Here is a 124,927-nt window from a genome sequence, read left to right as displayed (position 1 = left end):
GCCAGCCTTCTGGTGAGCAGTCAAGTGCCTTAGGCACTATGCTACCAGAGCTCCCATATTTATATATAGGAAGCATTATTTGCGAGGTTAGGAAGAGATTATTGTGGAACAGGTTTTTTAACTGGAACAGACTTTTGAGATAACGTAGTCTGTTTTTATTTTTTTATAAACAGATGAAGAAACAGTCCCCTGGTGGTTGATCTACTGGAGATCTCAAAGCTAGTTTTGCGGCAGAGATGTCTAAGTTGGGAAGGCTTCAAGGAAGCAGTGGTACTTAAATGATCCTTGAAGGTTTAGTAAGATTTTTATTGAATGGGATGGATATAAAAGGGAAGAAAAATGATTTTAGAATAGTTGAAGGGGAATGAGCAAGAATAGTCTCACAATAGTGAAAAGAATATTGAAATAATTTGTATATTGAAATAATTGGTATGGACCATAGTAACCTAAGATTATGTCACAATTAGGATTACTGTAAACTACTATTACTATGTTTTTTTTTTTTTAATGCAACAAAGTCATGTTGACATTGCTGCCTCTAGATATATATTCTGTCCAAAGTTGTAAACAATAGTTCTAAAATAGAGCAATGGAGAAAATGTATCTATTTGTTTTAATACATTCGCCAGGCTACACCCTAGACTTACTGAATCAGAATCTTTGGAGTCTGGCCTAGGAATTCTGTTGTTTTTCTGCATTCACCCTTAAAATATGGTAATTTGTGAGTCTGTGTTTGGGAACCACTGGCTTGAAAGGTCAGGTTAGAATAGGGAGAGAAAAAAAATCAAACCCAGGGCCATTGAGTTGATTCTGACTTATAGTGACCCTCATTGGGAAACCTATTGGGTTTCCAAGTGTAAATCTTTACAGAAGTAGATTGCTTGATCTTCCTCCCATGGAGCACCTGGTGGGTTTGAACCACCAACCTTTATCATTGGCAGCCAAATGCCTTACCCACTATGGCACCGGAGCTCCTGTGGTGTAGTAAATTATCTGGTATGGCTTTTCTAGCCATAAGTCTTTGTAAACTCCATGGTGGAATCTGCTCTCTCTTTGAGCAATCGAGGAGCTCCTCATTGTTAAAGTTATCCACCTAGGGTATTTCTGTTGAGAGTGGCACAAAGCAGTCTTCTGGGAAGTTCTCTCTCTCACATGTATAGAATTCTGATGATGGGATTGCTTAGTTGGCCACTCTGCCAGGCTCAAGAGGAGCCCTCCCATAGGCAGAAGTTTCTCTGACTGCTGGCTGAGAAAAGATGTGCTGCTAAGAGACACATCCTCCTGAGAGACATGAAAGACATACACTGCTGAGAGAGACCTTGAAAGATACACACTGCTGAGAGAAACTGAGCATTGTTCCTGAACTTGAATTGTAGCCTGGTGCTTCCCTAATAAACCCCATAATCTGTGAGTTCTGTGTGGCCACTGCAGCCAATTATCAAACCCAGCAGAGAGGAGGTGGGTGCTGCGGCAGTAGCAGTTGGTGTCAGGGTTGGTGAAAGGGCTGGAGGGAGGCAGCATGTCTGGCCTTGCAGGGATAGGCCTAGGACTACTGATGGTGATTCTGTCTTCCTCTTGTGGGGTTAGAGGAGGTCAGAAGATGTGGCCTCCCTTCCGCTTTGGCAGCTCCTTAGAATAGGGAGAGAAATTACTTAAAAAATTATTCTGGTTGCCTATGTCTGAGAATAAATGTAGATCGTAGGATTAGAAAAACTTCTTATCAACCCTATTAATTAGGTTTGGATGCACATTGTTTTTAGAGAAGGAAAGTAGCATGGGACTCAGCTTCTCTCTCTAGTGTGAAAAAAATGGATTCAAACTAGTGGTAGAGGAATACTTAACCCTGAAGAGTGAGGATGTTGTTTTACTTGAGATTAAAAATGAGAGAATAAAACATGTTGCCTCCTGCCTTTAACTGGTGGCATACTTATTTAAAGCCTAACAGATTAATAATGAACGAGCCTAATAGTCTATATGGATTGAATGAATAAAAGATAACTATATTTACGGGAACCCTGGTGATGTATTTGTTAATATTCACAGGTTTTTTTATTTCTTTAAATTTAATTAAAATAGACTTTAACACATTACTTTTTGGAAGAGCATTCTTTTCTTCCCTTTGGACAGGTAGAATTACCAGTGAAACAAGATTTCCATGTCACATTTTGTGTCAGTAAGTATTTTCTTTTAGCTAGTAATTTTCAAATTGTTCGTCAGGAAGCCTTAGGCTTTTCATGTAACCTAACTGTTAGTATGTTCCCTCCACCATCCTCTTTAACCATCCAAAACCAAATCCATTGCTACCAAGTCGAATCCAACTCATAGTGACATTATAGGACAGAGTAGAACTGCCCTGTAGAGTTTCGAAGGTTTTAAATGTTCATGGAAGCAGATTGTGTCATATTTCTTCCACAGAGCAGTTGGTGAGTTTGAACTGCTGACTTTTTGGGTAGCAGCCTGTGGTAGTTAAATTTGTATGTTAACTTGGCTGGGCCTGGTTGAGTGGCTGGGCAACTGGTGGTAGTTATTCCCCATGATGAGACTGGCAAGTAACTCCATGGTGGGATCTACCACAAGCAGCTGAGTAGCTGCCTTTGGGATGTGGTCTGCTTCCTGTAAATAAGGAGAAGCCTTAGGGATAGTCTGTAGCTTATGGCACGCTTGGACCCTGCACATAGCCGTGTCGTTGTTTAGCAGCCTGCCATGCTCTGCTGACCTTGGGCCTCACAATGGACTTGAATTAATTACCTGCGAATTAATGACCTGCCACGTGGTTTGGTAACAACGGGACTGTGCCATTTTGTGGACCTTGGGCTTGGCAGCCTCAGCAGCCAGCAACTGTCTGAGTGAAGAAAAGCCTCTAGCTTCAGTGGGCCGGGAGCTGGAGGCAGAGCTGAAGCCCAAGGCTGAGGGGATTTCACCCAGCCCCTAGAGCTTGGCACTTTGAACTTGGACTTAAAGCTTCCAAATTGTGAGAATAAACTCCTGTTTGTTCAAGCATCCCATTTGTGGTATATTCTTGTCAGAGAGGCACTAGGTAACCAGAACACAGTGCAGTGCTTCAATCATAGCACCACCTTTTCTTTAATCACAGACAGAGCAAATGTAAAGTACAAATGGCTACTGTACCCATTGACAGACATCATCACTCATCACCTATGGTATTCTCCCATTATATCTGTAGACATTAGCAGTCATTAGAAAAGCATAGGAGATATAAACTACTTTTCTTCCTAGAACCAGGATAGATGCTTAGATTTCTGTGTAAGATTTCATATAAGAAAGGTACTGTGAAGACTGGGAAAAAAAAACTTGAAGGCCACAATTTTTAAGTCATTAAAAAAATTGTTTTGACTTAATTCTAAGTTCGCACGTATTTGTAAGAAATAATAGAGCCGAGTGATCAATCATGGGAGAACAGAAGGGCAGTATTTGCACAGGGAGACAGCTAAGTGGGTGAGAGTGCATGGGAGGGAAGGACACAGGAAAGAGGTAACTACGGGGAGGAAGTGGGAAGAGAGCTGTTACTTTGTGGGGAATTGCAGTCAGTGTCATGAGACAAAATATGTATGAACTGCTGTATGGAAAATGAATTTGCTCTGTAAACTATCACCCAAATCACAATAAAAATTTTAAAAGAAAGAAATAATTAGAGTATCTGTGTATTCTTATGTCCATCAATGGTAACATTTTGCGATACTGTAATACAATATTATGACCAGGGTATTGACATTGATACAATCTACTCCTCTTGTTCACATTTCCTCAGTTTTATTATACTCTGTGTGTGTCAGAAGGAGCTCTGGTGGCGTAGTGCATAAGGCATTTGACTACTAACCAGAAGGTTGGCAGTTCAAACCCACCAGCTGCTCCATGGAAGGAAGACTGGGCAATCTACTTACATAAAGATTTACTGCCTCGTAAACCCAAAGGGGGTCGCTATGAATTAACTTGATGGCAGTGAGTTTAGTTTGGTGTTTTTGGTGTGTGTCAGTGTTTGTGTTTCTATGCAGTTTTATCACATGTGTAGGTTCCTCTGTCCACCACTGTAGTCAAGATATAGAACAGTAGTTTTTGTTTACTGTATCAAATTTATGTTGTTGTTTGCTGTGGTGTCACTTCCAACTCTTAGGGAATTTGTGTGTACTTTTTTGAAAAAGTAGAGGTTTTAAAATTTTTACAAAGTTGCTCTTCTTGATACTCTACTTTGATTCCAATTTTAAATCTCTAATAAGCTGAAGACAGGATAAACTGTGTTGCAAGTTAAGCCAGTACAGAGTTTCATAAAGTATTTATTGGGAAAATCATCCTTGATGAGATAGGGGTGGTTTGATTCTCATTGGGTGATCATATTGTGAGTGTTGCCATTATTTTATTCTTTAAATAGTCTAATCTTACCAGAACAAATCCTGTTTTGATTAAAATTCTAGAAAATGAATTTCTGGGTCCAAAAATCAAAACCAAAACTAAACTCATAACCATCAAATCAATTCTAACTCACAGCGACCTCATGTGCTATAGGATAGAACTGCTTCTTTGGGTTTTCTTGGCTGTAACCTTTGCAAAAGGAGCTGTGGTGGCACTGTAGTTAAGGCATTCAGCTGCTAACAAAAAAGGTAGGCAGTTCAAACCCACCAGCCTGCTCTGCCTGTTGTGTGAGAAAAACATGAGGCAGTCTGTTTCCATAAACATTTATAGCCTTGGAAACCCTATGGACAATTCTACTTAGTCCTATAGGGTTGCTATGACTTGGGATCGACTCAGTGACGATCTTTACAGAAACAGATCACTAGGCCTTTCTTAGTTGTTGTTAGGTGCTGTCAAGTCAATTCTGACTCATAGCGACCCTATTTACAACAGAATGAAACCTCACCTGGTCCTGCACCATTCTCAACAATCCCTGCTGTTCTTGAGCCCATTGTTGCAATCACTGTGTTGCTCCATCTTGTTGAGAGTTATCCGTTTTTTCTCTGACCCTTCACTTTACCAAGCATGATAATCCTTTTCCAGGGAATGGTCCCTTCTGACCATACGACCAAAGTAAGTGAGATGAAATCTGGTCATCCTTGCTTCTAAGGAGCATTCCAGCTGCATTTCTTCTAGGACAGATTTATTCATTCTTCTAGCAGTCCATGATATTTTTAGTATTCTTCACCAACACAATTCAAAGGCATCAATTCTTTGTTGTTGTTGTTATGTGCTGTCGAGTTGGACCCAACTCATACCGACCCCTCCTTGGGTTTCTGAGGCGGTATCACTACGGAAGTAGATTACCCAGCCTTCCTTCTGGGGATTTGAACTGCCAGCCTTCTGGTTAGCAGTCAAGTTCCTTAGGCATTACACTACCAGAGCTCCTTCTTTAGTCATCCTTATTTGTTATCCAGCTTTCACATGCATATGAGGCAATTGAAAATACAGTGGCTTGGGTTAGACATACCTTAGTCTTCACAGTGACATTTTTGCTCTTCAGCACTTTAAAGAGGTCTTATAACAAAACACTCGGCCATTGAATCAGACCAGACTCATAATGAGTCCTTTTTGGGTTTCTGAGGCTGTATCACTATGGAAGTAGATTGCCCAACCTTCCTTCAGAGGAGTGGCTGGTGGGTTTGAACCACCAGCCTTCTGGTTAGCAGTCTAATGCCTTAGACAGTAGGCCACCAGAGCGCCTAAAGAGGTCTTTGGCAGCAGGTATGTTCAGTGCACTATGATGTCTGATTTCTTGACTACTGCTTCCATGGGTGTTGATTGTGTATCCAAGTAAAATGAAATGTTTGACACCTTTAGTCTTTTCTCTGTTTATCATGATGTTTCTTATTGGTCCAGTGGTGAGGATTTTTGTTTTGCTTATATTGAAATGTAATCCATACTGAAGGTTGTAGTCTTTGATCTTCACCAGTAAGTACTTCATGTTACCTTCATTTTCAGCAAGCAAAATTGTATTATCTGTATAACGCAGGTTGATGCATCTTCCTCCAATCCTGATGCTCTGTTCTTCATATAGTCCAGCTTCTTGGATTATTTGCTCAGCATACAGATTAAATAAGTATGGTGGAAGGATACAACCCTAATACATGCCCTTCCTGATTTTAAACCATATAGTATTCCTTTGTTCAGTTTAAACGACAGTCTTTTGGTCTACGTGCAGATTTCTCATGAGTGCAGTTAAGTGTTCTGGAATTCCCATTCTTTGCATTGTTATCCATAATTTGTTACGATTCACATAGTCAAATACCTTTGCATACTCCGTAAAATACAGGTTTTGGTTACCTAGTGCCGCTGTAATAGAAATACCACAGTGGGATGGCTGAACAAACAGGAGTTTATTCTCTTAAAGTTTGGAGGCTTTAAGTCCGAGTTCAAAGTGCCAGGCTCTAGGGGCTGTGTTCTGGTTACCTAGTGCCACTCTGACAAGAATATACCACAAATGGGGTGGCTTGAACAAACAGGAGTTTATTCTCTCACAGTTTGGAGGCTTAAAGTCCGAGTTCAAAGTTCCAGGCTCTAGGGGCTGGGTGAAAGACCCTCAGCCTTGGGCTTCAGCTCTGCCTCCTGCTCCTGGCCCACTGGAGCTAGAGGCTTTTCTTCACTCAGAGAGCTGCTGGCTGCTGACACTGACAAGCCCAAGGTTGACAAGTAAAAAGGCACAGTCCCAATGTTACCAAACCACACAGCAGGCCATTAATTCAAGTCCAGTGAATGTCCCAATGCTGGCAGAGCATGGCAGGCTGCTGAACAATGACACAGCTACATGCAGGATTCAAGCATGCCATAAGCTAGAGACTGTCCCTAAACTGAACTACCACATTTCCATCCCTTGTCAACTTGGCACCGGTACAGATCTTCAATCGATGGCATCTGTACAGATCTCCTCCACTGGGTGGCTCCAGTCCCTTAGTTCCTGAGTAGCAACCTCACTCCTTTGGCCTGGCAGGCCCCATTCCTCTTCCTTTTGGGTATGGCAGCCCTGCCCCCTCACTCTTGGGCAGTAGCTATGGCTCCATCCCACTGGCTCACATGAATGAGCAGCCCCACACTCCAGAACCAAGTTGGTGAAGGTCTAACTCTTTGAAACTGAGGGGCCTATGGTGGTTCCATTGCCAGAGGCCATGGTCCTACCCTTTGAGGCTGAGGCAGCTCTGCTTCCCGTTTCCTTGGTGTCTCTGCTTCCTGTTTCCTTGGTCTCTCTGCTGATTAATGCTGAAGGCAACCCACTCCACAGGAAATCTTCCTGCCCAGAAAACACTCAGCTTTCTTGCTCCATGGGCTGGCCAACCTGCTACTCCATTTCATGCAGGTTTGTTCTACCAGTTAATGCCCGAAGACAGCCCACTCCACCAGGAAGCCACCTGTGTAATGGCATTCATCTTTCTCCTCTGTGGGCTGGTAAGGCTGTTGCTGTCTCTTGCTGGTCTCTGGGCTCGGCTACTGTCATCTCCCATGCTGCATACCAGGGTCTCTTTGCCAGGGTCTCAGGTCAAGGATGCACTCCACTCCTGTTTCCACATTTTAGGTATCTTGTCAGAATAGCACCCCACACTCTCAGTACCTTATTCTGTTCTGGTTACCTAGTGCTGCTCTGCCAGGAATATACCACAAATGGGATAGCTTGAACAAACAGTTTATTTTCTCACAGTTTGGAGGCATAAAGTAGAGTTCAAAATGCCAGGCTCTAGGGGCTGGGTGAAAGACCCATGGCTTCAGCTCTGCCTCCTGTTCCTGGCCCACTGGAGTTAGAGGTTTTTCTTCACTCAGATAGCTGCTGGCTGCTGAGACTGACAAGCCCAAGGTTGATAAGTAAAAAGGTGCAGTCCTGATGTTAACAAACCACATAGCAGGCCATTAATTCAAGTCCATTGAAACTCCCAAGGTTGGCAGAGCATGGTGGGCTGCTGAACAAGGACACAGCTACACACAGGGTTCAAGCATGCCATAAGCTAGAGACTATCCCCAAGGCTTCTCCTTATGTACAGGAAGCAGACCACATCCCTAAGGCAATTACTCAGCTGCTCACAGTGATTTCCACCATGGAGTTGATTACCAATCTCATCATGGAGAATACTATATCCAGCTGTCCAGCCACTCCACCAGGCCCAGCCAAGTTGACACACAAACTGAACTACCATGTTGTTGTTGTTGTTACATGCCGTCGAGTCAGCCCTGACTCATAGCGAGCCCTCCTTGGGTTCCCGAGGCAGTATCACTACAGAAGTAGGATTGCCCAACCTTACTTCCGAGGAGTGGCTGGTGGATTTGAACCGCCAGCCTCCTGGTTAGCAGTCAAGTGCCTTAGCCACTATGCTACCAGAGCTCCCAACTACCATAGGCTGGGTGAAAGCCCCTCAACCTTGGGCTTCAGCTCTGCCTGCTGCTTTCAGCCCATTGGAACTTGAGGTTTTTCTTTACTCAGGCAGCTGCTGGCTGCTGAGACTGACAGGCCCAAGGTTGACAAGGAAAAATGCACGGTCCTGATGTTACCAAACCACACGGCAGGCTAGTAATTCAAGTCCATTGAAAATCCCAAGGTCAGCAGAGCATGGCAGGCTGCTGAACAACATCATGGCTATGTGCAGGGTTCAAGTGTGCCATCAACTAGAGACCATTCCCAAAGCTTCTCCTTATGTACAGGAAGCAGACCACATCCCAAAGGCAGCTACTCACCTGCTTACAGTAGATTCCACCGTGGAGTTGATTACCAGTCTTATCATGGGGAATACTACATCCAGCTGCCCAGCCACTTACCCAGGCCCAGCCAAGTTGACACACAAACTTAATTACCACAACATTTTTCTCGTATTCTCTGCTCTCAGCTAAATCCATCAGACATCAACAATGATATTCCTTATTCCATGTCCTCTTCTGCATCCAGCTTGCATTTCTGGAAGTTCCCTGTCAGTATACTGCTGTAACCATTTTTGAATTATCTTCAGCAAAATTTTACTTAGTGTGATATTAATGACACTGTTCCATAATTTTCACATTCTGTTGGACAGACTTTCTTTGGTATGGGCACAAATATGGATCTTTGCCAGTTGGTTGGACAGGTGGCTGTCTTCTAAATCTCCTGGCACAAATGAGTAAGTTCTTCCAGAGCTGCGTCTGTTTGTTTAAACATCTCAGTGGGTATTTGTCAATTCCTGGAGCCTTCTTTTTGCCAATTCCTTCAGTGTGGCTTCTACTTCTTCAATACCATGGGTTCTTGGTCATATGCTACCTCCTGAAATGATTGAATGTCAGCCAGTTCTTCTTGGGACAGTGTATTCTTTCCATCTTCTTATGCTTCCTGCATCATTCAATATTTTGTGTTGTTGTTGTTGTTATGTGCCGTCGAGTCAGACCTGACTCATAGCGACCCCTCCTTGGGTTTCTGAGGCAGTATCACTCCGGAAGTAGATTGCCCCATCTTCCTTCCGAGGAGTGGCTGGTGGGTCTGAACCGCCTCTGGTTAGCAGTCAAGTGCCTTAGGCACTATGCTACCAGAGCTCTCATTTTGTGTGTAGAACCCTTCAATATTGCAATCTGAGCTTGAATTTTTTCTTCAGTTCTTTCAGCTTGAGAAATGCCCAGTGTGTTCTTTGCTTTTGGTTTTCTAATTCCAGGTCTTGGCATGTTTCATTGTAAACTTTACTTCTCAAGCCGTCCTTTAAAGTCTTCTGTTCAACTGTTTTCTTTCAGCATTTCGTGTGTGTGTGTGTGTGTGTGTGTGTGTGTGTGAAATACTGATTTTTATTGGTTGGCACAAGATTACAACCTGCAATTCCAATGCCCTTCCCTCCCACACAGCTCAAATGGAAAGAAAGCAACATTTCTTCTTTTTGCTTAGTAACTGTCTATTCAAGAGCAAGTTTCAGAGTCTCTTCTGACATCCATTTTGGTCTTTTCTTCCTCCCTGTCTTTTTAATGACCTTTCACTTTCTTAAGATATGTATGATGTTCTTTCTTTCTTTCTTTCTTTATATTGTGATTTGGGTGAAAGTTTACAAAGCAAATTCACTTTCCATACGGCAATTCACACACACTTTGTCTCATGACGTTGACTGCAATTTAGCCCAATGCAACAGCTCACCTCCCAGTTCCTCCTGATAGTTACCTATTTCCTGTGTCCATCCCTCCATGCATTCCTGCCCCCTGAACTGTCTCCTTGTGCATAAACAGCCCTTCTTTCTCCCATGATTGTTCTCTCCAAGGAGTGTATCTACGTCAGATATATGCTCAACTCATATACTTGTCTTTTTGTTTGGCTGGAAGCTACAGGTGTTGGTTAAATTCCAGACCTGAAGGGCAGCTAGGGACCAGTCTCAGTGGTTCCACCAGGGCTGTCAGACCAGCAAACCTGGTCCGCCTCCCTTTTTTTCCCCCAAATGATTTTGAGTTTTCTTCCACATTGTTCTCCCTCTCTATCCAGGATCTCCTACATAGATCCCCCTCCAAGTGGTTGACAGTGGTAGCCAGGCACCATCTAGTTCTTCTGGTCTCATAGTCATATAGGCTGAGGATCGCATGGTGTACCAGTCTTGAGGACTAATTGTTTCCATGAATCTTTGGTTTTCTTCATTCTTCTTTGCTCTGGACGTGGAGAGACCCATTGTTGCAACTAGAAAAATGCTTGCAAGCTTTTAAGATCCCAGTCGCTATTCACCAAGGTGGGAGGTGGAACAGTGTTTTGTGTAGTATGTTATGCCAATTGAGCTTGATGTCCCCTGTGACTATGGTCCTGAGCCCACAGGTTCAACTGCTCACTCCCTCTAGGTAGCTGGCTGTGATCAAGAAGTGACTACAACCTTGTTCTTTTTCAGCTCTACTACATGTGTGATGTTCTTGATGTCATCTTACAACTTGTCTGGTCTTTGGTCACTGGTGTTCAGGGCATCAAATCTCTTCTTCAGATGGTCTTTAAATTCAGATGGGATATACTCGGGGTCATATTTTTGCTCTCATGGGTTTGTCTTAATTTTCTTCAGTTTCAACTTGAACTTGGTTATGAGCAATTGACAGTCTGTTACACAGTCAGCTCCTGCCCTTGTTTTGACTGATTATTCCACAGATTTGTTGTTGTTGTTGTTAATGTGCCGTCAAGTCGGACCCGACTCATTGGATTTCCGAGGCAATATCACTAAGGAAGTAGATTACCCCATCTTCCTTCCGAGGAGTGGCTGGTGGGTATGAACCACCAACCTATTCCACAGATTTAGTCAGTTTGATTTCTCTGTATTCTATCTGGTAAGATCCACATGTATAGTTATTGCTTATGCTGTTGAAAATGGTATTTGCAATGAATAAGTCATTGGTCTTGCAAAATTCTGTCATGCAATCTTCAGTATCTTTTCTATCATGAAGGCCTTATTTTTCAGCTACCAGTACTGCTTCTTTGTTCCCAGCTTTTGCATTCCAATCACCAGAAATCATCCGTATATCTTGATTACATGTTTGATCAATTTCAGACTGCAGAAGTTGGTAAAAATCTTTAATTTCTTCATCTTTTGCTTTGGTAGTTGGTTTGTAAATTTGAATAATAGTCACATTAACTGGTCTTCTTTGTAGACATATGGATATTATTCTATCACTAATAGCATTGCACTTCAGGATAGATCTTGAAACATTCTTTGTGTTGATGAATATGGCACCATTCCTATTCAATTTGTCATTCCCGGCATGTTGTTGTTGTTGTTAGGTGCTGTCAAGTCATCTCCGACTCAGCAACCCTTTACACAGCAGAACAAAACACTGCCCAATCTTGTGCCAGCCTCACTTTCCTTGCTGTACCTGAGCCCATCGTTGCAGCCACTGTGTCTATCCATCTCTTTGAGGGCCTTCCCCTTCTTCATTGACCTTCCACTTTCCAAAACATGATATTGTTCTCCAGGGAATGGTTCCTTCTGGCAACCTGACCAAAGTAGATGAGACGAAGTCTGGCCATTCTCGCTTTCAAGAAGCATTCCAGCTGCACTTCTTCCAGGACAAATCTGTTAGCCCTTTTAGCAGACCCTGGTACTGTTAGCATTCTTCTCCAACACCACAACACAAAAGCATCAACTCTTCTTCAGTCTTCGTTATTCATCGTCCAGCTTTCACATAAGAGGCGATTGAAAATACCATGGTTTGGGTTAGGCGCACCTTAGTCTTCAAGGAGACATCTTTGCTCTTCATCACTTGATAGAGGTCTTTTGCAGCAGATTTGCCTAATGCAGTATGTTGTCTGATGTCTTGACTGCTGCTTCCATTGGTGTTGATTGTAGAACCAAGTAATATGAAATCCTTGACAACTTCAATCTTTTCTCCATCCACCGAAGCTGTTTATTGGACCAGTTATGAGGCTTTTTGTTTTCTTTATATTGAGGTGTAACCCATACTGTAGACTGTAGTATTTAATCTTCATCAGTAAATGTTTCAAGTCATTGTCACTTTGAGCAAGCAAAGTTGTGTCATCTACATATCGCAGGTTGTTAATGAGTCTTTCTCCAATCCTGATGCCACGTTCTTCATATATTTCAGCTTCTCGGATTACTTGCTTAGCATACAAGTAAAATAAGTATGGTGAAAGGATATGACCTTGATGCAATCCCTTCTTGATTTTGAACAATGCAGTATCGCCTTGTTCTGTTCGAATGACAGCCTCCTGATCTATGTACAGGTTCCTCATGAGTTCTGGAATTCCCATTCTTTTCAATGTTATCCATAATTTCTTATGATCTACACAGTTGAATGCTTTTGCATAGTCAATAAAACATAAGTAAACATCTTTCTGGTATTCTTTGCTTTCAGCCAAGATCGATCTGACATCAGCAGTGATACCTCTTGTTCCACATCCTCTTTTGAATCCAGCTCATATGTCTGGAAGTTTTCTGTCAATATACTGCTGCAACCATTTTTGAATTACCTTCAGTAAGATTTTACTTGCATGTGCTATTAATGATATTGTTTGATAATTTCCACATCCTGTGGGATCACCTTTCTTTGAAATGGATACAAATATGGATCTCTTCCAGTCAGTTGGTTAGGTAGCTGTCTTCCAAATCTCTTGGCATAGTAGGCCATATGAGTGTGTGATTCAAAATAGCCAATACCAGTTCATTTCAGCTCACTGATGTCTAGGATATCAGTCTTTATGCATTCCATTTCATTTTTGACAACTTCCAATCTTCCTAGATTCATGCTTCATACATTCCAGGTTCTGATTTTTAATGGATGTTTCCAGTTGTTTCTTCTCATTTTGAGTCACTCCCCATCAGCAAATGGAGGTTCCAAAAGCTTTACTCCATCCACATCATTGAAGTTGATTCTACATTGAGGAGGCGGCTCTTCCCCAGGAGTATTTTGCATGCCTTCCAATCTGAGGGGCTCATCTTCTGGCACTATATCAGACAGTGCTTCATGGCTCCTCATAAAGTTTTCAGTAATATATCAGGTAGTATTTCACTCCTATTCATTAAGTTTTCAGTGTCTGGTTTGTTCAGAAGTGGATGGCCCTGCCTTTCTTCCCAGTCTGTCTTAGTCTGGTAGCTCCACTGAAACCTGTCCACCATGGGTGACCTTGGTGGTATTCGAAATACCAGTGGTATAGTCTCTAGCCTCACAATAATATGCGAGCTACTACAGTACAACAAACTGGCAGACTAGTGGTAGTTTAGGTGAGGGTTGAGTATAAACTCTTTACTCCACCAAGGGACCTTTCGGGGTCCAGGTGGCCTTTTGTTTTATCATTAGAGCATATAGTTGAAACAGTATGTTTGGAGTTTGTATTAAAGGGACTTTGCCATTGAATTTTTAAGTGAAATTCTAACACAGTCTCTATACATGCAATATAATACAGAAGGATTCTTTCTTCTTTATTCACGAAAAGGGGCTCTGGGAAAGATCAGAAGCTCTTATTAGTTTGACTTTTACAAGTGTAATAGGTGGGAATTGTTCTTCAGTACTCACCTTTAAGAATTTTTCCCATGTATTTGATTCCTAAGAATTTTACCTGATAATAATAGCTAATACTTAACCAAGTGGCACACAATCCTTGGAACAATTCAGGAGTATATTCTAAATAATTACACCTATTTACAGATGAGAAAGCTTTCAGATAGTAAGTAGCTATTAATAACCATTAGTAGTAAGTGTCAGTGTGAATGCTGAAGCATTGCTACTTTGATACCAAATTTAGTAGGAACAGTTGGTTGATATTTCACAAATATGATACAGTGAAGCTTTTAAAACTCTTACAGAACCATAAAATGCCCCCTTTTTGGGAGAGACAATTGCCATTTTTTTTTTTTTTGCTTAACTGTAAATTTTAGATGACCTATTTTCCCTATCACTTGGCAAAATTTAATTTCAGACCAACTAATACATAGGCTCTGGAATCAAATGGTTAGTGTTCATATCCTTGCTGTGCCATTTGTAGTTAAGTTTGGATGAGTTTAAACCCTTTGTCTCAGCTGTAAAATGGGGATAATAATTTTATCTGCCTTATAGGCTTTTTAAGGAGTCCTGGTGGTGCAATGGCTAAGGCATTTGGCTGCTAACCAGAAGGTTGGCGATTCAAACCTACCAGCTGCTCCATGGGAGGAAGATGAAACAATCTACTTCCGTAAACATTTTCAGCCTTAGAAACCCAATGAGGGTTGCTATGAATTGGAATTGACTTGATGGCAATGGGTTTGGTGTTTAGGTTTTTATAGGCTTGTTAAGGAGTTCTTGTGCTGCAGTGGTTAAGGCATTTGGCTTGTACCCAAGAGGTTGGTAGTTGGAACCTGGAGCTCTCGTGCTGTAGTGGTTAAGGCATTTGGCTGGTAATCAAGAGGTTGGTAGTTGGAACCTACCAGCCACTCGAGGGAAGAAGAGGCATTGTGCTTCTGTAGAGATTTATAGCCTTGGAAACCCCATAGGGGTCGCTAAGAGTTGATGGCAGTGAGTTTGGTTTATAGGCTTATTAGAATTAAACAGTGAAAGCACTCAGTAAATATTTGCTATCATTACCATTATAATGATTGGCACTTACTGAGGACGATCAAAGACTGTAGCCTTCAGTATGGATTATACCTCAACACAAAGAAAACAAAAATCCTCACAACTGGACCAGTAAAGCAACATCACAATAAACGGAGAAAAGATTGAAGTTGTTAGGGGTTTCATTTTACTTGGATCCACAATCACCACCTGTGGAAGCAGCAGCCAAAAAATCAGACGTCATTTGTTACTAATCATTTATAATAACCAGTGGTTGAGGAGGTTCGGTTATCAGTAAGATAAATGTTCACAGAGCACTATCTGATACTAATATTAACCTTATTGACAAAGTATATAACTTGTTGTCAAAATGTATAACTCACTGTTGTCAATTTTTTAATTCCACTTTTAAGAGTCTGGTATAATCTATTGCTTTGATTACTAGAAATAATCTGTTAATGGATTTGTAATTACAAGATTGAAACTGTAAGATCATCCATTTATGGTTGAGCCTGGAACAATGAAATGGCAGCTTTGCAGAAAAAGACCTGGCACTCTGCTCTTGTAAAGATTACAGTCTCAGGAACCCAATGGGGTAGTTCTAGTCTGTTAAATGGGGTTGCTGTGCGTTGCAGTCGACTCGTTGGTTCCCAACAATAACAACTTGGAATGGATTTTGATCTTTTTATTATACCTTGTTCAACTGCTATAAATTAAAAATATTAAATGTATAATGAAGATAGTTTATAAGGAAATCTTGGGTGCATGATCTCTTACAATTTCAAGTTTCTTTATTTTATTTCCATTAGTAATTCAAACAGAAATTCACTTGCTTATTCTTTAAGTGATACACCATCTGAATATAACCATTCATTTAATTTTAAATATTTATTGAGCACTGTGTAAGGCACTTGTAACGTACAGAAAGAAAGCAATAAATGGCCCTTCCCTCAAAGAGGTTATGTTTGTTGAGGCCCTTTTACTTGTAGTTTCAGAAAAACTTTGTCTTCATGTTTTCATCCTTTTTGCCTTTTGAATATCATATTTATCTTTTCAGTGGTATTTTTAAATTTACTTTTAAATACAGTTTTAAAAATAACCTCTTCTACTTTTTCTGACAGACTGTTTTCTATTTTAATTGCTTTTCTTTGTCTTTTATCTCGTTTTTCCTACTTTAGGGCTCTTTTGGTTTGATTTTTGGAATTTTTTTTTATTTTGTATGTCTGATATTGTCACCTTTGCTTGACCTAATTTGCTTTCCCAGATTCTTTTTAGTTTTATGTAGTATTTAGCTTTGATTGTTGCTTTTACATGAGTTTACATTCATTGGTGTAAGAAATTGAGGAATTAATTTATCCTTATAAGAATTGTTCCTGTCTCTCCGAGAATTCCTTTATTTTAGGTACCATATTAGTCAGAAGTACCTATAATTTTATGTCATTTGTAAAATAGCTCAATACTCCTATGTTCACTTGGTTTCTAGGTCTGTTCTGGATAGCAGGTTTTGTGAAGACATTTATTCTTTCTTGGACCTCAGATTTACCAGACATCTCATGGTATTTCTTTTTATATTATTTCTTTAATGGCTGACATTTACTCTCAATGTATTTTGTACATATCTTACTTGCCTGTTTGGATAATCAGTTTTGTGATTCACATATCAGATGTGAAAGTTTTGTAGTAATTATTTGGATTGTGTTGTATTTATTTTTTCTCCTTTACATATACCTGTGTTCTAAGCTCACATCTTTTCTGCTTACTATACTGCACCTCTTTTTTTTTAAACAATGATTTGACCCTAATGAATTTATAATTTTTTTAAGTACCAACTGGATTTTTAAACAAGATGAGTTTTCTGGCTATAGAGCTTTTTGGTATTAATGAGTACAGTGAAATATTGTCAGTTTCTGGTCTAAATAGTTGTGATTTCTTGTCATCTGACCTCTTGTGAGTAAATTACTGGAATCTTCCCTGTTGAGTCAAATTTGGAGTCTGGTTCTGTTTCAGATGTGATGATATATCTTTATCTTGGTGGTAAAGATTCTGTGTTTTTTAAGAGAGATGTGTTTCTGGAGAAGATGCCATTAGTTGTTTTTAAAGCACTTAATTGTATAGGTTGACAACTCAGTTGATTAATGAGGCCAGGGGTACACTTTCATTCCAGGTGTCTAATTAGTTCACTGGTCATTTGTAGAGTGCCTGTTATATTCCAGACACTGTGCAGGGTTTGGTCAATAATCATACACATATAAGCCATTGCCCAAGATAGGCAATCCCATCATAGTTATTTAGAAATAGCTCTGTGTTCATTAATGATTGTCTATTTGTATGAAAAGGGAACGTTATTAATGTATACTCACGCAGATTATTTTAGAATGGAAACATTATTCCATTTAACTAAAATCTAAACTCACTGCCGTCAAGTTAATTTTGACTCATAGCAATCCCTCTGGATTTCAGAGACAGTATCTCTATAGAAGTAGATTGCCTGGCCAGTCTTCTTTCAAAGTGGCTGGTTGGGTTTGAACTGCCCACCTTCTGGTTAGCAGTTCAATACCTTAGGCACTGCACCACCAGAGCTCCTTTACTCCATTTACCTAGAAGAATACATAACTTGATTTCTGTTTTCCAGTTTCTGCTTCTGGCAAACAAATGTACAGTTAAATACCTAAGAACATATACCTTAACATATAAAACTTTGTATGAGTTTAACCTAAAGATAAACTAAGCTGAAGAAAACTTCTGTTTGAATGCTACCAACAAGGAAGAGAATCTTAAAAATATTCCATTTGTTCCCTGTTAGGTCCAAATCTTCAGCATTTTAATGAAATACAGAATGATGTAACATTTGAATAGAACGACTTGTAGTTTTAGTACATGTCTGCATTTCACCTTTTGGCATTTTATAGCGTTATGTAGGTTAATAAATAAGGCTTTTATGAAGTAACTCTAATGTGGCCACAGGTGTAAAGAATAAAGTAGAGCAACTTTTCCTGTTTTTCAATGTGCTCTAATTGTCTTTGGGGGAGCATTTTAAGTTAGTGGAGCAGTGTGAAAACATAGCAAGTTGAGAACCATAATTAATTTATTTTTAAAAGCTATTAGAGGATTCTCTTTAAGTGAGAACTAGAGTTTTTCTGTCCACACTTTTTTTTTGATGAAATAACAGCAACTGTTGATATGTAGCTGTATAGCAGTATATGTTTAGCAGTGCATAAAATGCTTCACATTCATTATTTCATTTTCTTCTCAGAAGTCCTATGAAGATAAATCCCCTTTTTGTACACAGTGAAACTGATGGTTAGATAGTTTAAAATCTTTTGCTTAGCTTACACATTTAGTAAGTAGTGGGGACAAGGATACAAAGCTTATGCTTTTAACTTTTAGGCACAACTGCCGACAATTACATATTTTTATTGTAACAACTTATAATTTAGTAGCTCTCTTCCGTTTCATACGGTTTAAAAGTAAAGGCAAGTTTTCTTGGTGTATTCAAGCCATTATTATTACCTTATTGCTCCCTTTTAGTATTTTTTCCCCTATAAGATAGGATTTCACAATCTGTCATTTGTGAAAATCAACCTGAGTAGGTAATCTCAACCTTACTTCTAAAAGTTAAAGATAAATACAAGAGCAACTATTTGAAGATCCAGGGCTATTCAAGTATTTTGAGTAAAACGGGGGCAATTTTGACTGTTGGTGTAGTCCATTTTATAAGATTATATATTTGTTTTCTTCCTGAATTGTTCTTTATCATTGCTGAAAAGACTTCAGGTTGCTATTTCACAACCAACACATAATTGCAATTTTTATATAGTGAGTTTGGAGTCCTTGGGTGGCACAAATGGGTAAGCCCTCAACTGCTAGCCAGAGCCCACATAGAGATTCTGCAGCAGAAGACAGGCCTGGTGATCTGCTGCTAAAAGGGCACAGCCTTGAAAACAGTACGTTTGGAGCAGTTCTGTTCTGCACACGTGGGGTCACCATGAATCAGAATCAACTTGACAACAACTAAAAACAGCAACAGCAATGCAATTAGTTTAGATTAGAAAAATTGATGTTGGAGCTGAATATCTTTTAGTGTCTATGGTAAATTTACCTAAAAAACACTTCAGGTGTATTGATTTTCTCTACTAACTAATTGCCAGTATTTTGGGGAAAAAAACCACTGCCATCGAATTGATTCCAACTCATAGTAGTTTTCAGGGCAGTAAATCTTGATGGAAGTAGATTGCTTCACCTTCCTTCCACCGACTAGTTGGCAGGTTTGAACGGCCAACCCTCTGGTTAGCAGTTAAATGCCTTAGTAACTGCACCACCAGAGGTCCTATTGCCAGTGTTAGGGATTGTTAATTGTAGTGAGTTAACACTAACAAGAAATAGAGCCACCATCCAATAATAATTTATTTATGTGGTATGAAAGATGGCAACCACTATAAAACAATTGACTTTATTAAAAATAAAAATTGTTTTTGTCATATACGTATATAAGCAGTAGAGTGGAATTTGGTTCAGATCTTGGTTTCATCTTTTAAGCTGATAAAACTTGATTAGGTTATTTAACCTTTCTTGGTTTTGTGTTCCTCAAGGTAAAATGGAGATACCTACCTCAGAGTTGTGAGTATTAAATAGATCATCTATGTAAAAAGCTTAGTATGGTGCTTAGTCTATACTATGTATTAAGTATTTGTTAGACAGTATATTACTAGATCAATCACTGAACCAAGAAGTTGTGTATTATAATAAGACATTCCATTTTATCTTTCAAAATGAATATTAATTGTTATTTCTTCACTAAACAATTTTTTTTAAAACAATGTCTTAATAGTCCTTCATGAGGCATCCTAAATTCATTCCCTAAGAAAGATTATGATTCAGAAACTTCAGAAAGTTTTCTTTTGATCATAGTCACATTACTTAATTCTGGAAAAAATAGAGATGATTTGAGAAAATTCTAACATACTGAGATTTTAATAAAGAATGCTTTCTTTATGTATTTTACTTACTATTAATTGTTAGAATGTGGCTATTGCCAGAAATATGAAGATATTTCTTAACTGTTCTGTTCCTTTTTCTTTTAAACAGGGTTTTTGGATGCACTTAGATGTTTGCAATGAGCACTGTGGCTGGCATGCCCCAGTGTTTTGGATACCAATGCATAGGACTCCATAGTAATCGAATTTACCAGAGGCGAACGTCATGAGCATAGTCATCCCATTGGGGGTTGATAGAGCAGAAACGTCATACTTGGAAATGGCTGCAGGCTCGGAGTAAGTATTTAAATTGAAAGTATTTTGGAGTGAGAAAGTCAAAGTTTTATGCAGTTATTTTAGCAAAACCAAGTGATGCTTAATTTACATTTATAATTTTCCTCATTTTAAACTCTTTATTGAAATAAAGTATCAGGAATTAAAAATTTTATAAGTAACTATTTTGAGCCAAAATTCTCTATCTTTTAAAAATTCTTTTTGTCTTTGCCATTTGCTAATTGTTGATAGCATAGTGGCTAAGGCACTTGACTGCTAACCAGAAGGCTGGCGGTTCAAACCCACCAGCCACTCCTCGGAAGGAAGATGGGGCAATCTAGTTCCATAGTGATACTGCTTCGGAAACCCAAGGAGGGGTCGCTATGAAGTCGGGTCCGACTTGATGGCACATAACAACAACAACAATTGTTGATAATCAAGATAATAGGCTTTATTTTTTTTTAAATGTAAGATCTGTCTTGTTTATATTGAAAAAGTAATTTGATTTTAAATTTGAATATTGACTAACTTAAAAAAATTATAAAACTCATTTAAGTATAGGTTTTTTTTTTTTTTTAAAGTAGAGTTGAAAAACATAATTTAAACCATTTTTAAATAAGAAAAAAGAATTTCCTTTTGGAGGGATGATTATTTTGATAACTGTTGCTTTTTTTTGGAGCCATTTCTGATGGACTCAGTGAAAGGTTCTATGTTTACTCCAAACTCTTTGGTCCAGGTGATTATCTGGATAGATTTTATTAATCTTTTGTTTTTGAATGATCAGCCACTTAATATGAAGTTATTGCTGTAAAGAGGGTTTGCTTGTTTGTTTTTTTGCAAGGGGTTCAAGTGAGTGCTTAAAGCTGAGGCAAAGATTGGTATGTTTATTCCCAGGTTCAGTATTATTGGTCTGTTGTGCTTAATGGGATATCAGCCAGAAGTGGAACTTAATGGAATCTAATTTTTTTTTTTTAAAAAAAGTTGATTCATTCCCTGAATCTCTGCTATGGGTAGAGCAGTAAAATGCTATTTTTGTTTCTCCTACTACTGTCATTTCAAGTGGTCTAGAAGTGCTTTTACCACTCCTGCTTCTGCCACTGGGAAAGATCCAGAGATGCTCTCTAATACTCTATATCCTAACCCTTATCCTTATATCCTTCACAGTCTTTTTTTAATTGTATGAGTGTTGTAATACAGGTTTTTTTTTTAATGTTACCTTTTTTGTACTATGTGTAAGTAATTTTTGTTGTAAAATAATAGATTCTCAAACAAGGTACTCTTGTGACAATTGACCACCACTCATTCTGCTTTCATTAAATAGGGTTACTGCTAAGGAAGGGAGGAAGGAAACTTGGAAGCAGGGTTTTGAGAGGCAAAGGGTTCCAAGTCTAAAGTATTTATTTGTCTTTTTTTAACTCTGTGAAAGTCAAAGAGAAAAAAAATAGCTACAAAGATGAGCACATATAAATAACATGTTCTTCATGGTGTTGTGTGTTTTGATGTTTTATTCCAACTCCCCATTCCTCTCTTCCCCTTAGCCCTAGGTAACCACTTACTAAAGGGGCAAGAGGGCAGCATCTCCTGACCTCCTCTAACTCCACAAGAGGAACACAGAATCACCATCAGCAGCTCAAGGCCTGTTCTTATGAGCCCAGACATGCTGCCACCGTCCAGCCTTGTTACCAACCTTGACACTAGGCATCCCACTTGTGGCACCCACCACCTCTCTGCTGGGTTCGATAATTCACTGCAGTGGCCACGCAGAACTCACAGATTATGGGGTTTATTAGGGAAGCAAAAGGCTACAATTCCAGTTCAAGAATGCATTCAGGATAAAGTTCTTTGATCAGGACAGTCTCCTCTCTGCTCTACCCTTAGACATGCCTCTCTGGCCCTTGGCCTCTGCCTCTGTGGGCCAGGTAAGCCTGCCGCTCTGTCTCGTGCCTCTTGGTTCCTCTGCCCCCATCTCTCAGCTGGGCATCTCTGTCTTCCGGTTGTCTCTCTCTCTCTTTCTTTCTCTCACTCTCTCTCACCCAGGCATCTCTCTCTCTCAGCTGGCAGTCAGAGAGTCCTTCTGCTGCTACGAGAGCTCATTTTGAGCCTGGCACAGTGGTAAAACAACCAAGCCTAACATCAGACTTCTACGTACCTGAGAGCGAGCCAGCTTTTCCACATAACTTTGTGTTGCCCCAGGTAGATGACTTTAACAAGCAGCTACTCGATTGTTAACGGCAAAGTAGGAGTTACAAAGACTGGCTAGAAAAGCTGTACCATGTAATTCACTATAGCACACTACTGATCTTTTATCTTGATGAATTTACCTATTCTAGGCATTTCTTATAAGTGGAATCATACAATATTTGTTCTTTTATATCTGACTCGTTTGACTCAGCATAATGTTTTCAAGGTTTATCCATGTGATAGCATGTGTCACAACTTTTATTTCTCATTATGGCTGTGACACAGTGGTTAAAACGCTTGGCTATTAACCAAAAATTAGTAGTTTGAACACATCAGCCCTCCATGAGAAAAAGATGTGCAGGCAGTCTGCTTCTATGAAGATTTAGAGCCTTGGAAATCTTATGGGATAGGTCTACCCTGTCCTATAGGATTGCTATGAGTTTGAATTGACTTGAGGATAATAAGTTTGGTTTTTGGAGTGTATATATATATATATATGATATTTGTAATATATGTATAAATGTATAAGTTAATACTAACTGATGTTAGTGTGTGTCTGTGTATCCTTTTTTAAAATCCATTCATCCATTAATATATATAATATACATATTATATATATATATATATATATATATATATATATACATACGCACACACATACACATAATATATATAACATAAAATTTGCAATGTTAACCATTTTAAAGTATACAGCCAGTGGTATTAGTTATATTCATTATGTTTCAACCATCACCATTTACTTCCAAAACATTTTATTAACCTAAACAGAAACTCTGTACCAGTTAAACATTGGCTTCCCATTCCCCTCTCACTATTCCATTCCCTTTCTCCCTAGCCCACTGTTCCTTCATTAATTTAAAAAAAAAAAAAAGTTCCTACATGTACAGTTTAGTCATGGTGATTACATTCTTTGAGTTGTGCCGCCATTCTTACCCTCTTTTTCTGAGTTAATCCTCTCACATTAACATAAACTTACTGCCCTCTAAGGTTTCTATTTAATCTTTCAAGTTGCTGTTGTCAATTTCATCCTGTATGGTTATTAAAAGAGCTTAATGCTCAAGGCAGACCTTTCCACCCCCACCCCCCGATTAGTTAAGCTAAACTGTTTTTGAGGAGCTCTGGGGATATAGTGCTTAAGGCATTTGGCTGCTAACAAAAAAGTTCTGTAGTTTGAACCCACCAGCCACTCTGTGTAAAGAAAATGAGGTAGTCTGTTTCTATAAAGATTTACAGCCTTGGAAATCCTTTGGGGCAGTTCTACTCTGTCCTGTAGTGAATTTGATTTTTGGGTTTTTTGTTTGGTTTTAAGAAGACTTCAGGATGTTTTCGGTTTAAGGTTTAAAATTACCTCAGGGCAATAATATTGGGGGCCTATCCACCCTTCAAGGAGCTCTGGTAGCATAGTGCCTAAGGCACTTGACTGCGAACCAGAAGGCTAGTGGTTCAAACCCACCAGCCACTCCTCGGAAGGAAGACTGGGCAATCTATTTCTGTAGTGATATTGCCTTGGAAACCCAAGGAGGGGTCGCTGTGAGTCGGGTCCAACTCAACGGCACATAACAACAACAACAGCAATCCACCCTTCATGGCTCTAGAAAGTCTGGAGGGCATGAGAATTTGAATTTCTATTCTGTATTTTCTCCCCCTCTGATCAGGATTCTTCTATGGAATTTTTGATCAAAATGTTCAGTAATGGTAGCTGGGTACCATCTAGTTCTGATCTAAAGGGAAAGGAGGCAGTTAGTTCTTCATGGAGGCAATTTGCCACACCTTCCTTATCCTCCTTCTATTCCTGACTCTCCTTCTTCCTCTGTTGTTGCAGATGAATAGAGACCACTTGTTGTGCCTTGGCTGGCCCTTGTGAGCTTTTAAGACCCCAGGGACCATGCAACAAACTAAGAAGTAGAACAGAAGCACTAAATACATTATTAGTCCAGTTAACTAGGATGTCCCATGAAACTATGACCCTAAATCTCCAAACCAAGGGATCAAGTCACATGAGGTGTTTGGTTACACATAAGCAGGCTCAGCAGCTACTCTTTTTTTTTTTTTTCCTGTCATTGTTAATATGTCTATCACATAGCTCTTGCCTTTTCAACTATTGACAACAATTGGAATAATCACTGTGCAACCCTACTCTTAATCAACATTATTTTTCCATCACTGTTAACCTCTCTTTTCACCTTCCCTTTGGCTCCTGGTAACCACTAATAATCTTTGGTCTAAGTTAGGTCATACAATATCTGTCCTTTTGTGACTGACTGACTTCATTCAGCATGTCTTCAGGCTCCATCCATACTATAGCATGTATCAAGACTTTATTTATACTACTGACTGAGTAGTATTCCATTGCATATATGTACCACATTTTATTTATCCATTCATCTGTTGATGGACCTTTAAGTCATTCCCACTTTTTGTCTATTGTGAATAGTGCTTTAGTGAGCCATTGGTGTACACGTCTCTTTTTGTGTCTCTGCTTTTTGGGAATATACCTAATTGCTGGGTCATATGGTAATTCTATTTTTAGTTTTTAAGGAACACTGTTTTCCACAGTGGCTTTACCATTTTGCATTTCCGCAGCAATGGATAAGGGTTGCCCATTGATTTTTTTTTTCTTACTATAAAGCATCTGGTAGGTATAAATCCAAATCTGACTATTTCTAGGCATTTATTGACCATCCCAGTTAACTGGGAATCAGAGATTCTTTGCTCCTAAAAATATTCACCTTGACAGTCTTTTTGTTGTGGTGGTGGTAAATATATATGTAAGAAAAGATTTATCATGTTGACATTCTTCACATATACAGTTCAGTGACTTCAACTTAACATTTGTCCTGTTGTGCAACCATCAACCTTACCTGTCTTCTTAACTTTTCCATCACCCTTAAAAGAAGCTCAGTGCCCCCTAAACATTGAGTCTTAAAAAAAAAAATTTAAAAATAATAGCTTTTTAAGTAATTAATACAGTATTTGATTTATGAAAAACATATACTAGATAGGAATTTATCTAATATTCAAAGTAAGATATACTTGTACCTTGTTTGTATATATAGTATGTATACCATAAGACAACTCACAAACAGAACTTGAAGCTACATAGTGATTATACAGTTTGAGGGAATGAGTAATAATGTCGAAAAAGGGCAGTGGAAGGGGTAAGTACTTGCCTGTCTTTTTTATTAAATGCATTTATAGAATAAGTCTGATTTATATATGGAGCCAAATCTTTTCTGGTACAAATGTGGTCATTCTTATTAAAGGAAAATGATTCAATTTGTAGGTAATTACAGAATTACTATCTTTCATATATATGTATGTGTATTTTTAAATTGTGATTTGGGTGAAAATTTACAGAGCAAATTCATTTTTCATACAACAGTTCATACGTGTTTTGTTTCATGATACTGATTACAATCCCCATAATGTAATTGTTCTGTTCCCACTTCCTCCCTGTGGTTACCCTTTCCCTGTATCCTTCTTTTCTATGCATTCCTTCCCTCTGAATGATCTCCCTGTGCAAGTACTGCCCTTCTTATCTCCCACGGTTGACTGTTGTAAAGAGTGTACTTAATCTGGTGTAAATATTCACCTTACATACCTATTGTTTGGCTGGAAGTCATGGGAATGAGTTCAATTCCAGGCCCAAAGGGTGACTAGGGGCCATAGTCTCTGTTATTTCACTAGTCTCTATCAGACCAGTAAGCCTGGTCTTTTTTTTTTTTTTTTTTTTAATGATTTTGAATTTTTTATGATTTTGAATCCACATTTTTCTCTCACTCTGTCCAAGATTTCCTACATTCTGATTCCTTTCTGAGTGGTTGACAGTAGTAGCCAGGCACCATCTAGTTCTTCTAGTCTCCAGAATCTTTTAAGAATCACTCCTGGTTCGTGATTTTTTTTTTTTTTTCCCACGTACAGGTGTATGTCACTTAGCTATAATTTTTTTCCCAATTAAGTGGTCATAGAAAGTATAGCTGGTGTTTATATTTAATTATGGCACAACCATCAAAATTTTTGTGGTTTTATTTTCAAATGCCTAAATTTTCTTTTCTTTTTAAAATAACTTAAGATCTTTTTTTTTTTAAAAAAAAACCCTTATGTAGCACTTTTTCTCCTCCCCACTGAAACATAATGCTTTTGAAACTCTTTTTTATAAGAATTTTGGTATTTACAATTAAAATGTTGCTTTTATATTTTAACTAGTCAAAAGTGCTATAGTTGTGTAAGATGTAGGAATTTGGGGGAAGGGTATATGGGACTTCCCTGTATATTTCTTTGCAATGTCCTGTAAATCTGTAATTATATCAAAATACAAATTTAAAAAAAAAGAATTACATTTTATTTTACTTAAGTGGATATATAATATTAGTAATTATATATTAGTTACTTTTTGAAAAAGATTGTATATTGAATGAATTAATATACTGGACCAAATTTATAGTCCCTTCTAAGGCTATAAAAGAGAACTTTTTAGATCATTTGGCATTTATCTAGTCTAGCTGTAGCATTTTATAGGTAGGAAATTGAAGGTCTAGTACAGGATTTATGAGGAGAAGTTGGCTACACTCGAGACCAGTATCTCCATTCCCTGTAAAAATACTTGCTTTTAGATGACTACATTTCTAAAATAAAACTTATTCTCACCAAGTCCATCTCTTTTTTGTTTCATACTTGTTTTTCTCGTCACTAACTTTTGTGAAATCTTAAGTTGGTTTTGCCTTTCCTTCAGGGTAGGGGTCATCTTGTATTTTATTTCTTCCTTTTCTTGCATTACTTTGCCTAGAGTTGACTCTCCATAAAGCTTCCTAAATGTTTGAACAAAAAAGAATAGTTTTAAATTACTTTAGAAATAACTGATTAGTAAGGATTGATAGACTGAATTAGAGATAATCAGCTTTAGTAAGAAGAATAAAATTGTTTTGTTTTTTTTTTAAAGAAATTTTAAGTGTTCCAGAGTCAGATTTAATATAAGATTTCCTTAAAAATAACTTTTAAACTATAGGTATATAACATTAACAAAAACTAATAACCTAGAGGCTGGTGAATAGAAACATTTGTAGCCAACTGCTATAGTGGGGACTCTCCAGGATAGTCTAAAAAAATGTATATTAGCCACTCTTGAATCTTAGCAGTAAGAATTTACCTGCACAGTGTTTATCCCTGGATTTGAAAAATATTAATCACAGGCCACAGGTTAACAGAATGACTGATGATTTTCTCACTAGCACCTAGCGTTATGCTTGGTGTAATTAAAAAAAAAAATTGGGGAAAGTAAAAATATATTTTAAGGGAAAATTAAGCTACTTGTAAATAATTTTTTTTTTAATTGTGATTTGGGTGAAAATTTGCAGAGCAAATATACTTTCCATACAGCAGTTCACATACACTTTGTCTCATGACATTGACCACAATTTAGCACAATGCAACATCTCCCCTCCCACTTCCTCCCGATAGTACCAATAGTTACCGCTTCGCAGTGTCCATCTCTCCATGCACTCCTACCCCCCTGAGCTGTCTCCCTGTGCCTGAGCAGCGCTTCTTTCTCTCATGCTTATTCTCTCCAAGGAGTGTATCTACCTTAGGTAAATGCTCAGCTAATATGCCTGTCTGTTGTTTGGCTGGAAGCCACAGGTCTGCGTTCAATTCCAGACCTGAAGGGCAGCTAGGGGTCATAGTCTCAGTAGTTCTACCAGGCTCCCTCAGGCCAGCAAACCTGTTCCCCACTTTTTTTTTTGTTTTGTTTCCAGATTAAATAAAAAAATTTTAAACCCAATTGGCAAATTAATTGTCACTGTAATTAATAATCAGGGGAACACATTTCTTACCAGGAAGCTGTGTCTATATAATTTTTTGTTTAACTGTATGTCCATGAACGTAGCTAGCATTAGAAGTAAACATTTTTTTTTAAATTTTTAAATCTTTTTTGGCTGATTATTGTTAATTTAGTTAGTAGATTTTACCTTTTAGAACAATTTTAGATTAACATAAAAATTGAGCAGATAGAAGAGAAAATTCCCATGTTCTTCCTTACACCTCTCACAATTTCCCCTAATGTTAGCATCATACTTTAGTGTGGTACATTTGTTATAGTTGATGAAACAATATTGATACATTATCCTTTAGTAGAGTATATGGTTTATACTTTGTATTATAGAGTTCTATGAGTTTTGAAAGAGACATGATGTCAGGTATCCCCCATTGCATTATCACACAGGATAGAATTTTTACTATCCTAAAAATCCTTGTTTTGCAATGTTGTTATTGATTCAATTTCTTAATAGATATAGGCCTATTTAGACTCTCTTTGTGTGCATTTGGGTGTGTGTAAGTTTTGGTAGTTTGTATTTTTTAAGGAATTGGTCTTTTTCATCTAAGTTATCAATGTGGGCATACAGTTGTTTATATTAGAAGTTGACTTCTTAATTAATTTTTTATGCAAGACTGACAATCTAAGATGAAGCATCTTTTGGATCGTCATTGTAAGTATTGACTATGTGGAGAATGTTTGCTAGAGGTTAGGGTTACAAAGGTGAAATATAACATTTTGTCCCTACTCTTAAGGAAATATATTAGTTAGAAAGTCAGAACTCTAGACCAGCATTATCCAACAGAAATAAAATATGAGCCATGTGTATAATTTTATATTTTTTAGTAGCCACATTAAAAAGATTAAAAACAGTGAAATTAGTTATTATTATATAATTTATTTAACTGACTATCTAAAATATTGTTTTAACAGATAATATAAAAATTATTAATGAGATTTTATGTTCCTTTTTTAAAAAGTCTTTCAAATTTGGTATATATTTTATATTTCTAGTATATTTCAGCAGCTGTGGTAGTGTAGTGCCTAAAGGCACTTGACTGCTAATCACAAGGCTGGCTGTTCAAACCTACCAGCCACTCCTTGGAAGGAAGATGGGGCAATCTACTTCCATAGTGATACTGCCTTGGAAACCCAAGGAGGGGTCTCTATGAGTCGGGTCCTACTCAATAGCACATAACAACAACAACAGTATATTTCAGTACAGACTAGCCATGTTTTAAGTGTTCAGTAGCACATGTGGCTAGTGGTTATTTTATTGGACAAAGTATCTCTAGATTGGAAAAAAAGGTGGCTGGATCTCAAGAGAAAACTGTATAGCCTACAGTAGTTATGAAAGCTGTAAAAGTGATATCATAAATCGCTATCATTTTCTGAGTTAGAAAGATAAGGATATAGCTATGAGGTAGATAATGTCATGCTAAATTTATAAGTGAGGAAACCTAAAGTCACAGTGTGGAGAATAGCAGAGGCAGATGTAATGGCATGTTGGTTTTAGGCCTTTTCTATCATAGCACCTTTAACTGATACTATCACAAAGAATGACTTACATAACATAACTACTTTGTTTTGATATATGGTTCGTGTAACTTGTAGTTTCAGTTCTAAGAGTAGTAAATTCAGTATAATAAATAACTATGCAACAAAGTCCCTGTGTGGAGCAAATGGTTCCTGGCTATTAACTGAAGGGCTGACTGTTCAAACCCACCCACAGAAATACCTCAGAGGAAGGGTGGCAGTCTGCTTTACGGCCTTGAAAACCCTATGGAGCACAGCTCTACTCTGCAACACATGAAGTCTCCATGAGTCAGAATTGACTGGATGGCAACTAGGAAAACAAAGTATACAACAGAAGCCTTCTTAGGTCTTTGCTGAATGATAAGAAAAACTCCATTATCACCAGACAGAAAAGTTGAGCCAGAATTTAGCTGTTTAGAATTAGATGTTTTCATCCTAATAAATCTTAACCTCTTCTGTTGCTTTATTATTTTTTTTAATACATCTGGCACCCAATCATCTGAATTCCTAAATTGGTCACATAAACAAAAGAAGATAGGAAACGTTTCTGGAACTAGAAGGTGGGAAGATGTATAAATGGGGAGTGTTAAATTTCTTCTTTCCCTAGCTTTTTTTCCCCACTAATTAAGAAAAACCAAGTTACTGTTCTGTGTAGAGACTAGAAACATAATTGCTAACAATATCTTTTTTAATATTATTATCATCAAATATTCCTCAGTACCATTAGAAATCATTATAATGAGTTTTTATATAGTTATGTATATTTTTGGATGAGGTGGACAAATTAATAAATGTGACATGTGTAAGATAACCAAACAGAAACCTAAACTCACTGCCAATAAGTCAGTTCCAACTCATAGTGACCCTGTAGGATAGAGTAGAACTGCTGTATGGGGTTTCCAAGGCTGTAAATCTTTTTAGAGGTGAATTATTTTGGAGGGGACTCTTAGCACTATACCTGGCACATAGTAAATGCTGGGTTGTTGACTGAGAGTATTGAACATAGATACCTAGGTTCTTTCATTTTTGTTCTTCCATTAACACTCTGTTAGTTGCTGTTGGATCCACCCTGACTTATGGCTACCCCATGCATAACAGAATGAAACGTTGCCTGGTTCTGCAACATCTTCATGATTGTTGGTATGCTTTGAGTCCATTGTTGTGGCCACTGTATATTTTGAGTGCCTTCCAACCTAAGGGACTCATCTTTTCTCACTATATTGGAGAGTATTTAATTGTGAGCCAAAGAACTTTCATTGACTAATTTTTGTAAGTAGCTTGCCAGGCCTTTCTTCCTAGTTGTCTTAGTCTAGAAGCCCCACTGAAACCTGTTCAGCCTGGTAACCCTGCTGGTATTTGAAATAGCTTCCAGCATCATAGCAACATACAAGCTACCATAGTATGACAAGCTGACAGGTGGTAGTCCAACACTCTAATGAGCCCTTAAGCCACTTAATTATTCTAGACTTCAGTGTTTTCATTTGAAAAAGGGGACTTGGGCTGAAGTGTTGACTCTAAATTTCTGATACTCAATTAAATTTTGCCACCTGTATTTTGCTATCGTATTTGCTATTAAGTTATTTCATTGTCACTAGAGCCACCTGCTGACAGAATTCATTAAATTTGTTGGCGTTTGTGGTACTTTTAAAGTCTGTTTGATTGAAGAGTTTGTATGATTGAAGATACTAAAATGATTTGTGTATAATGAAATGTTTTCAGTGTTTTTTTTTTAATTTCAGTAGCTTTTTACTTAAGTATCATTAACTAGTGCTTAACATTTTTACTTATGACGTCTTTACCTTGAATCTACCATTATCAAGAAACTGGTATCTCTGCTGCTTTTAAAGTGGGTATTGGTTTTTTAATTCTAATTCAGAATTCTTTCATTTAAGTGATTTTTGTTTTAATATTCAATAAACTGTTTTAAAGTACTATCCTAGCATTGTTTAAAATTATCCTTTGAATAGTAGACTTTTTATTTGTTTCATACTTAATCATAAACAATTTTTTTTTTTTGTGGTACTGCATATAGAGCTGTATTTGTCCATAAAACTATCTATACCATAGAGTTAATTTAGCAACTCTCCTCCTTTGAGATGGTTTGAATAAAATATCTTTTAATCATTCCAGCAAAAACTCAAGCAAGTATTATTATCCTGTTTTATAAAAGAAATATGCATAATAATAAAAAAGAGTTGGATTTGAATCCAGGGTTGCTTGGGTCTAGGTTCATGCTGCCACATAGGTCAGAGAAGAGCTGAGTTTTATTAAATAAAGTTAAATGCCACATGTGATAAACTAAGGACCTTATTTGTCATACCAAACCTGCTCTCAGTTTTTTAGTTTCTTATAGTGTGTGTAATTTTAATAGGTGTTTTAAAAATAATAGCAGATTATAAGAGGGATGAAAGAAATAGAGAATTTTTGAAGGGCTATATTGAGAACTCATAGAGCTAGCTCTTTTACATCTCTTAGTGTAAAAATTAGAGATCCAACCTATTCATGTGATTTAGTAATCTCCAGAGTATGTTATTAAATGTTTTATCATTGAAAGAAAAATTAGAGGTTTCACTAAAACAGGTATGAATTTCTCATTAAAACCCAACTATATTTTGAAGGTTTATATACCATGAATTTAAATTTTTGATGAGGAAGAAGGAAATTGTAAAAGTTCAGGGTTTCTGATGAATCAAAGCTAATTTATTTAATCATTCTAAATGCTTCTCTTTTTCTCTAAAGGCTTTTTAAATTTAATCGTTAGCATTTTCTCCCTTTAGATCTTAAATCATAAGTTTAGTTGACTTAAGTGACTTAAATGCCTGCACTGAGAATACATGGTATGGCTTGTATGCTTTATAATGGCTTTTCAAAGAATGAGGACATTTTGACATACACAATGAGATTTTAAATTTATAAAGTGATTCCAGAAAAATGTGGCAAGATAAGGTAGATTACTGCAAACTGTTTGCTTTCTAAGTTATTCTGCCTTCTAAGTTTTTGACAATAATTTAGACCTATAACACATTTGAAAATAGCCCATTTTTAAGAATAGGAAATATTACATTAAAAAATAATGCTAATTTTTGTGACCAAAAGTGTTCTTCCTATATGTAAAATTAATGAAATAATTAAAGTTGTATAGATTGAGAGTTACCTGAACTCAGGCTTTTTGTAACTCTCATTTAAAGTTAGACCCATAGTATATTACCATTTTATAATATAAGCCATTTACCTCAGTAAGTCACTAATCCACAGGGACAAATAATACTCTCTCTTGTAAATATCATAGGCATGGTGGTAACAATGCAGTTTGATGGAAAAGGTGCTAGACTAACTTAAGAATTCTGAGTTTTAGTATTTACTTTGCTATCATAACACTGTGTGATTTAAGAGTTTATTTTATAATACTGAAACTGAGAATGATTGTGTGGCATGCCTCAAAGAGAGCTGGAGAGTGAGTCTAGAGTTTGTGACACTTTGTTGACCATTCTTCTAGTCTATGAAACTAGAGGTTAGACTATGTGATCTTCAAAATACTTCCTAGGACAGTGCCTGAACACCACTTTGGAGAAATAGAGACCCTACATCCAGGAACAAAGGAGCTCTGAAGGTACGGTGGTTAAGTCATTTGGCTGCTAACCAAAAGGTTAGCATTTCAAACAAAGTCATTCTGTGGGAGAAAGATGAGGTAGTCTGTTTCCATAAAGAATTATAGCCTTGGAAACCCTTTGAGATCTCTATGAATTGGAATCAACTAGATGGCAATGAGTTTGGTTTGCTTGTTATATCCATGAACAGTTCCTGTCATGCTGTACTTGATCCCACACCAAGCATGATTCAGCAGCTCATCCTCCATCACTAGCTTCATGACAGTATTGTCTGAGAGTCCAGGAACTACTACACTATATCTGTCTGGACTCAACAGGAGTAGATCCACTAGATAGTTCTAGGCCAAGACTATGCTACTTTTATTCTCTGATAATACCGAAACTGAGAATGATTGTGTGGCATGCTTCAAAGAGAGCTGGAGAGTGAGTCTAGAGTTTGTGACACTTTGATACCTCTGAGGTACGGGAACACATTCTGATACTCCCTTAGCAACCAGCCCTGTTTCACTCATTGCTCTACCAAGACTCAGCAAATGCATTGCTTCATGTCCCCAGCATTACTTCAGGGGGTCAGAGGTAGGACGTGGAAGGGGCTCACTTAAATCTTGAACCTTCTGTCAGTTTTATCTGTGCCTCTCATTTCTATAACTCCTTGGGCCCTGCTTAAAATGTAGATTATAGGTATGTAGAAAGAACATAATGTATTACACTTTTCTGGTTAAATGGACTTGAGGACTGGAATTCTTTTAGCGTTGCTTTTTTTTCTCATATGTGGAAGAAGGGCCTCAATTTCAGCCTTCCCTTGTCTTTTTTTAAACACTTGGTTTTTTTAGGTTATTACCTGACTTTAAATACCATCTCTGTTGAATACTCCTAAGTTTCTATCTCTAGGCATAATCTTCCTAAGACTTCTATACCCAAGTAAACTTCTTTTGGAGTTCTTGATCTTCTGTCCTCAAATCTGTTTTTCTTCTAGGCTTATCTATTTCTTTAAATAATGCCATCTTTGTCCAGCTGCTTCAGCCAAAACTGTCGTTCTTAATTGTTCCTTTTACCTCACCCTCCACATCAAATTATTGTTCAGTTTGTACCCCCTTCCAAAATCTATTCTGAAGTAGTATATTTCTCTCCATTTTCACTGCTGTCCTAGTCTAAGCCCTCATCATCTCTTGAATGGGCAATTGGAGTAAAGTAGTCTTTGTGTTTCTCTTTTGCATTCTATAATCCATTCTTGTAGAAGCTAAAGTGATTCTGTTGAAGCATAAACCGGATTATTCAGTTCCTCCACTTAAAACCTTCCTGTTTTGTTTAAAATAAAATCCTAACTTCTTATGGCCCATGTTGTTTTTGTTGTTATTTGCCGGTGAGTCGCCCCCGACTCATAGCGACCCCTCCTTGGGTTTCCGAGGTAGTATCACTACGGAAGTAGGATTGCCCAACCTTCCTTCCAAGGAGTGGCTGGTGGGTTTGAACCACCAGCCTTCTGGTTAGCAGTCAAGTGCCTTAGGCACTATGCTACCAGAGCTCCTCTTATGGCCCATAAGATATCTTAATGGTCGTCCCTTGATTTATGATTACTCCCACATTGATGGTTTTTTCTCCTGTTCATTTGAACATTCTGATCTGCCTTGGGGCCTTTTATTTTCTGATCCTTCTGACTGGAACATTCTGCTTTTTTTCTTTCCTTAGTCTTAACTCAAGTTTTCTTGAGACCTTCCCTCTCCACTCTATCAAAAATAACTCTAAATTTAATTATTTTGGTTTATTTAATTGCTTCTTATTTATCTTTTTACTAAACTATAAGCTTCAAGGTAGGAGACACCTTCCTTATCTGTTTTATTATATCACCAGAAGGTCAGAAGTTCAAACCCACCAACTAACTGCTCCATGGAGGGAAGGAGTGATCTACTTCTGTAAAGATTTACAGCCTCAGAAACCTGATGGGAGTTCTATGAGTTGAAATCGACTTGAATGGCAGTGAAATTGGAGTTTTGGTTTATAGTACCTAATACAAGATCTGGCATTTAATAAGTATTGAATTATGAATCATACTGCTTGAAGGTCTTACGATTAATCCTAAAGGTTACTATATAGGATTGATTGTTGAATGTTCATATCCTAGTTAATTTGATTTCAGCTGTTAAGAATGGACAGAAGTAAAACTAGAAATATTTTTCAGTCTCTGTATTCTAGAAATCAAGCTATAGAATTGAATGAAACTCTCCTTGTGTGTAAAAAAATATTAAAAGATTGGTGGGATTTTGATGAGTTAAATGGTACAGTTTTTCAAAGTAGAAAATCTTGTTAGTATTTATTTCAGGATGCTAGGAAATATTAAAAATCATTAGGAGAGTAGCAGAATTGAGTAGATTGCCCAGTCTTGCTTCCACAGAGTGGCTGGTGGGTTTGAGCCACTAACCTTCTGGTTAGCAGTCAGATACCTTAGGCACTGTGCTACCAGAGCTCCTTGTACCTACTAGAGGGAGATTGCAATTTACCACATTCTTTATCTGAGTAACTATGGACTGACTACCAGACACATTAAGGCAGAATGCAAAAAGAGGAGGAGTATAAAATTCTCCAGTACAAGAATTTTAACACATGATGGTATTTTGACTTAATTATTGAAGGATTAAATGATGACATTTTCCAGATCATATAGTTAAGTAAGAGTTTTAAAATAATTAACTTTCTTTGCTCTAAACCAAACCATTTACCATCAAGTCAGTTCCAACTCATGGCAACCCCATGAGTTCCAAGTAGAATTACTCAAGGTTGTGACTTTTCAGAAGCAAGTCGCCAGGCCTTCTGAGGTGCTTCTGGGTAGGTTTGAACTGCCAAACTTTCGAGTAGTAGTTAAGTATTTAACTAGTGCACCGCCTTGGGACCTAGAATCTGGAAAAATCCCTTTTTGGGAGCTCTACAGCTTCAGATCCTTATTTTTTTTTATCTATAGTAATGTGTTATAGATAAAAAATAGGAATTTGAAGCTGATTCTTTTTTGTGGCTAAGCAGCAAAATAAATGATGCACTCTTAGGAAGGTTTCTTTCAGAATTCAGAATGGTCTGTTAAGGAGGTAAGGAGATAAAAGAAGTTTGGCAGGGAAGTTAATAACTAGAAATGGAGAAGGTGAAAGGATACTTTGAAGTTTACCTGCAGAGAACACCCAAGTTTACTATGATTTTAAAAATAAAGTGCTAGAGTTAATAGGAAATTTTATTGTCAGCGTAATTGATAGAGCCAGAGATTACCAAGAACTGAATCTCCTTTTTAGTAATGCAACATTTGAAAGTCTTTTGTTTCCACATTACCATTGAAAGCAATTAAGTATCAGATGAAACTAATTGTATTTAATATTCCCTATGTTTTATACCTAATAACAATTAACGTAGGTAACCACCAAGGCCGGTTGGGCCTCGGTTTATTTAATTGCTTCTTATTTATCTTTTTATTTATCTTGAGAATTGAAAGAATTTGTGGGTAAATTGTAAATTATTAGCTATAATAACAAATTTTTGTTAAGTGGTAGAATTTCTTGACTTGTGTATGGAAGATCAGGGTTCAGTTTCCAGCCACTGCACCTTAGGCATAGCCATCACCCATCTGTCATTGGAGGCTTGCACATTGCTATGATGCTGACTAGGTTTCAGTCCACATTGAACAGACTAGGAAGGAAGGCCTGGTGATCTACTTCCAAACACCAGTCAGTAAAAGCCCTATAGTCCACAAGTGTCCCATGGTGCAGAATTGGGCAGGATTTCCTTCTGTTGTGAAGGAGGTGGCCTTGAGTCGAGGATTCTCAATGGCAGCTAACAGCAACAAAATTAGCAAGCTATATATTTTAATATCCCTTTCTTAAGTAAAAAAGGGTACTAATTTTGTATTCTGGGAACCATGGACTTCTGAGGATCATTTTGAAACCATGTAGGGTATTAAGTGCCTTTCAGTGAAGGGTTGGATTGAGCAAAAGTAACTTATTTGTAAGTGGGGAATGGAGAAAGGAGTCTTGGAGAGGGAGCAATTTTTCCATGGCTCTGATCAGGTCAGGACTTCTACTGAACCTGCTGAATCTAGGTGAATCATTTCCACATTACTCAGACTCATATTTGAAGTCCTTAGTCTTACTCACACCATGCTACTATTATGGTCACATCATTATTTTGGGAGGAAAAACAAACTTTTAGTGGCTGTCTATAGTTTTTTCGAAATAAATACCATGTTCCTAAGTTGGTACTGAGGAGCCTTAGCACTAGGCTGCCAACCAAAAGGTTGGTGGTTCAAACCCACCCAGTGGCTTCATGGGAGAAAAACCTAGTGATTTGTTCCCATAAGTATTAAAGCCTAGTCACAGGGACATCAAGCTCAGTTGGCACAATGTGTTATATAAAAATACTGTTCTGTGTCTTACTTTGGTATAGCGACTGGGGTCTCAAAAGCTTCTGAGTGGCCGTCTAAGTGGCAACTATTGGTTTCTCCTAGTCTGGAGCAAAGAAGAATGAAGAAAATCAAAGGCACAGCCTATATGACCCTGAGATCAGAAGAACTAGATGATCCTGGCTACCAAAACCAATCACTTGGAAAGGGATCAAAATTGGAGCTCCTGTACAGAGTGGAAGAAAAATGTGTATCAAAATTCAAAATCATAAAAATACTAGGCTTATTGGTCTGACAGAGACTGGTAAAAACCCCGAGACTATAGCCTCAATTCACCCTTTGGGCCTGGAATTGAACTTCCTCACCTGGCTTAACTCTCAGCCAAACAATAAACAGATGTACAAGCTGAGCACCTACACACGCATGCGTGTACACACACACACACACACACACACACACAAAAGATTACAGCCTAGAAAACCCTGTGGGGCAGTTCTACTCCCCATTGGGTTGCTATGAGTTGAAACTCAGTGGCACCAAACAACAATAGCTTGGTGTCAAGATCCTTCTTGAACTGATTGTGGCTTAACTATATCTGCCCTCATCATTAGGCTCTCCAAACCTTTAACTTTACGTGCCCTGAAATTTAGCAGTTCTTTCCTTTTTTTAAATTGTAGTTTGGATAAAAGTTTACAGTGCAAATTAGTTTTCCATTCAACTTTACATATATTTTGTGACATTGGTTGAAATTCCCTCAGTGTAAACAGCACTTTTCCTATTTCCTCCCTGGGTAGCAGTTCTTTATAATTGTGTACCTCTTAACCTTCAGTGAATATAAAATTGAAGGTGCTTATTAAAATGTATATTTGAAGCCTGATCTTTAGAAATTGAAGTGGCACTGTAAAAAATTTGTAATGTGCACTACAGGTGATTATGATACTGATAGGCTGTAGGAAAACATGTTTAAATGTGTCATGTTGATATCTCTGATGCATATGTCCCTTCTGTCTGGAATACTTTCTCTCATCTCTTCCATTGCTATTTCTTGGCTGAACTAGCCATTTTTTAAAACTTGTTTAAATGTGAATACTGTTATGAAACCTTCTCTGCATACCTCTGATGACATTGCTGTAGTCATTGATATATTTGTTTGCCTCTCTCAAGAAGGAACACTTTTTTATTTTCAGCATCTGGTAGTGCCTCAGTGTCTTGCACTTAATGTGTGTTCGGATGTTTATTGAGTAAATGGAAATTATATTATTGCTCAAATGTTTATTGAATAAATGGAAACTATATTTTTGGCTGCCTGGCCAACTGACTGGGAGAGATCCATATTTGTACCCATTCCAAAGAAAGGTGATCCAGCAGAAAATGGAAATTATCAAACGGTATCATTGATATCACCCGGAAGTAAAATTTCACTGACGATAATTCCAAAACAGTTGCAGCAGTGTATTGACAGGAAACTTCCAGAAATGCAAGCTGGATTTAGAAGAGGACATAGAACAAGAGATACCTTTGCTGATGTCATATGGATCTTGGCTGAAAGCAAAGAATACCAGAGAGATGTTTACTTTTGTTTTATTGACTATGCAAAAAGCATTCAACTGTGTGGATCTTAACAAATTATGGGTAATGTTGAGAAGAATAGGAATTCCAGGACACATAATTGTGTTCATGAGGAACCTGTAGATAGATCAGGAGGCTGTCATTTGAACAGAATAACTAGATACTGCATAGTTTAAAGTCAGGAAGGGAGCATGTCAAGGTTGTATCCTTTCACCATACTTATTTAATCTGTATGCTGAGCAGATAATCCAAGAAGCTGGACTATATGAAGAAGAATGCGGCATCAGTATTAGAGGAAGATTCATTAACAACCTGAGATATGCAGATGGCACAACCTTGCTTGCTGAAAATGAAGATGACTTGAAGCAGTTACTGATGAAGATTAAAGACTACAGTCTGCAGTATGGATTACACCTCAACTTAAACAGAAATCCTCACCACTGGACCAATAAGCAGCATCACAATAAATGGAGAAAAGATTGAAGTTGTTAAAGATTTTATATTACTTGCATCCATTGCACTGGGAACATCTGCTGCAAAGACCTCTAAAGTGCTAAAGAGCAAAGATGTCTCTTTGAAGACTAAGGTGCGCTTGACCCAAGCCAAGGTGTTTTCAGTTACCTCATATAAATGTGACAGCTGGACATTGAGTAAGGAAGACTGAAGAAGAGTGATGCTTTTGAGTTGTGGAGTTGGTGAAGAATACTGAAAGTACTGTGGACTGCCAGAAGAACGAACAAATCTGTCCTGGAAGAAGTTCAGCTGAAATGTGCCTTTGAAGCAAGAATGGCCAGACTTCATCTCACCTATTTTGGTCATGTTGTCAGAAGGGACCATTTCCTACAGAAAGGATATCATATTGGTAAAATGGAGAGTGAGCGAAAAGGGGAAGACCCTGAGTTAGATGGGTTGACACAGTGGCTGCAGCAATTGGCTCAGGTATAGGAAGGATTGTGAAGCTGGTGCAGGACTGGGCAGTGTTTTGTTCTGTTGTATGTAAAGTTACTGTGAGTTGGAGCTGACTTCATGGCACCTAACAATAACAACAACATTATTTTAAGTTCCTTGAAGACAAATACAGTATCCTATCTATTTATCTCTCCTAGACTCAGGCAAGGAGCTCTGGTATTGTAGTGCCTAAAGCACTTGACTGCTAACCAGAAGACTGGCGGTTCAAACCCACCAGCCACTACTTGGAAGGAAGATGGGGCAATCTACTTCTGTAGTGATACTGCCTCGGAAACCCAAGGAGGGGTCGCTATGAGTCAGGTCTGACTCGACGGCAAATAACAGCAACAGACTCTGGCAAACATTAGGCTCTCAATATCTGTTTAATCACTGATAGTCAAATGGGTCTATGAATGTAGCCCCCAGGGGTTTTGTGAAGTGTCTAAGGATTTTAAAGTTTGGTATTTTTTCTTGATGAAGTTTGGTATTTTTTCTTGAGTTAGGAAAATAAATTAAGCATATTTGGAATCATCCTGGATAATTACCATTTTATACCTAATAATACCATGAAATTTCAGTGCAAGTGTTTGAGTTTATATTTGATGGTGTTGGTACACAGATCACCTATAGACATAGTTTAATATAACATTTCTCTAAATCTGTAAGAAAACCTCTGCTTTCTCTATTAAAGGGAGTTTGTGTATTATTTAATTTTGAAAAACTATTAAAATGAATTAATACTTCTTGAAGTCTGACCACTTCCCTTAAGGCTTCCCATGCCATGTTTTCCTATCTCTTTGCATGTGCATAGGTGTTGTCTTTATCATTACTACTTTTTTTTCTTTTGATCGATTTTTTTTTGTATAGAAGATACACCTGGTACGCAGTTTTCAGAGCCCTGAATGTCTTTCAGAAGCGTTCTTATCTTCCATGAAACCTCATGATGTCTTTCTTCGTCCTTCTGTCATTCAAGTAGATAGGCTCTTCTTTTGAAACCCCTGTAGTCTAGAGCCGAGTACTTTGACCTTCTGCAACTCTCATAAGGAGATGTTTCAATTTCAACTAAATATTTAGACATAAAAGACTGCCATAGTTGACATTAGTCTTCATGGTATATAGATAGGAACCACAGCTTGCCAGAGGTTGGCACAAGTGTACCTCTTCTGTGGGAGACCATGTAGGAGTTCAATTATCCATTCAGGAGCTATTTCTTTGGCCTCTCAGATGACAGCCCAGATGCCCATTGTGTGGGGTATGAGAGTTGCCCTGATTCAAGTAGCCTCATTTCCCTCAGAAGCCAGTATTTCTTGTAACAATTGTATAGGCAGAGCTTTCAGGTTCCCTGTCAGGGACATGTCACTCAAGTACCACATTTGTTAATGTACCTAGCAGTATAGTTGACAAATTAAGTTTTTAAGGAGACTAAAGGTCAGAATTTTGTACCAAAGGGGAATGGTCTTGTTAAGCATTTACCTTTACTTTTCTGTGGCATTTACTCTACTTTTACCTTGTTAGGTAGATTTTGCATACCTATTTGTTCTTGCTGGAATGTTGAAATGTATGCTTTACATTCACGTTGGGGTTCATATATATTCATTGTAACCTGAGTCCTGTTTAAACAATTTCCACCACTACTTTCCACTCCTGTGCATAGTATCTCCAGTTCCAGGGGGTATATTAAATAATGTTTGTTGTTGTTGTTATGTGCTGTCGAGTTGGACCCGACTCATAGCGACCCCTCCTTGGCTTTCCGAGGCAGTATCACTATGGAAGTAGATTGCCCCATCTTCCTTCTGAGGAGTGGCTGGTGGGTTTGAACCACCAACCTTCTGGTTAGCAGTCAAGTGCCTTATGCACTATGCTACAGTCTCTAGTATAATTTTTTTTTTTTTTTTAATGGTAGGTAAATGCTATATTAAAGTTGGGGAAGGAGATTTATTTTACTTAATTAAGCAAAAGTTCTGTTATGATACAGAATCTAGATATATATCCTACCTTGGAGGGGCTCACCTACTATAAAAAGACTATAAAAAGACATTGTATAGTCACATATTTCAGTACTTAAATGAAACTATCAAGTCGATTCCAACTCCTAGTGAGCCCCATGGAGTTTCCAAGGCTGTAATCTTTATAGAAGCAGATTGCCTCGTCTTTCTTCCACAGAACCACTTGTAGGTTTGGACCATTGACCTTTTGGTTAGCATCCAATGCCTTAACCATTGTACCACCAGAGCTTCTTACTTTAGTACGTAGGATTATAAATTAATTAAAAGAAAAGAATGAATAGAATTCTGTTTGATGCTACTTTTTTTTTTTTTTTTCTCTCCCAGACCAGAATCCGTAGAAGCTAGCCCTGTGGTAGTTGAGAAATCCAACAGTTATCCCCACCAATTATACACCAGCAGCTCACATCATTCACACAGTTACATTGGTTTGCCCTATGCGGTAAGTGTCAAACATTTCTCTGGAAGGTTTTTATTTTTTATATCTATAGATTGAAAATAGATGTGAGTGTGGTGTTATACTTAAACCCTCATATTAAAAAAGTATAGTTGTTTCACACTGTCTAAATAAGCAAATAATTTAGTTTAAATTTTTATTAGCCATATTCTTATTTTTCAAGGTATTACAATTTTGTAAGAGAAATTCCTTAGATTTTTTTTAAAAAATTATTATTATTACATTTTATGCTATTAATGGTTTGGTGTAATCATTCTTTACCCTTTTCTGTAAAGACTATAGGTAGAATATACTGTATTAGTTGTTGTTAATTCTAAATTATATTATTACTATTCATTGAACACTTATTATGTGCCAGGCTCATTACTAAGCCTTTTTGCCTATATTTCATCTATTCCTTAAAAACAAGCTCGTAAGATAGGTACAGTTAGCTTCATTTTATAGCTGATAAAATAAAAGCTTATCTTGGTTAACTTAATGTTGCATAGCTAGCAAGAGGCAGAACTTAAGATTCAAATAGACCTTCAAAAAAAAGGTCTTTATCATTGTAGAACTGATAGTATAATGGTACAATTATGACAGATTTTTACTACTTGGACCAGGGTAAAGATTCCCAAATTAAAACAGTTTTTACTTTTTATATAAAAAAGTGCTTTACTTTATAGCAGTCATATGTCTTTTGTTGTTTTTTGGTTATTCTTTAGTCTCTGCATTTCTGAAGTTTTTTTAATCTCAATTCTCACATCTTGTACCCGCTTTCATCTTTTTCTTTTTGGCACAATATACTCAACAAAACGTTCTCCTATTCAACAGTTTCTACATGCACGATTCATTGACATTGATTACAGTCTTCATGTTGAGTAACCCTGATCCCTATCTTTTTTTCTAGTTATTCTGTCATTAATGTAAACTCAGTGCTCCTCAAGCAAAACCTCTCTCTTGTCCCCCACCCGTTGTAGTCACTAATAAGCTTCTGTTTCTGTATATTTGCTTATTTAGTGTAAGTGAAGTCATATGGTATTTGCTCTTTTAAAACTGACTGACTTCACTCAGCATAGTGTTTTCAAGGTTCGTTCATGTTGTACAACTTAACTGAGTTCAAATCATTCAAATTAAATAATTATTATTCTGTATTTGTGTTCAATTATCCAGGACCATAATTATGGTGCTCGTCCTCCTCCAACACCTCCAGCTTCCCCTCCTCCATCAGTTCTTATTAGCAAAAATGAAGTAGGCATATTTACTACTCCAAATTTTGATGAAACTTCCAGTGCTACTACTATCAGCACATCTGAGGATGGAAGTTATGGTACTGATGTAACCAGGTGCATATGTGGTTTTACACATGATGATGGATACATGATCTGTTGTGACAAATGCAGGTAAAATATTTTACATCATTAGTTTATTTTTCTTGGATGCTGCTAACCTTTGATTGTTAATGTTGGAAAAGATAATTAAAATCACTTTTGAAGGAATTGATTGCATTTTTTAAAATGGGACATCTGCTACTGTTGTAATATATATATATTGCTCCTAGAACAAGCCCCTATGGGAAAACAACAATCTTAGAGCTTACTAGAGAGCCCCATTGTTGATTGAGTAATAGGCAGTCAGTTTTGAACTTGATTCATTTATAGCCATATATATCCCTCTCTTCACTCAGTTCAGTAGTAATACAAATATATGTAGTAGTAGACAAGATAGAAATGAGAGAAGAATTGAGTCCTGTGTATTTTCTTGAGGAATTATTTGTGCTGTATAGTGAACTGTGATTTTCCAATTTGGGGGAATTATACATTTTGATTGATGTTTGTTTGACTTGACTCTCTCACCTCCTTTTGACTTGAACCTTGCAGCACTCTGGAGTCTACTTGAACCAGAACCACAGTCTCCCCTCCCCCAATCCTGGTTCAACCACCAAGAAAGGCCTCTTCCCCTAGAGAAGGTGTGATTGGGACAGAGAGTGGGGTTTTGTTTTGTTTTATTTTATTTTTTGGTGGGAGGGTGTTGGGGAGGATGGAGAGGGAATAGTAGGATTTCAGCCTGAAAGATACTGAGTCCATCCCATGCATAGAGTGAGGAGCAGAGAGTATTGAAGCACTACCTTATAGAGGGTAAGAAAGTTCGATAGCCTTCCAGAACTTCCTGCATTTGGTCCTTATAACATAGCTTCATTATTAGATTTGAAGTAGTCTGGTGTATATCCATATTTGAATGTGAGTATAAAGGTGTATCTCAAAGCCAAATATAAATTATTTTATATAATTTGTACTATTGTTCCTGTCTATTTGATTAGGTGATTTAGGAGTTGGATATTATATAAAAATACAGTTAGAGTTACATTTCAAAAAGTTGATTTACCTTTGCCAAAAAAGACAAAATTTAAGTGTTAAGTAGAATGTTATTTTTTAATAGAAAGTTGTAATATTAATCCTTTGAGTTTATTTTAATGATAAACATATATTGTGGCACATTTTCAAATTTAAAAATTAATTTTCATTACCTGTGAATTACCATGAATAATGTACCTGAGTCAATTTACTCAGGACCAGTTCACAGTTTGTGGATTATTCAAGTTTTTGCTTCTCAGTAACTGATCTCTTTCACATGAATCTTAACATTCTATGTTTCTGTTGTTTAACCTGTAGTATACTGCAAAGCTTAATCTTTTTTGTCTATTCTTATTTCACATTAGTTCTTTATATATTTTCATGTCCCTATTGCCCTTTCTTACCTGTTTCAAGTTTGACATCTACACTTGTGTTTATTTACTCATTTTCTAGCTTTGTTTCTTTTGTTGTCTGCATAACATCATTATTTTGCCCACAAATTTAACTGATTTGTTATTCTAAAGCTCTTTTGTCACCTGCTGTGCTTTTCATGTCTACTTTTTTTTTCACTACTTTTATTTATATTCTGTTACCTTCTGCATCCTACCAGTTCTTGCCCCAACATTCTCAGATTTGTCTCTCTCTCCACTTTTTTTAGCTGCCTTAATATTATCATTGTCTCTGTTGTTAATTGCCTGGATACTTCAGTAGATTCTTAGCTGCAAAGTTTTTAGTTAAGAAATAAAGAGCAACAAAGTAGCAGTTAGCTTAATAGTTATATATTGAAAGAGGCTGAATCATGTGAATAGCTAAGACTGTTTTTGGAAACAGGTAAACACATATTTTGGAAATAGACAAAGCAAAGTCTTGGCAATAAAATACAATAATAATAGCAAATTGAGAAGCCTGCCTTGATCTGGTCCTTATACAGGCACACCTCATTTTATTTGCTTCACTTTATTGTGCTTGGTAGATACTGTGTTTTTATTTTACAGATTGAAGGTTTGTGGCAACTCTGAGTCAAGCAAATCTATTGGTACCATTTTTCCAACAGCATGTGCTCACTTTGTGTCTCTGTGTCACATGTTGGTAATTCTCACAATATTTCAAACTTTTTCATAATGCCGTTACACACGTAATAGACTATAGTATAGTTGGACATAACTTTTGTATGCTTTGGGAAACCAAAAAATTTAGATGACTTGCTTTATTGCAGTAGTCAGGAAGCAAACCTGCATTATCTCTGAAGTATGCCTGTATTCCATTCAAAAAGGACTACAGTAGAGGACAGTATAGGTTTAATCTCTGTCCTCATAGCATACTTCTTGGATTCTTTAACTTCATTTTGTTTACCATCATTCTTATTCTGTCCTTAGGAATAAAGCAGGTCTGGAATGTTAAAGAAAGAGCCCTGATGGCACAATGGTTAAAGTGCTCAGCTACTTTAAAAGTTGACTGAAGTCACCCAGGGGCTCCACAGGAGATAGGTCTGGCAATCTGCTCTTGTATTGAGTACAGCCTAGAAAACCCTAGTAGGGCAATTCTACTCTGATGACACCTAACAACAACAGAATGTTGGAAAAGCTTTTTAGTTGGCTTGTCTGCCTCTAGTTTCTTAATTCCTTTGAAGTATTACTTTGTATCACCAAAGTTGTTGCTGATACAGGTTGGAGGAAAGCTACACTATCCTGACATTCAAAATCCCATGTGATCAGACTGCAGTTTACTAATCTAGTCTTCTCTCTGTTTCTCAAAATGAACATTCCTCTTTTTACATATTTTCCTTCTTCTGGCTATTGCTCATCATATCTATCTAATTGAGAAAAGATTGCTACAGTGATGTCTTTTCTTTCAACTTTCCTAAATGAGATTTTATTGAAGTCCAGTATTCTCCAGGGTACTTTTTCATTAACTCCAAACAGTGATTGAAGTTATGTAATTTCTGTTTTTGATAGTTATTAGCCTCTTGCAAAAGAGTTTTTGATGAGGTAAATATCTCTTAAACTTTGTGATTTCTAATATTTGTAACCTAGATCTTTTATGTTTTAAAATAGTATTTGCTTTGAAAATTTATATATATAAACATGCATATACACGTATGTATGTATACATCCTATATTCTCCTGTTTTTGTGTATCAAAATTTTATCCCCTAAGATCTTATTTCTGGCTTCCTCACAGCACTCTTTAGTGCTAAGGTCAAAGTTGGCACTTACTAAGTGATAGTTAGTTGGAATAACAAATCTTAATTTGAGAATGATTTTAAATAATATTTTGTATGTTCTCCCCCCCCCTTTTTTTTAAAGTGTTTGGCAACATATTGACTGCATGGGGATTGACAGGCAGCATATTCCTGATACATATCTATGTGAACGTTGTCAGCCTAGGTGAGTTGCACATAACTGATAATAATGCTGATAATTTTAACTGAAGTAATCTTTAGTTAACAGAAATTCACTTACAAATTCTGCTAGAGTAAAAAAATGATGAATTGCTGTGTTTCATTGATCCAGTATTTTAGATACAACTTTTCATTTTATGATATCATGTTTGTATTTGGACATGTCTGAAATCAGGAAGACTCCATTCAGTAAAGGTTTATGTGATAGGGTATTTATTTATTTATGTTCCACCCCACCCCCCAAATACACTATGTTAAAGAGCATACTCTCAGTCACAGAAGTTCCCTCCTTTTTGCAGTATCTTGCTATATATGGTTTTTTTCCCTCATTTCTTTTTTTTTTTTTTAAAAAAAAATCTTTTGATTATGTACATTGCAGAACTATCTAAAAGTAAAATACTGTAATGAACCCATATGTTTCCATCACTGTTTCAACAATTTTCAACAACCCATGGTATGTATGTATTATTGTTTGTTTAACCATTCACCTTTTGAAGGATGTTTGGATTATTTTAATTTTTGTCTGTTACAAATAGAAAAAAAAAACTGCTATAAAAACATTCAAATACAGGTTTGTGTGAACATAAATAGTCATTTCTCTGGGAATAAATACCCAAGAGTGCAATTACTTAGTTGTATGCATATTTAGTTTTGTGAGAATTGTCAAACTATTTTAAATGGCTATACCATTTTATATTCCCACCAACGATACAGGAATTATTCAGCTATTGCTATTTACATTTTATTTACTTTTATAATTATTTAAGAAATAATTTCATCATCCAGAAGTCAAATACATAAAACAAGATACATTCACACAAGTCTAGTTTCTGTCCCTGTTGCTTCCATCGTATCTTGCTAGAAGTAATTATCTTACATAATTGGTTTTTCCTTCTATCGTTTGTTTTGCATTATAAGCAGTTATGTACCTATATATTTATGTTTCCCTCCTTACTTAGGTAAATAATATCATGTGATAAATAGAATTGTCATTGTATTTCCTTTTTGTCTTTAAAATATATGCTGAAGATACTTCATTATAATATATAGAGACTTATTCCTTTAGGGTACCCCATCTATATGATGTACTGTAGTTTATTGAACCCATTCCCCTTTGGGTGGATTTGTGAGATGTTTACAGTCTTTTGTTATTGCAATTAGAAATGGGATCATTCTGTAAAAGGGTAAATGGATATATAATTTAGGCAGATATTGCCAAATTCTCCTCTAGTAGGAGCTGTGTATTTGAATTCCCGCCAATAATGGGTAAGCGTGCCTATTTTCCCAGACATCACTATAGTCTCTGACTGACTTGGATTTTTGTCATAGACATTAGATGAGAAATGCTAATCTCAGTGCATTTATACTTTGCATTTCTCTTATTATTCCCTGTATGGTTTTGTTTTACTTTATGATAGTTATTAGCCTCTTGTCAGATGGTTTTTGTTGGAATAAATATCTGTTAAATTCAGTGCTGAGTAAAAACTGACCACTACAAGGGCAGTCAATCAAGAAGTAATCTGTTTATCATTTTGTGATAACTAGGATAGTTATTTGTATTGCTAAGACAGTTATATGTCCTAGTAGACATTAAGGCAAGTCTATTATTTTAGATGTTTTAGTATAGAATTTTTTTCTTACTGTCCTGGGAATAATATGTAGTGTTATTTGACCTCTAGAATAATAAGTTTATGCAATGAAAAGTTAGAAAAAGAAAGTAAAACATTTACTATGGATGATATGGTTCATGAGGGTGTTGGGGGTGATTAATGAAATATTTCACTTAATTGCTAAATTTTTTCTATTTTTTATTTCAAAAGTAGAAATAATTTGAGGCTGATGATAGTAATACCATATATCCTAATTCAGTATTATACATTTACTTTAAGAAATTTGATTCGTGATTTTAATTATGTTGTTAAAATTATAATTTATTTTAGACTTTTGCTTTAAATATTCAATTTAAAACAAATTGCTAGATTCTTAGGTAAAAACAAACAAACGTTTTCTTAACAGAGCAAAAATGAGTCACTACCATCTAATGCTTCTAATTGTACTAGATCATATCTAAACTATAAGGCAAAGGATATTGCATACATCTTAATACTGTTGGTTTTTCAGTAAGAAATTGTGAAGTTTATCAATTTAAAACAGATCTGCTTTTACCTAAATTAATGAAAGTTTGATAAATAATCATGTTAATAATTTATTGTAGGAGTTTGGATAAAGAGAGGGCAGTGCTACTACAACGCCGGAAAAGGGAAAATATGTCAGGTGGGTAAAAATGATCTACATTAAATTAAGATTAGTGTGATTGAGAGAATAAGTGGTTTGTATATTTTTAGCAAATTCTTTACTGATGAATATTGATTGTATGTATAATTTATAATGTTAGATATAGAATTGAAATACTTGTGTTTTTCAGATTACAGAATCAGTGTGTATTTATTTTAGGAAATACGGAAATGAAGAAAGTAAACATTTAAAATGATGCATAGTTTTCCTGCACATAGATAACCTATGTTAAAGAAGAAATAAAATATATTTGTTCTTCAGAAAGATGGTGCTCTATTTTTATGATGTGGAATTGTATTTCTTTCATTTTTAGAAACAGAAACAAGCATATACCATAATTTTCTTTTTGGCTTAAAACTTTACTTTGAACGATTCCCATTCCTCCTTAGTGCATATTTGGATTATTAGTATTTTTTTGTTTTTGTTTTTGCTGTTACAAATAGTACTTTCAGTAAAACCTTAGTGTACTTTTGCCATATTATTTTTGGATAAATCTGTAGAAATGGGATTGCTGGGTCAAACAGTAAGTGGATATACAATTTTGCTAGATACTGCTAAATTTTCCTTCATGGAGAATGTTGAATTTCTCCTTGGTAATGTTCAAGTGTGCCCATTATTCACTGTCTGACCACCAGAGTATGTTGTCAGACCCTTGGATCCTTTCTACTTAATGGGTGATAAATAATATGTGCAGTTTTCATTTAAATTCATTCTGTTAATGTGATTGAGGTTGAGTGAATGAAGAAGTGAAAAGGTGTATTGTTCATTCTTCAGAAAGATGGAGATCCAATCCAACCCACAGCCCAGTCGGGTGGAAAGCTATTTTATTTTATTGTTTGAAATAGAGTCTTACATATGTAGTAATTTTTATTTTGCCTTTGAAGATGGTGATACCAGTGCAACTGAGAGTGGTGATGAGGTTCCTGTGGAATTATATACTGCATTTCAGCATACTCCAACGTCTATTACTTTAACTGCTTCAAGAGTTTCCAAGGTGAATGATAAAAGGAGGAAAAAAAGTGGAGAGAAAGAACAAAATATTTCAAAATGTAAAAAAGTAAGTTTTTGCTTTTTTTTTTTTTTAATGGCTAGATAGTAAAGATGGCAGAGTTTTACAGAAAAGGCAAGTATAGGAAAACAAGGAGAATAACAGAGGAAGGAAAGTAGCTAGAAAAGGTAGTAAGCAGGATGCAAAAGCTTTTTGTTTCTAACTTTAAGCAGTTCACGTAATTGAATTTTTTATATGAATTGGGTGCAAATTTAAAAAGCAGATTATTTTTACTCTCAACAGTTCATACACATTTAGTTTCATGGCACCTATTACAATCCCAACAATGAACAGCTTTCCTCCCATCTCCTCCCTGTAACTACCCCTTCTCTGTCATTTTTATCTATGCATTCTTGTCTGTCCAGCTTTTCCCTTGGCAAATGTTGCCTTTCTGATCTCTCATGGTTGGTTGATCTCTGGGGTGCATCTCCTTGGGTTATTAAAATTTTTAAAGGTGTTTTAAAGATTAAAGCGGAATAGAGAAGAAACTTGCAAGCTGCTTTGAAATCATCACTCTAATGAGCCTAGTTACAGAAATGCAAAAGTTAAAATAGAAAAAAACTGGCTGTTTTAGAAAACAGAAATAATAGTCCTAAATTTTTAATAACTTATGCACAGGTAAAGAATCAGATATACTATAATGATTGCAAATGACTTTTTCTTTATAACTATTTGAATATCTAGGAGGCCTGGTGGCACAGTGGTTAAGTGTTTTGTTGCTAACCAAATGGTTGGTGGTTTGAACCTACCAGCTGCTCAGTGGAGAGAAAAGAGTGACAGTCTGCTTCTATAAAGTTTTATAGACTTGGAAATCTTAGGGGCAGTTCTACCCTGTCCTATAGGGTTGCTATGAGTCAGAATTGACTTGATGGCAACAGATTTGGTTTTGGTTTATTTGAGTATCTAATCATTTTAATAGTGTTCCTCCTTGTTGAATTTTTTACCATGTATATTCTTTTCACTTAAGATTTATGTGGTAAATTATCCCTGTGATCTCCAACAGCAGAAAACTACTTACAATTTTTCATTAAATTTGTTATAATCATTAGAGCAGATTTTTGTGATATGAGGTAAAAACTACTTTTTTGCAATGATTATATTGGTATTGTAGACTGAAATTATATGCCTAGATATAAAATCCAGGTTCTAAAACTAGAAGTATGCTCCTGAGTGTTCCTGGTGAGTGTTCCTGGTGAGTGTTCCTGATGACGTATGTTTGGTTACTTAATAGGCAGCCTATATATCATTTATGTTCCTAATTTCACCTGCCTGCTTAACATATGCCTTGACTTCCTAGCAGTCTTTAGGTGTCTGTCCCTTTTCTTTTCTGTAATTCTTCTACCTATATTTTATCCATTCTGGACAACATTGTTACCAGATTCTTCTCTTATTTTATGGACATGTTGTCTTTACCATGCTATTCCTTTCACTAGCTGGAATGTTCTCTTCTCTATCTTTATCTTTCAAGCTTTTATTGTACTTTGAGGAGTTTCTCAGCTGCTAACTTCCTCCTTAAAGTTTGCTTTTTACCTACTAATTATGATCTTCTTTTTTTTGCATCTCATCATAGCATTTGAACCTTTTATTACACCATTTTGCCATTTCATCTTGTTTCCTTGTTATTTTCCTCATCTATGATAGGTTGTAACTTACAAAAGAGATTGTTACGTGCCTTTTACATTTAGGAACTTATGTGTAAGTATCGGGTCACCTTTTGTCTACTACTTTCAAATTATGTTTCCTTCTGTCAGTTATAGAAAAATTACTTGGAAATTTTATCTTTGTTTATTTCTGTTTTGAGGTCACTTGATTTGATTTAAAGCTGGGTTTTTTTGTTTGATTGTTTGCTTTTTAAAATAAAATAGATTATGCATGGTCTCTGGCTGGAATGACTTTTGAGTATTTGCAATAAATTCTGGATCTTGGTTTTTGTCAGAATATTGCTGTGTAATTCAAAAAGGAGAAGTGTGTTTTTTTTTCCTTGTATTGTTAAATGTGTGACAGCAATTAAAAGGAATTCAAGAACTAGATATAAAAGATACCTAATTCACTCTTCTGTTAAATTTTTATTATTATCGGCACCAACACATACATTTTTTAAAAATTAGCAAAAAGATATACATTTCTTTTTCAAGCTGTCTGTTATAGTCAGTAGTTAAAAATATGATTGGAGTTAGCAAGAAATATTCTAGGTAGTCTAAAAATATTCATAAAATCCCATTAAGGAATTGTTGGTAAGGAGTTTGACATAAAAGATTAACATTATTAAAAATACAGAATAGAATATTAAAAGACATGAAGTGTATAGTGTAGCCCATGTATGATTAGGACTTTTTCAGTTACATTTTCTCATTTTAACATGAAAATAATTTTTTAATATTTTTATTTTTTTAGTTCATAAAACCATTGTCAGAAAATATTACATAAAATGTTCTGTTACCATTTTTCTTGTAATGGTTTTCTTTCTATAAACCAAACTTCCTTGGCTATCCTTTAAGTTCTTTTTTCTTGTTTGTTTTTGGTTTAGCAACATAGCTATTGTCAGGGCTTAAAACTCATTGTTATTTTTAGTCTTTGAAATCCATATTTATTTTCAAAAGCTCTATCCATTTTTTCTTTGAGATGTCTCTCAGATTTAGTTTATTCTTTTTGCTACTACAAATCCAGTCTAAACCCTTATACATCATGGTAGTGCAATAGTATCTTCTTATCATCTGATTTTTCTAACTTTATCGCCTTTCCTATTCAGTCCATTTTGTATTTCAGTATCGCATATTCTGTAAATATCATTTTTATATCCATTCTATTCTCAGTTATATTTTATGGATTCTTTTTTGACATGACAGCATTTAAGTTGGAATCATAAAATCAGAATTTTAAGTAAGGTTTCTGTGATCTAATTTTACATTTTCTAGCTAATCTTACGTGTCACTAATTTTAAATAGTTTAAAAGTATGGTATATTTGTTTTTCTTTGAATGTAACATATTTCTGCTTTCTTTCTTTGTTCTTCCTCCTACCATGATTGTATTTCTTTGACTTCTCCACCTGACTCTGTCCATTCTCTGGGGTCTACCTAGTTCTTGTTCCACCTTTAATATGAAAAGTTTATGCATTTTTTGTTTTTCTCACTCTATTCCAACAGATAATCTGCCTACAAATTGGGCACTTAAATGTATTTGGATCTGTGTTGCTTGCTCCAAGTTTGTGTTTGTCCATCTCTTTAAATAGAGTTTATTCTTTCTGTTGGGGAGAAGGGTGAGAGAGATGGGAATTAAGTCTAATTATCTCTTTTGGATCTTGGCAGATAAGTGGGCTCTCAGTAAATACTTACTGAATAAATAATTGTAGCTCTATTTGTTACAACATTTATTATTGAAACCTCATTGCTCAGCTCAAAAAAACTCACTGCTGTCGAGTGGGATCTGACTCATAGTGACCCCTCCTTGGGTTTCTGAGGCAGTGGTGTCACTCCAGAAGTAGATTGCCCGCCCTTCTGAGGAGTGGCTGATGGGTTTGAACCTCCAGCCTTCTGATTAGCAGTCAGATGCCTTAGGCACTACGCCACCAGAGCCCCGTTAAGTGAACAAATGTTATTTGTGGTTTGGCTTACAGAATTAAAATAATGACATTATTTTATGTCCCCCAAACTTGTTTCATCACCTCGGCAAAGTTACTGTATTTTTAATATTCTTCCAATTTTTATCATAATTGCTTTCCCATGGTTCTAGTATCAGAGCACACAGAAAATTTGGAAGCTCATTTCTTAGTATCATGTCATATTTATATTTCCATGTTCTTACATACCAAACCAAACCAAACTCACTGTTGTGGAGTTGGATCCGACTTACAGCGACCCCTCCTTGGGTTTCCAAGGCAGCATTACTACGGAAGAAGATTGCCCAACCTTCCTTCCGATGTTCTTACATAGTCTGCATTTTATTTTTAATAGAAAAGTACTGTAGTAGGTGTCTTTATTTAAACATTCTATTCATTACAGATTTAATAGTTATTGCCACATTTTTTTGTTGCCGTGAAACTTCATTAAACAGCTTCAGTGTTTAGATTGATTTTTAAATACTAATTATATTCTGTTTTAAAGATACTAACCTAGAATTCCATATTTATTTTAGGCATTTCGTGAAGGATCTAGGAAGTCATCAAGAGTTAAGGTAAATACATTAAATTTCTGGCCATTATCAACTGTCAAATATTCAGGAGCTTATTTAGTGGTTGCTTATCCATAATCTTAGTTTAAGCTCTCTTCATTTTATGTCATGTCATTGCTTATTAGTATGTTTATCAGAGTGGGATCATAAAAATTCTAGTTGGATTATTAAGCCAATCTTGTATTTTATTAACACTGTTAAAACTAATGACTTTAAGCAAAAGAGGAGGTATATAAGCATTTTCTAACATTAAAATTTTGGATCATCTATATTGCAGTTATCACTACATTCCTTGTCTCCAGTACCACTGTGTATTAATTATATTAGAGATATGAATGCAAAATCACATTTAGAATTTGAAAATTTATTCTTTTACATACTTGGGATTCTAGTGATTTAGTCAAGTAAGTTGTCATAATATACTATAAAATCACTATAGAGCCACCTTAGAAGCATAAGGTGTATTAGTCTTTTGTGTCTTGTTTTTCAGAATGCATCCTCATTATAGATGCTAAAATTGCTGAGATAGAGACACAACTGAATTGATTTCTTTAACAAAGTAGAGGAAGGCCTAAATATGAAGTAACCCAACCCACTGCCATTGAGTTGATTCAGACTCAAAGCGAGCCTCATTGGGTTTCCAAGACTGTAAAACCTTACGGAAGTAGATTGCCTCACCTTCCTCCCACGGAGCAACTGGTGGATTTGAACTGCTGGCCTTATCTCCCAAATGCCTCATTCACTATGCCACCAGAGCTCCTTAAATATGAACTGGTGGTTGTTGTTGTTATGTGCCGTCGAGTCGGCCCCGACTCATAGCGACCCCTCCTTGGGTTTCCGAGGCAGTATTACTACGGAAGTAGGATTGCCCAACCTGCCTTCCGAGGAGTGGCTGGTGGGTTTGAACCGCCAGCCTTCTGGTTAGCAGTCAAGTGCTTTAGCCACTATGCTACCAGAGCTCCTAAAATATGAACTAGTGTCTCATATTTCATAAAAATCTCTTCTTTGTCAAATGTTCACTACCACGTAGAATAGGTATTACATAAAATATTAATTGGTAAAATAAGCCTACCCCACCGAATATTTGAGCAGCTTACTGTAGTTTATATTTCATTGCAGAAAAGAATGACACTTTTTCAGTAGAGATTGGTTGGTCATACGGAGAGTAGATTGATGGTAAATTTTGGGGTCGTGTTACTGTATATATTTGCATGTTGTTGTTGTGTGCAGTTGAGTCAAGTCGACCTCGACTCATAGCAAACCCTCCTTGGGTTGCTGAGGCAGTATCACTACAGAAGTAGATTGCCCAACCTTCCTTCCAAAGAGTGGCTGGTGGGTTTGAACCACCAGCCTTCTGGTTAGTAGTCAAGTGCCTTAGGCACTATGCTACCAGAGCTCCTATATATTTGCATATGCCTATCTAAAAGGATGTATAAGGGTGTTATGAAATCTGTGTCTTTTCAATTTTAGTTAAGTTAGGTTGTACATATTGTGGAATTAATCTGTTTTCTCATCAAGGTTTTCAGTATTGTATAAAGAAAATGATAAATAGCATTGATAACTAAGTTGAAATTGTACATATCATATTGTATAATTTTGAATGAAGCTAACCATAAGCCAATTTATCTTCTTGTCATCTGCAGTAGTTGGTTTTCATCCTAAGATTGCAAATATGAATTAATATAATTGTAGTAGTCCAGATTTTAATACATTTAGAAGTGTTTGGTAATTAAGCCACTCAGTTAATTGCTTTCCAATCAGAAAAGGGTTCTTTTTATTTTGCAACATATTAAAAAGAGGTGGTAACATCTTATCACTTGACATTTAACATTCTTATCTTGCAAACTTTAAGGAGCTCTGGTGGCATAGTGGGTAAGGCATTTGGCTGCTAACCAGAAGGTCGGCTGTTAAAACCCACCAGCTGTTCCTTAGGAGGAAGATGTGGCAATCTGCTTCCGTAAACATTTACAGCCTTGGAAACACAATGAAGGTCAATATGAGTCGGAATTGACTTGATGACAGCAGTCATTAGTGAGTTGTAATCGACTCAATGACAACAAGTTTAGTTTTTTGGACAGAGGAGAGGAGGAAGTACTTTAAGCTAGAAGGTCCTTGCCCTCATTGTAGACCATGAATTTAGGCTGTGGATCATTTTAGGTCATTTCACATCCTGTGACTCATTTTGATCTAATGTCAAATTTATCATGTGTATAATTGATTATACTAAATTAAAATATCAAGGTTTTGTTTGTTATAAAACATGTTAAAATTACAGTATGAAGTCAGGAGATATGTTCTTAATATGAAGCATGTGTAGATCACATAATAATTGAAGATTTATTCTAGTTCAGTAGAACTATGAGTACATAACAGTTCTTGGTTTGTTGGCAGTCTCTGAAGTAAATTCATAGGTTTTCTCTTTTTTAGTCATTATTGGGCATTGACACCAAAGTTTTGGGTATTTGCAGTTTCAATGAATCTTCCTCTTGGCTAAAATAGTGATGTTTGAAGCTTTAATTTCTGCTATTCTGAATTCTTTCCATTTTCTAACTCATGTTTGTCTGTTATGTAGTATAAAAATGTGGTACATTGCTGATTTAAAGGACTTTTTTCCACTAGGACCAAAATAGAAAGCCAGATTTTATTTCTAATTTATATTATGTTATTTTTACAGATGGTCTTTTATGTTTAAACCAAAAACCAAACTCATTGCTGTCAAGTCGCATCTGACGCATAGCGACCCCTCCTTGGGTTTCCAAGGCAGTATCTCTGTGGAACTAGATTGCCCAATGTTAGTTGTGTATAAATACTTCATGTTGATATATTAATGTGTTGCTTGTTATTATTTTAGGGTTCAGCTCCAGAGATTGATCCTTCATCTGATGGTTCAAATTTTGGATGGGAGACAAAAATCAAAGCATGGATGGATCGATATGAAGAGGCAAATAATAACCAGTATAGTGAGGGTGTTCAGAGGGAGGCACAAAGAATAGCTCTCAGATTAGGCAGTGGAAATGACAAAAAAGAAATGAATAAATCAGATTTGAATACCAATAATTTACTCTTCAAACCTCCAGTAGAGGTAACTAAAGTTTGTCAAAAAGTTAAAAACAAAACTTTCTATATCTTAAGTAGCTAGTCTGAAAGCAGCCAAGTGTAAATCATTTCAATATTTGCTTTGGTTTTAGAGCCATATACAAAAGAATAAGAAAATTCTTAAGTCTGCAAAGGATTTGCCTCCTGATGCACTTATTATTGAATATAGAGGGAAGTTTATGCTGAGAGAACAGTTTGAAGCAAATGGATATTTCTTTAAGAGGTATAGTCTTCAATTTTTTCTGTAGTTAGGTTTCTTAAGTATTGAATTTTTGACTATTTTACAAAATGGTTGGGATTATATTTTTCCCTAAGTGATCATTTCTGTATTTAAAACTGTAGTGTGGTTGAACTGTGACTGATGATAACTTGTGAACTATAACAAAATAAAACATAAAAATGACTAGAGAAAATGGCAGAGGTGATATTCTCACTTTCTTGCTCATCATGTTTTGCTGGATATCTTAAATCAATCGACTTCCAATAAAACCAGTAGCAGTGTAAAAAAAAAAAAAACCAAACTCTTTTTTTTTTTTGAGTCACTTCTAACTTGTGGTGCACCCCATGTTATTACAGAGTAGACTTGTCCTCCATAGCGTTTTCTTGGCTATAGTCTTTATGGAAGCAGATCTCCAAGCCTTTATTTCCCGGCACCTCTAAATGGGTTTCTGTTGTTGTTATGTGCTGTTGAGTCAAACCTGACTCATAGCGACCCCTCCTTGGGTTTCTGGGGCAGTATCACTACAGAAATAGATTGCCCAGCCTTCCTTCTGAGGAGTGGCTGGAGGGTTTGAACCACCAACCTTCCAGTTAGCAGTCAAGTGCCTTAGGCCCTGTGCTACCAGAGCTCCTCTAAATGGGTTAGTACTACCTTTAGGTTAGTCACTGCTGTTGAGTTGATTCTGACTCACAGTGACCACTTCTTGGGTTTCTAAGGCAGTATCTCTACAGAAGTAGATTGCCCAGTCTTCATTCTGAGGAGTGGCTGGTGGGTTTGAACTGCCAGCCTTCTGGTTAGCTGAGCATAAACCATTTGTGCCACCTAGGGACCTGATACTACTATAAAAACCAAAACCAAACTCTTTTCCATCAAGTTGATTTTGACTCAAAGCATTGTATTGTTGTTGTTATGTGCCATGGAGTTGGACCCGACTCATAGCGACCCCTCCTTGGGTTTCCAAGGCAGTATCACTAGGAAAGTAGATTGCCCCATCCTCCACTGTACAGGTGAATGTTAATCAGGAACTCTGATTAACTAAGATTACAAGAAACCTTGTCTATCCAGGACCTGTATTAATGCCTTATGACATAATTGCTAGAATCCAAAAAGACTGTAGTGAGTGACTGCAGGCAAAATTCCTTCTTCTTTATTAGACAGTTTTAGATTTGGTCCTACATTATTGGCACCACTTTCAACTGCTACTTTCTTGGTATTGGAATGGAATTGGAGGCCTCTTCTATGCTTTGGGGTTTTTGTGGGCAATGTGATCCTGAAAGGAGCTCTGGTAATGTAGTGCTTAAGTCACTCGACTGCTAACCAGAATACTGGCCCAGAAACCCAGGGAGGGGTCGCCATGAGTTGGGTCTGACTTGACGGCACACAACAACAACAAAAACATGATCCTGAAAGTCATTGCTTCTCTAAGGTCTAGCAGTATACTTCTGGCTCTAAAGGATACATTCCCAGTCTTTGTCCTCCAATTATTAAAAACATTTCTTGTTTATAACTTGATATTTTAACGTGAGTTATGAAAGATATATAAAAATTCCCTTTTATTGTGTACAATATTTGATCTGAAATGTGTAGAAATCCAACACTTTTAAATGCACCAGTAAATATGGACTTCAAAGGCATCTGGTAGCGTAGTGCCTAAGGCACTGGACTGCTAACCAGAGGGCTGGTGGTTCAAACCCACCAGCACCTCCTCGGAAGGAAGGTGGGGCAATCTACTTCTGTAGTGATACTGCCTCGGAAACCCAAGGAGGGGTCGCTGAGTCGAGTCTGACTTGACTGCACATAACAACAACAACAATTATGAATCATTCTATAAAGGTAGTAGTCAGTGCTTTTTCTGTTTCTTTGTAAATTTGAATTCCCACTTTTAGTTAATTATCTTTGATTAAGGTTACAGGGTCAGGTAAAAATGTTATTAGTATAGTGGCTAAGAGTGGGTTTTGGAGTCAGACTGCTTTTATTCAAATTCTGGCTTTACCCCTACTAATTGTGAGCCTTTTTGAAGTTACTCTGTGCCTAAGTTACCTTTGTGTAGAATAATAGATTTGTTACTTTAAAATGTTAATAGTTTATAATCCATTTCTTTTTTTGTAGACCATATCCTTTTGTTTTATTCTATTCTAAGTTTCATGGGCTAGAGATGTGTGTTGATGCAAGGACTTTTGGAAATGAAGCTCGGTTCATCAGGCGTTCTTGTTCACCCAATGCAGAGGTAAGCTTATTGAAATCTTTCTTGGGGCCAAAGTGGAGAGCTGAGCATTAAGTATAAAACCTAGGAGCCTAAAACACTTTAACTGATCACATTCTATATCATCCAGCATCTTTCTGTTATGAAAAGTTAGGTGATACTAACTGTGAGGTCTTAAAAGTTACATTAAAGAAATTGTGGTGTTCATTGTAAGAGAAAATATTAAGACTTCTTTCTGTATATCCTTGAATCTCTATGTCTGGACTACCAGGGGTTATGTGTATACTATGATTTGATCAAGTTGGATGATAAAGCTGAAAGCTAAAATAGATTTTATATATGCCACTAAAATTGTTATAAAATAGTTTTTAATGTGGTGTATAAATTACATTTTTTTATTTTTCTACCTCCCAAAATAAGCATTCTTAATTATATAATAACATAATGTTGCAATTAAGTAAGATTATAGAATTTGGAGCCAGACTTAACTATATTTCTATGTCTTTTCTGACTTAGTAGCTTTGTAACCTTAGGGAAATTACTTAACCTATTTGTTTCTCAGTCTTATCTATAGAAAGGTGTATGAGAACTGGAGGAGTTAATACCTGTACACCACCTTAGAACAGTGTGTGCCATAATATAATAGATAAGTACTCAGGTGTTTGCTGTACTGTAACTACATTTCATCAAAACTAAGATGTGGTAACTTTTAAGACTTATGATTTCAGAGATGCTAATATATGGCAAAAATGAATCTTAGAAATGATGAAATATTTTATTTTTTTTTTAAATGACGTGGTAGGCTGTATGAGTTAGGGATTGGCAATTGATAGGAACATTCAGTTTCAAAAACTGATTTCTCTCCTTCCCAGTTGATAACGACTAATTTGTAGTTACAAGTCTCATAATTAATGGCGTATTTTTCAAGTTATATTTTTAAAATATTTTGAATAATTTTCAAAATTGAAGGATGAGATGTTTCTAAGGTAGAAAATTATTTACAGAAATATAAAATTATTCTTTTAACAGGTGAGGCATGAAATTGAAGATGGAACCATACATCTTTATATCTATTCTATACAAAATATTCCAAAGGGAACTGAAATTACTATTGCCTTTGATTTTGACTATGGGAATTGGTAAGTTCAGGTCTATAAATATGGTATCTATTGCCTTAAAATAGTTTCTTACTGTCCTTTTGATACTATAGACATTGTCATTACTTTTTTAAATTGTGATTTGGGTGAAAATTTACAGAGCAAATTCATTTTCTATACAACAGTTCATACACATTTTGTTTCATGACATTGACTACAATCCCCACAATATAACTGCTCTCTTCTCACTTCCTTCCTGTGGTTTCCTTTTCCTGTGTCCTTCCTTCCTATGCATTCTTGCACCCTGAGCTATCTCCCTGTGCAAATACTGCCCTTTTGATCTCCCATGGTTGATTGATCTAAGGATTATACCTACCTGGTGTAAATGTTCACCTTAACATGCCTGTCTGTTGTTTGTCTGGAAGCCATGGGAGTGAGTTAAATTCCAGGCCCAAAGGGTAACTAGGGGCCATAGTCTCGAGGGTTTCACCAGTCCCAATCAGACCAGTAAGTCTGGTCTATGATTTTGAGTTTTGTTCCACATTTTTCTCCCACTTTCTCTAGGAGCTCCTAGGCTGATCTGTTTTTGAGTGATTGACAGTGAAAAACCAGTCACCATCTAGTTCTTGTCACAGGGTCATGTAGGCTGAGGTTCACATAGTCTACTAGTCTCTTGGACTAATTTTTTCCATGCATCTTTGGTTTTCTTCATTCTTTGCTCCAGATGAGGAGAGACCAATTATTGCATCTTAGATGGCTGTTTGCAAGCCTTTAAGACCCTAGTTACTGACCAAAGTAGGATGTAGAACAATGTTGTTGTGTAGTATGTTATGCCACTTGAGTTTGCTGTCCCTTCTGACCATGATCCCAAGCCTGTGGGCCCAACAGCTTGCTTCCTCAGGGTGGTTGAAGTTAACATAAATTTGTACTGTTAGCTTTTATATATATATGAACATTCATATAGAACATACATGTAGAAATATCATCTGTCAAAGTTGTATATGGTTATGGATATATATTCTTTTTGCCTAGATACCTGATCATTCAGCCTATTTGCCTGTATGTCCACCCATAGATGGATTGTTATTACTAATAATCCAGTATTGTGTATATAAAAGTGTTTATCTTTGTTGTTTGTACCTCTTGTGCACCTCTTTGTGTCTTCCTTTTCCTTAGTGTTACTGTGTTGACCACTTGCTTTTGGTATATTACCTTTTGTCATTGGTGTTTTAGCTTTTTATTTTTGTATATTCTGAGAAAGTTAGGAGCCCTGGGGGCACAGTGGTTAAATGCTGGGCTGCTAACCCAGTCATCAGTTTGAACCCACTAGCAGCTCTGCAGGAGACAGACCTGGGCATCTGCTCTCATAAATACTGCAGCCTAGAAAACCCTTGGTGGCAGTTCTAGTCTGTCACATGGGGCCTCTCCAAGTCAGAATTGACTCAATGGCACCTAACAACATCATGAGAAAGTTAAAAAAGTACTTGAAAATCAGTATTTTTGTATCTTCCTTTACATCATTTTTTTCCCCCGAAACTTCCCCTAATTATTATTGTGTTGTAAATGTTCATGTTGTTTTGTGCCTTCCAGTCAACCAGACTCATAGTGACCCTCCTTGGGTTTCCCAGGCGGTATCACTACATAAGTAGATTGCCTAACCTTCCTTTCCAGGAGTGGTTGGTAGGTTTGAACTGCCAGCCAAATGTTCATAGTAATTAATAATCTTAAATTCAGCCATATAACACTGATCTAGTTTATGTGAGAATTTTGTTTCTTCTTTATATTCTTGTATTTTAGGGGATACAATTTTATTCATACAATTAATTTGGTTAATCATTATGAATGAGTTAATTTTGTTTTTACCCTTCAAAACAAGAAATTGTACCAAATTTTCTTTGCATTCAGTTTTGTTCATTCATTACTTCTGTGACAGTCATATCATTATTTGTAGCTCTGGTTCTTTTATTTTCCCTGCTGATGATATTTATCTGTCCACTCCATTATTGATGAACTTTTAGATAACAAGAAGTGCTCCTGTGGCTTTTTGAACATAACTATTATGTACATGTTCTCTCCATTTAGTTTCCTAGAAGGTACACAGCCTCAGTTTTTACTACATTGATGAATTACTCTCCAAAGCAGCTCGTACCAGTTTACTTTCCCACAGCAATGTAGTTCCTTGCTCTGTTTCTTTACTGTAAGACTTTAAAATGGATGCTAATTTGTGTGAAATAGTATCTTTTTATATTTTAAATGACCATTTTCTTTACTATTTATGAATCCGAGGATCTTTTTATATATTAATCATTTGGATTTCTTCTCTTTAGAATTCTCTAATCATGTCACTGGTCCTTTTTCTGCTGGGCAGTCCTTTTCTTACTGAATTTCTTTAGGAGTTCTTCATATCTAGAATATATATTAGTTTCTCCTTTTGTATATTTTATTTCATAAACTTTGTATGGTATCCTTTTTTAAATGTGTAAGTTTTTAATGTTCCATATTTTTCTCTAAATGAAATCCTTTTCCAGTTTGTACCTCTACCTGATTTTTGGAGTCAGATTTATCACTCATAAACTATTCTTTTTTAGCCATTTCTTCCTTTGCTCATTGATTTGAGACTGTTTATCCCATAGTGGTTAAGAATAGAAGCAAAATATCTGTCTAGTTACCATTTCTAGCCTTATCACTTACTAGCTTTATAAACTTGGACCAGTTTATTCACTTTTGTGTCTTTCCCTCTAACATAATATGAAAATAATAATAATATGTATCTAACAGGGATGTTTTGAAGATTCAGTCAGTTTACTCCCTTCAAGACTGAAATTTCTGCTTTGAATTATTTTGTGAAAACTATGTGTTTTCAGCAAGAGAAGGCATTTTGAACGAGATTGAAAAAATTTTTTTAGATAATAAGAATTTTGATAACAGTGAGTGGGACACACATATGTCCTGAGGGGTCTGTGGTGCTGGTGTGGATGGTATGAGGCGTGTTTGTTCAGATTCATGCACATTCATTCCCCACCAAGTGGTAGTGCATAGTAAAAATGGATAGCAGCTTTCCATTAAAACCCCAGAGATGGAAAATGTAGGTGGGCACTAGATGTTCTACAAATCACCAAAGGGTTAACACATATAAAGTGTTTAAGACAGTTCCTGGCACAAAGTAAATGCTTAATAAACACAAGCTGTTATCATTATTTGAAGTTTGTTGTCCTAAAATTAAGGAAAATTCTTACAGTTTTAAGCTTGTTTCTGTCAATGTGGGAGGAGAATTGTAAGTGTTTGGATTCTGCCTGGTTCACAGAATTAAGCAGTTTGACTTAGACCTTCCTAGCAGTGTTGAAAGTGAATGAGTATTAGAAAATTAGAAAGGTAAATTGTTTTTATGGTAAACAAACTACTTAAAACATCCAGAGTTCGAGACTTCTGTTGTTAACTTGGATTTGGGCATTTATTTAGTTTATATCCTAGAGATAAAAGGCAGACAGAAGGCAGAGAATTGAGATATGAAAAGTGTCTGGGCTTTGGCATCAGTAGACCTTTATCTGAATTCCATTCATACACCACTTACTGTGACTTTGGACAACATATTGACCTTTTCTGAACTTTTATCTCATCGGTGAAATGGGAGTAATGCTTATCATTCCTGTTAAAACAAGAGAGTACAATTATTTTTCAAGGTTCCATTTAAAAGAGGGAACACTTAAGGTGAAAAGGAAATGTAACTTAAAACTTTTCAAGGTAGCTTTTTAAAGAAATAAGGTTATTCAAATTATAAGACAAACTAGTTGAGGTTTGCTATTTATTATACCTAACGTTTTTTATTTAGGTCAAATTTAAGGTCAGTAGTTTTTCATATTCCAAACATATACTTCATCATACTCTGGGACCACTGAGATAATTATGCTGTTTACCTTAATGTTATTTTGTGCAAGCCCCAATATCATTTTATCTAAAACTTTTAAAGGTTTTAATTTATTGTTTTCCCTTCTGTGATTGAAGGCCCAATCTCTGGTCAGAAAGTAGCTTCCAGTAATAATACTGTTTTTATGAGAAAATTAAATTTCATTTATGGTAGTAATCAGGAATGCAAAAGTAGAAAAAAATGAGGATTGCTTATAATTAGTAATGGTATATAATTTTGTGGAAGTGGAGCTTAAAATGGATTAGAAGATTTTACAGCTTTGTTTTATATCTTGAATATTTAACTCATTATCTTTCTAGTAAGTACAAGGTGGATTGTGCATGCCTCAAAGAAAATCCAGAGTGCCCAGTTCTAAAACGTAGTTCCGAATCCACGGAAAACATCAATAGTGGTTATGAGACCAGAAGGAAAAAAGGAAAAAAAGACAAGGATATTTCAAAAGAGAGAGATACACAAAATCAGAATATTACTTTGGATTGTGAAGGAACAACCAACAAAATGAGGAGCCCAGAAACTAAACAGAGAAAGCTTTCTCCACTGAGGCTATCGGTATCAAATAATCAGGTATTGATACATGCTCTAGGGATTCTTGATGGCAGAAATCAAGTTAACAAGGGAATATAATTTGTCATTTTTAAACCTTTTGTTTTATGTAAAATTGCTTGTTTAAAATGTTTTTAAATCCATGTGCTATTTTATGAAGTACTTGTAGGTGAAAAATACAACTTCTGCTAGAATTTGTGTAATATTTTTAAATTATTAAGAAATAACTTAGGCATTAAATCCTTACCAAATACAAAGAGTGATTTTTTAAAATCTTCAAGATGGCCACTTCTTTATGTTCTTAATAAATGGGATTTAAAATCTTAAGCCATAAAATTTTCTTTCTGTAAAAATGTGGGACTCAAGTAATTATACCAATTTTATAAGGGTGCCAGAAAATAGCAAGTAAGATTGTTGAGAGGAAAATCAGTAAGGACATATAGTGTTTTGTTACATGCCCTCCATGGTTGTTAACGTTGTGTGTCAACTTGTCTGGGCTTGGTTTTGAGCGGTTAGGCAGCTGGATGCAGTCATTTCCCATGATGAGACTGAATCTGCTGTGAGCAGCTAATTAGTTGCCTTCAGGATGTGGCCAGCTTCCAGTATATAAGGAGATACTTTGGGAAAGGTTCTCGAGCTTCTTGGCACAAGTCCTCAGTGGCCTGCCAGTCTTGGGACTGTGCCATTTTAATTGTTGATCTTGGGTTCATCAGCCTCAGCAGCTAGCAGCTGCATGAGTCAGAAAAAGCCTCCAGCTCTACTAGGCCTGGAATAGGAGGCAGAGCTGAAGCCAAGGTCCAGGGGCCTTCACCCAACCCCTGAAGCTGGCACTTTGAAATCAGACTTCTAGCCTCCTTAACTGTAAGAGTACAAATCCCTGTTTGTTAAAACCATCCACTTGTATTGTATCTGTTACAGTAGCATTAGAGGACCAAACACCATCCAAATAAATAGAAGTTAGGAGGGATCATTACCATTGTGGGGAAAAAAAAGTGAGGTTCTATTCATTTTTAGATTTCTAGTACACTATCTTTAAGAATAATTTCCTTTCAGTTTTAAATTGAACATATATCTGTTGAGGACTTGGTATTTATAGGCATTGGGTTTTGTGAAATGATGTTTATATTTTGGGAAGAATATAAACACAGGGCCATGCCACCTTGTATGACTTTATGGACTCTTCCCTGATAGAACTCTATTGACTAGAACTTTAAAAAGCAAAAATATTTGCTTGATTTTGAAGTGTTTCTTGAATTAGGAGACCAGTTTTAAAGTAAGAATTAGGTAGGCTAGTAATTACCATATGTTAAATTAGTTGTTTGTTTATAGAGTAGTGGTTGAAAGACATTTAGTTTATTAATGAAATAACGTTTTCTATAAAGCAGTCATTTCTGTTTTTCAGGAGCCAGATTTCATTGATGATATAGAAGAAAAAACTCCTATTAGCAATGAAGTAGAAATGGAATCAGAAGAACAGATCGCAGAAAGGAAAAGGAAGATGGTAAGTTGGGGAGTCAGTAGCTGCTTAATGCTGTTGCTTGGGCTTGGAGACAGCTGCTCTCCCCATAGTAATTGTTGCTTCCATTGGGTGTACTTTTACTGCTCTGTTTGAAATCAGTAAATTTGAATCCTTACGTGCCACTGAGCATTCTAATTGCCCGTATCATTACCGCTCAAGTAACTTCCACTAATCTTTTGCATTTTTACTTTGTGTTAGACATTTAAGAATGTGACATTTAAGTAACTTTTTAAAGTTTTGAAACTAAAAACTATTAATAAATTTTAATGCTACATTACTGTTGGAAATGTCTTTCATTAGCTGAAGAACCAAACTTTAAATCTTATAGTAATGGCACCAAATAAATGGCTTATGTAAAAAACAAACAAAACCCCACTGTATGGTAGATACTTATTTCTGTATTTTCATATTGCCATCATATAATAAGGTTTTTATTGAAATAAAGTTTGGGATTCATATTCCTTGTACTATTTATTTGCAGATATTGACATAATAACTAGGACAAGATATTTTCTCACAAATGGATGGTAATTTAGTGTTTGATATAATGTTAAGAAAGTAGTATAGTTAAGAAATTATACCTTGCCCCAAGATTTGAGAGAGTTCACAAATGAATGATCTTAGTTTAAGTTTCACCATTCCCCATTCTCCCTTGTTTCATGTTTTAGTGGCTCTCATGGTATATTTCATGAAATCCCAAGTATCACATACTAGGGGTATGATCTTCATTGTAGGACTAATTAATGTGATTATTTTATCACCTCTGTGGTCATCCTTTTAATAGTGATTCATTGTTGCTATTCACAATCATAAAAACAGTGCAGACCTGTTTTACCGGTTTGGGATTTCAGAACAGTGCTCTGTTGAACGAGGGTAGTTAGATACAGGAGACAAGCAAATCAAGGAGAAAATACAAGAGGAGGTTGGTTATAAAAGAGAACAGAGTTCTTGGACCTACAGAATTATCTTGAACCTTTCTGAGGATTGAATTACAATTACATGTGAATGACCTATCAAATTCTGATGGCCCTTTCTCAACTATAAATTTTCAGTAGTATGGTCATGTTCCTTGCACAGCTGTCACAGTCTTGTGTTTGTACTAAGCTTGTAGAAACTTTTGGGAAAACAAGAGTATCATTGGTTAGTGAATGAGGCAGTCTGGTAGGAGGAACTTTTACAACGGGCTTTAAAGGCTAATTAAGAGCCACTTGAAAAAAAGGTATGAAATGAAGAAAAAGACCACCACAAACCCAGAGGTTTGTTTTATGCCTACAATATATATAAATTGCTTTCTATTTAAAAGTTGATTGAATAAGAAGCTACTTTTACCATTTATCTTCCTGTCACTGCTGATTAACTTAGTGGAACTTAGTATTTTCATTCCCAGTTCCAAAAAGAAAATAGACACACTTTTGATGTGAACATGGTAGAACTTGAAAAAAAAATGGAATGAGTTACTTGGGAATTCATTTTTGGGCCTGTTGATTTTGCTTATAAATATACTATATTAATGTAGAGCACGTCAGTTTTATATCCATCTTAGCATGTTGATTCTACCATCTGCCACTAATGTGGCTGTAAAGCTAGATAGATGTTTTTATGGGACTAATGTGGAAAGCTTGAAAAGTATATTTATAATTTGTTTTTGTGAAAGGATATGAAATAAAAATTAAAAAATCTTCCTTTGGCTCCTTGACCAGTAACCTTTCAAAGTCGCTACAGTGGTACATTTCTGATGTATGAATTAATGAGTTTTTAGATACACTAAATAAGCAGAACAACAAAGATGCATCCTAATTAAGCAATCAGGCCCCCCCAAGATAGTATTTGAGGGCCAAAATACTTGGTTTTGAAAAGTTTAAATATGAATCATTCTTTATTTTTCTAGTCTTTTTGTTGGTTAAAAATCAGTAATTGGAAAGATAGGGTCAAATCAGAAAGTGGAAACAAACAAACAAACAAACAGGACAACTAAAACTGGAAAAAGTAAAAATGGTAGTTATGCATCATGTATATTTACCAGATTGTGATAAAAAGCAGTCAGTCATAACCCTCATCTTAAATTCCCGTAATTCATTTTCAAGAACATGTGAAAAATACATCATGTAATCTGTAAACTTAAATGTACTTCAACCCATCTTTTTGTAGTATAGCTTGAACCATATGGAATTGACTATTTCACCTATACAAATGGTAATTTCACACAAAGCTTTATATTTAGCATCTTATTCAATGTCTCTGAAAAATAATACCAGTGAATTTATGTATTTTGGTTGCTGACTTTGCTGCTTCTTGAGAATGGAAGACAGTGTCTCTGCCTTCAGGGACATTTACAAAAACAATTATGTTGTAGCAAGGTGGTAACTAAAACAATACTAGGTGGTCTGATAGACTGGTGGAACCACTGAAACTATGGCCCTTAGACTCCTTTCAAAGCTGAAACTGAACACAATCCCAGAGATCACCTTTCAGCCAAACTGCGACAGAGGGAATAGGCTAAACTTTTCAAAAACCACTAACACCAGTGAGGAATGTGCTTCTTAGAACAAGCAACCACATGAAACCAAAAAGGCAGGATTTCCCAAAACTTTAGAATGCAGGAAAGATAGGCAAATGAAAATGTGGAACCCAGGGAAGTGAGAAGAGTGCTATTACATTGAGGGAATTGCAGCTAATGTCACAAAACGTGTATAAATCGTTGAATGGGAGATGAATTTACTCATCATTATAAAGATGAATAAACTTTAACTCAAATTACAATAAAATGCTTAAAAAAAAAAAAAAAAAAAAGCCATCAAGTAGAACTGCTCTTAGGTTTTCCAAGGCTGTGATCTTCATGGAAGCAGACTGCCTGCCACATCTCTCCTGTAGAGCAGCTAGTGGGTTCAAACTGCCAGCCTTTTGGTTAGCAGCCAAGCACTTAATCACTGCTACCAGGGCTCTTAGAAGTGGCAAAGGAGATATAAATGTGCTGGACCACTTGCTGGGAGGATCAGAGCAGAGACTGTAGTATTTATGATACTTCCTTATGAGTAGGGTTTTACCTGAATATAGAAACAAACTGGTAGTTAATTACATGAAATTATTTATCCAGGGGGAATAGGCTAGAGGTAAGAAAAATGTAATTAATCTTTGGCTAGGATTATAGCTGAGGTGGGAGCTCTGGTTAGCAGTCAAGTGCCTTAGCCACAATGCTACCAGAGATCCCACCTCAGCTATAATCAAACCCACCAGCCACTCCTCGGAAGGAAGATGGGGCAATCTACTTCCGTAGTGATACTGCCTCGGAAACCCGAGGGGTCCGATTCAATGCCACATAACAACAACAACATAGCTGAGGTGTGTGTGTGGGGTGTTGTGGTATAGAGGGATAAGGTCACAGACCAGAGTGTTGATGATTTCCTAAAAGAAAATGTCATTTTTTTCCCTTCTCTTTAGCCTTATGGATTTATTAACATTCCCTTCTTCCTATGGTTTTTGTACTCCACCACCACCCCCGGAAGTTCTTACTTGCTTATAGAAACCAACTTTTGGCTAAATTGTATGGGACTGAATGGGTGGATGGCTACTGTACATTTCCACTTTAGCTACTAAGAGGTATTTCTTTGGCAGTAGGTTTGAATTTAGTGTGGGAGAAAATTACAAACTCAGTTAAGCATTTATATATACAGTAGATTCTATATACTCACTTAATTCTAAACTAGGGCACCAATTACCCTCAAGTACATGGTAGTTGAGGTGGGATCAGGTGTTGTAGCCCAGCCAGTGGGATAGTGTGTGTGTGTGGAAAGGTTAAGTATTGTGAAGAGCACTTAGTTTATTGAATTAACAAGTGATCATTTAAAAAGTATATCTTGAAAGATTATAATAATGAGGCTGGCTTCCTTCCTCCATTTATAACGGCATAAAAGAAAAATTGTACTTTTAAAATGTTTTCAAAATAGTTTTCTATAATCTCCTAATTAGTGTAAGCGCCCTGCAAATAGTCTTGGTAATATTTGATGTCCTGTTCCATATTCGCATTGCTTAACTAGAGTTGACGGAGGTTTTTCAGTAGGTCTTTGCATTTAGAAGGATAGAAACTTGAGAAACAAGAAGGGCGTTAAGTAGTAGTTACCTAGATATGAGATTCCTGGACTTCTCAAGCAGCTAACATAGTCTGTACTGTGTGTGTGTATACACACACACATATATAAAACCTCATGAGAATAGAAGTTACATGAAGGCAATAACTTGCAGTTTTATTATTGTTGTAGTGCCAGTTCCTAGACGGGAAAAATGCCTCATTTTTATACAGGTAGCAGTAAATGAGCCACCTAAATATCCATGCCAACTATTTGAGGCTGCGCTAGATACTTATGCCCTTAAGTCTTAAATAAATGAACAAGTAAGGAGCCCTAGTGGCACAGTGGTTAAAGTGCTTGGCTACTAATTGAAAGGTTGATGGTTAGAACCCACTAGTGGCTCCATGTAAGAAAAGACCTGGGGGTCTGGGAAACCCTACGCTGTAGTTCTCCGCTGTCCTGTAGGGTCGCTGTGAGCTGGACTCAACACGGTGGCACTTGGTTTGTCCACGTAGTACGCTGGGGGCCTTCCAGAACATGGACTCTTCCTGCCATGATTTTCTCAGTGCTCATCATCCATATCAAAAAGTATTCCACAGAACTCTGAGACACTTTATGAAAACAGACTACTGTGGCCTCTTGAGTTTAGTGAGCACTCTACCATATCACCACCTTTGAGATTTCCAGGGTACCTGGTATATTTAAAACCTCTTGAGAAATTATGTTTATGTTGATGATAATAATCTAATTTTCTAAGGTCTGGTGTTTGCTCATCAGTGTTTAAGCATTACATTTTTAAAGATGAATAATTAACAACTTTATGGTATTGAATAGCAAAAGGGAGCTCACTTGTTTTTATAGGTATTCTGCTCAAATAAAATTTGGATAATCAGCTTTAGCTGCCTTATAATAAAGATTTCCAAAATCTTGTGTTAAATGCTTTCACTTTACAAGACTTCAAATAGCAGTATACATGTTTTATACATGTTCAATTCTTATTTAACAAAAAAAATCAACTGTTTTCTGTATGGTAAGCACCATTTGAGGCACTGGGTATTGATAACACAGTAAGCAAAGATGGCATGGTCCTTGCCCTGGAGAAGTTGTCGTAGAGGACAAGGTACAGGGAATAATGAACATCAAACAGTAAACAGTACTGTGAAGATAAAATCAATCATGTGATGGAGAGAAACTAGGAAGACCACTTAGGCTGTAGATAACAAATAATCCTGCCCATTCTGAAAAGATTCATTAATTAATTTCTAATTAATTAATACGAAACTTTTCTTTACGTTTCTCTATTTCAAGACTATAGGGTAGGTTAATTTGGCAAGTGGGCTCTGGCATTTCCCTTCCCTTTAATATTTTAGGCACCTTTTTTCCCTTTTAAGAAAAGCTACTTCAGGGTACAAAATTCAGGATTCCCTAGATAGATGCTCTCATTAATTTTCTGTTTTCTTCTCAATTCTCAGACCCGCTAGCAAATTTTCCTTTAAAGTTACTACGGCATCCATAAATTAATAAACTTTTTTTATACTCAGTTTTAAGTTACCAGCTACGTCTCCCTAACTGGGAATGAATTATAACAATATTTTTTCATTTCCAATGTTGTGTAAGCATACTACAAATATTGTACTGTAGTATAAATAGAGCTTATAAATCACATTGAACGTAACTGGAAACATCAATTCTTGTTCTTTATTATGTAACCCCTGAACTATATAGACCTTATGTTTTCTGGATCTGTTGAACAGGAGGCTTAAGCAAGATCTCTAATTTCTTCCAAGTATACAGTTAAAAGGTTTCAAGTTGTATTTTTGTTCCAGTTTCCACTTTAAAGGACATAGTTGGGACTAAAAATTCTCAAAGTACTCATCCCTTTAGTGATAAAATCCTATAAAGGGCTATTACTAAGCAGACTTTTTCTTTTGCGCTTATAGGAAATACAGTGTATTTGCTGTTGTAAAGCCATAAACTAAGATACATCATAAAAGTAATCTGTAAGATAGATTTCCCCCAACACTTGAGCAAAAAGCTAATGCAGTGTTCCTGAAAGGCAACCATATCTGATTCTAATTGTGTATCAGGTTCTATCTGTTGTCCAGCTCACAGATAATAAAATGGCTTTAAGTCCTGGACAGAATTATTGGAATTATGGTTATAGAATATGCAGGCCATCATAGTAGCCTTATGTGAGAACTGTGATCTGTCATGTTATTTAAAAAAAAAAAACACAAAAAAAAGAACACCAAACTCACTGCCATCAAGTTGATTCCAACTTAGTGATCCTAATTGGGTTTCCAAGGCTATAAATCCTCACAGAAGTAGACTGCCTCATCTTCCTCCCATGGAGCAACTGGTGGGTTTGAACTGCTGATCTTCTGGTTAGCAGCCAAATGCCTTATCCACCATGCCCCCAGAACTCCTTAGCATGTGTTCGGCTCTATGGAAAATCTGCTAGGGTTAAAAGGATTCTAAGTCTCATCATGTATAGTCTACTACAACTCCTTTAAGCTATATTTACAACTTATTTTCTAGTTAGAACTATAAACCAAAAATCCAAAACCAAATCCCATTGCCGTCGAGGAGATTCCAACTCATAGCGACCCCCATTGGGTTTCTAAGGCAGTAAATCTTTACGGGAAGTAGATTGCCTTAGGCACTGTGCCACCGCTATAAAATGGGTGGTAAATTTTCAATCACTAGATACTGTATATTTAGTATGTGTCAAAGAATGAATTACATGCAGTGCTGAATATAAAGCTGCATGACATGAACGTTAAGGAATTTAAAGTAGGTGAATGCACTTAAGTTTTTTTTTGTTTTAAATATTGAAAATCAGTCATGTTTACATGCCCATATATAGTGTGTGTGTTCTTTAGGACGAAGCTAGGTTAAAACTCTCAGGAAACCTGTTTGGTGCTTTCACCTTTATTTTTAGTTAGCAACTGTAGTAACTGCTTTATGTCGTATGTGTGTGGTTGTTACTAGAAGAGTAAATTGGGTATAAGGAAATTTGGGTAATTACTGCTCTGCTTTTGAGTGAGTCATATAGTATACATGGACTTTGGTTTCTTTATTTGAATAGAATGAGATTATTTTTAAAGATCCTGACAAGCTCTAAAAAATTTTGCTTTGACTACCAATAATTGTATTGTTTACAAGGGAATTCAATTTTTACTTGAGTGATTCTGGGTCTTTACATCATAGAATTTTATTCTGACCCGCACTCTCACCATGCAAAGCAAATGTCAAAGAAATGTCTTTTCACATAAATTCATATTTTTCTTATAAAACTCTGGATATAAGTATCTTCCTAGATGCCTGGCTTATGGGTAATTTTTTTCTTTTATATATAAAATGATGCCTGCTCCTTTTAGAGAAGTTTCTTTTTCCAAACAATATACTTTTTTCCACATTTACATATTTTTTTCTGAAGAGAGGTAATTACCCCCAACCTGGTTCACCAGGTGAAGCAATTATAAAAATTATCTTTTTTAGTAAAGTCCTAATACACAGAAACAGGAGGCCCTGGGTAATACAGTTAAGCACTCAGCTACTAACTAAAAGGTTGGTGATTCAATTTCACCTCAAGGCACCTCTGAAAAAAGGCCTGGTATCGATCTACTTCCAAAAAATCAGCCATTAAAAACCCTATGAAGTAGAGTTTCTCCTCTGAAACCTTTTTTTTTTTTTTAACATCTACAGAAAACAGGGTTTTAATAGATAATCATAAGACAAAAAGGGGTGAAGAGAGTAGTTAGGAAATTCAAAACACTTGAGTGTTTTGAGACACAGAATTGTCTAAAGAAAGAATTCACCTTAACTTCCAGTTTGCATTAAACATGGAAGACCATCTTTTGCTGATGGTAGGTAGCTAAGGTAGTGTCCGATTAACCATCCCAGACTAGGAGAGCTAAGATGCAGATGTGTATTCATGAACAAGTCATCTTACCTGTTTGGACATTAGTTCCCTGGGTGAGGATAACATTTTTTAAAGAATAACACATATGCAGTATGGGAATGTGCTGTAACAAATTAGACACTTAGAAGTATTCTTAGAGGAGTTTTGTTGGCATACTGTGGTGTTCCCTGAGTATTACAAAGAAAAAATACAGGAAAGAGTAAGAAGTAGTTGTGAGAGTGTAGGTTCTTGATGCTTGAATCTCTGCTGATAATTACTGGAACTAAAGCTCCAATGTTGACAAAACCATAGCAGCCAGACCTTGAGTTTCTGATCTTTCTTTCTTTCTTCCCCACATCGATGACAATAAAGGAGGAAAGACAAATGGATCTGAGCCTCAGGACCTGGTTCTTTTCATTTGGAGAACTGGACAGTTGATGGACGTGCTTCCTGTTTCTGGTTGAGAGCTGAAGCATTTGCCAGGCCCACTGGTCAAGGCTCTGGGTCTTGCTTTTAATGTTCTCCAACCAAGGAGAACTGATGCTCAAAGGAACCCTTGCTGTTCCTCAGTCCCTGCCTTGAACTGTCAGTGTAAGACAGGAAGAGCAGAAGGTAGAGGAATGCCTTATAAGAATTATAATGGAGGGCAAATGGGCTAAAATAGAAATAATAATTAACACTTACGGAATGCCTACCATATTTTCCAAGTACTGTTTGAAAACTTCAAATATTTCTATTTGAACTCAGTAACAATCCAGTGAAGTGTAAGTATTATTACCCACATTTTGTAGCCTCAGAAAAGTTAATTTGCCTAGAGTCAGAGAGAGAATAAATGAGAAGAGTCATGATTTGAACCCTACTGTATGCTGCTACACTTTAGTAATTTATTCAGTCCTTCAGTGTGTATGAATTTTAGCTTTTCAACATATTACCTTAATAACTTTGAATCTTTTCAAAAGGTTGCTTTCTGTATTAAGGAAAAAAAGCTTTTCAGTTTGGTAAAGCAAGGCAGTTTTTGAGGCTTTTGTTTTACTCATCATTAACACTCAGTCATTCAAGTGCTCCTTTCATGAAATCTGTCTGTAATGGCAGGGCTTATTGAAATGATGTTTTGGATTATTCACTTATTATCACTTTTTTTTCTTATCTACCAATAATAGAAGTATTGTTGTCAACAATGTTAAAGTAATTTTTAAAATTTATCATGAACATTTAGATTTTCACTTCACAGCAAAATTTATTATCACTTAAAATTTAAATTTCCCAGACAAGAGAAGAAAGGAAAATGGAAGCAATTCTGCAAGCTTTTGCCAGACTTGAAAAAAGAGAGAAGAGACGAGAACAGGCTTTGGAAAGAATCAGCACAGCCAAAACTGAAGTTAAAACTGAATGTAAAGATGCCCAGGCTGTCAGTGATGCTGAAGTTATTCAGGTATTACTATTCAGGTCTAGTTGTAGTTTCACATGAGCATCTTCGGTAAAATCTCAACACAGGATTTAATTATATCTGTCAGGAATGCTTAATAATGTCACATACTAGCCTTTTAATAACAGCATTTTTCAAATCCTATGAGAATTTAATGGAGCTCTGGTTAGCATAGTGCCTAAGGCACTTGACTGCTAACCAGAAGGCTGGTGGTTCAAACCCACCAGCCACTCCTTGTATGGAAGATGGGGCAATCTACTTCCGTAGCGATACTGCCTCGGAAACCCAAGGACGGGTTGTTATGAATCAGGTCCAACTCGACAGCATGTAACAACAACATGAGACTTAAAACCAAGATGTAAGATTATATACTTAAAAAGTTTCCTTTTAAAATAAAGTTTAAGTATATATATGAGAACTTAGTATATGCTAGAATTTATTAAAGATATTTTGGAGAAGTAGTTTCTGAAATAGATTGTTTTAGATTTCCGTTTCTGATACATAAACATAGCATCTAAATGTCTATTCTCTTTTATGTTGAATTAGGAACAAGCAAAAGAAGAAACTGCTAGCAGGCCAACCCCTGCCAAAGTAAACAGAACTAAACAGAGAAAAAGTTTTTCTCGAAGTCGGACCCACATTGGACAACAGCGTCGGAGACACAGAACTGTCAGCATGTGTTCAGATATCCAGCCATCTTCTCCTGATATAGAAGTTGCTTCACAACAAAACGACATTGAAAATGCTGTACTGGCGGTAGAACCTGAAACAGAAACTGCACTAACAGAAATAATTACTGAAACTGAAGTTCCAGCACTTAATAAATGTCCTACAAAGTACCCCAAAACAAAGAAGGTATGATTCTCAGTGAATGTAGTAAGAACTTTGCTTTCCAACACCAGTGTCTTATATTGCATTATTGTTTTAAAAATTCAATTTATAACATCTTGTAATGAACAGACTGATTAAAAAAAAAAAAAGAAAAACAAACTCACTGCTGTCGAGTTGATTCTGACTCGTAGCGACCCATAGGGTTTCTGAGGCAGTAAATCTTTTCGGAAGTAGATTGCCTTGTCTCCCTTCCACAGAGTAGCTGGTAGGTTTGAACCACCAACCTTCTGGTTAGCAGTCAAATGCCTTAGGCACTACACCAACAGACTGATAGCAGACATAATTTTTATACTTGTGCATTTTTAAACTGAAAATGAGACTTGCTATTTTTGGCAAGACTGAAATCAGCTGCATATATACATAAATGTTTACATTACTGTGAAGTTACAATATTCAGTATGTCAGGATATCCTTTGAGTATTACAGGTCATCATCCCTTAAATAATTTTGCCTGTGTTATATAGAAAATTTTATACTTCTCTGATAACAACTGGTTTTAGATGTATTATCCTTTTTATTTGTATTTTTTTAAAATAAATTCCACTGGATATGTTGATTACAAGAATTAAATGTGCCTAAGTGTAATAAGAATGTTAAAATATATAAAGGAGGGTAGCTTTAGATCAACTCATTAATAAACGTCTTTGAGAAACTGCTGTCAGCTTTAATGAACTGGTTATGAACGAGTATTCAGAGTTAAACCAACCCGAGCTTTACGGTTCGTGAATATAGAACAGCCTTATGAAGCTCCCTTTCCCCCACCAACTGCAATAGAGTATAGCAGATTGGAGCAGAAAAGCCAAAGAAATCATCTTTAGGGTATTTGGGGAGAGAAATGGATCAAAAACATTCTTTTCAGACACTTCTGTAACAAAATCCTTTGGAATGTCATCTTTCTGTCGTCTTATATAGTCAGTATAGTTTGTAGGCAGGCAGTTAAACCATGACAAGTCACTTTAATGGCAGATGTTAAGGAACTTACCTGCTGTAGAGTTACAGCTTATATCTAAACACAGTTCTCTCCACGTTCTCTACTGTATGCTCTCTTTACTGTACGTACCTCGTGGCTTCAGCAAGCAAGCCAAAACTTTCACAGTGAGCCCTTATTTTTACCCACTTTGGAAGGAAAAGAAGTAATTCCAACATATTTTTGCAACTTGGATCAATGCGAAGGGAAAAAACTCAGGTTAAAAGAAAAGATGCAGCTTTCAGAAGCTGCTTTGTCAATCACAAGTATCTACTGGTGTGATCCATTTGACTCTTACTGTGGTACTGAAAGTGATTTAACTTCCTAGTTTGATGTGGGCTCCTGCATCTCCTTGGTCTGAGATGTGGGCTGCTATCTGTATCCTCGTTCTGTAAAAAAGCCTCTTTTGGCAAAAGATTCTGCGTATGGTGTTCTACTGTTATTTTAATCTACATCTCGTTTGACAGAGTAGGGGAACCAAATTATCATGATTTTCCATAAAATAAAGGTCTCATTCATTATGAACAATACATAGCACTTACTCTCGGCCAGATACTGTTCTGGCAATGCTCCTAGCATACAGCCAGTGAAAACTGAATTGTGTTTATCAGAGAATCACTAGAATAATTTTAAGAAAATGAGTGGATTTTGAAAGCATAGGAACAGATATTCAAACCCTGACAGCTTTTTTCTCTAAGATTGATTTTCCTAAGAGCTTTACATATGTTAATATTTTTAATCCTCACTTCTCCTTTTGTAGAGCTCATTTTACAGTTAGTTAAGGTTACTGAGATATAGAAAAGTTATATAACTTGTCACAGGATAAGTATCATACCCAGGCAGACTGGTCTGGACTCCATGTGCTTCCTATTTGTATTCTATTGTTTGTCTTAGAAAGGTAGTTCTGTACACAAAGAAAAAGGCCAGAAAAAGATGCCAAAATGTTTATAGTGATTATTTCTGGAAGGTAAGATGGCTAGGTTATTTTTTTCTAATGTGTGTATATGTGAATGTGTACATGGGGTGTGTGTGTGTGTACACATACTACTTTCCCAATTACCTATAATCATATTTATAATAAAGAAGGAATATTATTTGGTATCTAGATAGAAAAGATATAAATGCTCAGATAGCCATTAAAAAAATGCTTGTGCTGACAAATGTAATCCTTATTTCCATGCCCATTTATAAAAAAAAAAGAAAAAAGGCTGAATAATCATTAAACCTGAGGGAATAGCCAGTGAAGACTGAATCATGTACACTGTATATCAGACAATCAGCTGAATTAAGAAAATGATTTAAGTAAAATTTCAGAGCATGGAAGCATGAGCTATTCAACTATAGACTCTCAAGTGTTCACAGCTTGCTTTAAAAAGTATGTGCATTGGCCTCATCTAGCGAGTCTGCTCTGGAGCCAAGCTGCAAAGCACTATTTAAAATCAGAGCTTAAACTTAAGTTTTTTTTTTTTTAACCTGTAATAGAGGCAGCTACAACCTAAATTTAGTATTTGTATTTAATTGGCACTGAAGTCTCCTAAGATTTTATTACCTCAAAAGCATTAGTATCTTTATGTATATAAATTTTACAAAAGTAATCATGTGTTTCGTTCCAAAATAATTTTAAAAATCCTAAAAAAATTCAGGAATAACACATGAGATCATCTCGGAAATGTTGAGTGATGTTATTGTTTACTTGGACATCATATATGAATTATTTCAATTACTCAATATATCACTTTAAAATACTGATTTCAAATTTATTAGCATATTCTGTATAGGAGGATCTGTGTAGGTACATACGTAGTAGTCATCCAAATTTTTCTTTTCTTTTAGCACTTGGTCAATGAATGGTTAAGTGAGAAGAATGAAAAGACAGGAAAGCCTTCAGAAAGCCTTTCAGAAAGGCCTCTTCGCATAACTACAGATCCTGAAGTATTGGCTACACAGCTCAATTCTTTACCTGGTCTCACTTACAGTCCCCATGTATACTCTACTCCTAAGCATTATATTCGATTTACTTCACCATTCCTTTCAGAAAAAAGGAGAAGAAAAGAATCTACTGAAAACATTTCTGGCTCATGCAAGAAGGTAAATGAACTTTTCTTGGGATGTAAAAAACTAGGCTGAGCCAAATGGCAGTTTTATTCCTTGTTTACCATCCCTGGTAGTGAAACACTTTTAGAATCTGCTGTATATTTATAAGCTATATAAACAGCTAAAAATTGATTCCAATTCATTTACCATTTTATGTTTTTTAGCGATGGTTGAAACAAGCTCTAGAAGAAGAAAATTCTGCAATTTTACATAGATTTAATTCGCCCTGTCAAGAAAGATCCCGAAGTCCTACAGTCAATGGTGAAAGTAAAAGTCCACTACTATTAAATGATAACTGCTCCCTTCCAGGTACAATTTCTTTTCAGTATTGTTTTAGTGAGAGGACTGTGGCAAGACATATAGCTTCATAATAGGCATATTCTTAGTAATTGCTATGCTATTTCAGAAATGATGCATTGTCATGTGTCCTTTCTCTTTTCTGTCCTCCAGCCTTTTGGATGAATATTGACATAAAAAACCTTAATTTGCAGTACCATGTTTGTTGGAATTTATGGTTGAATTTTTGATCTCTCGGTTTTTGAACTGGCTGCTTTTCAGACAGAGTCAGAAGTACTCTAAGAAAGCAGTTAAAGTAACATTAGTTCTTGTATGATTTCTCTCATACCTCAAGGCCTGTAGGTCTTCAGGGAAGATAATGCTTACTAATAATGAAGTTGACTAATTTGAAGGCAATTGCTTCATGTTAATACTGTCTTTTGAAACCAGGACATTTAGGTTTGGGAAGAAAGTTATCATATAGTTGATGTTTTGATCTTTTCTAGAATGTAGTATAATAAATAGATTGTAGCAAATACCAGCTGTGTAATCTCTTACCAATTATTTTCATCAACAGATTTAACTACACCACTGAAAAAACGAAGACTTTATCAGTTACTAGATTCTGCTTACTCTGAAACCTCCACACCTACTCCTTCACCGTATGCTACACCAACTCACACAGATATTACTCCTATAGACCCATCATTTGCCACTCCTCCAAGGATAAAGTCAGATGATGAAACTTGTAGAAATGGTTATAAACCTATATACTCACCAGTTACCCCAGTAACTCCTGGCACACCAGGAAATACCATGCACTTTGAGGTAAGTAATTTAAATGACCTAGTAGTAGAAAAAAAGTTTTTAGAAACTAAGAGAAAATTGGTAATAAGCACTTAAACTTTTTCATTAAAATGAGCCTAACTTTCTTATGATACATAGACAACATGACTACATGCATCAAATTTAGTTTAAAACATGTATTATATTTGGGGGATGGAAATAAAATATTAAAATCTAAAACCAAAGTCTCCAGTAGTTAGTCTTTTTAAGTTTTCATTTCTATAAGTATCATGGGTTTGGCAATAATGATCAATTCTAATCTTTTTTTGTATAGAATATTTCTTCCCCAGAAAGTTCTCCAGAAATTAAGAGACGCACTTATAGTCAAGAGGTAAGGAATTAGAGAGAAAGGTGAATTTTTCCTAGTACCATTATTTTGTTTAAATTATTGGTAGCTTTTAAAATAAGCAGTGTCAAGATGTGATTATTTGTGTAATTTTTTTTTTAATTCTGTAAACAGGGATATGACAGATCTTCAGCCATGTTAACATTGGGGCCTTTTAGAAATTCTAACTTAACTGAACTGGGTCTGCAAGAAATAAAGACTATCGGTTATACCAGCCCAAGGAGTAGGACTGAAGTCAATAGGCAGTGCCCTGGAGAAAAGGAACCCATGTCAGACATTCAACTGGGACTCGATGCAGTCGAGCAAACCGCCTTACATAAAAGCATGGAAACACCTACACATGACAGGACTGAGTCTAACAGCCAACTGGAATCGACCCACTCTGGACGGGGCACAATCTATTCTTCCTGGGTAAAGAGTCCTGACAGAACAGGAGTTAATTTCTCAGTAAACTCTAACTTGAGGGATCTGACACCCTCACATCAGTTGGAGGTTGGAGGCGGCTTCCGAATAAGTGAGTCAAAGTGCCTGATGCAGGATGATACTAGAGGCATGTTTATGGAAACTGCTGTGTTTTGTACTTCAGAAGATGGGCTTGTATCTGGTTTTGGACGGACTGTTAATGACAATTTGATCGACGGAAGTTGCACACCCCAGAATCCACCACAAAAGAAAAAGGTTACAAATTTAACCATTTATAGACTTTTTAATAGTTTTTTTTTTTTTTTTAAATACTTCTGAGGGTAATGAGTAGCTATAATATGTATTATGTAAGGCATTCTTAGTTTAGTTATATTCAAGTTAAATTTATGACATGTCATTTTTAAACCTTTTGTAAATGCTCATTTAATTAGAAAACATTTTGCATAAAAAGTAAACATTCTAGTGATATGGAAAATCCTTATGAAGAGTATGGTTTCAGAAACCAAAATTTTAAGATTTCACCAAATGAGTTACTTTTAAAAATAATAAACACTCCCAACCAAACAGAATTAATTGTGCTCTTTTCCTCTTTGTTTTTACATAGAACAGGCAGCCTCATAGAACAGAAATGAAATGCCTCTTTCCTCATTCATAATGTATGAATAAGAGTATTTCGAAAATTATTTTACTGATAAGTATTATATAAAAAATTAGTGGTATTAGCAACATTTGGCCCCATTATTTGGTTGGAAGATAGACTAAGTCAATTAGAATGCCTTATTTCAGAAGAAGGGGAAAAACTACAACACTTATTTTAATTGTTAATAGGCTTATTGCTTTGCAAGTCAAAGAATTTTAGTGATGTGTGCTTTTAATTTTTGTAACAGAGTCCAGTTGGCAACTTTGTGGGAAGCAATGTAGTATAGTGGAAAGAGCACGGGCTTTCAAGTAAGACCTAGGTTCGAATCCCGGCTCCAACACTCACCAGCTGTGTGACCTGGAGTGAGTGAGTTACTCAATTTCCTCATCTGTAAAATGGGGATGATAATATTATCTATTTCATAGGGTTGCTGTGAGGATTAAATGACATAATGTATATAAATCATTTAGTGCAATGCCTGGCATATAGCGGGCATTTGATAATTGTTAATTATTATTTGTTCACAATCAAATTATTTAACATAATTCTCCTAATGTAAATATAGTAATTATTTTTATAAAAAGAGTGATTAATTCTGACATATATAACAAGAATAAAAGATTTGCTTTTCATTTCTTGCTTAAGGTTTCTCTGTTAGAATACCGTAAGAGACAACGTGAAGCTAGGAAAAGTGGCTCTAAGACAGAAAACTTTCCACTGGTTAGTGTATCGTCTCATGCAAGTGGAAACCTGAACAACAATGGTGATGGGTGTGCCAACAGTAGTGAAAATGGGGAGCAGGTAGAAAATGCTACTAGCCTACCTTTACCGACACCAGCTGCTGCTTATCATGCTACATCTGAAGAAACCAGCAATAACTGCCCTGCTAAGGAGGCTTCTGTCAGTGAGAAGAATGAACCAGAAGTTCAATGGTAAACCTGTTTTTAAAACTTAATTGGTGGCTTTAGAGATATAAGTGATACAGCGTATAATTAAAGTCGTCCGTATGTTCTTTGTCAGCCAGTCAGGATCTTCAAGTTAACTTTTTATGTAGCTGATTTCGAATGGAGTTGGATTTGTAAAGGTTTGAATTAGGCTACCCTGGAAAGAGCAAAGTTCTATTAATGAACTTTCTTCCTATTTTCTGTTGTTCTCCCAAGGCTAAGTAGATTCAGATTTGTGGCCATAATTTTGAAAGATCCTCCTTGCTGATATGATTTCAAACCAGCTGAGTATGTGTCAGTGTTGTTAAATGTCCATTGTGTATACTCCTTGGTAACTTACTCATATTACTCACACACACATACTGTTCTCCAGAAAACCCTTATTGTAGCATCTGTTTCTTTTACCCTTTCAGTTACTTTGAAAGAACAACCAAGTTTACCAAGTTTAGTGTTTCTTCAGTAGGCATAAAAGCAGCTAGATATAGGATTGGTCTTGGCAAAGGGCAGGACGGGCCACATTCACTTTATTCCCTTGTCTTGTTAATCCTGAGAGCTTGGAGTAGCCTTACAATCCTGACTGAAAGTAATTTTTTAGGGGCAGGTTTTGGTACCTTTGGTAAACCGAAGTGATATTCTGAATGTTAATATACTATCCCTCAACTGCTCCCTTTGTCTTTACACCAGAAAACTACTGAAGACAAAGGAATTCAGTTTGAGTTCTTCAAATAAATGGGGATAAAAATCTCAGAGTTGGGAGCTGTTAGCAAATGGAAAAAGAGAGAGACAGGTTAGCTAGTTTAAAGGCTTACCACCAAAATATTTTCCCAGTTGAGCAAAACTCTTGGTCTGAAAGAACATGTTGACCTCCAAGCAAGAGCTGCTTCCAGTTAACAACATGATTTTATTTTAAAGGACTGCCTCGACTTCAGTGGAACAAGTGAGAGAAAGGAGTTACCAGAGAGCTTTACTTCTCAGTGACCACCGAAAAGATAAAGATAGTGGTGAGTGGGCTTGTTTCTTCACCAACAGCGCAGTCAGCTGATCAGTCTGTCCCTGCTCGCTGCGGTCCTAATGTTATCTTCGGGTCTGCTTCATCTCTAGGGGGAGAGTCACCATGTAGCTCATGTTCACCGCGTCATGTTCAGTCTTCACCTTCATCTCATTCAAATCACATTCCCCAGTTGCAACCTAAGGGCCCAGTCCCCACTTTCAGTGAACTTTTGGAAGGTCAGTAAGCAGATGACCTATGATGGTTATAATTTTAAATACCTTTTTAAAGCTGAAAGAAGAAAAGTTGATTTATAATTGCTTTGCACTGTTAATAAAGACAAACTGTATCATGTGGTCCCATTTACATAGGTTTCTTCTGTTTTACAGACCCAGATTCTGAAAACCCAGAATCCACAACTACAAATGAATGTCCATCCCCAGATACTTCTCAAAAGACTTGTAAAAGTCCTTCAAAAATAAGCAAGGTAATAACAGCCCTGTACCTTTGAAAGTGACCATTCAGAAAAGTCGATGTTAACATGTAGGCATAGTTTTTTGCTCTACCGAGTATCAGTTTGTGATTTCTCAATGAGTGCTTTTTCTCTGTCAGTCATTTATGTTAACTACTTTACTTGCTATATAGAATATTCATTTTTGCACACTTTAATAGCTCACATTTTTTCCACAAGTTCCACCTCTGGTCTAGTGGTTTCTAGGAGAAACTCCTGCCTTTTCTATGAAGTATTTGCCCAAGCAATTAAGGTTCAGTGACATTAATTTACAAGGTGATAATGGTTGTTCCATCCTGGGCCATGTACATAGGATAATCTCATTGATAGATAACAGACTTGGCAACTAAAGATAAGCAACCTAAGATTGGGGGACCAAGTTGAGCTAGTAAGCCAATTTATCATTAGGTTTATAGTGTAGAAATTTCATTTTTGACATTGAAACTTGAAGTAGGTTTTATCACTTTGGGGAAAAAAGATTCAATTTCAAAAACTTTTATTTCCTTAAGTTTTCTTCAATAAAAAGTAATTCAGAGAATTCAATTTAAGCTTACACTAAGAATTTTTAGGAACTTCTGGAAAAAACTGACCTCTCAACCCTGTCCTCTTTGTTCCTTTTTAAAATTAGTATTTCAGTAACATTACATACCAATCAGAATAAACCTCAAGGTACATAAAATGTTACATTTGTATAAAGATATAAGTTTAATACGATGTGTTCTCTTTTCATAGCCTGGTTCACCTGGACCTGTAGTTCCTACTCAGCCACATGGGAAAATACTCATAAAGCCAGATCCCCACTGGGAGGCAACAGTTACTGCACCAGAAGCTGAGAATGGTGTTCACCTAAAAACAGAGCTCCAACACAAACAGCTCTCAAATAACACCCAAGCACTTTCAAAGAGTCATCCTCCTCAGCCACCCCTTCGGAATTCATCTGAGCAACCTTCCCAAAAGCTGCCTTCTGCACCCATGAAGTTGCACTGTCCTCCATCACCTCACATAGAAAATCCTCCAAAGCCCTCTACGCCTCACACACCTGTACAGCATGGTTATCTTTCACCAAAGCCTCCTTCCCAGCAGTTAGGATCTCCCTACAGGCCGCATCACTCACAGTCACCTCAAGTTGGAACACCTCAGCGAGAGCCTCAGAGAAACTTTTATCCAGCAACACAGAACCTTCAAGTCAGTACTCAGCAGGCAACTTCTGGATCATTATTTACACAGACACCCTCAGGACAATCTTCAGCAACATATAGTCAGTTTAACCAACAAAGTCTGAACAGCACGGCACCACCCCCTCCACCCCCTCCACCTCCTTCTTCTTCGTCTTACTATCAAAACCAGCAGCCCTCTGCAAACTTTCAGAATTACAGTCAGCTCAAAGGTAGTCTTTCCCAACCAACCGTGTTTACATCGGGACCAAATCAAGCACTTCCTGGCACCACAAGCCAGCAAACAGTACCAGGACATCATGTTGCTCCAGGGCATTTTCTGCCCTCTCAGAACCCTACTATTCACCATCAAACTGCTGCTGCTGTCGCCCCGCCCCCTCCTCCTCCACCCCCCGCTCCAGGACCACACCTTGTCCAACAGCCCAGTTCCCATCAGCAGCATTCTGTAGCACATGTAGTAGGGCCTGTTCATGCTGTGGCTCCTGGGTCGCATATGCATCCTCAGACTGCTGGACACCACTTACCACCTCCTCCTCCACCTCCTGGTCCTGCCCCTCACCACCATCCTCCCCCCCATCCCTCTACAGGACTCCAGGGTCTACAAGCACAACACCAGCATGTTGCAAATTCAGCACCCCCACCCCCTCCTCCTCCTCCTCCTTCCAGTGTTTTGGCTTCTGGGCATCATACTGCACCAGCTCAAGCCTTACACCACCCACCTCATCAAGGACCTCCACTTTTTCCTTCAAGTGCCCATCCAGCTGTACCACCGTATCCCTCACAAGCCACACATCATACCACTTTGGGACCGGGACCCCAACACCAGCCTTCTGGAACAGGGCCACATTGTCCACTACCAGTCACAGGTCCTCATCTCCAGCCCCAAGGACCAAACAGTATTCCAACACCTACTGCTGCAGGGTTCTGTACTCATCCTGGCTCTGTGGCCCTGCCACATGGGGTTCAAGGACCTCAGCAGGCATCTCCAGTGCCTGGACAGATTCCAATTCACAGAGCACAGGTGCCACCAACATTTCAGAACAATTACCATGGTTCAGGGTGGCATTAATGGACTCCAAAAACATTTTTTTAAATGTTCTGTAAGATAAACTGTATATTTCATATGTACCTATTATGGTACTTTTTAAAGCTTGTACATGAGACTTTGTATAAAAACCAAAAACAAAAAAATACCAGTGCTCTTTCATTGTATTTTTTTCCATTTTTGCTTTTCAAAATTACTTTAAAAATGTGCTGTTAAGCCAGTATTAGGTATCTTTATTTTGTAAGTGAACATTCCAGCTGTTTTTCTGGCAGTAGATTTGACGCTACATGATCTTTAAATTTTATTGTTGCCATTCAATTCATTTACTGAATGAATTTATATTTTATACATATGCATTAAGTACACAGCTAAGTACATAGCACTATGAGGATTTTTTTTCCCTGTCAGCAGTTCTGTGGGTGCATCTTAGATTTTTTAAAAAATGCAATACAGATTTTATAGTTTGGTGTGGACATGGCTCATTTTGTTTTATTGGTTAAATTTGCAAGCAAAATGTAATTTAATGTATAGATGATTTCTAATGTCTCCTGATAAAACTGTAAATACTGCATTTCTTTTGCGTATATAACTGCTTACAGCTTTTCTCATTTGGTATATAGCATTGTACATATGGCAAGTCTTTTGCAAAACTGTGTGATCTTTGTGAAAGTAGTACAGTATATGACCTTTAATTTCTTTTTTATTTTAAATATACTGTCACATTGAAGCACTGGTTGGGCATTTTAATTCATGTTAATAAATCACAATTATGTCAGTTTTACCAAATTGTCCTGTACCGCTTCTAAGATTGGGTCTAGTTAGATAAGCTACAAGTGTAACAAGTTAGTTTTTAAATATAGTTTGTAAGGAGCCTTTGATTTTCTGTAGCAACTACTACCTCACTTTAATGGTACTTAAGCGTCAGGAGGCAGGAAGCGGTTGTTCCCATAATGGTCCTAACTAACTTGCCATTTTTGCAGGAGCAAGAGTCATGGGACAGCACTTAAATATTTATGGTATGTAAATTTACTTAAGTATCTGACATCATACAAAATGAATCCATTCTATCAGTGCATTACAGGATACAGACTGCAGCTTACAACCACTTTTTGAAAACAAGGAGTAGTTTGCCTGAAGCATAGGAAAATTTAATTTGTACAGTTAAGAACATATGACTGAAATTTCCCACTAAATAATCAAAATGATTTTGAAAAGCTTAATAACTTCAGTATTTTAAAAAGTGGGAAATTATCTAAATGTATAAAACCAAAGGAAAAAGGCGTTATTTTTAAGATCTCTCAATTGAAATAAAAATGTCTTCTCAAGTGAACATTTTAGTACTAAAATATAAAATGCTAATTATTATTTTGGAAAAATAAAAAAATTCCCAGCCTTTGTCTTCTTCCTTTCAGGAGGATTTAAGTATACCCAATAAGTAATGACACTGTCTGTCAATACATTTTTCATTATCCAGTTACTTGGCATAATTTGGCACAGCGAACAAACTTTGTGCATTGGAGAAAAAAGTAAACAGACAAAAAATGACCAAATAAGTAAATTTTGTAGTGACTTAAAAAATCATGTTTATATTTTTAATTTCCATTTCCTTTTGAAAATAAGCTAGTGATGATGGTGACATTAATACAGCTGCTGTGAGAGTTCAATCCTAACCCTAAATTTCAAGATTTAGAACTAATGGTATTCACTAAAGAAACATCTGTCTGAGAACTAGCTTTATTTATATCATCCATCTCCAAAGAGTTTCAAACAGGGAACACAGTTAACTAGCATGGTGAAATACCAATATTTAACCATTTAAAGGATGATCCTCATAAGAATTAATTCTTCATAATTTTAAACTTGTCAGCTGTAACAAATAATGTTTACAGAAGCTTTCGTGTAATTCTTTGAATCCTTGATGAGGACATATGCACTCTAAAATATTACCCTCTTTAAGAATTTCATTACAGCTATTTAAAAAAATGTGAGAAAAACAAAGAATTTAAGAAATAACTTCAACTATAGACACTAACTGAAGTGTTTATACCCTAGTAGAAACAGTGGCCTTACTTTCTGTTGTTAACCAGTTAGGCAAGGCTCAGGTACAGGAAGCAGCAGCAAGTTAGTTTTCACCTCAAAAAAGCTGATACATTTTTTTAAAATTTCCCACATCCTCTCTTCCTCTGCCTTTGGGCAATTCTGTGTGCCAGATGCCAGACAAACAGCTTCTGAATTTACTACAATTATGTACAGGTTCCTCTGCCTATCATTTCCCATGAAACCTTCACATGGAGTAGAGAGAGAGAAAGGACATTCAACCAAACTCATGGAGCTGGTTAGTCTAAGGTTTTGTATAACCAGTGGTTCTCAATCAGCATACACATCATCTTTACCAAGAAGTCACTAAGAATCTATGAAAACGAAACCATTTCTAATATAAATGTATATTCTTAGAGCAAACAGTTTATATTATAACTATGAGGGGTTTAAATCACAAGGGACAGACCCTTTAAAATTCATAATAAGCTGTTTATTTTCCAACGTGGGCCAAAACTGCACTAGACAAATTTTATTCAAGTGTGTTGTCACCCTGGCAATGATTCATATAGACTTAGGAAAGATACAAATGCATTCTGTGTTTCCTATGGAAATTGTGGATGGCATCACTCTATGGTGTATAGCCACCTTCTGTTACAGAACCTAAATGGTCACCTACAGTCACAGTAGAAAAATTTAGCATGCATGCTTCCTAAATGAATGCTATGTTCTACCTCACAATGATAATGTGATATATTGCTAATTCCTAAGAGGATTGTGTTTTGTTTCCTCACAGTGAATACTATACCCCGCCTCAAAAAAAAACAAACAAACAAAAAAAAAAACTACACAAAGATGCTCAAATGGAATGCAATTCATGTGCTTCTGATAAAACATGGATGAAAAAGATTACTGCAGTTCTACACAAGGGGTCCTACACACTGCAGTTCCACTGCATTCTATACACTGCAGCAGCTTTTCTAAATGCATAGTTTGTCCTTAAAAAACAATACATGACTTCCTTATAATTAACCCTTTATGTATGTCATACAACTACATTTCCCGCAACAAGGATGTTATTTCCTTTAGATTTAGGTTACACTACACTAAAATGATAGCAAATGTTTGTTGATTCTATCACTTCAAATGTAGGCCAATGACCAAGACAATGTCTAGGGGGGGGAGGAGGAAAAAAAGCTTTTAATTTTTAAGACAACTGCAAGCACCTCAAACAATGGATTATTGTTACAACACTTGGTATCTGTTCACAATCTAGTTAATTGCAAAGGCATATGGATAAATTTTAATGGACAAAAGTCAAGAAAAACGAGGCACCTTAATGAATGTAAAATTTAAAAAAAAAAACTTACATTCATCCCACTGACTTCTAAAAGAGGTTAAATACACCTCTGCATGTTACATTCTAAAACTGTACTGACTACTATGGTTTGTGTCCTGGATTCTACAATTAATTTTAAGGAAATGCATAAGCGAAAGTGTGCAACCTGCAAAGGGAAAAATCATTTTCTCCAATTCATGGAAAGACAATGGAAAAGCTATTCAAATGTGTTGCAGCAGTACATAAAAGCAACCATGGAATGAAGGTGATCACTGTCACCTCTGAACGTTTGGAGTCACACTCTGCCCACTGCACTGCAAACTGTCTATACACCACACTGGGTTTTAGACAACACCCATGCTTTTCAAAGAAGAAGAAAAAGTTATTTTCATTCCACACACTGAATGTGTTTCTACTGTCCAATTTAATCTATGTATAGTTTAACTTACAGTGCTTGGAGGAGGCAACACCACATGGTACTGGGTTGTCACATTTTTAAAGGGAAATCGCTTTTTGTTTAAAAGTACTTTGAAAAATATGCAAAAATACAAACGGGAGTGCTGCGCTATGATGCATACTTTAGAATGAGAAGCATGTCTTGTCCTCCTTTAAAGTGCCAGCTATGGAATGAAATCTTGTAAACCAGAGACACTGTATAAAATCCAATGGAGAAGGGCTGTTACAAAATGAAAAGTCTACACAACTCCTCGGAGCAGTTAAAGTCGGCTACATGCAACTTTGGCTACAAAGCACTCAAGACTTGGTAGCTTTTCTGAAATTTGAGTCCCCATCCCATATTTAATGGAAATTAACATTTACAGGGTGCATTTACATATTCTATAATACAGGAATGGTGTCCCTTTGCCAGAAGATAAAATAGTACATTTCCTTGCTATTTCTTAATTCCAACTTCATAATTTCTTAGGATTGTAAATTATATAGTACTCAGCTAAAATATTTTTTCATAAATAGTTACAAAACCTGCCAAAACACGAGGGGGAAAGTATTTTTCGTTCAAAAAAAATGACATTTGAATGTCACACAACACAAGAAACAATGCTTAGAGACATGTTATTGTTTCCAGAAGAAAGTGGGTCAGTAAACTACTTAGCTGAAGACAAAAAGACTACCCTTCCCCAGGATCACAGTGCACAGAAAGCAAAATGTCAAACAACTGTACCTCAAAGCAAAATAAAGGTCTGAGGATGAAGCCAGCTCACTTGTAATCCTGTTAAAGAATGAGAGTCACCGTTTAGGTCCAATGTACTGGAAAACATTTGCTAGCTCAGAATGCTATGTTTGTAGAATCTGCTAAGAATTCAACCAAGGGTGTCGAAGGCATTCGCCAGCGGAGGCTCGTTTTTCTGGAACCATTTCTAACATTGGGATCAGGAAATCTGTAAAGTGTGCAGCATCTTCATGAGGCCAACCATACTTTTCCACAAGTACATCAAAGAGGCTCCAGGGCTTCAGCTTGGTGATGTGCCGTAGTTCTCCTACAGGGAAAAAACATGCCAGTGTCAAAAGTAATCCATTTGCATTTCCCACTATTGGTCCAGCCAGGTTCTTATCAATGATGCAGATAAACCACCTGCTCAACACTTAATGGCAATGACGAAGCAGGCTGGCTTTCCCTCCCTAAACAATTATCATTACACGTAGGTATGTATGATTGTGCCATATTTCAAGTACACTCGACAGATATAAATAGGGATCGATTAAAAAAGGGAAGGTTCAAGATTCATGCATATCAGGGAGGCTTATTTAAAAGCAAAGTGTACTGAGTATACCCCAAATATTTTCATCTGCAAAGACTGATGGAGCCTCTCCAATTTGGGATTGTTCTGCAATTTGCAAACAGTGTAGCTAGAACTCTAAGACATAAAACACTATTTAAATCCCTTGGGTCACTATATCTTTGTTAAAATGCAAAAAAAAAAAAAAGACTTTTCCTCTAGAAAACCATTGTCTGATAGGATTTTCTGTGATAACAGGATGATCTGTATCTCCACTGTCCCACATGGCAGCTACTGATCTCATGGACTGCTAGAAAAACAAACCAATCTGTTTTGGACAGAGTGCAGCCAGAATGCTCCTTAGAATGAGAATGGCCAGACTTTGTCTCTACACTTTGGTCATGTTGTCAGAAAGGAGAAGGCTATCATGCCAGTAAAGCAGAGGGTCACAGAAGAAGGGGAAGGCCCTCAACGAGAGGGACTGACACGGCTGCCGCAGCACTCAAGCGAGGCAGCAATTCTGAGGACGTACCTAGGGTTGCTAGGAACCAGAACAGACATGACAGCACCTGACAAGAACAAGGCACACTTGAAAGAGGACCTGACGCTTTGTTTAATTTGTTTAAATTTAAATAGCCACTGTGGCTAGTGACTACCAACTCAGCACAGTTCCAGAAGCCAACCCATATCACACACCATTCATGTCTGCAAATGTGTTGTAAAACCTAAGATTCCAGGACATTACTTTGTAAATCTTGAAGTTATACTTTTCAAAATGTGCTGGCTGCAATATAACATAAAAAGTGTAGACTGCAAACAGCCTTAACCGACACAACACAATGACTAACCACTGAGGAAATGGCCTGTGAATTGTAATGGCTTTTTTTGTAAACTGGGAATGGGGGCGGTGGTAGTGGTAGATTTTTAGGTTAAAGTGCCCAAAGGCCAGACTAACTTCATTAAGAATAACTCGTTTCTGTTAGAAATGTTCACAGGACATCACCCCCTGTTCAAAGAAATGCATCCCTGAGTGCCCCTCTGAGCCTACCCTGAATAGCTCCCACCCGAGGCCACCTGGCTGGGCCCAGAGCAATCCTGAGCCCTACCCCGCGGAGGCCCCAGTTCCTGAACTGCACACAGCTGAGGCTCCACGGTAGGGGAGGAGGCACTCAGAGCGCCCCTGCAACGACAACTGTCTTCATGGTATGCATTAGCAGAGGACCGGTTCTGGCTCTCACAGGTCATCTCTGGAGGCTAGAGCTGTTTCACCCATTTACTGAAGCCAAAGTAGGAGACCCCAACCCCTTGTTTTATTCATAAAGAAAATGAACAAACATCATGGAAAATTAGGAAAACAAAAGGTAGGGAGACCCCATAATCCCACCCTACTGACCCAGTAACTTTTTCTGGTCCAGACCCTTTCTGTTTATAGGCTTACAGAAGTGCAATCACAACATGCACAAAATTCTGTATCACACACTCTTCTAAGAATGTTGAATGTTGCTTTGTTGAAGACATGAGTACGCAAAATAAGTTTCTGGCTCCAGTGGGAGGAATGACCACAGGAGAAGCATCACTTCCAGAGTGGGGGATCAGGTCAGTTTTTATAAGGGAAGGGAACCTGTCACTTTGGAAGTACAAAACGGTGACCTCCTCTGGGGAAAGGAAGTCAAGCCTCAGCAAGAACAATGTGAACTATCACTGAACATACATCCCTTTTTACTGCAGAAATTCTAGTTCTAGGAAGTCAGCATGAGTAAATAAACCTTGACACTCTATCATTTACCCCAATTAAACATACTGACCTCTATATACATGGAAAAGTTACAAATGCTCAAAAACAGGAGACTCTTGGTTTAAGGGGGAAGAAAAAGAATATATTTCTGCTTAATAAATAACGCCCCTCCCCAAAAAAAACATTGCCACTGAGTCAAGTGCACCTCACAATGACCCTATAGGACAGAGTAGAACTACCCCATAGGGTTTTTTTCTGGAAGCAGACTGCCTCACCTCCTGTGGAGCAGCTGGCAGGTTCAAACAGCAGATATTTTGGTTAACTGCCAAATGCTTTAACCATTATGCCACTAGAGCTCCTTAACGAGTGTTACATAGTATTACTTAATAACATGGGGGGGATCATATGGTACGATGTTTGACAGTAAAAGAACAAGGGTCAAGCTCACGTTCTACAGCTACTGACGCTCACTGTGACACGCTGACACAAAGTCTCCGGGAAAAGAGGAGCGCTTTACTGCCCCTCCCCTTCTGTGGCTCGGTATACAGTCCGGGCTGGTGAATGGATGCAACCACCGAGAACCAGTCTGCTCGGAAGAGCAGAGGAATTTAATTCTAAGGGTGCCAATTTTAAACAAAGATCCATCAAGAGACATCAAATTAAGTACAAGCTTCCATGAGGGGAGACAGTAAGCTGACAGAGGCCTTAAAATCTGCATAGGAACAGTGATGAAACCACCACCATGCTGGAAGAGTATGCAAACGATGTATCCGTACATAATTAAAAACTGCTAAAAATATAAAGAACAGCCTAAAATACCTAGCATGCTTGAGTAGGTACCCAGAAAAGACCCCAAACTCAGCCACTGAGTTGATTCCAACTCACAGAGGCTTTCTTGGCTGTAATCCTTATGGAATCAAATTGTCAGGCCTTTCTCAGGTGGCTCCACTGGGTGACCCCCCACGAAAACCTGTGTGCAAAGATGCCACCCACAACAGCAAAACACACAAATACACAAGATAACCCTAAGCTCTGACTAGCACTGAACCACAAGTAACAGCACTCCAATGTAAGGGAAGAAAAGCAGTCCCATAAAGGGTCGGTAAAGGTAACTTAAGGGCAAGTCCCAACCCTCAAGCTGTGTATCAACTGTGAGCAAAAATGCCAACAGTGGCTCATCCAATGAGTAAGGGCTTCACGTCCATTTCCAAGTTCTGGGCCAGAGTGTAGTGAGTAACACAGAAAAATGGCCACCACCACTTACAACAGTAAATGTAATGTAACAATAAAAAAGATAATGAAGTGTTTTAAAAATTACTCCTTTATTACTTACTATTTGCTGCCACTGTAAAAGCAGATTCCTAACAAAGATTTTTTTGCCTTCGTAATTTTTTATCTTAGGAAAATAAATCAAGATATGTTTCACTGAAACCAACTAGATATCTGTGACAGTTTTAAAACCCATTTCCAGCCTCTTTCTTAAGAAATGCTGATTATCCGTCTTTCCTGTGATTAGGAACTATCATCTCATATCAAGTCTCACCTGGGGGCACTCCAACAGGAGCTCAGCAGAGAGATGCGGGGTGGGTAGCCTGCCCTCAGGTGTCATCTCCCAGCAGCCCCTGGGGCTTCCTGATCTGTTCTGAGAGCAGAAATGCCTGAACAGATCCAAGGACAATGACAGGCTCCTCACCCCTCTGGGGTACAGGCTTTGTGATAGGAACCATACCTGCCTGTGTCCAACACGTCCCAGATCGTGAGAGTGTTTTAAGGACAAAAAATGTAGCACTTCCATTAGACTTTTCTTGAAGGTTATTTTAAGTGGTCTGTGAAGAAAAATACTATTTTGTCCATAAAATGGTATTATTCCAAAATTAAAGATAGAGGCATGAGGTCTTATGCCACATGAGGGGCTATAAAGACAAATGACAGTACTGGATGGCAGTGGACACTGGTAATTATGAACTGAATCATGTCAGGTAGATTAAGTTTCCATAGAGGTCACATGGAAAACTAACCTATCAACACATACTGGTACAAAGCAAGAGGCAAAATGCAAGAAAGTTGAACAAGTTCTCATAAAAGCAGACAAAGTACATCTACACAAGTATTTAAGTTAAACATTGCTGCAAACCCTCCTCATACCACATAAAAAAACTAACCCTCAATAGATTACAGACCAAAAATGTAAGCGCTAAAATGATAAAACTCTTGGAAGAAAACAAAGGAGCAAGTCTTCATGACCTTGGAGTAGGCAATGGTTTCTTAGATATGACATCAAAAGCAATAGATAAATTGGAAGTGTATTAAAGCATACAAAAAACTTTTACATGAATGTTCATAGCAGTGTTACTTCAAATAGCCAAAAAGTGGAAACAACCCAAATGTTCATCAACTCATGGTTAAACAAATATGCAATGGAATATTACTCACCTATGAAAAGAAGCAGAACTGCTACCTGTACCTTCTACCCATAATGCTGAGTGAATGAAACCAGACACAAAGGCCACATGTATGATTCCATTTACATGCAATGTCCAGAATAGGCTAATCCACTGAGACAATAAAGCAAGTTAGTGGCTGCCATGAGATGGGGGCACAGGAAAATAGGGGGTGACTGGCTCACAGGAACATGAAGTTTTCTAAAGTGATGAAAATGTTCTAAAATTAGATAGTGATGATGCCTACACAACTTTGTGAATTAACTAAAATCCACTGAACATTTCCAAGGGGGTTGTTTTATGGTATGTAAAATTGTATCTCAATAAAGTTGTAATAAAGTAACTAGTACCAAGCACACAACACACTAGTAACTCTTAGAGTTATTCCAGCATATGTTAATCTATATAGTAAAACCAAATATTTTACTAATTACTACCTCATATTAAATAATAGGAATAAATGGGATGAACTATAATGGGAATGAACTTGAACTCATTATTTCATTGCTTTTTGCAGCCTATGCTCAAATTTAAAATTACTAAAACAGTAACTCTGACTCACCTATGATCAACTGTGTAAACTTGTGGTTTTTATTTGCAGAATATCTGTGTCACTACATTCTGTCCCCGAGGGCACAGCAGCATCACTATTGTGTCCCAGGTCATAATTCTAGCGAGGATGGCCTTTATCCTCCCCCCAGGAATGTGCATGAGGGTAACAGGGGTGCCAGGCACCGATATGCCAGGGCAGTGGGCAGTACCCCAGGACCACATGGCCACTCCACTTCTTGCACACAATGCCTTCCACCTGAGTCAAACACTGGGTAAAGGCTAATTTCTAAAAATTTAATATGCAAACATTGACTGCTGCTGTTCTTTGCCAGGCACCAGTCCCAGTCCTGGGGACTCAGCACTGAGCATAAACAAAGACCCTGTGAACCCCGAGTTTACCTTCCAAGATCTCATTCCGGAAAACACGACTCCTTACTCCTGAGAATTGATGCTTAAAAAGGAACTCTGGTCAAGTCTCGCAGTACAAGGAAACCTTTCTCAGCTCTCTGCCCTACGAGTCAGGCTCCAGCTGAGGAGAAGAGCCGCACTGTCCGGCTCGGCAACTGGCACCCACAGGGACAGAGCAGGGCCTCCGCGCGCCCAGCTCTCCTTCACAGTGTCTCCAGCACCCCCAGCTCAGACACTGTTCTACTGCCCACATCTGGCATTCACCTCTCTTCCCTTTGCAAAGCTGCAGTGATGCGATTAGTTTTAAAGCCTGAAACTAAGAAAATCAACACGGGACAGTGATCATTCCCAGCCTGTGCAGGTCAAAAGCCTTTACAGAAATAAGAAAGGCTGTTGAGTTTTAGGTAATTCTGAAGAGAAATTAAAATCATTCTAACAAGTTTCATTTCAAACGTTAAATATGAAGAATACAGAGTGCAGCATCTCTCCTTAAAACTCAGCCCCTGCAGCCCACTCTCGTCCCCACTTGACCAGTTCCTGGGTCCTGACACTGTCACTGACACAGTGACATGACAGGAAACAGGCATGTTCAGGTGCAGACCCAGGCAGGCCTCTGCCCACCCCACAGGTTCTCACATGCTCTGACCCCTTCCCCTGTATGTAAGGTTTTCAGTCAAGACACAAATCCCTCGGCCCAAGGTCACTTAGAGATCTCAACACAAGAGATGCACTGACCCAGGAAACAAAATTGGAAAAAAAAAACAAAAAAAAACAATTTTCCCTCTGAGCCTTTCATTCTCAACATAGGAAATTCTACTGAAATGATAGCTATTGACACATCAAAAGAAACAGCACTGTTGTTTCTACCATCAGCCGAGGGCTGGGACACTTTGAGGGACCACTCACGTCCTGAGCTCAAGATGGGAAAAAGCTCAAACAGGTACTGATTCCTATCAGACCATGTCTGGTCACAGTGGTTCCTTAAAGATCTTTGACAGCTAACATCCACGCCTGAAGGGAAACTGGCAAATGAACCATGGTGCAGTGAGAGCAGTAATTATATGACCTCCAAAAAAATCCAGCTGCATTTTTCAATTCTAGTCCAAGGAATGACTGACACTAATAACAATGACCATACACTGAATTATAAACAGGAAGACAGGATGTAAATTAGCTGCATTTGACTTTCAGCTTTAACAATGACCCCACTCTTGTCTGATGGCACACGGAGTCCTCGTGTCAGGTGATGATCTCCTCACCCAGGGGCCAAAGACGCAGAAAGATCTGTAACTCACTCTAGCTCTGTTTCCTAATGTGGCTTAAGCAAACTGATGGCAGTTTTCTCTTTATCTGGCACAAAGGCATTTGAGAAAATCTTTTAAATGGGTATGTCTAATAAGTCATTAGGTCCAAAAATATTATTTACAAATACATGCCAAAACACAGCTTTCATACAACAAATCCTTCCCCTCATTCTGAGAATTGGTGAAATCTATTTTCATGACAGGCCCTCATTCGTCAAAACACTATTGCTGTGACTTCTGTAAAAACCCTAATTCCAAATCCTCAGCCATTTTAGACAAACAATTATCAGAAAGGAAGCAATGCCCCAAGTCCTCATCAGCTGAGGGGATTTCTTGCCTCATCCTAAATGCTCCCTCGCAACTACAGGCAAGCAGGAAGAACTCCACTTACCAGGGTCACTCAGAGTCAGCATGTTTGGGGCCTGTCAACAGCAATGATGCCAAATGCGTTTTGACCCCGCAGGTCACCTTAAAGCAAACGCCTCAGGAAGAACCTGTGTGCTCAAGTACTGAAGCATACGGTATAATGCCGACGACGATGTACTGCAGTAGTCCTGACTGTGTACTCTGTCTGACCCCTCACATTCAGGCCAGGGCATGAGCAGGGAGAGTGCAGAGGGACAGGCTACAAGTTCTCTCAGGAGAGAGAGTAGTGTGGGAAAGCCATGTGAAAGCAGTCCCCCAGTTAGGAAGGTCTGCAGGACACTCTCAGATGAACCTGCCCGCCCCTCCAGTATCGGGCACCACCCACCATTCATCACCCTGCTCTGTGAAGACAGCCCCTATCAGATCAGGAGCCTGCGGAAGGTTCTGTCCCCACTACTGGTCTGAAGCCAGATGTTCACAGGTGCTGCCTGTACTGGCTGCCAGTGCGTGGCCAGTGCCCAGTCCAATAGGCACAGACACCTCAGGGCAGTCCTTCCACAAGCAAACGTGACCACGGACTTGGGGAGGGGCACCCCCTTCTCTGCTTCTTCTGGACACAGTATAGGATCACCACCTCCCCAGCTGACAATGGGCAGAGTGAAATGCCGAGCTCCCTGTTAGCTCTTCTGAGGAAAGAGAAGAAGAGTCACAGTAAAGGTATGTTTCTTAGCTGCACATCTTTACCACACCAGATTCCTGTGGTGGGAAAACAGGTCCCAGTCTCTGCTGCTGGAACTGGCCCGTCTGCCTCTACTTGATGACATTGAGCCAGTGCCGTGGCCCAGCACCCTCTCTTGCCTGCCCACTTCTCCTCAGGGGCATCACTGGGTCCATGATGTTCTTGATTTACCTGACAGAGTAGGCTGACAGTGCTTGGTTCAGGGCCCCCTCACCATCAGCTCCTACTAGGTCAAGAGGAGGGCTGTGGCTGGGAGCGCACTATAAAGCCGTCTCCCACAGGCTCAGAAACATTTGGAAATTTGGAAGCAGGTGTCTGCCTCGACTAAAATAACACAATTTCCCTAGCTACATGGAATAACAGCCCACAATAATCCAGAGTTGCTTCAAATAAGTAAAATGTTATTTTCAAATAACATTTTCTGGAAGTTTCTTCGGGAACCTTGGTCCATTCTCTCAGTAGTAACGCTCTTTAGAAGGTCGAAATGTTTACAAGCATTTTCCTGTTTGTAGCTTTTGCTGTAGCCAGAGTAGTAACTGTGATACCATCCTCTTACAGCTTCTTAAGCTAACAATGTGACCTATTCCCCACCTGGCTGATCGCTGAGGATACTGATGCCCTAGCCTTAAGCCCACTCTGTCACCGAACACAGAGGTGACTAGCAAAGCCAGTGCCCTTAGCGCCACACAGCCTGTGAGAATCTGTGTGGGGAGAACTATGCATCCTGCCCCAGATTCTCAGAACTGAAAACTAATGCTGGCTGGCTGATGGCTTTTCCCCTGACAATTTTTTTTCCTGTGATAAACCTTAAAATGCTATCTGCTATGTCTGGTGGTACAGTGCCTAAGGCATCTGACTGCTAACCAGAAGGCTGGAGGTTCAAACCCACAAGCCACTTCTTGGAAGGAAGATAGGGCAATCTACTTCCGTAGTGATACTGCCTCGGAAACCCAAGGAGGGGTCGCTATGAGTCAGGTCTGACTCAACGGCAGTGAGTTTGTCTGAGTTTATGTAGGACATAATTTCACAAGTCACTGTCATCTGGTGGTCCCAGCAAAGTTGAGAGGTGTAGTCAAAGTACTCAAGTAAAGCAAAGCAAGCAACCACCATCTCCAGGGACTGGTGCACTCTTTTCTTAGGTCCTGAACATTTAAGAGGGAAATGTCATTTAAAGGATAAAACAAGGACTGGTTAACAGACCATCACCAAAGTGATTTACTCCACAAGAAATTTCTCATTTCACAGGAAAATAAAAAGTCAAACTGATTTTCCACATTTGGCTAAGGTAGAGAAGATACGAAAAGTATATGGGACTTTCAGAAATTTCTAGAAACTCCACATCCTGCATCCTGCTCACGTCAGTTTTCCAAGTTTTTTTTCTCCCTTCATTAACATAAACTCATCGCCCCTCAGGTTCCTATCTAATCTTTCCAGTTGCTATTGTCAATTAGCCTTCAAAGTTCTTTAAGGAACTCAGAAAAATCTAAACTGGAAAAACACTAAGAGGAACAATTATGCCCATCACCAAAGAATCGGCACTGGGGAATACACTTTAGGAAAAGAAAACAAAATTCCCTTGGGCTTTTGGGTTTATTATTCTTCTTTTCCTGCCCCTAACTAACTGGGGATTATACAGGACAATGATTCAAGGTCATGACAATGGAAGAGGAAGGACAACGTGGAAGTTAATCACCTATGATATGGTGGGAAAGAAAGATTTGATTGATAAGAATGTGATGTGCATAGCTTTCACAGGCCCACACCTACTGCATTAAGCCAGCCCCTCCTACTTCATAATGAAATAGCTCAGAGGACCAAAGAGAGGAGAGCTCGAATCAGAACCAGTCTCCTGGCCGCTTGTGCTGTGCTGCAGAGACGTTTTGCTTGGGCCCATGAGCATGTGGAAAATGGAAAGCTGAGTCTAGCTGGTTTCTGTAAGTCACAGAAACACCTCTTACAAAATCTTAAAGATACAAATTGGTGCTTGAAGTAGGACAAGGGAGAGGTGGGGCGGGGGGTCCCAGGGAAGGCTGTTCTCTTACAGACATCAGTGGCTCAGGCTCCCTCCTGAGTGCTTGCTTCAGCAGACTCCCCGGCTGTACGAGGCCAGAGCCTTCTCCACCGCCCAAACACGAACACACAACTTCTCCTTTCGGGAGAAGACTATGCTGAAAATTAGTGTTGCATAAATACCGTTACCTTTTCTGGTGAAAAACTCCTTGGAATATTTCCCCAACATAGCGTATTTTCGAGGGATTTTCCCCAGCAGTTCAATGATCAATGCTATGTGATCTGCATTGGAAAACATTGCCAGCAAAACAGAAACACATGACAGTTTAATCAGTACACTGCATGCAGACGCTGCCACCGCCCGCACAGACAGAAACAGAGCGGCCGGGCCTTCCCGGGCCTGCCGATTCACTAAGGTCAGAGCCAGAGGGCTCCAGCTGTCAGCGCGCCACCAAGGGGCCGATCCTCAGGGCGGCTGTCAGGACGGGGCCAAGGGCAGGCTCCCCTGTCCGCTTTGAAATCAGCACAGGAATTCTGCTGGGGTTGCTTTTGAATTTAGGAGAAAGGCCTTTGTCACCATTAGTGCTACAATCGGCAGCTGCTATTCCGTTTCTGTCTGCATCGTGGCGCTTTTCAAAAAGAAGAGGTACTACCTCTGCGATTGAAGAATTCCCGAGAATATTTTCCAGATAGAGCAAAGTGCCTTGGGATACTGCCTAGCAGCTCTATGATGTGGGCTATGTGGTCTATGGAGGAGAGAAAAAAGGATACGGGAATGGGAGGGGCAAGGGGAAGGATGGGATAAAAGAAGAGGGAAAAAATTGAAATTAGTAAAAAAGCAGAAACAGATTCAAATCAACAATGTCTGCAGCACACCCATGCAGAGGTTCTGGGGGCTGGCCGGCCGCAGGCACCATCTGGAACGGAGCCGACCGTGACTGACACCAGCTCACCCCAGGGCACCCCAGCACCACAAGCAAACAAGCATGAAGATGGTCAGGTTTGCAGACGGAATTCTGGTCGGAATTCACTGGTTTCCAACTAGGCTCCCAAACAGCACAGAGAAATGGGCAGCAGGTAAGTGGACAAAAGGACCACAGAGAAGCTTCAAGGCCCATACCGTCTGTGCTCTCGGCCAGCCGCCCCCTGCCCTGTAGGAGGTCTTGGGGATAGGCTGCTCAGGCCTGCCAGGCGCCCACACAAACAGCCGGGGCCAGGCCAGTTCGGCCTGCTCACCGGGGTGAGGAGCTCCAAGCTCAAAGGAAAGGTGCCTGAATTTGTGTTTGGGAACCAAAACCCAGCTCTCCTTTGGTAAAAAGCACTCTCCGGAAGCTCAGGGCTCACAGGAGACCCGGCGGAGCACTCAGCAGGCAGCAGCCTCAGCAGGCAGGAGTACTCACCTTCATCTCTGGAATAGTCCTCCCCAGAATGCGGTTCAAACAAGTAATCGCCCGTTGCCAGTTCAAATGCCTAGGACACAACAGATGACATGCTAAGCACTTCACAGAAACCGCCCCCGCATCAGCAATCCTTGTAGAAGAGACCTACACTCTATGAGGATAGGAATCCAACCAAAGAGACCCTAAGGGGCTCCACTGTGCTTTGTTTTCCTTTCTTCAATAAAGTTCAAAGCAGCTTCAGAAATATTTTTGTATCTCCTCTGTAATGGGAGATGTAAGCGTTATGTTTTCTCTGCATTTTATAAGAAACAGAACCGAACTGTCAGTGAGTCAGCCAGCACTGGGCAGGCCGGGAATCCGCCTAGATTCCACCTCAGGGCTGTCTGTCTCCAGAGCCTGCCCTCCACCACCGCACTAACTTGGCCCTCCAAGGCAGATGCAGCTTCTTTGCTTTAGCAAAGGCTAAAGGTTTACGAACCTTCAGGAACTGAGGGCTACTTTCACCATCTTGTGTATTTCCATAACCATTTCATTAATCTCTGACTCAACCAAAGGAGAACACAGAGCTAAGAGAGGCCCTGTCCCTGCCCCCAGGCCCATGATGAACCCAATCACTCTGCAGTCCCTTCTGAGGACAGTCAAGGAGAGCTGCTCTGCACCGCCAGTGCTCGCCCTCAGCCCGCGCTTCGGGGATCCCACTGGTTTCCATTTCTACCAGGAAGTCTACTTCCCTTGCTCTCCCAAAAAATCTTTGTTTGTTTAATTAGGTAACAATATACAAATTCAGCAAGAGCTATTGCTCTGTTGGAGCTCTGGTAGCATAGCGGCTAAGGCACTTGACTGCTAACCAGAAGGCTGGCGGTTCAAATCCACCAGCCACTCCTCGGAAGGAACATGGGGCAATCTACTTCCGAAGTGATACTGCCTCGGAAACCCAAGGAGGGGTCGCTATGAGTCGGGTCTGACTCGATGGCACACAACAATAACATTGCTCTGCTGACCAAATAACATAATTAAACACACACACCCCTACACCCACACCCACAAAGCTAAAGCCCATAGCTGGTTTGCCCCATTCGTACTTGAACTCTGAATCAGATCTTGCTGTTGGAATGATGCTCAGGGGCCCGCCCTGCTTCATTTCTGCCTATAGGTCAGTGACCTCTCTAATACCCTCGTCCAAGACCTACACCCCTGGAAGACTGTCATCCTCCCTAGGGAACCCCCTGCCCACTGCTGCCCTTCTGCCACTGAGCAAAGTAAAGTACATGGACCAACCAATCTTTTCTCTGGTTCAATAACACAGAGCATGGAAAACACAAGAACACAGTTCTGGCTGGATGCAGGCCGTCTCCCCCAGCACTGCATCAGCAAACTAAGAGCAGGCTCCCAGAGTGGCCTGGGGTCACTTCTTTTCACTCGCTTGCTTTCCTTTGTAACAAGACAGCATGTGAACAAGGAGCTCTGATGATACAGTGATTAAGGCCTTCAGCTGCTAACAAAAAAAAAAAAAAAAAAAAGGTGGGTAGTTCGAACCCACAAGCAGTTCCATGGGAGAAAGATGAGACAGTCTGCTTCTGCAAAGATTTACAGCCTTGCAAACCTTATGGGGCAGTTATGTTCTGCCTTATAGGGTCACTGTGAGTCGGAATTGACTTGATAGCAGTGGGGTGAGGCATTTGAACAGTGAAGGGGGAAGCAGAATAGCAAGACTGTTGCCAGCAGCCCCTGCAATGAGCTCAGAACCCCTGCTCTGAACCAAAGACGGGAAGTATCAGCACAGAGCCATCAAAAGGCTGCCAGGGAAAAGGAGGGATCAACAGACAGACCCTGGCAAGTCCTCACTTTGGACCTTATCTCTACCTATCACCAAGGAAGACAAATGAGCCACTTCCATCAGATTAGGATAGGAATACCTCACATTTGGCCCCAAGTCAAGGGGAACAACTGACTCATAAAGTCAATGGCCTGAAGAGTATTTACACCCCAAGAAGCAATTCTAGCCTGGGAAGCAATCAGTTCACTACCTTATAAGCCAAGAGTAAAATCTGAAAACCTTACGGGAGAAAAGACTCCAGAAGCCACTTGGATGGAAGTTACAACAGAAGCCCAGGTGTCACTAACTGCTTCTCCTGTCTGGTGGCCATGGCTCAGGGAGGTCAGGCAGTCAGATGGGAAAGGTCTTAGGAGGCCAGAGGACACACACTCCAGGGGCTGAGCCAAAGACTGAGACGTGTGGAAGAGACAAAGCGCAGAGAACTCTAAAGGCAAGCTCACGAGCAGGCACCACACCAACCCGAAGGCCGGACGAGAACACTCTCAAGAGCAAGGCCAGTGAGACCTGCCATCCGGAAGGGAAACAGATAATGCATTTCATGTCCAAGGAAACACGAGACTCACAGAAGCCTGTCAACAAAAAGCCTGTCAACAAAACGATGTTTTAAAAAAAAAGCAGCAGCAGGGTGGAAGCTCCCTAGAATGTCACCTCGCCCCTCCTCTCGGGAGAGTAACTAGATCTTCTTAATAAACACGACAACACAACAGGACCAAGAACATGGCGATGAAAACACTCGCCTCTGGACCTAACAGCGTGCTTTACGCTGGCATCTAGGAAACAGGAAAGATAAAGTCATTCAATCAGTTACCTCCAGGACAATCTTCATTATTATTTATTTTTAATACTTGGGAACTTTGAGTTCTGAGTGGTGTGTTCTTTTCTCTCTGCACCTGGCCTTACTGCCTCAGAGGGCTTTCCCCTCTGGACCAACCTCTGTTCTCATGTTTTTGGGAGACCAGTTGCCTCTCTCCTAAAGCACCTTCCCAGGACAGAATATCCCATTCTCAAGAAATGAGGTCACATATTCATTCTGTGACATGACCATGCTGCAGAAGTCTGATGAAATTTGACAGACAGGCTTTTCTTGTTTCCATGGCACTGACCAGAATATTCACCACAGGGTTTACAGGACATTACCTTTCCAGGGACTGTGACAGAGAAATGCAGAAGAGTCAAAGCTTCAGCCCACACAGAGTTTTCTAGGTTATGCCCCAGAGCTCAAGAAAAAGAAAATAAATTCAACACATGACATACCCCAACTACTCTGCCCACTCTGTTTCCTTCTGCAGCTGTCGAATGTAAAGCGCCACTCCACACAGTAAGTCAGGCCCTTCTCTGCGAGAATGGACCCCCAGCCACCACATGTCAACTCTCATTTCCATTTGAGTCTCTGTACAATTTCATGCTATTTATAAAACTCAAAGGAATCTGGGCTTTACCACCTGCATTTTATTACAATCTTTCTTTATTTTATTACAGCTTTGTATTATGAGGTAGAATTAAATATAACATTATCTGTTTAAACTTTAATTGAAGGATGGCAGTGGAGGAGCACCTCCTCATTGCTACCAGATTCTCTAGGCCAACAAAAGGGACCTCTTAACCGTGGCTTCATGGGGTGGGGAGGAAGGCTCAGACAAGACAGACAACTGCAGAAGCACTGCATAGGTGGCCCTAAAAACACCAAGAGAGCTTATGCTAAATCCTTGGGAAGAGAGGCAGGCTGAAAAGAGACACAGTAAAGAAAAGATTTTCCTTAGGAGTTGGTTACTGATGAAGCCACCTTTGTTGACAGCAAAGGTATTTCAAGAAGTTGGTAGGACAGGAAGATTGTGTGCAGGGACAAATCATTATCTAACTGGAGGCAAGACAGGGATCCTGCCATGAAACTACAGTGACAGCCACACCGTTCTCCCACTGTTTCTGTGAGCTTGTCCTATTTTTCTGGTTAAATCATCAACAGTTAACACTCAAAATTAGAACCACGGGGTTTCAGAGAAGAAAGAGTTCTTAAGAGTCTAATTCAGGACAGCCCTATATACTCCTTTGTGTTCCTGGGGACAAGGATGGCTTGACCCCCCACATCCTGAAAGGGTGTATATCTCCCCTGCAGCTCTGGCTGTTTCAAGCACTCCTTCCCTTTCTACTGACCTAGACTTTGCCTCCCACTGCTCCCAGCCCTCCAGTTCACCCTGCCCTCTGCAGACACACAAAAACCAAAGCCAACCCAACTGCTGTCGAGTCGATTCCAACTCACAGTGACCCCCATTGGGTGTCCATGGTGGTAAATCTTTATGGAAGTAGATTGTCCAGTCTTGCTTCCGCCTGCAGTCACACAGGGGGAGCCAAATTCCTTCTCAACAGCAGTCGCTGAATTCGCTAATACAGCTAAAACTGCTAAGGAATATCACATGGCCCCCGAGCCCTTCATCACTCTTTTCCATACGCAGCCAAGCAAGAGACTTGGTTTTTGATACTCACTGAAAAACCAAAACCAAAACCAAAACCAAAACCAACCAATCAATCAATTAGTACGATCTTATCTTTCAGACTGGGCAACCCACTTCTGTAGAGATACTGTCTTGGAAATTCAAGGAGTGGTCGCTATGAGTTGGGAGTTGAGTTTATCTTTCAGAACAACATGGAGAGGCTCAGTGTTACAGTTCTATTTGGCCATATCTGTTATGCTAACTTGAAAGACACAAAGGATGTACTTTTTCTCCATATCATCTGGCACTATGTTTAGCATAATCCCTTTTAGAACATTCAAAACCAAACCCATTGCCATCAAATCAATTCTGACTCAAAGGGACCCCATAGGACAGAACAGAACTGCCCCATAGGCTTTTTGAGGCTGTAAATCTTTACAGAAGCAGACTGCCACATGTTTCTCCTACAGAGAAGCTGGTGGGTTTGAATCACTAACCTTTCAGTTCACAGTTGAGCCCTTAGCCAATGTGCCACTAGGGCTCCTTACTCTACCATTGTTGTTGTTGTTGTTATGTGCCGTGGAGTCGGCCCCGACTCATAGCAACCCCTCCTTGGGTTTCCGAGGCATTAGAAGACATGAAATAGAGTGAATTCAAAAGAATTGCTAAACTCATCTTTGAATAAGAGACTGTCATTAGACTGTTATTACCACATCTGTTCTGCAGTTCTTTTACTAAAGAAGACAAGTGCCAATTCTTACACACATGCCCTTTTATTTAAATACCAGAGTTCAATGTGGATAAGTAATATGAAATAGAAAAATCACCCTACGCGACACATACACATGCACACGCATGCACACACACACGTGCGCACACACACATGCACGCACACACGTGCACGCACATGCATGCACATCATCTTTTCAAGTATGGCTGCTACAAAGTAAAGCCCTTTAAGAGGAAGGTGCTGGACTGGCCAGGAAACAGGGCCAGAAAGAAAGAGAATAAAATGAGCTCTGGATGAGAGGCCTTGCATACCCGTCAATGCACATGGTGGGAGTAAGTGAGAAAACAGTATGTCAGGCTGGGGGCTGAGGGGAGGGCTGAGACACAAATAAACTTGTGATGTACAAAACTGGCAGCAAAAAACTGAATATGATACGTGGGCGAAAGAAGAGGCACCCTGATGACCTGAGGAAAAAGTCACCACGTCCTCTATGGGAATAAAGTCAGTCCCAGGGAACATGCTGCTGGTGCCAAGACAGCCTAGAAGGTAAGTCCGAGTATTCAGGACACTGCACTTTATGAAAGAAAGATTAAACATGGGTATGTGAGTGAAGTCTCTCCTCTCCAGTGAGGAGATGGTATCTTTGGCTACCTAGGATGGGTCCCACCTTTTAGCACCAGTCTTCCCTGATAGACCCTGTCTCATTTTCCTCCACAGTGGGTGAGAAGGGAAAAGTTCCACACAGCCTACTAGCTTCAAGCTTTCAGAAACCAGAAGGAATTATTTCAAGTCTTTTTGTCACCACAGATGAGGGTACAAGTCTGATTCTTGGGACTTTGGGTGTATAGGGACTTAAGAAGAGAAAGTGTCTCACAAGACCAAAAATAAACACATAAAACAAGAACAACAACAAAACTGAGACATGCCTGAGAAGAATTCTTCTAACTCTTAAAGACACACAAGGTAGTAGCCTTCCCTCTGCAGTCCTGTGGGGGACAACCCTCATGATCAGGAAGGCGCAGGCCACATGCACTGGTGAGACTCTGCCCCATTGTGGGCAGTAGAGGGATGTGGCAGCTCACACAGAAGAAAGCGGCAAAGGCCCTTACCATACAAGCCGTACTCCAAATGTCAGCAGGTGTACTGTAACCTGCTCCTATTAAAACCTCTATGGATCTATACTGACGTGTCTGGATGTCTTCCGTGAAGTGTTTATGCTGAAAGAGAACAGACTGCATTACCACAGAGGAACACACACAAGAAAAAGAAAAAAGTGTCTGCTAACAAAATGTTTTAGAAAGAAAACTCTACTTACCACCCAACAAGCATTTCCCAGGTCGGCAATTTTAACTCTAATTTTATCTGCATTCCGTGGGTCCAGGGGATTCACCAACAAGTCAGCTGCCCGAGTTTTTGCTGGCATAAGCAAACAGCAGGACAGTTAGTAACAGGGACAGGTCGTTTACACGCATGAATACAATGTTTGCCAGGCATAGTCTCCTTTTCCAGAAAAGTGATGGGGTGATAATTTAGGCCTAGAATCCTTTAAGTTGAATGCAACAGAATTTAAAATTCTTGGTCTCCATCTCTGAAAATATTCCACAAGAAAGCAAACTGGGCTGTCCAAGGACCTCGGAGACACTGCTTTGCCCCACTTCTCCTTTTACCCCTGCTTTCTTCACTTCCAGCCCTAGCAAGCCAGCCTGTGGAGTTTCCAGTCTGTCTCTTTCTAGCTACTCCACTGCCTAGGGGGGCTCACACTGAGTTCACTGCATTGCTGCTTTACCACAGGAAGCAGAAAGTGGAGAGAATGCTGCTATGGGCAGCCAATCACTTCCTAGGTGACTGTGGTTCATCAGGAACCACAAGACAGTGGCCCCTGTGCCAATCCCTTCATCTCTCGCTGCTTGAGCCAAACACACAGACCTCAGGATTAAGTGGTGGCTCATTAACAATGATTAAAGGCACTAAGCTATTCTGTTTTGTCTTTGGACAAGGAAGACTACGGGACAAAGGTTTCTGGAACAAAGAAATAAGATGGCCTGAGATGGCCTGGGGTTTGAGGGTAAATCTCCGAGCTCCCTTACCAACTTGTCAACTCTGCAGATCACTCTCCTTAACAAGCTGGCCCCTAGAGAATATCAACAGCAGTGTAGGGCCAGGCTTTCTGGGGCAAAATGAACTGCCCAGCCCAGTCTAGCCACAATTAACCAGGGGGCAGTAACAAAGAAAAATAACTTGGTGTGTTCCTGACAGAAAATCCTGAAGTGAGTCAACATCTTCATCATTAAACCACAAATGTACCTACAAACTCAGCTTTCTGCAAAGGATGAACTGCAACCATAGTTTTTAAAAGGTAATTTTGAAATAGTATTTACAGACTAACCAGAAAAGCCTTGGAGAGTCCTATTGTTCACTTCAAGCTGGACACTGCTAAAATAGATCAAACTTCCTTTGCGTATACCAGCTGGCTCTAATTCCTCAGCAAGCCCACACAAGCCGGAAGGATGCTGGGGTGTGCTTGCTGGTGTAGGGCAGTCAGTAGACAAAGCTCAGAAAGGACCTACAGTACCTACAGTGCTCCCCAGAAGGGCTCCAGAGAAGGCTGGTCAGTGCTTTTACCCTTCAGGTCCTAGTCCTTGGTGGATCAACCAGGGCCAGTCAGGTTTATGCATTCCCTTCTTGCTACCTGTCCTATGCCAACTTCCCTTCTTTTTTAATTTTTTTTGCCAACTTCCCTTCTTGTAAGGATGAGGATCTACCATGGAGCCTCACCAAAGGCCAGGAATGAGCTGAGGGGCAGCAGCCCAGGAATGAAGAAACGATGAGAACACAAGAAGCACACAGATGCACCAAAGAAGACAAAATAGGCACACTGATAATGGGGCAGGGACCAGAGCGCCAGGACACAAAAATGCTGATGTGGTGGGCAGCCCTAGAAATGGCTAGATGGATCCCTGATGGCACCTACTCAAGCAGAAAAGAAAAAGGAATCTGAGGTTTGTGAACCTCTATTCAAATCTAAGTTTCAAACACATAAGACTCTGGCAAATGACTTAAACTCTTCAAGGTTTAGGAATCAGAAAAAGAGGCAGAGAGGAAGGGCCTACCCTGCCTTCTCACACAGCTAACTGCACTGGGTGTCTAGCTGGGTGCAGGAGCTTTGCTTGCCTGTGACCAGCTGAACCACCCTCGGGAGTCTGAAGCTTCTAGCTGGTCAGTGAGGGACCAGCCAAAGCCCCACCGTCAGAAAGCAGCAGAGAGGAGAGGGGAAAACAGACAGGGAGCTCTAACTCCAAGCAGCTCAGATCCAGGGTCTCCTGAAAGAAAGATGATGGAGGTATGCATGTGAGACACAATGGGTGCCCCTCAGATCACGGAAAACTTGACGGGCTTTTCACCATGAAAATGGAGTTAGCTGGAATAAACAAAATGAAAAATAGGAAAAAAGAAAATTAACAAAACCAGAAGTTAGTTCATTGTAAAGACCAATAGAATTGACAAACCTTTGGCTAGACTGATTTAAGAAAAAAAAAAAAAAGATTCAAATAACCAAAATAAGACATGAAAAAGGAGACATTACAGCTGACTCAAAAGAAATAAAAGAATTAGGACAGAATATTATGAACAAACTGTAAGCAGCAAACTGGACAACCTACATGAAATGGACAAATTCTTACAAGTATACAATCTACCCAAACTGCTTCAGAGGAAGCAGAAAAAGTTTCAGCAGACCCTGAAAAAGTAGAGAGATTGACTCAGTGATCAAACACCTTCCACCAAAGGAAAACTAGACCAGATGGCTTTCCTGGGGAATTCTACCAAACACACAGAGAAGAATTGACACCTATCCTCTTTAAATGCTTTCAGAAGACAGAAAAGGAAAACACTTCCTAAATTCATTCTATGAAGCAAACATAACCTTGATACCAAAATAAGACACCAAAGACAAGAAAACTACAGGCCAATGCCCCTTACGAATATAGATGCAAAAGTCCTCAATTAAATACTGTTGTATTTAATTTTTGTATTAAATATTTGCCCATAGCTCCCTCCTTGGGTTTCCGAGGCGGTATCACTATGGAAGGAGATTGTCCAACTTTCCTTCCGAGGAGTGGCTGGTGGGTTTGAACCACCAGCCTTCTGGTTAGCAGTCACGTGCCTTAGGTACTACGCTACCAGAGCTCCCAATGAAACAGTATAGCAAACAAAATCCAATAGCATATTAAGAGTCATACACCATGTCCAAGTAGGATTTATTCCAGGAATGCAAGGGTGGTACAACATTAGAAAATCAATCAACATAATACACCACATCAACAAAACAAAGGAAAAGTACCACATGATCTTCTCTATGGATGCAGAAAAAGTATGTGATAAAATCCAACATCCCTCCCTTCTTGATGAAAACACTCAAGAAGACCGAAATAGAAGGGAAATTCCTCAATATGATTAAGAGCATACACAAAAACCAACAGCCAATATTAAATTTAATGGCGAAAGACTGAGAGATTTCCCCTTGAAACTGGGAACAAGACAAGGCTGCTCGCTCTCACCACTTCTATTCAAAACACTGTATCAGAAGTCCTTGCCAGACAATAAAGAGACAAAACAAAAAACAAAAGCTCTATCAGGTATTCAGATTGGAATGGAAGAAGGAAAATTTTCTTTATTTATAGATGACACGATTCTATATACAGAAAATCCTAAAGAGTCAGCAAGAAAGCATCTGTAGCTAATACAGGAAATGTAGCAAAGCTGCAAGGTACAAGGTCAAAAACAAAAATTAGTTGGGTTCCTATATGCCAGCAATGAGAAATTTGAAATAGAAATGAGGGAAACAGTGCCATTTACAATAGCATCTAAAAGAATAAAACACATAGGAATAAATCTAACCTGGGATGTGGAGGACTTATACATTGAAAATTATAAAACTGCTGAAAGAGATTTAAAAACACTTAAATGGGAAGATCTTCCAAATTAAGAACTGGAAGACTTAATATTGGTAACATGTCAATGCTCTCAAAGCAATTCATAGATTCAATGTAATCATGATTAAAATTCCAACAGTCAGTTTTACAGAAATGGAAAAACCAATTCTCAATTTTCATGGACTGGCCAGAGGTCTTGAATACCTAAAGAAGTGTTGAAAGAGGACAAAGGAGGAGAACTTATACTTCCTGAGTTTAAATTATACAGCTACAGTAATCACAACAGGCTGGTACTGGTATTAACAGACACACCAATGGAATGGAACTGAGAGCCAAAGAACACGCCCACCCATCTACAGCCAAGTGATTTTCAACAAGGGTGCTAAGTCATATGATGGGGAAAAAGAATTTCTTACATAAATGGTGCTGGGAACATTGTATTTCCATATGCAGAAAAATGAAACAGGATTGATCCCTCATACCATATACAAAAACAAATTCAAAATGGATTAAAGACCTAACACTGAAAACTAAAACCAAAGAATTCTCAGACAAAGACACAGGGGCAACAACTGTTGGGCCTAGCTTTTAACAACAGATAGATTATACACAAAAGAGCAAACAGCAAAACAAAACAAAACAAACAAACAAAAAACTGAATAAACAAATGGGGCCATATAAAAATTTAAAAACTTCACAAAAACAAATTAAAAATGGATTAAGGGCCTAAGTGTACAAACTAAAACCATAAAATTCCAAGAAGAACAAGTAGAAGTAACACTGTCAAGCATAGCTTCGACAATGGATTATCTAACATAACAAAAGCACAAACAGAAAAAAAATAAGTAACTAAGACCTCATAAAAATTCAAAACTTTTGTTCATCAAAAGACTTTACCAAAAAAGTGAAAGACAAACTACCAACTGGAAGAAATCTTTGGAGACAATATAACCAACAAGAAACTAATGAACCAAAATATATATAAAACTTGAGCAACAACAAAAAGACAAATAACCCAATCATGAAATGGGCAGAGGACCTGAAAAGACATTTCACCACACTCACATGGCCACAAAACACAGGAAAAGACGCTCAGCATCATTATCCATCAGAGAGATGCCTATCGAAACCACAAGGTGCCGTTTCAGCATCACCAGGATGGCTAAGACGAAACATGACAACAAATGTCGGTGAGCATGTGGGGAAATTGGAATGCTTATCCATTGCTGGTAGAACGCAAAATGACAAGGCCATTGCGGAAAACAGTGTGATGCTTCCTCAAAAACTAAAAATAGAACTACCATATGACCCTGCAATACCTCTCCTAGGTATACACCCAAAAGGCTTGAAAGTACAGACTCAAAGAGAGACTTATATACCAATGTTCACTGCAACACTGTTCACAATAGGCAAAAGGTGGAAACATCCTAAATGCCCATCAACAATGAATGGATAAACAAAACGTGGTACATACATACAATCGAATGATACTGAGCCAGTAGGAGAATGAAGCCTTGATACATGCTACAGTATGAATACAGCTTGAAGATAATGTGCTGAAATAAGTCAGTCACAAAAGGACAAATATTATGACCTCACTTTATAAAAGACAAGAAGACAAATGCACAGAGATCAAAGTTTATAAGTGGTTATGACGATGTCAGGAGGAAGGGGGGAAAAAGTGGGGTTAAAGGTGATGAAAATGTTGCAGTAAGGGTAGCATTGCACAACTGATTACTATAATTGCTGCCACTAAGTTGTACACCTGTAAAAAGGTGAACTGGCAAAAGTTGTATGATATAGCTATATTTATAACAATAAAAAAAACAAAAAACCCAGAAAGTAGATGCTGAGGCTTCTTATGTACAACCAAACACCTCACGGGATTTGGTTCCTTGGTTTAGAGGTTCAGGGTCATGGTTTCATGGGACATTCCCAGTTAACTGGCTTAATAATGTGTTTAAGTGCTTTTGCTCTACCCCCTAGATTGCGTTGTGTAGTATCTGGTATCTAAAATCTTTCAAGTAGCCATCCAACGCACAATAATCTCTATTTGCCTGGACCCAACAAGTGAAGAAAACCGAACCAAAACCAAACTCACTGCTGGCGAGTCGGACCCAACTCATAGCGACCCTTCCCCTTGGGTTTCTGAGGCGTTATCATTACGGAAGTAGATTGCCCAACCTTCCTTCCAAGGAGTGGCTGGTGGGTTGGAACCGCCAGCCTTTGGTTAGCAGTTAAATGCCTTAGGCACTATGCCACCAGAGCTCCCAACAGGGGAAGAAGAGTTGGGAAAAGGAGGAAGAAATGGATGTGTGGCTAATTGCCTCCATGAATACCTGCCTCTTCTCCTATGAGACAAGAACTGGGTGGTGCCTAGCTATCATTACGGAATATTTTGATCAAAGATTGACTCGTAACAACCTCCATAGGGCTTCCAAGGCTATAAATCTTTATGGAAATAGATTGTTTCATCTTTGTCCCATGGAGCAGCTGGTAGGTTTGAACTACCGACCTACTGGTTAGCAGCCAAATGCCTTAACCACTTGCACCACCAGAGCTCCTAAACTGACAAGAGCAACTCATATAAGATAGGAACCTTAGGGGGCAATGAATGTCTGTTAATTGGCAGAAGAACAACTCAGAAAGGGTGGGTGAGAATGGTTGCACAACTTGAAGAAAGCAATCAATGTCAAATGAATTGCAACTGTAGAAACAGGTGAACTGGTGATATGTTTTGCTCTGTGGAGTGTAAATAACATATTTTTAATGCATTTTATTGAAATATAATTTATGTACAGTGAAATACACAAAACTAAAGTGACATGGGTCGATGCTTTTTTTTTTTTTTTTTTTGCAGTGTTCCCTCCCCTCCTCTCCACCCCACCCCTGGTAACCAACAAAGAAAGTTTCCTTCCATATATAAACCATTCTTTGACTTTTTATAGTAACAAACTACTACTACTATATTTGTCCTTTTGTGATTGACTTATTTCACTCAGCATAATGTCCTCCAAGTTTTGGGGTCTATCCTGTTTTGGGTTCATTGAACTTCTTGAATGGATATACTCTCAGCTATTAGGAAAGTTCTTCTCCAACACATCTTGGGCAATTTTCAGTGTTTTTTTCTCTTTCTGTTCTGGAATTCCAATGACACATAGGCTATTCCTTTTGATGGTATCCCACATGAACCTTAGGCTTTCTTCATTTTGTTTTGATCTTTTTTCTGACTGATCCCGTTCCAAAGAAGTAGTCAGGTATTTGTCTTCAATCTCATTAACTTTGTCTTCCATTGATTCAATTCTACTCCTTTGCCCATTCAATGTGTCATCTATTTATGAAAATTTAGTGTTAATTTTCTGGATTTCTGTGTGTAAATTTTGTATCATTTCTAATTTTTCATTTACTTTGTCATTTTGTTCTTTTATTATTTTTCAAAATTGTTCTAGGGTTTTCTCTGTGTTCTCTTCTTTTGTCACTGTTTTCCTTGATCTGTCTCTTGATTTGTTGAAGGTACCTAGACATAATTCTTTTGAATTCCTTATCAGGGAGTTCCAATGCTGCATCTTCCTCAGGGATGTGTTTTGGGTCTGTATCCTGCTCCCTTGTTTCTCCTGCTTTGTCTTGCTTCCTTGTGTGGACTGTAATGCTCTGCTGTCTCCGCGGCATTATTTTTGTGTTTATATTTAATTGGTGACTGTATGCTGGAGTGACTTGCCCACGATTTTCATTTTCGTTGTATGTTATCTATGTAAGCAGGGTACTGTGCTGTGCTCCTCTGTTTGCTAGTTGGCAGCACTTACACACTCACCACCTGTCTCCTTTCCTGTCGTCAGCCTCCCATATGTCCCTGCTGTCCTTGGCAAACAAAGCCTATTCTCAGGTCCCTGGAATCTGAATGGCAATGTTGTCACTTTAAAATTCAAAATGGCCACCACCTGTAAACATTCAAAATGGCTGCGCCCTACGGACAGCTGAAAGTCTACAGTTCAGGTTGTCGCCCTCCACGTTGTTTCTCATCCTAGGCATAAGGCCACCAGTGCAGCAGCCCTGCAGCCCTAGATCTTTAGGTCAATTCTCAGGTCCCAACACCACTTGGAAATATTCAGGCTGTTGGTCCTGTCAGAGTACCTGAGAGTTCATTCCTCCAACCCTCTCCATACTCACTGTTTTTGTTCAGGTTTTTCCACTAGTTGGTGCCTAATCCACTTCTGTATACTTCCTTTCAAAGCTTAGGGCTCCAGGATTATCTCCTGTGTCTCTGTCAATTGGTTTCTCTTTTCTTTATTGAAGAGGGTCTGTGTAGCTTGCCTGCCTATTCCACCATCTTACTGGAAGTCCAAAAATTATATAATTTTATATATATATATATATATATATATATATATAAACAAGAAAATGAGTTAGCTGGATACTCCCATGGAAGGAAAGCTTCCACGCACTCTTAGTTATTTTTAAGATATCTTATTTGCACTGTACAATTTAATTAAGCTAGAGGAAATACAGTTTAAAAAGTGATGCTACTTTAATAAAAGGCACATCATTACACACTTCATATATGGTTTCTCTGTATTTGATAACCTTCATTTATGAAAGTAAACGAGATGAAACCAAGCAAAATTCCTTTGGTGATATGCTGTTATCCTCCTGCATCAGGTTCAAAAATAAAAAGCTACACAGATCAAAATACATTCCAAGTAATACTAGGTAATCCAGTTCAAAATTTAATTGTACACGAACACAACAGGAGGTTAGGAAAACTCTGCTTGTTTTCCCATCTTTCCTTACGTAGTGGTTACCTGTGCTGGGTACCACTCAAACAAGGGACTCTCATGCTTCTCCCTTTGTTGTTGTTAGGTGCTGTCGATCAGCTCCGATTCACAAGAACCCTATGTATAATAGAATGAAACACTGTCCGGTCCTGCACCATCCTCACAATTCTTGTCATGCTTGAGCCCCTCACTGCAGCCACTGTGTTAATCCATCTCGTTAAGGGTCTTCCCCTTCTTAATGGAGTGGTCCCTTCTGACAATATGACCAAAGTAGGTGAGATGAAATCTGGCTGTTCTCGTTTCCAAGCGGCATTCCAGCTGCACTCCTTTCAGGATAGACTTGATCATTCTTCTGGCAGCCCATACTGTTTTCAACATTCGTTGCCATCACCACAATTGAAAGCCATCAACTCTTCTTCCATCTTATTTATTGTCCAGCTTTCAGATGCATATAGGCTATTGAAAATACCATGGTTTGGGTCACGGCCACCTTAATCTTCAAAGTGACACCACTGCTTAACACTTTCTAAAGGTCTCTTGCAGCGGATTTTCCCATGCAATATGATGTCTGATTTCCTAACTGCTGCTTCTATGGGTGGTGACTGTGGATCCAAGTAAAATGAAATCCCGAAAATTTCAATCTGTTCTCCATTTATAATGATGGTGCTTACTGGTCCAGTTGTGAGGATTTTTATGTTGAGGTGTCATCCATACTGAAGACTGTAGTCTTGGATTTTCATCAGTGCTTCAAGTCATCCTCACTTTCATCAAGCAAGGTTGTGCCATCTGCATATCATTGTTGTTGCTGTTGTTATGTGCCGTCGAGTTGGACCTGACTCATAGCAACCCCTCCTTGGGTTTCTGAGGCAGTATCACTACGGAAGTAGATTGCCCCATTTTCCTCCTGAGGAGTGGCTGGTGGGTTGTTAATGATTCTTCTTCTAATCCTGATGCACATTCTTCTTTATATAGACCAGTTTCTCAGACTATCTGCTGAGCACAGAGATTGGTAAGTATGGTGAAAGGATACAACCCTGATGTACACCCCACTTGATTTTAAACCTTGCAGAATCCCATTCTTCTGTTCGAACGACAACCTCTTGGTCTATGCACAGGTTCCTCATGAGCACAATTAAGTGTTCTGGAATTCCCATTCTTCACAGTGTTATCCATAATTTGTTATGATCCACATAGTTAAATGCCTTTGTATAGTCAAAAAAACATAGGTAGACATCTTTCTACTATTCTTTGCTTTCAGCTAAAATCCATCTGACATCAGCAATGATATCCATGTTCCACATCCTCTTCTGCATCTACCTTGCATTTCTAGAAATTCCCTGTCAATATACTGAGGGAGTTTTTGGATTATATTCAGCAAGCTTTTACTTGAGTATGATATCGTTCGATAACTTCCACATTCTGCTGGATCATCCTTCTTTGGAATGGGCACAAATACGGACCTCTTCCAGTCAGGTGGCCAGGTAGATGTCTTCTAAATTTCTTGGCACAAATGAGTAAGCATGTCCAATGTTGCATCCGTGTGCTGAAACATCCCAGTGGGTATTCCGTCACTTCCTGAAGCCTTGTTTTCCACCAATTCCTTCACTGCAGCTTTGACTTCTTCCTTCAACACCATTGGTTCTTGGTCATATGCTCCTTCCTGAAATAGTCAAACAATGACCAATTCTTTTTGGTACAGTGACTCTGTGCAGTCACTCCATCTTCTTTTGATGCTTCTTGCATCATTCAATATTTTATCCATAGAATCCTTCAGTATTGCAACTCAAGGTGTTAATGTTTTTTTCAATTCTTTCAACTTGGGAAATGCTGAGCATGTTCTTCCCTTTTGGTTTATTAACTCCAGGGTCTTTGCACATTTCATTATAATACTTTACTTTGTCTTCTCGAGCTACCCTTTAAAATCTTCTGTTCAGCTTTTTATTTCAACATTTCTTCCATTCACTTTAGTTACTCTACGTCCAAGAGCAAGTTTCAGAGTCTCTTCCAACATCCATTTTGGTCTTTTCTTCCTTCCCTTTTTTTTTTTTTTTAAAGATCACTGGCTTTCTTCATGTATGATGTTGTTGTTGTCATCCCTCAGCCATCTGATCTTTGGTCACTGGTGTTCAATGCATCAAATCTGTTTTTCAGATGGTCTCTCAAGGCAGGTAGAATAAAATCAAGGTCATATTTTGGCTCTCATGGACTTACTTTAATTTTCCTCAGCTTCAACTTGAACTTGCATAAGAGCAATTGTTGGTCTGTTCCACAGTTAGCTCCTGGCCTTGCTTTGACTGAGTATATATTGTGCTTCTCCATTTCCTCTTTCCACAGATGTAGTCGATTTGATTTCTGTGTATTCCATCTGGCACAGTAAACATGTATAATCACTATTTATGTTGAAGAAAAGGTATTTGCAATGAATAAGTCATTGGTCTTGCAAAATTCTATCATGTGATCTCTGGTGTCATTTCTTTTCACTAAGGCCGTATTTTCCAGCTACTGATGATGATTCTTTGTTTTCAACTTTTACATTCCAATCACCAGTAATTATCAATACATTCTGATTGCATGTTTGGTCAATTTCAGACTGCAGAAGTTGGTAAAAATCTTCAGTTTCTTCATCTTTGGCTTTAGTGGTTAGTGCATAAATTTGAACAATAGTCATATTAACTGGTCTTCCTTGTAGGCGTATGGATATTATCCTATCACTGACAGCATCGTACTTCAGGATAGACCTTGAAATTTTCTTTTTGACAATGAATACGACGCCATTCCTCTTTGTCATTTCTGGCATAATAGACCATAAGACTGACTGATTCAAAATGGCTCAAACCAGGTCATTTCAGTTCACTAATGCCTAGGATATTGATCTTTACATGCTCCATTTCATTTTTGACAACTTTCAGTTTTCTTAGATTCATACTTCATATATTCCACAACTGTGCATATTCTGTCTTGCCCTGGTAATCAGATCACCTCCTCAGATTATGTCCCGTCTATCACAGTTCTTCTTTCTCATTGATAATGCTAATATGTGATCAGTCTTCCTTCCAAAAGGATGATTTCTTCCTTCTAAAATAAAAACCTCATAACTGCTCTCTGCTTCCATCCAGGAGGGAAAAAGAAGAAAGCAAGAAGAGACGTGGTAAGAACCCAGTTCAGGACAGGCTGAAACCTTAAGTCAATTTCTAATAGGCTGGTTTCTAGGTGACACTGGAACATTTACTCATTTCATTGGAAGCTACTTTAGAGACTGGTAAGAAACAGCCCGGCAGTGCTCCAGAGTGATGAAACCACTATCATCACTTCTGAGTCAGACACTGTTCTTGTACATACTAACCTTTATCCTAAAGCATCCTTACAAAAAAGGTATGGGTATCCTCTCTGTATGGAGAAGGTTAGGAACCAGGCCCAAGAAAGCAGCAGAAGTAAAAGATTTCATCCCAAAGCCTGACCTAATCATTCAACAAATATGTATTTCAATGGGAACACAGAATGAACAAGATATACAAGTTTCTCAACCACATCACAATTAAGAAACTAATTTGGAATATGGACTACCAATCAATCAATAATTCATACCCCATGCCAGGAAGCTGTATGGGCTATGAAGAAAAACAAAGTCTAGAAAGTAGATGGATAATGATGAGTGTGTTTGGGGAGGTCTTTTCTGAGGAGAGGCCTATGAAGGGAGTAATGGAAGGGAGAAGTTCTAGACAGAGGGCACAGCAAGTGCAAAGTCCCAGAGGAAGGAACAATCTCACAATCTTGAGAGACTGAAAGAAGCCAGTGTCAGTGGTGTAGAACAAACAAGGGAAAGAGAAAGGGAATGAAGGAGGAGGTAAAGTCAGACAACTGCCAGAGAATAGACTATGTGGAGTTAGTTTGTAACCTTTAATTAGTGTGGCCTCTGGGTGTTGTTCTGAGTAGGAGACATTGGAGATCCTTTTTGAGGGGGAAGAGGAAGAAGGTGGGGTATGTTTTCAAAAGATCTCTCTGGAGGACTCTGGGTAAGATGGCAGAATAGGCAGATAAGCCACACAGACTCTCTTCAACAGAGAAAAGAGAAACCAACTGACACAGATACAGAAGATAATCCTGGGGCGCTGAGCTTTGAAAGGAAGGATATAGAAGTGGTTTAAACACCAACTAACAGAAGACCCAAACAAAAAAAGTGAATAAGGAGACAAACAGAGCTGCAGACTGTCAGCTATCTTGATGGCATGGACAGCCTGAATATTTACAAGAGGTATTAGGACCTGAGAATTAACTTAAAAATCAGCCCTGTCTGCCAAGGGCTGCATGGAAACTCCATTGGTGGCTGATGACTAAAAAGGGAAACAGCAAAGACAAAGACAAACTGAGCTGTGGACTTTCAGCTGTCCTGAGGGTGCAGCCATTTTGAATGCTTACAAGCGGCAGCTAGTTTGGATATTTAAAGCGACAGCATTCTCTTTCAGATTCTGGGGACTTAAGAATAGGCTCTGCTTGCCAAGAACAGCTTAGACACATGGGAGGGTGACAAATGGAAAGGAGATAGGTGCTGAGTGCATAAGTGCTGCCAACAAGAAAGTAGAGGAGCACAGTATCCTGCTTACTCAGATAACATCCAAACAAAACAAAACTGTTGGGCGAATTACTCTAACATACACTCGCCAGTTAAATATACACACAAAAATGTCACAATGTCTCAGAGACAACAGAGCATCACATTTCACACAAAGAAGCGAGATAAAGCAGAAGAAACAAGGGACCAGGATACAGACCCAGAACACACCCTAGAGGAAGAAGCAGCATTGGAACTCCCTGATAAGGAATTTGAAAGATTTATATTTAGATACCTTCAATGGACTGAGAGACAGATCAAGGAACCACTGACAAAATTGAGGAAAACACAGAGAAAACCCTGGAACAATTTTGGAAGACAATACAAGAACAAAATGACAAAATAAATGAAAAATGAGAAATGACACAAAATCTACAAACAGAAATCCAGAAGATTAATACTAAATTTTCAGAAATAGATAATACATTGGACAGGCAAAGGAGCAGAACTGAATCAATGGAAGACAGAATTAGTGAGATTGAAGACAAATACCTCAATACTTCTTTGAAAAGGGAGTAATCAGATAAAAAGATCAAAACAAAATGAAGAAAGCCTAAGGTTCATGTGGAATACCATCAAAATGAATAACCTATGTGTAATAGGAATTCCAGAACAGGAAGAGACAAATAAAATCACAGAGAAAATTGTCCCATTCAAGAAGTCCAATGAATGCCCAACAGGACAGACCACAAAAGAGAATGACCAAGACATATCATCATCAAACTCACCAAAACAAAGACAAAGAAAGAATCCTGAAAGCAGTATGGGAAAGATGAAAAGTTACCTACGAGAGGTGACCAATAAGACTAAGCTCTGACTTCTTGGCAGAAACCATGCAGGCGAGAAGACAACGGGACGGTATATATAAAACCCTGAAAGGAAAGAATGCCAACCAAGAATTATATACCCAGCAAAATTGTCCCTCAAACATGATGGTGAAATTAGGACATTTCCAGATAAGCCGAAATTAAGAGAATTTGTTAAAACCCGACCAACCTTGTAAGAGATGCTAAAGGGAGTCCTTTGGACAGAGAACCAAAAACAACAAACAGCAACCGACCATTAACATACATGATGATATAGCCTAGAAACCAACCCAGTTATGGATGTATTAGAAGTAAGTAAGCCTACAAGATTGTAAACAGGAAACCAGAACATCAATTGGCAAATGAGGACAACCACAAACCAAAAAGAGAAAAAAACATGTAGTTAACAGAACTTGTAAATGGTGAGGAAGTCAAGATGACTACAAGAGAGAACAGACTGCTCTAAACTTGGGAAGAAAACTGTAAATCACAGGGTAACCTCAAAGAAAAATGATATACCTTCACATCAAAATAAAAAAGAGGACAAGCACAAATATTTAGCAAATACTGAAACAAAAGCAATGAAGCAAAGACACAATTCATAAACAAAATGAGCTCAGCACAGAAAATTATATGGAACAAAGAAATCAGCAACACCACATTATGCCGAGT

The 124,927-nt window shown here is 38.1% G+C and overlaps 2 protein-coding genes across 2 annotated transcripts in view; one reads left to right on the top strand and one right to left on the bottom strand.

The window, feature by feature from the left end:
- The first annotated feature begins 20,133 nt into the window (after positions 1–20,133).
- KMT2E (lysine methyltransferase 2E (inactive)) lies at positions 20,134–88,098 on the top strand. The gene is made up of 25 exons (XM_007944517.2): positions 20,134–20,204; positions 42,558–42,672; positions 43,840–44,069; positions 47,326–47,406; positions 49,636–49,694; positions 50,600–50,772; positions 54,896–54,934; positions 57,783–58,013; positions 58,120–58,250; positions 60,357–60,474; positions 61,480–61,589; positions 65,772–66,036; positions 67,418–67,516; positions 76,770–76,934; positions 77,475–77,783; positions 80,620–80,874; positions 81,045–81,189; positions 81,734–81,984; positions 82,277–82,333; positions 82,463–83,026; positions 84,057–84,343; positions 85,268–85,356; positions 85,457–85,582; positions 85,733–85,830; positions 86,587–88,098. The coding sequence occupies exons 1-25, from the start codon at positions 20,134–20,136 to the stop codon at positions 88,096–88,098; spliced, it is 5,580 nt and encodes a 1,859-aa protein (XP_007942708.1).
- A 4,663-nt stretch (positions 88,099–92,761) lies between these two features.
- SRPK2 (SRSF protein kinase 2) overlaps positions 92,762–124,927 on the bottom strand; it is a 198,531-nt gene continuing 166,365 nt past the window's right edge. Inside the window, exons 12-17 of the mRNA XM_042781411.1 lie at positions 110,453–110,553; positions 110,247–110,354; positions 104,142–104,211; positions 103,395–103,487; positions 102,931–103,023; positions 92,762–92,946 (exon numbers count right to left, since the gene is read on the bottom strand). Coding sequence (XP_042637345.1) covers positions 92,762–92,946; positions 102,931–103,023; positions 103,395–103,487; positions 104,142–104,211; positions 110,247–110,354; positions 110,453–110,553 — 650 coding nt within the window. The remainder of the gene's footprint in view (positions 92,947–102,930; positions 103,024–103,394; positions 103,488–104,141; positions 104,212–110,246; positions 110,355–110,452; positions 110,554–124,927) is intronic.

This window comes from Orycteropus afer, unplaced genomic scaffold (assembly GCF_000298275.1).
Source record: "Orycteropus afer afer isolate SDZICR_OR568_19922 unplaced genomic scaffold, OryAfe1.0 scaffold00007, whole genome shotgun sequence".
NCBI lineage: Eukaryota > Metazoa > Chordata > Mammalia > Tubulidentata > Orycteropodidae > Orycteropus > Orycteropus afer.
The sequence above is the reverse complement of the archived record's forward strand: the minus strand, read 5'-3'. Positions and strand labels throughout refer to the sequence as shown.

Bases quoted from the DNA above. Each gene is read 5' to 3' on its own strand.
- KMT2E (XM_007944517.2), top strand. From the start codon at position 20,134: ATGAGCATAGTCATCCCATTGGGGGTTGATAGAGCAGAAACGTCATAC. The intron at 61,590-65,771 runs GTAAGTTCAGGT...TTATCTTTCTAG, and splicing joins GATTTTGACTATGGGAATTG to TAAGTACAAGGTGGATTGTG. The intron at 80,875-81,044 runs GTAAATGAACTT...TATGTTTTTTAG, and splicing joins TTTCTGGCTCATGCAAGAAG to CGATGGTTGAAACAAGCTCT.